The sequence below is a fragment of the Paralichthys olivaceus genome, chromosome 15 (assembly GCF_024713975.1).
Source record: "Paralichthys olivaceus isolate ysfri-2021 chromosome 15, ASM2471397v2, whole genome shotgun sequence".
In the NCBI taxonomy this organism is placed as follows: Eukaryota; Metazoa; Chordata; class Actinopteri; order Pleuronectiformes; family Paralichthyidae; genus Paralichthys; species Paralichthys olivaceus.
The window spans coordinates 8,253,699-8,397,877 of NC_091107.1; the positions used below are offsets into that span (position 1 = coordinate 8,253,699).

General features: G+C 40.3%; 1 protein-coding gene across 2 annotated transcripts; it reads left to right on the forward strand.

The window, feature by feature from the left end:
- Positions 1 to 762: 762 nt before the first annotated feature.
- kctd16b (potassium channel tetramerization domain containing 16b) lies at positions 763 to 70,400 on the forward strand. 2 transcript variants are annotated; one of them, XM_069510038.1, is made up of 3 exons: positions 763 to 1,517; positions 1,659 to 2,525; positions 64,567 to 70,400. In XM_069510038.1, exons 2-3 carry the CDS (start codon positions 1,688 to 1,690, stop codon positions 65,028 to 65,030), a joined length of 1,302 nt encoding a protein of 433 aa, XP_069366139.1. In that variant the 5' UTR covers positions 763 to 1,517; positions 1,659 to 1,687; the 3' UTR covers positions 65,031 to 70,400. The 2 variants fall into 2 exon arrangements, with proteins under 2 accessions (XP_069366139.1, XP_019952668.1); XM_020097109.2 differs by having other exon boundaries at positions 763 to 2,525.
- The last annotated feature ends 73,779 nt before the right edge of the window (positions 70,401 to 144,179 follow it).

Below are 144,179 nucleotides of genomic sequence, written 5' to 3' on the forward strand. Positions count from 1 at the left end.
AAACATGAATATCAACACTTTGCACACCAAATTATATTAAACTATATTATTATATCATGTCATAATTACATCAATTCTGTTCTTTTAAGTGGTTCTGTCAATGGTGCTGAGAAGAAATCTCAGCCATGTCGCAATACAAACAGAAGGAGGCGCTGTTGCTCATTCCAAGATACATTTCTATGCAAGAGAAATTTCACATAATGTTAAAACTCCGTGGCTCTAACCACCATTTATTTGTCTGTTGGAGATAATAACTGTGCGAGCAGATTTTCACCATTGTTGCAAAATCAAAACTGCACTAATGAGGCACTCTGAATGCTAAACTGGGAATAATATACTCGGTTTGTATTGTGGAAGCCAAATAACATGTACTGTATTAATGCATTTAAAATGAAATATCATGCTAATGGATTCACGCTGGGGGTCAAGTTGCAGCATTGTAATAGTTTAGTTTATGATAATAATGGTGCAAAGATGGGTGCAGAGGTTTCACTGCCTGAAACTTGATTTTAAAATGAATCAGTGTCTTAACCTCGGACAGGACCAAGTCATTTTAACATATAGCTAAGGGTAAAAATAATTATATATAGATAATAGAATGCTTTAATGCTTTTAGGGAATGTGATGATGGTTGAGATTATGCAGAGACATTTTTCCACCAACCACCAGCAGCCTGGAATCGCCTCTTACGCGCGCAAATGTGTGTGTGTGTGTGTGTGTGTGTGTGTGTGAGGGAGGGGGGGGGGGGCAGCCGTTCAGGCACCACCCAGCTGAGGGTGAGAAGCTCGTTTCAGCACCACGGGCAGCTCCCGGTGAAAGCAGCCGCTCCTCTCCGCTGCTCCGAGGAGAAGAAGAAGAAATAAAAACCCATCAAACATCAGAGATTTTTAACCCCCCCCCCGGAGAACTGGAGCTTTTGGTTTAATTCAATCCCGAGAAGGCGACATATCTGTAGTGACAGGCTACGGACAAAACCATTACAGGACTCCCGAGGTTGGCGTGTGCAATCTCTGCGAAGTTTTCCCTCGCCGCTGAAAAGGCGCTCTGCCTCCATCCTGCCCCGGAGGAAACTACACCTGCTCGTCGTGCAAGGGGAAGTTGAAGTGAGAATACATCTGCACCTTGTGTGGACTACATCCGAGGAGAAGTTTGGGGACTTTTACCTTCGTTTCACCAGCTCCACTGCATGCGTAAATATCTGGTTTAGTGTGCAGAAGGATTGTCCTTTTCTTGTTGGATGATACTTCCAGAAGGACAAAAAAAGGAGCAGAAAAGACAAGTTTCTCATCTTTTCCGGTGCAATAGGCTTCTCCAGCCTTCGTCGCTCCCCCCTGTGCAACGCTCTTTTTTCCCCGTACAGAGATGGGAGAACGACAGCCCCATGACGCGAGCTTCTGATGCGTCCGGATCCACCTCACCTCTCTGGCTGCACCGCTCCTGATCCATCCCTCCTCCTCTGAGTCTGTTTCATTCCACATCCACAGAGGCACTGCCATCTTTCTCCCTGCTAAAGACTGGTAGGTGACAATGGCCATGGATGGATGAGCGTTGCCTTATTCAGATCGTTGTGAGATGAAGTTGGAGGCCCTGCAGCACAGATTAAAGGAGGGCAAAGCTTAGACAACTTTTTCCTGATCCATGTTTTTTTAAACTTGCAGCAGAGGAAAGGTGTGTATCCTGTGTGTTCATGACGGAAAGGATGGCGCTGACTGCAAACTGCAGGACTAACCCCAAAGAGCAGGCATCCGTCCAGAACAGCTTCCCAGATGTGGTTGAATTAAACGTCGGCGGGCAGGTTTATTACACGCGTCACTCAACTTTGGTGAACAACCCGAATTCATTACTCGGCAAGTTATTCTCCTCCAAGAAAGAGGCGTCGAATGATTTGGCGAGGGACCCCAAGGGACGTTATTTCATCGACAGAGACGGGTTTTTATTCCGGTATGTGTTGGACTTCCTCCGAGACCGACAGGTCGTCCTCCCGGACCACTTCCCGGAGAAAGGGCGGCTCAGGAAGGAGGCGGAGTACTTCCAGCTGCCCGACCTGGTGAAGCTGCTGAGCCCCGAGGACATCAAGCAAAGCCCGGACGACTACTTCCATAGCGACTACGAGGATGGATCCCAGGGCAGCGACCACCGGCAGTGCCCGCCACCCTCCCTCGTCCCCGCGGACAGAAAGAGCGGCTTCATCACGGTGGGGTACCGGGGGTCGTGCACCATGGGCCGAGAGAGTCAGAGCGACGCCAAGTTCAGGAGGGTCCCTCGGATACTTATATGCGGACGCGTGGCCCTGGCTAAAGAAGTTTTTGGGGAGACCCTGAACGAGAGCCGGGACCCGGACCGGACCCCGGATCGGTACACCTCCCGGTTTTACCTAAAGTTCAAACACCTGGAGAGATCCTTTGACATGCTGTCGGAGTGCGGTTTCCAAATGGTGGCCTGCAACTCCTCGGTCACAGCGTCGGTCGTCAACCAGCACACAGAGGACAAGGTCTGGTCCAGCTACACAGAATACGTCTTTTACCGTAAGTTTCACCTTTGACGCACATGCATGCACACACACGAACTTAGAATCGCCGCTAGTGGGCGCTCTTAGCTGGATGCTGTCTGGAGAGGAACATCTGGGAATGGGGACGGAAGGGCGTTTCTGGTTCCAGTCTGAATAGGTGAACACTATTGTGAACGCCTCCCTGTAGTGATTTGAATTGTTTCTGCCTTTTTCTACAACTGCAGCGTCCTTTCCTCTGGTTGAAATGCTCACAAAGGTAGCGTCAAACTTTCACGCTCTGTTGGTGTACAAAGTTTTTCCGAGCCCTGCTGAAAAAAAAAAGATTTGAACAATTTCACTCCAATCTGAGCCACAGTAATAGTTGTGGCAATGACGCTTGCCATTTCTCATCATGGTGAAATTTTCCACACCACCTCTCTGCTTTCATCCAGCTCTTCCTTTCATCTCGGGCATTTCCTTCTGGTGCTCCTACGCCGTCGCCCTACAATTTATCCATCTTCGCCGCTGATCTGGCAGTGAGAGAGTGGTGGTGGTGGTGGTGGTGAAGAAGAGGTCATTGTTACATTTATGTTGGCCCTTGTAAAGTTTTACGATGCCACAAAATAATCCATATATATTTGTGTCGGAGATAACTGCCACAATGCAGCTGCCGTGGTGTAGATCCAGTTAACGGCCTCTGTACCTGTGACTAATTTGGAAGTTATAAGACAAACTTCCCATAGAATAACCCCTGACCCTGTAGCAGCAGCCATTTTTGGAATGCCATCAAATATTGAGACGGAAAAACAACAATGGAACAAAAAAATGGAATTTGCGAATTTGATTGCTTTAACTTGTATGGAGACCCCCATTGATAGTGTTTGGCAACATGTTAGAGACTGACAAACTGCCAGACATATTAGCCTGACTCGTGAATCACAAGAAAACAGATTAGACTCTGTGAAACTTGTGATTACAAAATCTATTTCTATCTTCTAAGTAGACTGTGAATATTTGAAACTGCTGCTGATTGAAGTATGTTAGAATCGCAAAAGATCAAATCAAGTCCTGTTACATAAGTGAAACATCAGTGCACAATGTGCTGACTGTTGCTGCAAATACAGCTGGAGAAGCTGCCAAAAGTACTGACATCTATGTGTCAAGGGAGCAATTTGATATCCACTAATAACACAGAGGAAGAGTTTCTATTCTTAATTCAGTGATGTAGAAAATATGCGTACTTTAATTCAAATAGGAGTGGTGACGTTCACTCATCTTTCTCTATACTTTTATTATAACATTCAGTGAGGTACCAAACTATCTCAACAAACAAACACAAAAACTACACAAAAGCCAGCCACAATAGTTTGGAATTCCTGCCCTGTTCTCCCAAAAAAGTAATTTTTGATTACAGAAAATACATTTTTGGTACTTTTGTCAGTAGTAATGAAGCTGTCTCATATTTATGTGAAACATTTTGCAGTTTAACTAGAGATATTCATTCAAGTTATTTTGACTTTGCCCATTTGTTTCAGTGCTCCAGATGTTTGGTGAAAACAGTTATGGGCAAAAATCCTTTAAAAGGCTCATTTTTAATCTGACTCAGAGGAAGACATTCTAACATTGCTTTTACATTCTTCACATCTGAAAAGGATATTTTATTCATTTTGTTCCAAGATGTACTAGAAATGACTAGGATGAGGTTTCAGGAGCGCTGGTTAGAAATCACTGAGCCGTGCCTTTAGGAAAACCCCTGCTGGCCCCATAAATCATATAAGTCAAAAGATGACATGGTCACAGAGCAAACACAGTTAATAAAAGACATGATTGTGCTGGTTCCAGGCTAAATGAGCTCTGCATTAATGGTCTGCATGCAGCAGCCACAACAACTGGATGGCTCTTGGCTCTCATAACCCCCAGGAGTAGCACTAACAAGCCAAATCAAGTAGTGGTGGGGGATGGTGACACATTCACGCTCATGCAGAGATGAAGGCAAGCACACATGCACACACACATGCACGCATATTATATGACAGTGTGTGTGTGCTGCCTCCACAGACCTCTTGCTTACTGACAAACAACAAGTGCTTCCTGGCTTTGTTGACAAATGTTCAGCTTGTTCGAGGGCACACACTTAAAGACGAGGGCACAAACAGTAGCAGATGTGTTGGACCTCTGCACACACGGTGACAGAGAAGCCTACATGCAGCACTGCAAAAGTAAAAATGATAATGAAAATGATAACGCCCACTCAGAGGCGACAGTTACACAAACAGATAACCAGGCGCACTCTCAGAGGCAAACGTGCACATGAGGACACGCAAAGATGCACGTGCACACAGGTAAGCATGCAGGGAGTCTGTTAAAGGAAGCATTCATCCAGATAAGTGTAGTCATTGACCTCAGATATTTGACGTTACTGTAGTGTGTCAGTACAAACCATTGATTCACAAATATTTACACAGTTTCCACTGGTATCAACTATACCTGTTTTACACAGAAATTAGCGGGTATAAAATTAGCAGGTAAACACGGCAGAAAAAGGGCATTTGTTAACTTTCCCATCGTCATCCAAGGAGTTTGCCTCTGTGGGTTTTGTCATAATCGAATGATTGGCCTGAAGTTAATGTAGTATGCGCAGACTGCCAAAATAAAGGAGAAAAAAAATCCAGTGTGTTCACCTGTTTTTTGATTAAAACCTATTTCACCCAGGGGTAAATACAGTTTATACCAATTCCCATTGAAGAAAGTGGGCAAGTGGGTTTTTTGACCACTGGAAATGGGGCTTTAGAGCATATTATCTAAAGGTTAGAGGGATTTTTGGGAACTCCCTTGACCCAGGGCCTGAGACCCAGTATTCTGTTTACCTGCTCATCAAATTTTTTGGTGTGCTCATCTTTTCCCTCTCCCCCCTTGTCTTTTCTCTCCCTCTTCTCATTTCACGGCTCCACATTTCTCTTTAGTCAATTACACCCAGCTTTTCTCTCGTGTCTCAGTTCCTCACCTTCCATCTCTCCATCTTCAATTTACTGTATGTGCTGCTGGGGGCAAGGAGCAGCGCGGTGGCACCAGTTACCTTTACATGCCTCAGTGCACCATCACGCCTCCTGTCTCGCTTCTTATTCACTTATCTGTCTCTCTGCCTGTCCGTCTCCATGAACGTTTACTTATAACTTCATATTCAGCCGTGTCATTCCACATTTTAAGGATTTTATTGTGCCTCTCATCATTACGCACTGACAATGTGTTGGTCTTTCTTTTTTGTTGGCCCTCTGTCGGCCATATTGGAGGTCTTTGGCAACAGTGGCAACTCATTGTGCCTCTCACATTGTGATTGGATCCTGTCAACATCTTGACAGGCTTTTGATGAGCTCATGTTCTGGCCATGCTTGAGGCACAAGTGGGCTTTAAACATCGTGCTGACATTTTCGGGAAAGTGTCGCTCCACTTTCGACATGCACAATGCCTGGACCCTTGACATGAACCTCCCTGAACATCAGGGAGGTGAACAACATGGGGCGGCTCTGGTTATTGAGATACAGAGAATTGTTGGGCAAGACACTAAACCCCAAAGTATGTGAGTAAATGTATAAGATAAGATAAAACTATTGATCCCACAATGGGATCAGAACGAGGTAGACAAGAGAATAAAAATACAAAAGAAGTCAGCAGAAATAAAAATGAGAGAATATGTACATAATAAACACCCTTCACTACAGAAAAAATATTGCTTGTAAAGAAAAAAGTATTTCGGTAAGCGCAGGATGATTGCAAAAGAATATAAAAGCATAAGGTGAAACTGAGATAGGCAAAATGACTGTTGTGCAAAAAGACCATTTTAAGCTAACCAAAAAAAGATACGAAACGTTAAACGATATGATTATGCTACATCGGTAGTGTGCAGACGATACTGATGTGCAAAATAGTGTAAACATAGTTAAGAACAGTCCTAAGTAGATTATGATGATAAAAAAAAACAGCCACTATTAATTTAATGTTATGTTTGCTGTTGTAGAGTCAGCAGTGGGAATAAAGGACCAGTGGAAGTGTTAGTTCTTAGTGCAGCAGCCTGCTGCTGCTGAAAGAGCTGTTCAGGGCCTCCACAGTGTTGTGTAGGGGGTGAGAGGTGTTGTCCATGATGGAGGTCAACTTCACCAACATCCTTCTCTCACCCACTTCCTCAGAGAAATCCAGAGGGATCCAGGACTGAGCTGGCTCCCCTAATGTATGAGCAGGCGAATGGTACGTTCAGTGGAGCTCTGTAAGTGGTCACTTAGTGCTATATAAAAGCAATCCATTGACCATATACCTCTTAAAAATGTGAGCCAGGCTTTACTTCAGTGGTCAACCCCATGCACTAATGTTTCTGATGCTGGATTGGACTAAAGCTGATTGATCAATTAAGTATATAGATTCATTTATATTGAATTTATATTTTAATCTCTACTAAATATTTTTGATTTATTCCTCATAAATCAATAGATCCAACTATCCTCTGCACATAAGGTTAGGTTCAAAAATGTTGTGGAAAGTATCTTAAGTGTATGTATCCTTATGTAATGTTCTATCCATATATCTTTGGCAGCATAGTGTATCTGCCTTTTAGCTGCACCAAGGATGTTATGTTTTCACCCGTGTGTTTGTTTGTAGGTTGGTTTGTGTGTCTGTTTGTCATCAGGATGAATTACCTTAAAACTTGGAAGGATGCAGTGTTGGTGCTGGATTTGCACCGAATTTCAATTTCGGTGCAGATCCAGATCAGGGAGCGGAACCAACATTCTCTTTCACTTTCTTTAACATTGTGTGTTTTCACTATTTACACAAGGAGGAGTTAATTCATGGATCCAGATGAAAAAATATACTTCGGCCTTGGTGGAGGTATGCACTCTATTAAGTGACATATTTGATCTGAAGGAAAGGTGCAGATTGGTAACTGTAACCCACTACAACAATTTCAGGTATTTTGTAATTTTATAAATTGGATTACATCCATTTCAACTCTGTGCCTTCATAATGGAGCCAAGTGTATTAAGGACACTTCAACTACAACTGAGTGTCTCACTCATTCACTTTCTGTTTCCAATTTGATTGACACAACTTCCACTAACAACCTCCATGTTTTCTTTGCCAGAAGCTTGAACATCTATTATGTCTTTCAATCCTCAGTTTTTCTTGTTATCTATTGCCCTGGATTCTACGCTGCTCAGATTTTAGCTATCAATCTGTTTTCTGTTTGTAATTAGTCAAATTCTTGATGGCCTGTAGGAAAATGTATTTACAAATTTGCTGCATAGCAAGAAAGATAATTAATCATCTTCACGAACAGTAGATTCAGTGGTTCTCGCCGCAGGGCCTGACAGAGCCTGTGCTGCAACAGAACCATCCAACACAACCTCTTCCATGAGGCAAAAGAAGGCAATATTTCTAAAAACCTGCTGAGAGAATACGAAAACCATGTTTTCTGGCTCAGGATGTGTTTCCCTAGGCTGTATTTTTTTCCTCAGCTGAACATGCCAGATTGAAGTGTGTGTACAAATGGCCCCTCTGATATGGCCATGTGTGTTGGTGTGTGTCACATTGTGCCATTAGCCTGTTACACGCAGATGAGCAACTCCTTGTATGGCAAATGTGTTTTGGCAGGTGGGAAGAAAGGGGTCATGATAATGGTTACGGTGTTTGTGAGTGTGTGAGTGTGTGAGTGTGTGTGTGTGTGTGTGTGTGTGTGAGAGAGATAATGTGACCCATGTTGCACTACCTGAGGCATTTGCACACCCGTTGAGCCTCTAGCTAAACACACCGGCAATCCACCAAGCAGCCAGACACACACACACACACACACACCAACACACGTACACCCACTTGTAGACACAAATACCCATCGCTATAAGAAACTATCATCCCGCGAGCCTCTCCCTGCCCAGTCGGTGAAGACATTAGCAGCGGCGGTCCCATGCTGCAGGCCTGTAGGAAGTGATTAGCCGAGGAGCAGACAGGCCGTGACAGCTCTGAGGAGAGTCTTGATAGGGACAGCTGCTACCCTGGCCTCAGCTCCACAGGGGAGTCCACCACCGCACACCTCAACTCTGCATTATCCAGACAAAAAGGAAGGTGAGAGGAAGCAGGTGGAGAACTATTTTTTAACGCCTCTGTTACTATGACTACTCTGTTACTGATGACCACTTCTAATACAACTAGTACTAGAGTTCAGGCTGTACCAAGATTTAAACCATAAAAGTGATGTCATTAAGATTTTTACACGTCTATTCATCCATCCATTATCTATACCACCTTTCCTTATGAGGCTCTCAGGGGAGAGCTGGAGCCAATCCCAGCTGACGTTGGGCGTGTAAACCCTGGACATTTACTTTCCATTATGTTACAAACTGTTTATTCTAATCAATGTTGTAAATACTCTCATTTTGTTGATGTTGTCCGTTACCCGTGGTGTCTATTGCACTTCTGTCCATCCAGGGAGAGGGATCCCTCACATGTGGCTCTCTCTGAGGTTTCTAGGTTCTTTTCCCCCTGTTAAAGTTTTTTTTATGTAGTTTTTTTCTTTACTCTTGTTGAGGGTTAAGGACAGAGGATGCCACACCTTGATAAGCTCTATGAGACAAATTGTGATTTGTGAATATGGGCTTTACAAATAAAATTTGATTGATTGACATTTACCCGACGTATCACAGGCCAAACATACAGAGAGAAACAACCATTCACACCTACGGAAAATTTAAAGTCGAGACATAACCTCCATTCTGCATGTCTCTGGACTGTGGGAGGAGGCTGGATTACCCAGAGACCCACGCAAACACGGGAAGAACATGCAAAGCCTGCAACCAGAGCTTCCTGCTGCAGTTATAGTATGTAGTCCTCTCAAATAAATGACATGGGTCCACTATGTTAAACTGTAGTTGCTTGAGTATTTACACAAAAGTGTAGATGCATAAAAGTGTGAGTGAGAAAGAGTCTGAGCTGCTGTGTTTTTTTTTTACAAGCTGTTGGCGAAGAAGAGACTCCTGACTGAGCTGGAAAAAAAACATAAAAGCTCACATGATCCTTTCCTTTCCTTTTCAAAACGATAAAAAGCTGCTGTAGGCTTGGAATATTTTTACAGGTAAAATTAAACAAAATCCTTTTTCTCAGGTAAGGACGACTGATTTAAAACAGCGGATGGAAAAGGGAGTGGAAGGAGTGAGCGATTGAAGGTGAAACTCCAAAAGCAGCTGAGGGTAAACAGAAAGTGAACTCAGTTTTCACTTTTGAAATAGAGTTTATTCACCTTCTTGAATAAATTGAGGGAAAAACAGGAAATCAATGTAGATGAAGCTCATCCTGAAACAATATTCTTATTTGCATTTAAATTGTGGTTATTTGATTGATTTCACAGTGGGAGGGGCAGGTGGGGTTATAACAAAATAAGGGGAGAACACTATAAAAGCAAGAATAAAAAAGGGGCAAGCGGGTCATATGAAAAGAAGATCGACTTTTTTGTTTGTCTAGCCTCCCCTTGACCTTCTCCCCTGGAAGCTTAGCGTAGCTACGTAGCGAATATTCCCATAATCCCCAGTCTCTGGAGAATACAGGGAACTACAGAGCTCTGGGAGAGTGTGCAAGAGAGAAAGTGAACACCAGAGCGTCAACAAGCTCCTCTAAGCCCTCTGCAACTCCCTCATCTCCTTGCTGTCTATCAGCCCATTTTCTCCTCCTCTGTGACTCTTGACACTCTATTCTCTCCGTGGCGGTGGGCACAGTTGATACAATGCCGATGCTCTCCCCCTGTTGTGTTGGAATAAGTGCTCCGCGGTGCGACGAGGTGTGGAGCGCCGCCATAATGACAGAAACTGCAGCTGGAGAGCCTCTTCACTCGCTCAATCCGCCGGCTGGCTGCTGCAATGCATCAATGCTTTAACATCCCGGCTATGTGCGAGTCCAGATTGACTGGAAAAAACATGCACAGAATCCCCATCACATCAGTAATTGCACAGCATAATCAAACCAATGGCTGTTGCCACTGTGGGGGTGCGGGTCACGCATCAGAATAATGCTGCTGCCATTAAAGTTTCTCCAACTGAGGATCTGGCACAACAAAATGAAAATCAGAGAATAATAGATAAGCTCCCATACATGAGCCTGTTTGTTGCTTGGTTTTTGTTTGTCGGCAGGATTACGCAAAACGACTAAGTGGAATTTCACAAAACTTGATGGGACAAGGGACAAGAAAGCAGCCATTGCATTTTTACATGGATTCTGTCAAAGAGGCCGATCCAGGTACTTTATCTAGATCAAGTGTTTTGTGACATTTCTACCAATTCTCCCAGCGAATAATTAATGAATCTTGATGGGATGATGTCATGACATATTTAGGGGAGTGATATTTATGTGTGTGTGCAATTTGGTGTAGCTTGATTCAGTTTAAGGGTCTTGGCAGAGGAAGAGTCAGATTCTAGTTGTTACTGATATAATAGCTAATAACAGTGAACGTACCCACAGGTAGGGATTTCTGCAGTATGAGTTTTTTATTTTATTTGAGTTTGGTTTGGGTGCATTTCTAAATGTTTAGAGGCAAATTTAACTCAAACTGAAACTTGATGTAAATAAATTGACGATCTTGTCTTTGTCTCTTTTGCACGGGGGTCAGGAAGCTGGCTCACATGTGGTGATACATGTCTGGTGTTTCCAGGGCACATGGTAGCTTAAACCTGTGTTTCCTGTTTGTGCCATTGAGCATGTTTTTACTTCGGCAACCCAGGGCTAAATTCTCAGTCTGTCGACAGCAGAGACATCAGAGCTGGTAAAAAATAAAGTGTTTTGGGAGTGAATTTGTGTTGCTTCACTGGTACGTTTGTTTTCTTCTTCTCTCTCGCTCATCATCTGCCTCCACCTCATGCATCGTGTGCAGATAGTGTGACTGATGAAGCAGTGGGTCAATAATCAGGATATTACTTAAACTTCTTCATAAAACTTTCCAGTTTACTTGTGTTTTTTGGAGCATTCCTTATTCCTAGGTGCCTCATTAGCAACACACATTGTCACTCACACCACAGTGGTCCGCGGCTTGATGGAGCATATGGTCATAACGCTGTAATCTCACTCCAACGTGCTTTATAGCCTCCCAGGGCAGAGTGTCAGTGGCATTTCATTTGTAAGTGGAAATAAAGACTTTATGTCCATTAAGGAAGCCAGACGCACTTCCAGAGGAAATTAACTCTGGGGGAAATTACGGAAACCACCTATGGTACTCTGTGATAAAAGCTTAATGAGTCTTAAGCTTCTGAAAAACTACAGTATAACAGATCTTTAGACTTATTTGTAGAATTTTGGTCGTTTTTGACACAAATCTCAAACAGGATTTGATTTTAATTTTAAACAAAAAAACACCTAAAGGAGGATGAAAAAATAATACAAATACTTAACTTGAAGCCAATTAAATATGAAAGTAGACACATATATTTCCAGAGAAAAGTATTTGGGGCTTTATAACATATTTTGATGGTTAAAAAAATTGCTTTACTGTGGTTTGACTCTAGTATGGTATTAGACAGAACATGCCTTGGTATCACTGCAGAGGATGAACGTCAGTGCTACGTCTCATCAGTAATCCATCTGTGTCATTTCAGAGTACTCAGCTGCTTGCTAGAGCATAATGTCATCACCATTTCATTGCTAAGTGGCTGTAAAGCTCCCTGTCCATTAAAGCACGCACACATTTGCTGAACAAGGGTACACACACATGCCCTGCCCCACTCACACACACACACCCTGGGAGGATAACCTGTACAAACAGCTCACAGGTGAAAAATGACTGATTAAAGATCAGACTGCACATTTAAACACACTCACTGTGTCTACAGTAATCCACCTCATCTCCCACTGTGGTGCAGGATCCCATCCGTCTGGTAATTTCTCTCCTATTACAATTTTACTGCGATGGATGAGATTAATTTTATTTAATTCTGACTGGATTCATGTGAGCAGCACCAAGAACACACAAAATCACAACACCAAGCTTTTACTGCGCTGCACCTCATGGTCTCAACGTTTCTTCATCAATGTCTTTATAATCTATTCGCTTCTATCAGCAGCTCACGTTCAAAACTTAACAGGGCAGGTTCAGTCGAGTAGGAAAAATAAAACAGACGTTATGGAGCTGGTGTTTCTAATACACACTGAATACAGTGCATGTTACAGAGGAACAGAAACTATTAACCATGCTGAGATAAAACATTTGAGATGGTTTATTGTCTTTTTATTCAGCAAATATGATGACAAGTAAAGAAAAAACCATCAGGATCTGATTGTTTGGAGTTCATGGTAAATCACTCAGTATTTTCTGTCTCAAAGTAAAGATGATTTGTAGAAAATGAGAGCGTCCGCTATTGTCGCTTCAAGCCCCAGTTCCTGTTTACCATTCACGGTGTAATGAATTATTGAGTCTTGTTCACAAAGGGACTGCACAGTATGTGGCAGCCACACAGGGGTCCCCACTGCTTGTTTGCTGAAGTAATGGGTTGCTACCTGGGGTCCTACGTACACATTCTACCTTTGTAATGGTCGCATATATTAGCTATGTGCAGATAATCATTTGCTGGCTGTGAACCTGTGTGATTACGGCCTACAGACAGGAAGTAATGCTGGTAAATTGGTTTTGCAGGACAAGTGAGCGTGTAAACACTCAATGGCGCATATGCAGAAACACACACATGCACACATAATGTAAATAAGATCAGACAACACAGTCCAGCCTTGAGACACATTATTCACTATGAGATGAACCTGGCCAGAGCTGTAGAGGGATTTTTTTCTAAATCCAAACAAGCAATGAACCGACACAAAGTCTAATCTGCAGACCTATAGAGTAAAACGTTTCTGCATGGAGGCTGCAGCCAGATTGAAAGTCTAGATCTGATCTTGGGAGCACACAAGGGCTGTGTTTGTACATGGGGGCGCACTGTTGTGAGCTGGGACGACAAACAAGCAAATGGAGCAAGACAATTATCAACATCCATCACTTCAGAAACTAATTTAGCCAATTACAGGCGTTACAGGCTGACATTTAGGTGCAACTCTCCCCTTTAATCATTTAGGGTTTACTCTTTCACACACACGCACGCACACGTAAACACACACGTTAAAATGGTGGTATTGAAGCAATAATGTAGTTGTCTTGTTAAATAATTGCACGTTCTTTTTGAAGAATAAATCACATTCATCTTGATTAGAATTTCATGTGTGTTGTATGTTTTTCTGTGTCAATGTACAGTATGTGTGTGTGTGTGTGTGTGTGTGTGTGTGTGTGTGTGTGTGTGTGTGTGTGTGTGTGTGTGTGTGTGTGTGTGTGTGTGTGTGAGGTGGAATAGAGGACACATGGTCTTTACCAGATCTCACTCTCCTGTTTTCATGCAACACCCAATAACGAATGTCACTTGGCTTTCCACCCTCAGACATCACTCACCCTCTGGAGGAGCTCTCCTCCTCCTCTCTTCTCCTCTACTTCACCCAGCTTCACTTGTCTTTCACCGCCAGTTTACATTCCCCTCATGAATACACCATTAGCTATGCTTTTTTCTTTTTTTTGTTCCCCAGCAAAAAGACGAGAGATGTGCCACATTGTGCAGGCAAACAAACCAAAAATAGGCACGGAAATAGACAAAGTCAAAAGAAAAATATGCATATTGAGATCGTCGACCAATGAGCCAAAACGGTAGATTCTGCATAAATATTCAGGACGTGTTTGTCGGAGACAGTTTGCCTTGGAACTCAAAATCTTTTCAAAGTTGGTTTTGACTCATCCGTTAAAACCATAACTCCTCAAGGGCATGAGGTTTGTTTTTTTCCAGCTTTTTGATCAACTTTTGCTGATCAGGTGGTTTGTGTTCTTGCATCTCAACATTGGTGTTGTTAAATACACCAAATGGGCCTTCTGGGTGTTTGTCAGTACATTGTCCTGCATAGAGCAAGTCCAATATCACATGACGCCAAATGTTACATTTTGTGCTTTGGGAGAGTAAACATGGAGAAGAGGAGGCAGAAAAAGGAAGAAATGAAGAGCAGACACACACACACACACACACACACACACAAACACATTATCTGGTATACAGCTTAATCTCTTGCGACGCTATCAGTCTATCTCTCTGCCTCTTGGTTCTTACCATTTTTTAAGCTATGGGCAGTGGAGCCAGCTGAGTGAACAAATCCATAGTGGTTACCAAACACAAATAGATGTTTAGTTTTGATTCGCTGGCAGCATACAAACATGTTTTGGCTTGAATTTTCCAAGTAGGCATCAAGCACTTTTGACATTTTTCTTTCTGGTTTTTTCTTCTCGGGGTCTCATCTTCCTGTTCTGTATCTGCTGCTGCTTTGAGCGTTTGAATCTGTGCCAGCTGTGCAGATCAGTTATATGTTTTTTGGTTTTCTCCAGAGCATTTAAAGCAACAAGGTGTTGTGCCGAGAGCTCAGACCCTCTGTCTTTTTGCAAACAATCTCTAGCATGGTGTTGATCTGAAACATCTCACCTGGAGTGCACCGAGTGCTACATTGGCTGCCAGGAGATGTTTTTGATTGTTTTGGCTTTGGCTGCTGTTGGTGCTCTGAGCCTCTGTCTCACTCCATAGCCCTTTCTCTTATTAACCCTCCTACATCCCCCTCTTCTTCCCCCTTAATGTCTCCCTCTGACAGCCGGAGTGAAGAGCGTGCTTGCTGCTGTTCTCACTGCTCCAGGACTTTGTCTCTTTGTGTTTGTCCTTCTTTTCTACATCCACCTCTTCTCTGCCTTTTTCTTCCTCCCTGAAAGAGCAGGGGTTTGCTGTGATTTGGCCCTTATCTAATTTTCTGTGAGGTTTGTAACCATTGCTTTCAGTGCTCTGTCTTTATCTACTTGAGACTCTTTATTTGGTTGGTTTTTCTATCCCTTTTTTCTCTCCGAGTGCCCGAGGAGAAGTAAAATCAACAGCAGCCAGAACAACAGTGCTAGTCTCCCTTCCTTTTTATTCTGCTCCATTTTATTTTCTGCTTCTCTTCACTCTGCGCTATTGGCTCTGTTTTTTTTCTTCCTGTTGTCTCTTCTCTTCTCCTCATTGGTTGCTACTTCCAAAGAGGGAGAAGGAGACACTTCACAGCAAGTGAAATGGAAATAGAGTTCAGCTCTGCACAAGAGACGCACTTCTTGGTCATTTGCTGCTCTTACATTAAAACCTATATAACATAAATACTTGACCTCCCTGAATGAACGTTTCAGTCGTCCACGAGCCCGTAAAATAAACCTGGAAAGGTCAGCTCAAGAGGGATGAGTGGGGCTGGGAGTCATTTGTAACAGAGGCTGGGTTTTTTGCTCGGTGTATTTCCACAATCGATGAGGAGGCTCCGCTGTGTGAAAATAGAAAAGTTGAAGTAAAAAAAGGGTCACATTAGGACTATTTCTGCATGGTGCAGTTATTGCAAGTGTCTCTGGTAAGTGTTAAGTTTATCTCACTTTATTTTAGTGTATTTGCAAAATAAAGTAACTTCCACGGCAAATTAAATGTATCATTTTTAATCTGTACTGCATGAAGCTATTATTTTGCTCGAGACAAATCTGAGCATCAGTGGCCCTGCAGTCAGTCTCATGTGTGCACTCTGCTTACATGAAACCACAGGGAAAAAGCAAAGAGGCTCTCCCCAGTGGAGTTCCTGCTACGGAACGTCATTACTCACGGGTCATATGACCCTTGAAGTGACCTCTGTCTACCTTTGACCTTTAACCTGGTGGTGGTAAAGATGACCTATGACAAGCAGAGTCCTTCTTTGGGGGCGCTGGGTTGCAGGTGCGCACTCACTCACACACAGACACACACACACACACACACCTCAATTGATCCATCCATCTAGTGCAGCTGGAGCAAACTACACTCAAAGCCCTGATGCCCTTCACCCGATGAGTGTGCTCCATCCCTTCCTGGGGGACCCCAAGGTTTCTCCAGGCCAGATGGGATATGTAATCCCTCCAGCATCTTGGTCTGCCATGGCGTCTCCTATCAGGTCGATGTGCTCGGAATATTTCTGGAGGGAGGCGTCATATACCGGCATCCTGATCAGATAAAACCAACCACTTAAACTGGCTCCTCTTAATGCAAAGGAACAGCAATCCTACTCTGGGCTCTTTAGAGCAATTGTACATATAGACTCCCCCAGAGTGAGAGTTTATTTATAGCCCGGTGTTGGATATCATCCACTGATCACTGCAACACTATACGGATGTGTTATCTTTACAGCAGAACTTGATTCTTTTGACAGTTGCACAAGTAATGCATAAAATATTTGGTTTGATTTTGGCTGTTGGATCTTCACTTCATTGTTTTGGTCACTACCTGAAGCCGAAGATCGCTAATGATTGCTGGAATTTAAATTGATGGTCACTTCTGTCATTTATTTTATTTCTTCTGAATCTTTGCTCTGTTGTTGCTCTTATGAATTTTTAATGGTTAGGATCGTAGATCAGTTCACTTCTTGTTAGTTTAGTTTGATTCTGTTTGCATCTGTACTAGTGTGTATTCACAAGCTTGTTTGGCCTGCTACACACAGAGTGACCACAAGAGAGGTCAGAGTGTCAGAAAGTAACACACACACACACACACAGTAAGTCAGGAATCCATTATCAGTCTGGAGTAGCCCATAGAGAGTGTGAGTTATGAGGTATACGAGTGGATGGGGTGCTAATATGAATGGATGCCTCTCATATACTGCATGCTGCTGCCAGCCAACTGAAGTGATGACTTTGTGCATTCACGCTGAGCGGAGGACTTCCTGCGATCAACTTGGTTACGGTTTGATGAATGCAATTTCAGTATGACTTCATTTTGGGGAGGCGAGGTGCGAGAAGCTCAGATGTGATGACTCTGTTTTTGAATTTAGCCGAGAATAACTTTGAAAGTGACAGACTGGCAGGTCCTCATTTTGTTTATGGATGCATTTGTTATTATTACATGTCTGGGATATCAAATTACACTTTATCTAATGGGCGTTTTCATTGGTAGAATAGTTGAGGTAAAGGGTTGGTTCTGGACTTGATCTGCTGCATGTCTCACTCAGGTTCTTTGAAACTTTGTTAATTGCTGGTTTTAAGTATTACAAATCCAACAGGGCAAACAAACTGGGATTCATAGTGTAGGATGAAAAGTGCAACACAGCTAATAAGCTACAATAGCTTCCTCTCCAGCTCACCGTGCCCTCAAAGGTCAACACTGTCAAGGCAGCTTGCTTTTGGTCAGCAGAGCAAAATTAAAGGTCAAAGTTTATCAGGGTCAAAACTGTATTTGCCCTCTCGAGTGGAACATCTGATCTCAGCATTCATTATAAATTTACAAAGGAATCACCACAATCAGAAATGTTGCTGTTTTACCTCCTCATGTGTCATGGCCTTTAAAGCTCTTAAAAGAATTGTTATCTTAAAATATTGTTGCTCGAAGATTGCATTTCATTGCTCATATCACAGCCAAAATTATTGTGGCATTTAGATAAACAAATATACAGTAAACAAGTGTCAAAAGAAAGACAGATCATGAAAAGCAGCGGAGATCACCTGGAAAAAACAAGCTAGGCACTTTGCTGTTATAGTACGTTGTTTTCCCTATAGCGGTCAAAAGTCTCTGGAATACGTTACCAAACCAGCATTTGGCTGACAAATGCAAACAGAAATCGAAATGGATTTTCAAAGTGCTAGAGGTGCTTGGGATTTCTGAATGCTCTCACGTGGTTAAGAATATTTAAATCAAATGGAGCCCAATGATTAAGTCTTGAGAAGATGGGGGATTGTAGTCAACAGTCTTCCTCCATCTGCATCTAAGACCCTCCACTGGGTTAGTTCTAAGTGTAACTCAAAGGCACCTCGACAGTGCGGGAGAGAATTATTCATTCACCTCCACTCCTCAGTCTTTTTTTCCCAAACTGACACAGACAACAGATCAAGCCAACCTACATAATCTCTGTCTCACCTGGAAGTTTCCCCGATGCGTCCCCCAGCATTGTATGTGCCATAAATTGCAAGGTCATGTGTTAAGGCAGAGGGGGGGGAATCTGATCTGGTATGATCAAGTGATACTTCCTCTACATGGGCTTGGTTTCACTGCTGCTCCACATGCTCATAGATCATCAGATAAGGCAGCGCTCTGACAGGGAAGCTATTGGCTGGCAGTGCCGCTGGAGTCTCTGCAACGCCACAGGTCACACTGACAGCATAAATGGCACACATACTGTATATTTATATAAATATATATATATACACACACACACATGCACGCACGCACGCATGCACGCATGCACGCATGCACGCATATATAAGAATTCATAGGTACAACACAGCGAGATAGACATGCACCATTACTGTGCAATGGATGTATTTTTAAAAAATGAACATCCTGTATATAATGTACATGTAAGTGGGGCAGCTCTGGCTCAGAACGTGGAGCAGGTCATACATTAATCACACAGTTTGTGGATCGATCTCCTCCTCCTCCTCTCCACACGTGGACATGTCCTTGAAGCACTGAACCCAAAATGCTATCACTTGTTATGCCTGCAGCTTGCATGCCAGTGTATGTGTGTGAGATGGCAAATCTAAGGGCAAATCATTCATCTTCCTCAAAAAGTTCCTGAGTTACAGCTTTGAAATGTGAACGTGTCAAATCCTACAGGAATGATCATACAGCCAAATATTGAAATTTTTAAATCTAAAAAGTTTACACTTATATTTTATACCAATAAGGAAGGGTGTGTCTGAGAACCACAAAGACTATTTGATTAATCGATTGACAAACAATTTTGGGGATCAAACAATAATTATAATCATTTTAAAACAGTAATGACAAATATTAACTTTGTGTAGCTTCTGAAATATTATGTTTTTCTTTTTTCACACGTTATTAAATTCATTATTAAATTTCCTCAATTTCCTTGAACATAATATCTGAACAAGTTATTGAAAAGTCAATCAATTGAAGAATTGATAGATGCAGCACTAGTGTGTAACCTAGAGATTTGTTGGCAAACGGTATCTGTCAGATAAACAGTCATGATCTTGTGACATCTCAACCCAAACCTTCACAAAGAAGAGACTCTGTGACAATAACAAGTTTACACGTGTTGCCTTCAAAAGCTGCGTGGAGATTTAGAATGCTCCTCCCTTCCTTATAGTCAGTGGGGACACCACATGATCAGGGATCCAGTGGGACGTTATGAAAAGAGAAGATGAAAGAAGAGATGTTTTCACCAGCGTTCATTTTAAGGGATACTCTAAAAGCATCCAACACAAACTCTTTGGTATGAAACTTTTCAGGAGGACGTGACCTTGAGCTTTGCCTGAAATAATTCTTCACAGTCACTTTTCAGACAGGGGCCTTTGAAGTCACTATTGTTCTGGCTGAAACATACTGGGAGTCTTTTGCACATTATGATACCAGTGCTGATGGCTCGAGGAAACGTCTGTTCCCAAATGGAATTCGCTATTGAATTCAATTTATGTGTGTCTCAGCGTGCTCTGAGGACCTCTGGCTTCATTGCATACAGTGAAAGAGATATATAGTATGGCTGTTTCATCCTGATTTTACAGCGACCAGATGGGGCCCAGAATAGCCATGGACACACAAAGCAGATCACCTGGTCTATATGTGTGAGCTCACTGTTAGGAGGAGTTGGTGAAAGAGAACTTGAGATTGTTCCGCATTTTTAATCTCCTGGATGTTAATTGTAAAATTTTTTACACAAATGCACAATAATTACAGATATGTATTGTTTATACTGATGTCTGAGTGCGGCAGCAATCATCTGAGGATGAATTAGCCCTGAGGGAAAACAGACAGTGGATATATGGGTCAAGACTCTGCCTTTCGTTTGCCTTACATAAATTCTTTTATCACACAAGTTGAACATTTCCTTACATAAAACACAATCGAGTAGGTGTTTCAGCTCCAGTCGACATATTGGCTACTGTCTATTAACAGCTGCCTGCATATGGATGCAGATAAATGAAGGCGTCCAGACCCCAAATCTGGTCCCTCACCTACAGATTCTGAATATTCACATACAGTATCTTGTCCTCATTCCGTCATTATAGTTACAGTTGCCCTCTTTGATTCTAGCAGTGCCTTGTTAAATTAGACGTAGAGTATATGATCCTGTGTGGCACGATAGGCCACCTTTCGCCCCCATGTCAGCTGTGATTGGCTCCAGCCCCCACTCCCATCACCCTCTAAAGCATTTTCACTTTAGCTAATGAATGGATGATATCAAAACTCGAATAAAAATAGAAAACATCATTAAAGCACTACAAAATAAATTGTTCAGGAAATGAGCCCCGGTGACACATGTGATCCTTTCAACATTAACAAATGCCTGAGCCCAATGTGAACATCTGCTGCAGGAGGTTAACAGCAGGGATTCGTGCTGACAGTTGATAAATCAAGTCAGAAAAGCTGCAGGTGCCTTTAACCCACAGAAACTGTCTCTATTGTAAACAGTAGTAAAGTGCCTGGTAACTTCACTCTCTGCTGTCTGACAGTGACGCCTTGATTTAAGACAAAGTCATGTTATAATCAGGCAGAATGCTGACATCATAATAAACACTTACTGCAAAATATACTGTCCTTTGCAATTAAAACTTATCAGCAAACATTTTATAGTTGCCATTGTTATATTGCTTGTTCTGTTCTCATTAATTTAGTGAACTGTTTTGACCTGCGGTTGCAAGGTGCTCTATAAAGAAAGCAAGCAAAAGAGAAATTCCATGAAAGAGACAGATATTGGACTGAGAGTGGATATTACATTGCGTCATCCTGTAGAGACAGTGCTGTATCCCCACAGCTGTCATCAGTCAGTTGTTAAGGTAAAATTAAATTTCTTCATACAAAAGATACATTTAAAAAATCCTTTGCTTGTCTCGTGAATTAAAGAAAAAAAAAAGGCCCAGTCAGTTACCTCAGTCATTCTGAGTCGTAACGTAAAACGTAAGCTGTAATTACTGTGTGCGTCCTCACCTCTGGATCTGGTGATTGTATAATGTCGGCTGCACCAAGAGGTTGTTGCAACTTCAGGATGTCATGTGAACTTGATTTGCATAAAAGCACAAAATTATACAACGGACAATCTCATTTGCATGTAAATACATAATTGGATAACCACCGATAGTCCACCTGGACATCAGTGAGTGAGGGGATGTTTGCAAAGTCTACACTGCGCAGTGCTGAGAAAATACATGATGAAGACTTTTTTGCAATTACCTGACCCTCTTGTCCAGAGTGCTCTCATCAGAGAGGGAGTCTACCTTTTAGTAACACTTGCTGAGGAGTAGATAGACCTGGCTGCCTCCGAACTGTGGGTTTAACCATCACCCTGTCATTATAATTTAAGGGGAATAAATCACAGCAGCTCCACCTCTATAAAAAAGTCATATTTTCAAGCTCGTTTAATGTCTTATTTTTTTGACTTTGACTTGCATGACAGCTCAATGCTATTTATATATTCCGAAGTGAAGAATGCACTTCATGTACTTTTCTGATTTGCTCCATATTCCATTTTTTCCCTATCCGATCCCTTACCTTTTCTTTCCCATCCCATCCTGTCCCTTTCTATCTTAAACTATACCATCCCATCCCAGCTTCCTTTCTTTTTTGTTCTGGTGGCTGTTAAAATCCTTTCCAGATCGTCATGCACTGTCAGACTGATATAGATCACAGGTAGTGGCACAATGTGGCCGTTATGTCAATCAGTTGTCATATATATATATATATATATATATATATATATATATCGATCTCTCCTTATTCAATAGTGTCCTGGAGAGGAACGGGACTACTGCCACCGTATTACAGAACATGCCATTGGCATTTAGCTGGTCATGATTGCAAGGCAATAGCTAATAAAGATTTCCTAACCATCAGTAGCTCTCTCCGTCGCCACCTCTCCACCTGACCATGTGACATCTCACTGTGGCTGCTCCTTCATGCAATAGTTCTTTCTTGTGTTTTCACTGTGGAGCAGGATAACATCCTTCAGCCTGTTGGTTGGTAGACAGCTTTGAATGTGAAGCAGCAGCAGCAGGAGATGTTTGGTTTATGACTCAACAAGGATCCAAAACAGCTGATCGGTATGTTTCAGCAATATTCACTTCAATTCAATACTTCATGTCTTATTTTTATAGTAATAGCAGTTGCATGTTCAGAAAGACAGTCATTGCCAAAATCAATCAATAACTTCTCAAGAAACAACAGCACTACATTTAGCTGGAACTGAGTTTGTCTACTAAGCTTCAGAGTCCACAACACATGACATCCTATGTGAAGAAAGTGGAGATTTAGTAAAGATGAATAAATGATTGTTCAATGTTTTTTTTGTATCAAGAATATTTCAATGTGAAGTCTCAGCTGTCTCAGTATTTATTATTTCATCTTTATATCAACTATGAGCAGTGGTAGGATGTAATGAAGTACATTTACTTTGATAATGAAGTACATTTTTCATTTATTTGGACTTGAGTAGATTTATTTTCTTATAGTTTTCACTTTTACTCTTATATATATATATATATATATATATATATATATAAGAGTAAATATATATATACTATAATAACAATGCCGCTAATGGTCAAGGTTTCTCTGACTATACCACAATTACTGCAGAGACTTGCCATTGGACACAATAGAGAACTCCGGGTGGAAGCAATTGTACAGTCACATTCTATTAATTAACTAGACTGCTCTCAACAAGGAGAGACAGACTAAAGGTAAATGTCACTGATAGCCTCTGTGACTGGAGGGTGATTCCTCTCTCAAGAACAGTGAAGAGTGAGCGAAGCTGTTGTCCCTTTATAAACAAAACCTACATTTACAGAGTTAATTAATCTTGATTTCACTCCTCGAGCTCGCTCTTCACAGCCAGACACTTTATATTCTCACCTCCGGGAGCTTTCCACAACAACAGCTCACTACTGAGCAGCCTCAGTGAGAACACTGGAAGCTGTGCACCACGAAAGTGACCATCCATCTGACCTTTAGGACACACCCCCAGGAGAAACAAATGATTATATGGGAACTTAGAGGGTATTGATCAAAGGAAAGGTTAAATAAATCACACCCAACACAAAAACAGCCTGTGAACTACATTCATGATTTTAGTCACTGTGTTTCTGAAATCATCTCCTGTTGTCTGACACTAGTCCACTTTCACTCAGACAAGGGAAAAGCCTGTTTTTTTTTACTTTTGACTACTAATTATAGCAAACTCAGAATAATGAAACTTCAAAGACTTGGACTTGAAAGACTGTTTGAGCCTTCGTGGCTTAATTTGACATGTAGCATGTCTCAGAACTTGTTTGCTTAACTCTTAACACACAGGGAGATTCGGAAATGCAGTGTTTGCAAGATTAGAATGTAGATGAATGAGTTTATATTTCCTTTTCCTTGCTGCGTTTTCTGAGAATTTTCTCAACTCAACAGATTTTTGGTGACAACAAATTTGTCATTGAGCTATGTGAGAAACTGCATCTATGAAAACAACCAGTGGGTCTTCATCCTGTATGAAAAAGCCCCAGCCGTCCATCGTGCTCAAACCCAGAACCTTCTTGCTGTGAGGTGACAATATAAACCACTGCACCCCCGCTCCACCCTCACCATTACTCTTTCAACCTTTTGCAAATTCAGTTCAGCTTTTCTTCCACTCTCAGACTTTTTACAGGTCTTTTTGTCGAGCTCATTGGCGTCTGCTGGGAAGTGGGTTAGGTCAACAATGACATCACATCGTCACTGTTTACCAGTCTGAATGCACAACATAATCTGAACCCTATTTGAAATCACTTTGTAGTTTGGAACTGGGGCACAGCTCCTTTATCTCGCTCCGACTGTCACTCTCGTTGGTGCTGAAATATTCAAACAGTCGCTCTCCGTTGGGCTGAAACATTCAAACGCCGTCTTTCTTCATCGAATCTAAACAAAAAACCTAGACTGTCTTTTTACGTGTGTCAGAATGTGTGTGTATATAATCACACATACACACACATTATGAGTCATTCGCAGTTACATTCTGAGCCTAATTCTCGATATCAAATAAAAATACTTTTTTGATGAGCAATACAATCATACCATGGATTTCACAGTATTTAGATTATAGAATAAAAATCCTTTCGCTTTCATAGCCAGGATCTGTGCTTTTCACCCACCCACACACCATTAGGCAAGTTTGCCTTCTCTCTTCAAACGTGCCTGTCCCTGTTTGGGGCCCCTGGAAGGAGCTGAAGCTTTTTCCTCGGAGTCTCACACACATCAAAGTAGTCCAGTTACGCACAGATAGAGGAAGAGAGAAAAAGAAAGAGGGAGATGAAGAAGGAGAGGGAGAGAGAGAGAGAGAGAATGTATTGTAACGCTCATCAGTTGGATGCATCTCTGTTGAGGAACAGCACGCCGCCTCTTCATTTCACACCATCCACTCCTACACATACACACACACACACACACACACACACACACACACACACACACACACACACACACACACACACACACACACACACACACACACACATTTTGTACTTCAATCTTTGTGAGGATACTCATTGGCATAATACTACCCCCAGCCCTCACCATCGAAACTAAATGCCTTACCCTAACCCAAACCTAATTCTAACCCTAAAAACAAATTTTAACCCCAAAACATTAAACACATTAAAGGTGGGTCAGAAAGAGGACAGGCCAAAGTGTCTTCATTTTCCCAAAATGTCCTCGCTGTGTAGGTTGTAGTCTCAAACTGATCCTTACAAAGATAGCTGTACAAGAGTACATGTCACTTCAACAGAAAGTGTGAAGAAAAAGTTAAGTATAGCTGAGAGGCAACATCTCCAACTGTCTTCAGTGATTTAGTAAAAACAAGTTGATCCTGCTAAAGAGAATCAACAACTCTCTGTTTTTCTTCAGTTCCTCCAGTAACTTTTTTTCTTCTTATTTCTCCATCCCCTTCTGTCCTTCTCCTTTGCCACTCCTCTCTTTAAGTCAATTTTCTGTCCTCATCTGCCCCCAGTCGCACCACCCCGTCATCCTCTCCATCCATCTTTCTTTGCCCATCTTTCCCACCACGTCTTTTCTCCTCATTATCCTTCTCCATCATCCATGATGCTCAAGTTCAGCCCACTGCACCAATTTGCCCTGACAGTGAATTGTGTTGAAAATAATTCCCAACGCTGAGCGGCCTGTACTGGGCTGAGGTTCAGGCAGATAGGAAATGATGGGATGGGCTGTCAGCCGAGAAATTGTGCGGCCAGGGAAAAACACAGAGACAGAACAGGACACAGAATTAAATCACACTGCTATTTACCGGTATAGTACATAAAAGAAATTCAGCTAGTGCACACTTTAAAGCAACAAATTTGTTTTTTGAAAGTAGCCACAAAATGCAAACTATATTGGTTTCCACTTTTCATTCATAGCTTTCATTTAAGTCTTTTACAAAAATAAAAGACTCTTTTGTAATATTAATAACACTGAGCGATGAATACATTGAATTCCTTGTTTCTGTGGCTTTTTTTCCTGCACATTTGAAAAACAAAGCACTCCACAACTAGCATCTTATCTCTTCTGCTGCACTTGCATTACAAATACGCTAAACTCATTTATATAATCTGCTAATCTCCCCAGCAGCGTTCTCATATCCCAGTGCACGCGCACACACACTTGGAAGAGATGCAAATTTACCTGGCACGCGCACGCACACGCACACAAACACACACACACACACACACACACACACACACACACACACACACACCTGTGTCTGGCTGACATAGATCCAACTGTACTTGTTCGGGTGTTGGATGCCGAGTGTGTCTGGTCATAGCCAAGAATGCTTTGGGGCCAAAGTCTAATTCCTGCACATTCAATAGCAATCTGATTAAAGCTCTAAATTGCTTTTCCGCTCAACCTTTTAGTGTTTTAACAGTTTCTCTCTCCCTTAACACCCCATCTCACTTCCTTTCACCCTCTCTCTCGTGCTCTGTTTCTGCCTTTCCCACTCTCTATCTGTATAATTATTGTTCGCCCCCTCCCTCCCTTTTCCTCCTTATCCCTCTAACTCTCTTACAACCACTATATTGTCTCCTATGCTGCAGCACATCTACCATCCTTTTTCCTTCTGAATCTTTCAATTTCTTGCCCTTATCACTTCATTTGGCTTATGTTGTCTCTCTCTCTGTTTCTTTCTTTTTCCAATTTTTACTCCACGACTTTCATTGTCTTTACTCTCCACCGCTCCTGTTTCACTGGGTTTTTTCTCTATCCTCATCAGTCAAAGTGGAGGATGTTCTCCATTCTTTTCCACACTCTCCCCCATTAGCCCATTAGAAGCTGCAGCAAGATGTACATTATTCTGGTCTCAGGGGCCAAGCTATCACTTTCACTGTAGCCAGAGAGCCATAGAGAATGGCGTGTACTCCAGGCAAGGGGCCTGGCATGCCTTGTTAGGTGTGTCTCAAGCTTGAACGATTAGCAATTACACTGTCTGGCTAAACTTCTTGGGATTTGATGGAGTCAGCACGCTTGTCCAATCAGATATCAGGATGAAGTTGTTTCCCCCCTCAGAGTGACTAAGCATTTGATGCTGGGGGTTGCTTTGTCTAAGATTTGATTATAAGGCTTGTTTTCTGTTGTTCACAGGAAAAAAATTCTTCATTGTTTGAAATGTAGAAATTGGCTTTGCCACCCAAATGTAAAATCAGAGTTTGTTGGGTCGTACGGCACCAAAACAAAACAGAAGTTATCTCAGGGTACTTTTCATATAGAGCAGGTCTAAGCCACAAAGTTTAGCATGATGGGTTAGTTTGGAAACATGTTGTTAATCTACAGAACATCTTTTACTCTTCATATGGTTATGCACAGTAGGTTGGTCGGTGGGGTGGGGGTTTGGTTTGTCTGTTTATTGCATGAACGTGAACGTGCACAGTGAAAGTCGAGTTAATGCTGAACTGCCTGCCTGCCGAAGATGGTAAAATCGTTATGGATGGCCACAGACCATCACTGTAGGAGAGAGAGGGAGAGTGAGGTAAACGGGCGCTTCCCTTCTGATGTTTTTTCAATTCCATTGGGCTTGAGTTTTCGAAAGGAAACAGCAGATCGTTCAGTTTAGTTAGCCACAGATCTGCGCACACAAATTCTCTAGCTGCACACACAGTCTCTCTCATAGGGGACTGGGGGGTGGGGAGATGACTGAGAAGGGACGGCAGACTCGCCAGGTTGATAAAAGGGGTGGTTTCTTCGGTCATTTTGGTTTAAAGGCGATGAGTGTGTACACATCACAATCTCTGGAATTCAGAGTAGTTTTGTTTCACACGCACTGCTCTTGCTTTGGCAAGAGAGATGTTGCCAAACCGCTGGGAAACTTTAAACTCTCTGTTGTAAACAATCAATACTTTGGTTCATGAGGCAGATTAAAGCTTTGTAATGCCACTTAAAAAGTCGCTGGGCTGTGACATTGAGCATTAACCTGTAAAAGCACTTTAGAATGTGAGCCAACATCTCTGAAAATGCATAATTATCTTTTCTGCACAACTATGACGGTGTGCGATATGTGTTTGAACAGAGTTAAAGTGGTTTTGTTGAATTTTCTTTTCTCGCTCATTCATCCAATATAGTAGATCATAGACACCTCTAATCACAGGCAGAAAACGCCTCGCCTGGCTGTTTAAATCTCCATCCCTCCTCATCCCTGACCTTAAACATCCGCAGCCTTCTGCCTTTTCTGGCCAGCTCAGCCTTGTGTAGCATCCCACCACAAACACGCGAAACCTCCTTTCATTCCTGTCCATCCCTCTGCCTCCATAACCTAAAGCCCTTCTGCAGCCCTGTAGCCCTTCAGCTCTCTGGCCTGTTACCCAGGCAGCAAAGTGATGGATTTGTTTTCATCAGACCTTGTGACCTCCCCTCTGGCCAAGCACTGGCTACACGGCCCTGACTGTGAATAACATTCGCCCCATCGCCCCACCCTCACGCCACCTCTGCAAGGACTGTAGATGACCTTTAAACCTCCATTCGCCACGAGCATATTTATTCTGTATGCAGAGAGGGAGAGAGGGTTTGAAATAACTTCAGAGGCAAGCGATTATGAGCGAGGGCAAGTTCACGCAGTGCCCATTGATCACTGTCAGCTATTTGCTGATGATAGACTCAGACATCGAAGCATAAACAGAATCTTTTTTGCAAGTGTAAGTTCTACTCTTACACTGCATACATTTCGCAGTAATACGATCTGTATTATTTAGTTAGCTGACAGTTGATGTGTCTTAAGAGCTTTATTGTGTTTTTGTAAGTCTGGAGTCAAAGCAAATTATAAATTAATTCGATTTGGATTGAAAGCTGAACCCTGCAAAGGACAGTGGTCAATAAACACAACCTTCTCACTTCTGGTGTTTTCCCATTGTATATGTCCTCCATGAAAGATCGGGAGAAGAACTTGTTTGAACACCTCCCCTGTAACCACTTTATTTCCCAGCTGCAGATTCAGCAGTATATACTACTGAATGACATGCAAAAAATAGAATCTGCAGAGTTGAAACACGGCTACAGGCTGAATTGGCTGCAGTTTATCTGGTCTGTTTGGTTACTGCTGTCACAAACCATGTAAATGAAAATGTCACGTTTTCTCTCGGCCTGGAGTCTTCAAATAAATAACATGAAGTTTCTGTTATAAACTAGGGGTGTGAACTTTGAAAATTGTGGCCTTGAATGATCACTCTAATAATTCCTGTCATCTCTGTCTGTCTGTCTGTCTGTCTGTATATGGTTGACGGCTGGGACTCAAGTGAGTCCCAAATGAGATTGATGAAATAAGCAAAGGGTGCAAGGGTGTAGCTGCCTTTTATTCAATGTCTTACCAAAATGTCCAAATAGTGGGAATCAAAGAAAAGTATAAAGTCACATACTGTGAAACTCCAGTGGTTACACATCAGATATCCAAAGACAGGACCACCCACTCCAAACCATGTCCCACCTTTAGCCATGTTGGAGTAACACCATGTCCAAACTACTTATCAAGTTTCCCATACTGTACTCAGAGCATGCAGAGGTTACAGCCTTGGTATCCCCCCTGCAGCAAGATGTGTTCTTCATCATGACAGGCCCTTAGACCCTTGCAATTATCACTTGAGCTGTCTCTTTGTCTTACTCCGTCGCTTTCTCCCCTCTTGTGTTTCACCGTTTCTCTGTCTGGTCCAGTTGCTCCATCTTTCTGAGTATCTATGTGACAAGGCGTCAGTCCTCTGCATTCTTTATTTGGTCCAAGTCATTGCAAAGCTGCCCCAAACAAATATTAGAGAGTGGATGTGTGGGTATATGGACGACGAGGGGAAGCTTATTCAATTTCACTCCCTCTAGGTTTCCTCATACAGCAAAATACCAGCGTAAGAAATGTCAGACACACTCTCTGCTCCGTCTCTCCCTCACCCTGTATTTCTGTCTGGCTGTGTCTGCAGAGGCTCATTCCCTGCGCCTTTACTTTTAAAGCTTGCAATCCCCCACTGTACTTGGTTTTGACGTGCACCGAGCTTGTTTAGCCCATTGATAAGGAGGTGTGTCAGTGATGTGTGGTCAAAGTGTTCAAAGTGTTTCTCTGTGGAAGTTAGAGGTGGCTGTTTTGACAGCCAAGAAGGTGGAAGGTGGGTGTCTGAATGCTAATGCCAGCCAAAGCAGCTCAGCTGCTCCTTTCATCTGTGGAGAGCGGAGATGGAGCACAGGAGGTGAGCAGGCATCAGGAACAACATGACGCATGAACTTCAGGTGTCAGTGTTTATTTCTACAAATCTCATGACTGCTCTTTGACTCACTTACTGAATGACTGCTTGTTTACTTTAAGAAAAGTTATTCTTATAACACAAGCCCTAAAATCCTGAATGGGTAGATTTTGCAAAACTTCACACCGGACCCGACCTGTTGCAGACTATTATCTCCAGGTCACATCTGTACCCGCCTGAACAGGTTAACATATTTCCTGTGACCCAGACCCGTCATCCGTGAGGAAACGCACCTGTTTCATACACAGTCTCTCACATTAACTTGGTTACGGCCTCCTCGTCCTCTTGTTTTGGAGGGTTTAAGTTTGAATTGTGTTCTTTGAAAAGTTTGTCACAGAACCTGCGCTCCTGCAGCTTTCAATGTCTTCCTCTGTGATGATGTGCCTAGCCTGTGGCTATCAAAAGCTAATACTGTTTGTGATCCATTGTTTATGTACATTCTAGTTTGCTGTTCTAGTTTGCTAGTTTGCTATCTGAGTGGAAATGAAGTCAAAGTTGTTGTAGGCTTTCACAATAAAACTAATTCTTTCAGATGACTGCGCATATAAACTTACACAACAACAACAACATAGTGCACATCATTTAAATATCTGATTTCTCCAGAGAAAATAATCAAACTTAAGTACTCACATGCTGCCTATCCATGTTTAGTTCATATGAATATATCTTTTATCCGTTACCAAGCTCAGTGCAGGACTCTGCACACACATACGGGGCAGCTGTGTTATTCTTTGCGAAAACATAAACATACGTGCAGGAAGCAGAGTGCCACTGTGCATTGCACACAAAGATAATTATTTTGAACGCTCCCATTAGTTTCTCTTTGTATTTTAGTCAGTTTCCCCATCCCCCTGTACTGAGAAAACCAAGCCAATTACAAAAGGAGCACTGTTCCAATTACATAAACACTGATACCAGCTTTGTGGTGGCAGCTCGTTGAATGGTGTTCTTGTTAATGCATGGCTGTAGTTTCATTCCTCCTGATCCCAAGAAAACAAGAAATGACGAAGGTCAAGTGCCTCCTGAAATAACCACAACGATTTTGTCTTTCAAGTCATTGGCATAGAGCAATATCGATCAAGGGAAGAAGAAAAGGAAGTAATAAAGAGATGCCCGGAGCAACAAATGAGGGGAGGGAGCTGGGACAGGGGGAGGAAATCATGATGGACAAACAGACAGTGAGCTAAAAGAGTGCAATAAGTGAGAAAGGCAGAACGACACAAATGGACTGAAAGAGCTGTATGGTTCATTGAGTCCCCCGGCCAAACCTGCAGGTGTGACATCTGAACACTTACCATTATCAGTGTAACCTAGATTCTGCAGGGTCACAGATAGCTTCTTGAGGACAGCACATTGGGGTCAAGGAGGCTGTTGTGGAGGCTGCAGCTGCGCCTGTACCCCAGGTGTGCTGGGTGAGAGACGAGCTCAGGGCCGGGTTCTCGGCGGGGCTGCGAGGGGATAAGCAAGATGATGAGTCGGTAGAGACAGGCTCACCGTGGCAGGTTTCCTCAGTCTTATGTGGCCAGTCGATGGCCTCGCTCACACTGATTGATCTATCCACACACACATATACACACACACTCTCTCTCTGTGCATCTTTACTGCAGTGGAAACATCATTATAACCAGCAGTACCTGCCTCGCGAGAATCAATTTTCATGTTGAAGCTCGGTGAGGGAATTGCTCATTCCTTTTCCTAAATGTTCTCATCATTGATCTAGGCCTTGAGTACTTTCTGATAAATGGTCTTTGCCTGTTAGGTACACATGCACACACATCCCATTTGCAATGTATTTGAATACTTGAAAAATTAGTTAGCACGAAAAAGCTGAAGACCCAACAACAATCGTATTTATTCATAATTTGTGAAATCCTGATGGACTCAGTATTTACAATCACTTCTTACACATGACTCAGAGTACTGTGCTACATTTTTGCCAGTACCAATATGTTTCAGAATATCAAAATGATTGAATAAAGATGGAGGCTACATTTGAATAATGTCAGAAAACTGCAGGTCAGGTGCTGTAATATTCTGCTTTGCCACAATTACAGCAAATTAAAATACCATTCAATAAGGCGGGTCTGTGCACATTGACCATAGTAATTAAGAGGGAGAGGATAGCGTGATGGATAAATCAGAACAGTAAATCCCTCAATGTTTGAACTTGCCTTTAAAGCTTATATAAAACAATTAGTGCTGGGAAGTCTAATTTCCAGAATTAAGGTCCAACCATTGCTTCCCTTGTGGATGAAAACGAAATAAAAAAGCTTGAGAGTTCAGAGGCCTGACAAAGCCGATGATGAACAGCAGCCGTAGCGAAAATGTCATACATATTGAGCCCAAGCATCTGTTTGAAAAATAGCTTTCATCTTTTCACTGCGTTTTCTAATCAGCTGAAACATACGTGGAGTATCTACACGCAGATTCATCAAATACGACTCTGTGATTGATTGGACTTGTTTATCGTAACAAAACAATAATGTTGTGAACCTGAGAACAGGATTAATTTAGCAGTTCAGACAGGCCTGAAAAACCCATAGATGATAATCTTTTTTAATAAACTGCCACCACGACTCCCACATGCAGATCGTTCCTTTGGAAATCAGTTGGTTTACACTCAGTAAAACTAACAAACTGATGCATTAAAGTTCAGTCCTGACCTTGGAAACAGTAGGTGGACTAAAGACAAAATCCTAATTTAAGATCCTCCCACCAGCCTTTATCCTCAGCCTGACACCACATCTCACAGACAACTGAGCACCCTCCATCTGCTGATGAAGCTCATGACTGTTCTTGTGGAAACATGTTGCCTTTTTGCTCAAACTGACTCCTACACATGTTGAACAGTTCGCCAACATTTCTGTCGGACAGTTTGTTGAAGACCACCTGCAGTTAGAATCCTGACATTTGGATTTTAATAGCAAACTCCAACTGGACTTTTTTAACATTCACTCCTATTTTCCTGCGTGACTTTGGTAAGGGCTGTCAGTCACTCAAATTATGTCATGAATCTCATAAATGTTCAGGGCTCTAATCGCGTGTTCATCCAATACACTGATTATACAAGAAGGGATTATTAGAAATGAATTTCTGCTGAGGGACTATGTTGACATGCAACTACATTATTACCCCATTACAGGAAAAGCAGATTAATGTAATTGTACCAGAAATTGCTGTGCTATTATGCAATGGTGTGTTTGATCTGGTTTGAGAATGAAATCTGTTACATTTTCACATCATAGACACTGCGCTGACTTACGTGGACAAAAAAGCAAATCCATATACAGAAAGCATTAAGTTTAATTATAGGTGAGGACATGTTTTTATATAAGACTAAGGTTGGGATAGAGTAAGGCGTATAGGTTTGGGTTTAGATTTAAGAGTAGGTTTATGATAAGGAGTTAGGATAAAGTTTATGACAAATGATTGGATGAGGTTTCTAGAAGTTACGTATAAGTCAATGTCACTTTCTCCGGAGTCAAAATACATAACTTTGTGTGTCAGTGTTTGGGGTCCAGGTTTTAGTCATGTTGTGGGGACCTCAATCTGTTTGCATAGTCATATTATAGGGATTATAGGAAGAAAGTCCCTATAATGTAAATCATTACATTTTAAGCTAGGTTCCCGGCTAGGTTAGAGTTAGGCAAGTAAATATGGTTAAGGATATAGTCTCCAGCAAATCAGTGTAAATCAACTGTAATGTGAGTGTATGAACATGAACATGCATGTGTCCCTTTACATGAAACCTCTAATCAAGTACATGGAATACATGGAGTAGAATGAACTGTCAGGCGAGTGAAGCACATCTAAACGAGAAGTACCTTGATCAATTAATAATGCCACTGTATCTGCACAAACATAATATCTATGTTTTCGCTCAGAGCCACTTCCTCTCTAAATGAACTATTTTAACGGTGTGTTCAAATCTTTATAAGAAGCTCTCACTTTCCCCACTTATTTTTTTCTCTCTACTTCCTCGCCTCGCACATTATGCTTTGAACGTTCTCAGGCCTCTGTGTAGCTGCTGGAGTGAACAATATTTGCATTCATAATGAGTGCTTTTTGAAAGGCACTCTGCTGTAACAGCACAGGCTGCAGCATAAAACACAATATCAACAAAAATATACATGCATAGGCTTTTGAGGGATGTCCTCTGTAATGAGTCAAATGGGGAGTGGCAGTGCCAAGACGCCCTTTTCCAATTAATTATCTCAATATTAGGAAAGACAAGAGCATAAACATGATCTTGGTCCACCTTGGTGCCTCAATTACAGCATTCAATTGTATTATTTATGTCAGAATACTCAGCAGGCAGAGATGCAGAGGCCTGGAGAGTGTGTGTGTGTGTGTGGGGTGGGGGGGGGGGGACTCGGTTTTCAAATCTAGAGAAGACAACAGTGTGAGTCAAAGGTAGCAGTAGACAACACACAACACAATATGGTAAAGAACCATCTAAGATTACAATTTAGTAATGCCAGCTCTAAAAGCTTTTTTTACAGGATTATTCCAGACATGGTGAATGTTAAGCATCATCTCCTTCAACATTCCTGTAGGTGTTTCTGTTAAAAACTGGTTGGATTGATGTCTTTCATTTCAATGCTATTTTGAATGCTATTTGCAGAAATTTGACTCAGGTCTTTGCAGGTACAGGCTGGTTAAAACCATAAAAGAGATGATTGAGATGGGATGCAACTGATGTGTGTGTGTCATGGGGGCATGTAAAAGCATAAAATGTAGCATCTGATTTTCAAACAATTTACTGAGAAATGTGATGTCTGATTATTGATTTTCTTTTCATCTTAAATGGTTCTTTACTTTCTCTGTAAAGACCAAGAGACTGTGTGAACTATACACAGTAAAAACATGAACATGCATGTTTATGTACTATGCCTTTGTCTTTTTTGTTAGTCATCACACAAAAGCTCCAGTCATAGCCGCAGAGCTGCATTTAATCTTCCAGTTTATTATTTTATGGACCAAAAATCAACTGAGTTTTAAATGTTGTTTTTATAAAATGATTTTATGTCATTATTCTGTTTACAGCTTGTAACACACCCGCATTAATAGGGTCATTTAATTTCACTGTGTAAATGTAGAAATGTCTTTTTAAAACCTGCTATGATTCTGAAAACTATTCTTATGGATGGGATGATATTCCTTTTGGAATGCATTGTAGATGATAGGCTTTATTAAATAACTTAAAATATGTCGTTTTAGACTTTCCCCTTTACTAATGACTGGTAATGACAGTGGCAAGAGGTTGTTCAGTATGAATAACACAACTATCATGTTAATAGTACCAGTAAAATGGGGTTTATTAAACAGTCCTCACAATTTATCACAACATTTGGATGAATATGATCACTCCTCGGCATAGATTTGTTTTTTTTCACTCCATTTCCCAGAGCTCATCCAACCAGCAGCGGAGTCCCGGCCTCCTCCACCTGTAATAAATCAAGAGTGCGTACTCTGGAGTGTGTGCACTCAAACGTTTTAAGCATTGATGAGGGGTTTGTAATGGCCAGAAAATTTGAAATACAAAAAAATACAAAAGTTATTATTATGATCTTTTGTTTTGGTTTAATGATGTTTTCCAACTTTGTGAAGCAGCAGTATGCCAGTGAGAGGAGAGGGGACTGTCCTACTGCAATTTGTCTATTTCTATCGCCATGCATAATTTAAAACACAGGGCTATTTTAGGACATTATGCAGGCTGGCAAGTGAGCGTTAGCGAGAGAATCTGAGTACAAGACTAATGGTGACAATGGCTGCAATTATATACTATATACTATCCTATATTTAGATTTTTGGCCGACAAAGTCACTCCCATCTCCCTTAAACACTTTTTTTCACTTTGAAAGAAAGGGAGCCATCTCATGTCTGCTTTTTCCATTTCTCTATTTCTCTACATCTCTTTCTCTCTCTTTTAGTCTGTGTTAGCGTCTGTGTCTGAGGGGGCTCTAAGTTATCTTAGCTCTGTGTACCTATCTATGGCCACAGTGACATTGCTTGTGCAATGACTAAAAACGCACGACACCAATCAGATGGATCAACAACAATTCATCCGCCCCGCTGTTTGACATCTTTAGTGCACTTGCAGAGTTTTTCCAAAGAAACAGCTCTCTCTGCAGACATAAACATTTTTCAAGTTGTCACAGACATCCCCGGAAAAGTTTTTAAATGTTAGGACCTGGACTTTAAAACTACACTGACTGGATTTGTGTGGAAATATATAGATTCTTAAAACTTAATCAGGAAATAATCCTCTTCCTTTTCCATCTTTATCTTCTTACCTACTAATTTGCAGTATAAATAATTTGGACTGTTAAAAAAACCCAATCCAGCTCTGTACATCTGCTTAGTTTTGTCAGTATATGCAGCGCAAACTATAAAACTTTCAGGTTTGTGACCCTTTTTTCCATTCAGGCTTTACGCTGGCAGAAGATGCAAGCTCATCACTAACAACTTGGGTGTCACAGTGTTTGGGATGGAGGGAAATTCTCTCACATGTTCATATTTCTCTCAGTAGTCATCACATGCTGGTCGGGGTTGACATGATTTATAGAGTTCCCTCTGAATAAATAATCTGTTGCAGTGCTGGGGAATCTGGGATAGGTGATGCATAGGCTTAGAGTGATGGAGAGGAGTGTATAGAGGACAGGATGGAGAGATAAGGCAGAGGGATGGATGGAGGTTAAGATATTGAGAGGAGAGGGGGAATTGGTGAGGTTGTTTGCTCACTTTTTAAAAGCAGTTTCTCAACCTGTTACTTTTAAGTAAGCAAACCAACCATACAATCTTTCATGCAATTGAATCGCTGTAAGTGGCTGTTAGATTGGTTTTACTTCACAACACATTAAATGTTTAAACTAACAATTGAAACAACTTCATGTTACTTTACGTTAGAAAACATTTTAATGTTACTACACATTGTTTTATTCATGTTTATTTAATACCAAGCTGCTGGGAATTGTCTAAAATTCTGCATAATATTACCTGGGTCTGCTGAAGCTGGATGTTACAGAGCTTCAAAACAGCACATGTTGTAGCCTACTGGTAGCACACAGACTGTGAAGCAGAACAAAATATATCCTAAGAAGAAACATCAATTGTTCTATTCACTTGCCACTGTTGTTTTGGCTTTGTGCATCAATAATGCATGTTACAGGGCTTTTTGCAAAGTACTTATGCAAATTAAACCTATATGAACATCTGGCTAGTTCGAGGAGGCCACTTTCTTTTGATGATGCTAAGTATCAAATGAAAAGGTAGAGATTATGAGAGGAGAAAATGGAAAGCCACCACATGCATTTCTCTCTGAAATGAGCACTATGAAAAGGTCTTTGATACTGAATCGAGCCATTGAACTCTCCATTGATTTGCATTGCAAATAAACCTAACCTATGGTGCACGTAACATGACCAAACAAGATGTTTGCTCTACACGTTCATGCAAATCATCCTCAGCGAAAGTGTCATTTCTTCAGCCTTCAGGCAGTCGTACTGAATACTTATTCTGTGATTGACTATGATTTCAAGCACTGAGCATTTACTGAGGGTGCAGATTATGTTTGGTGCCAATCATCCTAAACCCCTGCGCTCTTTTAGATCTTAAAAATCTGATCACATTTCTCTTTTCCACAGATTAAATCTCCGACCGCAAATCTGGAATAGTTGCTCAAGTAATGTAAAAGCTTTATTATTATTTGTTCACTTAGTTTTGAGAAGAAGATACTAAAACATTGTGGCTCAAAAAGCTCTGCTTAATACTTGTATACGTGATAAATTGAACCAGAAACAACCTTCCTGTGTTTGGTTTTATCAAGGCCAGCAGTTTCAAACTTCTTCAGCTTGTTTTATCCATTTTTTTGCTCATCAAACTGCACAAACGCAAGAATATTTACACTATCATCACATATATTCAACTCAATATACAGATCCTTTGTTTTCCTTATAATGAAATTACCATCAAATCATCATCATATGGTCACGTCAGGAAAACATTCACATTTAACAGCTGCATCTGCGAACCTGTCGATCCAGCTGTGAGCACCTCAGAATTCACAGTATGCCGAGCTTCAGATGTGTGACAGGCCCTGTTTTCAAAGTTTCTTCTGGGACTTCTCTCCATCATAGTCAGTAGCAGAGTAGGGGAGTTCTTCAGGAACACCAATCAGAGTGCTTTGGGTGTCTTAGACTCCCTCATTACGGTGATGGAAGACTGGATCAATCCGTCTCGAAGATCATTATCCAGTCATTCAGATTCTGCTGCGGTTTTCACACAGACTGTTGCTAACAGACGTGTGTAACTCATCGTACCTCTGACTCTTATGTTGCATCATTACACGTCTCAAAGATGTTGGGTGGAATCGCTGCATTTCCTAACTAGTCTGAACATGTATTGGTAGAAATCTTAAGGACAGGCTTTGAAGAAATTGTTGTGTAATATCCCAATTAATATGAAGCCCCCTCAGCTGGACTTTAGCTGAGATGTGAGAGTGAGAGGCGGTATATGAAGCAGAAATTTTTATTCAGGAAAGATTTTGAAGCTTCAGTCATTCAGTTAATCATGCTTTCTCCTACCATAACAGCTTACAACCACAGCCTGCCAATACTGGCTGTGATTTCAATTCCAGAATGGTTCACCTGAACCTTGTATCACATTCTCCCCGTTATTGGAGCGGAGCAGTAATGCATCACTGGAAACCAATGATATGTCGACAGAGATCACTCCCGGGTGTCAAACTCAAACCACCCACGCTGACCGACCCTCGGCGAAGCAGAACTGAAAGTCAGTGAAACAAAATGTCATCCGGTGGGGATGTAACGTGTTCTTGTTGTACTTTTATCTCACCTTCAGGAGAACCCAGCGTTCCCTTTGATATTCGTCCCACATGTTCTTCAGATGAGCACAAGAGTGGAGTAGAGTGTGATTGAGAGTCCTCTGTGACTGTCTCTTCTGCTTTGTCTGGCCCACAATCCCTTGCGTGCTCACGTGGACACACAAATGGGCGCACACACACACGGGCACACACACACGGAAACACATACACACACACTCGCTCCTCTCTCTCTCTCTCTCTCTCTCAATTGATTGCTATAATCAAACAGCGGCCGGTAGCGTGGTCGTACACGAGTGCTGCGCTATTTTCCACTTCTGAAACCCATGCTGGGTGGAATACTCCCATTTTCTGCACAACCAATCACAAGGAGAATGAGGCTACTGGTAAATAAGGGAAACAAAAGACAGACACATTATCACTGTGGAGAAAAAAGCCATTCTCTCTGGTGAAAGAGCAGAGATGATATGTTTTGACACAGTTTATGTGGCAGGCAAAGAAAATGAAACATGGAAGACGAGGTAAACTGTGAAAAGGATTAGGACTTGCTGTGTATTTATTTTATACCACATGGTGTTTTTTTATTTTTCATCTTTGAAAGAGAGAATATATTCCTTGCTGGCACGAGGACAGACAAGTGACAGCTAGAGCATGCAGGTTAATCGCTTGGCAGAGAGTCAGGCTGCTGCACAGATAGGAAGTTGAAGGAGACAAGGTGCTTCAGTGCAGAAACAGTCTAAAGCTCAGGTCAGACTCAAATTAGTGAAGATGCTTTTGGAAAACAGTTTGGGCCTTTTTTATGATTTAAACTAAACTGTGTACTAAATCCAAATATCTCCATCAGTATGTGACTCACATATCTTGTGATCCCTTCATCTTGTCAGTTTCACACATGTCATGCGTATTGTTAGGGGCCTAAGGAAGTGCTTTTTCAGATTTTGCGTGATTTGGATTTGTGATGCATTTAATATTACCAAACGTTCACTAAACAGACGAGCAGTGACTGGGATTCATCAACGCAACGAGTGGGTTCACGTGCATTCCAGATGAGCAATGACAGGTGATTCTCCAGTTCGGAGTTCAGTGCACCCAGTCGAGCTTCACTGAACTTTAAATAAACTGCTGAACAGCTCTTTGTAGTGCAGCTGCAGGGTTCTGGGGACTGAGTCCTGCAGCTGATCACATGCTGTGGCTCAATTACTGCAGTTCACTTTTAAAGTTAGAGAAAGAGAGAGGCTCGTGTTCACCCATTTCTATGCACATTTTCTAATCGACTTATAAAACATTTTGTTGCACAAGGTTGCGTTAGGGACATTTGTTTCTCAGTGAAAAACTGTAGCAGGAGATTGCAACACATTGTTAAATAAAGACAGGCACGAAAGTAATTCCCAATGAGAAACACTGAACTCATGCCAGTATGCAGTTACAAAAAACTGACATGTTTAATTAGTAATCTTGCAGTTGGCCTTCTTCTAAATGCTGAAGAAAGTCTTGTTATTTTTTCCCTTACATTCAGACTGAAGAAGCTGAAAAGACAATATCTGATTATATTTACTTTATTTGGAGTCAGTTTCCAGTCATTTCTGGAGATGGGATATCTATTAATCAATTCCTTGTAGATCTGTTTTGTTTTCAACTCCTGAAAGAATTAACACTCAGGTATGTTCACCAGCTAATCGATCTGAATGTCCTTTGGTGAAGGCAGTGTGCAGTACGGTTTTTGTTTTTAGCAGAATTAAAGGAGTGACAACTTCTTATTTGAATGTGTGAGCAGATCTATAAATATTTCATCTAACTCTGTTTATGATATTATAGGCCTATACTCTGGATGCAACCAAGCAGACACAGGCTAAATACAGCAAATTGAGATGCACAAACAGGAAATAAGACAGACAAAGCCTTTAATACTGGTAAACAAGTGGGTGTCTTCAAATTATATGGTACTGAATTATCTTTTGCACTGACGGAGAAATGTGCAACCTCTACTTGTTTATGTGTTACAGTAAATATTGTTTCATTTTTAGTTTCCTGTGTGTCCTTCACGCAAAGTGGTCATTTGATCCAGTGAAATGATTATAGGTATCTGCATTTTAGTGAGTATGATGCTAGTGCACAGACACAAGGACAGAGAGCAGCAGCGGCTGAGGGGAAAGGCAGCGTGTGATTGAAGTGCAGAACAGTCAGAAAACAAAGAAATGAGACAAGTTAAGTCCCAATAAGGACACGACGAGAGGAGAAAAGAGCAAGAGAGAGATAAAAGGAAGAAAAGAGAAATGAGAGCAATCAGAGATGAGACGTATGAGCCAAAGCAGAACTGAGAAAAGAAGAAAGAGAGCGGGAGACGGTAGAGTGAGAGGGACACAGAGAAGTGTGTGTGTGTGTGTGTGTGTGTGTGTGTGTGTGTGTGTTTGTGTGACTGAGTGGTGGCAAGATTAGGAAGGCAATATCAGACTGTCCATCAATGTCACAGTGCTTGTGTCCTCTGTAAGCCATTTCATCCATCAGCCTGGAAGGCCTGGCTGCATGTAGACGGCAGTGCCTGGCTGTTTACCTATTCTACATGGTGACACTCACAAATCCCTCTCTCTAATACCGGGTTTAGATTAGGGCTTTCTGCAATCATTCTTCGGACGCTACATTCTTACTGATAAAGTACAGAAAACCGTCGCCAAATACACCATTTGAATATCTGAAAAATGGGAAACTAAATGTGCATAGAATGTCGTAGGAAGACAATAACTAGGAGCTACCCTATAGCCATCCTGCGTTTCTGTCCAACCACTGACTGTTTATAAAGCTGGACGACATGACTGCTCAAAGTGTCTCGATCAGCCTCAGGTGACTGGCTGTGTATAGGTCATCAAGCCAGTCTCCTCCATGTTAACAGATGGGACAAGGACAAAACTAAAAAGTCAAAACACATCTCAAGTACACTTTCCCAAAGAAGGTTTCGTCATTTTAGATACTTATCACAGTTTGTTGAAGTGCTCATTTTACTGATACATTTAGTTTAAATTAGTTATGCTTTAAAAAAGGGTGAATGATTGACAGCTGAAATCTGTGTCACTGGGACCTCGCTCCTGCTGCCGCACCCCAATGATCGCTGCTGTGCAGACTCTGGATATTGGGGCTATTTTGGATAGATGTCATCGTCCGATCTTTATATATGGAAATGACAAAACTTTAAAAAATCGATTAACAGTCAATGCACCTATTACCATTGAAATAGCTCCAATAAATAACACATTTGTCCAAAAAGTACAGTATACAGTATACTATAATTATTTGTTCACACGTCAGTGGACATATGATTAACATGGGACAGAGCCAGATACATCAAACACATGGGCATGAGATTGATATTAGTTCAAAATAGTGGAATTATTCCTTTAAAAATAAAACCTAAAATGTATAGTATCTATAACATGTTAAATGCAAAATATGACATAATATCCTGTCATATTCTCTACATGATACACCTGGAGACCATTTTTTCACAATAGAGGATATCAAATATTGAGTGCATGTTCAAAACAACAGCGTAAATGTCATTGTACCACCTCACTTAACATTTCATCCACCATTAGGTCTTGATACGGTGATTAGAGCTCAATTTACAGGAGCTTTTAATAATCATTTTTTCCGAATCTTCTTAACAGCCATGCTACTAAAAAAAAAATTATGAGGTGCCTCTCCGCTGCAAAGATTCCCCGTGTTAAAGTGACGTTGCTTTGAAAACGCAGTTTTTTTTAAGGTTACAAGTATTACAAAGTGAATCTGAACAGATCCAGCTGCTGTGATTAACCCACAGTCCCCTCACCACCTTAAATCAGACAGACTGGCTCAGTTTCAGTATAATGATGCTCCATATGTAAATATCTGCTGCTCAGGTTCTGACAGACCACAAGGCCTGTCGAGCACCGGGCGAGACTACCCGAGGGGTCCTCCGGGGCCGTTTTGTGTGCTGTATTTTAATTGGTATGGAGAACAGTGAGAGCATTCCAGGAATATTCACAGATTACAAGGCAGAAACTCCGAAAATGTCCCAATTAAAAGACGACGTGCATGCAGGAGTCTCACCGGCTTGTTCCAAATAAAGCAGCTACTATTTAGAATATCCACAGACAAGGTTCAATTGCAATTCTGGTGGATAAGAAAAAGGTAATATTGGAGGAATGTCATCCTTTTGCAGAGATCATTGTGTTCTAGCGAGATCTCTCTGCCCATTTTTCTTATAGGTTTGGAACCGTGCACATTTTTCATATTCCGGGCTCTTTGTTTTCTCAGCATATGGAGAACAATCTATAATGAAGGGTTGGCGTGGTTTCCTTCCAGGAGACTCAATAGGAAAACCTCATGTTTAGTAAATGTGGAGCGATTCTAATTTCAAGGCTCCAGCATGTCCAACTCCATTTATATTCATGTTATTTCTGACACTTATCAGGATTTAAGATTTTTTGAACAAATGCTGTCACATCGCGTCTATAAGCGCTTGACATTGACAGATACTGATCATAGGTTAAAAGCATTTTATAACCTATAACTATAAATGTGTCCCTGACTTTCATGGTTTTTTCTGTATGAATTATATGTTTTTCACTTTCAACCAAGAAAGTCTACATCCATCATCTATTTTTTCTTGTTTACTGATATTTTGTTGACCATGAAGTATGAAGTTCTGCTCTGTGCTAGAAATCCCTGATTGTCACCATTTTCTGCCTCTGCTTTAGGACAATAATCTGGTGGCACCGCAGCACTGCAGGCTTCAAATAAGATTTTCAACCCTACATAATTCTCCCCGGGGAATTTATTCATTTTCTGCTCTGTATGCACGAACATATTCAAGAAGCTCAAAAGGACAGTGGTCAGAGAAGCCACAGTCTATTCACACAGCTTGGGATGAAGGTGCCTTTATTAAAACGGTGTGAGTAAAGTGCCGCACTGCAAAGAAAGACAAACGTTTTACCCACAGTAAGGTTTTGCCCAGAGGATGCTTTTATTTGTCTGATGATGATCATGATGATGATGATACTCATTATTATCACTTACTGAAAAGAAGAATGAGCAGAAATTAGAAATGCTGCACAACTCTGAAATAATACAGGTTTTTTCTCTTTCTCTCTCGCTACACGTCTGGTGGCTAAAAATAAATAAATAACAGGACCCTCCTCATTTTTCAAAATAGACGTGTGCTATCTGACCCCTTTCTCTTTGCCAATCTCCGCTCTATTTCTCCATGATGTTCTCTCCATTTCCATCAGTCATCAAAGTCCATTAAAGGACTGTTCATCACGCGGGCCGCGTCATGTCATGCAGCGACACAGTGAATAATGCATCGTTTGAGTATGGAGGGGGGGAATTAGTGGCACTGATTGAGAACCAAGTTTCCTCTGATTAATTCTATGCTGATGGAGCATGGAGAGGCTATTTTTTGCAAATCTCACTCGCTATGTCACATGGAGTGCATGAAGGATATGGCGAGAAGAAGAAATGAACAACGGGGCAGTAATACAGACCAATTAAAAGAGTGTTTATTTCAGCTCCATGTTGAATGGCTGTTGCCTTGGATACCATAAATTTAAACTGTGAGGGTGACGGGGAGTGCAAAATGAGCAGATACTGAGAAATAGGACAAAGAGAGAAACAGTGGGACACATCGTTTAGCATTGTGCCTCTAATCGATTCCTCCCTGTCATTGCTCAGGTAATGGCCGAGACTACCTACAAATTAGAAGATTAGGGATGTGGTCTATCTCGCATGGACAGCTGGAGAGCGGAGGGGGAGTGGGGGGGAGGTTGCGTTTGAGGCCAGTTAGAGTCCTCCAAATCCAATCCAACACGAAAAGGAACATATGGCTAACAGAGTGCAACAGTAAAAGAGAACGACGGGAGTGATTCACAGAGATTTTCATTCCCGTGTTGTCCTGCTGAGTCACAAGTATTGCTAAAGGGAGCTGACATCTGGCACATGAAATCCTTCATGCACATATGCAAACGCAGCCACCAACACCTGCCTCCTGCCATCAACGCTCATGCTGCAATTCCTTCATGAGCCTGCATTAGCTTCAATTTACAGTCAAGCACCAATAATCCAGAATGCCTCTATTAAGACTAGTGCAGTGCCTGCTCTAAATCTGCCTGTCTGGAATGGGCTGTTTGTTTGGACTGCGGGGATGCTGGTTTCTCTCTCAGTCAGTGATTGACCTGCGGTGAGTAAAGACCGGCTGCAGGACCCCACAGAACCCTGAAGCCACCGTTGCTGCACAGAGAGCTGTTTACCTGTTTGTTCAAAGTTGGGAAGCTTAACTCGCAGAACACAGAACCTGAACTGGAGAATCAGTTGTCGTAACACCTGACAATGTTACTTTCGGGAATGACTCCTGGCCTCCGCTGCTACAGAGCATCGGTCGCCACTTTTAGGGTGAAACCAATAAGATGAACAGAGATATGTGAGCCACAAACAGAGATGTTTGGAATTATAGATGTTATAACCAACACTGTATATTGACTGTTAAAATACATATGCATGACACTGGCACATAAGTCTTTATCATTGTACTGTACTTTTAATTCCTTTAATACCTTAATTCAGAAAATCTTTTGTTAACAAAGAAATTACTCTAAATGTTCTGCAATTTACAAATCCACTTTATAAATGTAAGCATTGCATCTTCATAGTGTAAGTGATATTAGCTGCCCTCATCAGTAATGCAAATTATTAACATTAACAGTTGACTAACTACTTAACCAAGATTTTTCACAGCTGCCTGTCACTGGCAGGCCTGCAGCCCCTGCATATGCCAGCACCCCTCTCCCCTTCCTAATGCCTGAATGTTGTCAACAGACCCGTCTGTCATAGTCAGACAGGCCCTCAGAAGCCCTGGGAAAAATTCCAGCACATCAGTGGACCATCCAAAACAATCCATAAGGTTTTCACCCTCCCCAGCAAGTCGAACAGTCAGGAGTTCTTGTTATTCTTGCTATTCTTTGCCTCTCAAGCAGAGCAGGAACTTTCCTGGACATAAACCAAGTCACATGCTTCATGTCGTGATTTATTTGCTGTTTTGATTTATGTGCTGTCTGATGCACTTTGTTGTATAGATTTTGCTGCTATTGATTTGCTGACTTTTTTCACCTAACTTTTTCACAAATGTCTTTATACTCAATAATAGCTTATAGATATAGCTTGATTGCATATAGCTGCTATGAAACAGCTACATGCAATAGAGCTGTAACATTTCAAAATGTCATCTATGAAAAAGGCCTATTTTTTAGCCTGGGTTACGTATCATTAGTCAAAGACACCCTTAAGCTGTTTTAAGACTCTGGAGACCAGACGGAGAAAGATCGCACAAATTGCGGAGCCTCTCACTCAGACATTTGCGTTCACACATACACCTCCTCTGGAAAAAATATGGAGTTTCTGCAGAGTTCAGTGCTTGTGTGAGAGCAGATTTAGTGAAGAAGTCTAAACTTCCCCTATGGTAACAGCAAAAAAAAAAAGCTTCTCGACCCTCAGAGTACCTTGCTGCCTTTTACTTTTATTCCTTGGGGGAAGGAAATAATACAAACTTCTACTGTGGCATCTGAGCTCATTATGGGACAAACTCTGGATGATACTGAACAGTTTGAAAACAGCTGTATAATATAGTTACTATTTATTATAGAGTCCACAGTATGGCTAGATAGATCTACTGTATTATTGGTTTCTGCTTTAAAGTCTTAAATGGGTCAAAAATATCAAACCTGTCCAGGAAAATGGCTAAGTGCTTTTACAGCAGCAATGATAAGTTATGCGTTCTGCCTGTGTGTGAGTTTGAATGAGGATCTGCCTATTAAAAAAGCATAAATCATACATTGTGATGGGTGCATGTGGTAGAAACTGAGAGACGCCATATGGAGCTCCGTCAGCGAGCTGGAGAAGAGCTAAATGTAGGGTGTCGGTAGCGCAGACTGCTTCCAGTATATGAACAAACAAACACAAACAAAAGTTACAAGCACAGATGCATTTAGACGCACACACTCACCAGCTGCGTGAAATGAAAGAGTGGCTTAATGACACTTTGCATGAGATCAAGTGTGGAGATGCTCTGAAAGTGAAGCAAAGCTGTTGTAGCTATTGATGTAATGCACACAGACACGCACACACAACCAGATGCAATAAATTAACTACACTGACAAATTTATGGCACACCTTTAAACAAATTGAAAGTGCTCTGTCCCTTTTTATTCTTTCCATAAGTGTCAACTTGTTTCTGGCATTTGCCTGACACTTGGTGTACACACTAGTCTTGACACCACTTTACTGCCAATTACTTTCAGCCTCGCTCATTGCTCTGAGGGTCTCTCTCGCCCCCTGCTATGTGTCTGCATTCATAAGTGTGGACAAGAGAGCGAGAGGCAGCATATGTGTGTGTTTGCATGCTTACATGAGTGGGAACATTTGTGTTGTGTGTGTGTGTGCGTCTTCGGTAGCTGTGCCCCACTTCTTCCATCTACCCATCATGCATAGTCCCTAATGAGGCCCCTGGGAAGCTGTCCAGAGCTTGTGGTTCTCTAAAACAGCTACTGTTCCAACTCTATTTCAAAGCTGTTGCCTACAAGGCTCTGCAGCCTTTGAACCACGATAGTCAGTAACCAGCAGTCTAACTTTGTCATGGTCCTTACTGACATTAACACATCAGATTTGGCCTAAATACCCTATAATGTTGCACACCCATTTGATCACACACAATTTTTGCACCGATTGACTGACACACACACACACACACACACACACACACACACACACACACACACACACACGGTTTATCCAAGCTGTTACTTTTAAATTTTTTCCTCATTACTCTGTCGATTGTGTGTCATCATGAGTGGCATGAGAAGAGAAGCAGTTGTGACTGAAGACAAGAGCGACCACACTGAGAGAGAAATAAAGTCTCCAGTTTGAACAAAATGCCTGCAAATGGGCAACACAATGGTTGACTGGCAGAGAAGCAAAGAGAAACAGGCTGGGTAAAATGAAATGAGTCAATGAAAGAGAAGGAGGCTGCAAAATGTGCCAGCATTCACATGTAGAGATTTACAGTGGGTCGTGTTAAAGAATGTCACTTCCCCTCAGGCAGTACCCTATTACTCTTGGTTCACCAGCCATGCCTTTTCTTGCACATCCTGTCCTGTGCTGTTTTCTTTAAGCCCTCCCTGCTGGGAATACTCCAGGTGAAATGGGGCAACTGCGATGAGCCATTCACCGGTGATGCTCCAGACTGAGGCACTTCACATGGAGTAGAGGCTTCGAGTGGAGTGGAAGAGCAGTTCTCAAGTTCACGTAGTGTTTTGTTTTTCGCAGAATACATGGGGATGAGACGTTAAACTCTCATAAGCAAGAGCTCTAGCAGCCATCTGCACAGAGAGAAAGCTTAAAAGAGAGCAATTCACAATGCTGAAGGATGGTGTAGTAGTACAACCCCTGCTTAAATGCCTAAATTGAAAATTATTCTTGCTGGCCTCAGACCAAATCTCTCCAGAGCTCGTCGCATCTGTTTCCTCCCTCAGCTTTTCCTCTCAATAGAGAAAAGCTATTGTGGACCATGTGGCCACCTCCTTAAAAAAAGCAAAGCGGGTCAAGTAAAAAAAGAGTGCCTGATGGAGTCATAGATAAAGGGGCCAAGAACGGAGAGTCCTGCCAGGATGGGAGAGGATTTAACACCATGATAAGGTTGTATTGATCAGACGCCTCTCGGTCTGTATACCTTCCTGAGCCAACAACAGCTTCTCTTAATCTTTTGATGCTTCTACTTTACAGTCAATCCTTTCATCACTCCAACCGTCCACCCTGGACATCCGTCTTGATCCAGAATCGCTTGTGTTTCTTTCAAACTCTGTTTGATCCACAGAGAATTTTTGCCGTCTGTTCTCTGTAACGATCACCTTCCGCTGTATTTCAGATTTCAGCCTAGAATGTTCCCGACTCACACTCGCCTCTGTCATGCCCATGCAAAGGCTTCCAGGGCCACAAAATGGCCAATGCATTCACTGCCCCAAACACTCGAGTTGCAGAATCCTCCAGGGAAATCAGAGCCAGTCCCATGAATTGTTGAATTCAAGTGGTCACATGGGGCCGTGGTTCATGAACTCCTGAGGAGCTGTATTCAGCAAAAAGGCAGCACAGCAATAACACATTTGTCGTACTCATACACAACATGCCTTTCCCTGATGTATACAAATGTGATAAGGTTGCAGCACAGAGGCTTTCAGGGAGATATTTAATGTGTGCATCATTCTCACAAGTCAAAACATGTTTGAACAGTAAAGTTGATTGGATGAAATAACACGTCAAATAATAACCCTTCACCACTGGCTCAGGTATATACATACTTTACAGATACGTAGCTGATCATGTCAAGACATTAGTGATGGCGTTTTTTGCATGAATTGATACACATGTGCCCCAATTTATTCCACCTCCTTGTTATGAGCAGCTCAGTCATGCAGACACTCAGGCAGACAGTGTTAAAAGTTTAACTTACAGCAAGACGTGTGACTCAATTAACTGAACGTTGTATTATCGCTGCTGCTCAGAAACTGGCAGCCTCCTGGGATTTTTTCCCAGCACCGAAGAGTCATCATCCTTCTGAGAATGACAAGCATAAACAGCAGCGGTTGGTGGTCCCAGTCTTGAGGATAAAAACGTCAAATGGATGAGAAATATCAAAAAAGTCAAAGCTGTGACTCTTGTTGAACCGTTTCTGCACACTGATGAATCCAGGACACGAGGCTGAAGGAGTGAGCTATGTGCTAGTAAGTAGGTGTAATACATGGGCCACTGAGCACGGAAGGAGGCAATAATGTTTTATAAGATGAGGTGGGTAAGTACTATAGATGCAGCTCATGTCTTGTGTCATGTGCAAAAACTATACTGGATGGTTCATGGGTCTAAGTATAGGTCATGTTGGTTGTTTGTCCCTTAGCTCTGATATGACCCTTAAAATAGCAGCGGGCATACTAGACTTTGGTCATTAGGTTTAGACACAAATGTAGCTCGGTCAGGTTTAGAGGAAGATTATGGCATGGGTTACAATAGTTGTGTCTCAATTCAGGAAGTGAATCCTACATTTTAATACCGTTTAGACTGTCACATTTAAAAGTGTCCTTCAAGTAAGTCCTTCCATTCTTGAGTAAACAAAGGGCCCATTGAAGGGGGTGCATCCTTCTTTGGCCAACTTATCCCAGGATTTATTGTGCACTTTGATGAAACTAATGATGCAATGGTAAGAGACGGACAAGCTGATGAAGCCAACAGAAAATGCTCCGTAAACCAGATCGTCTCATTTCGTCTTGGCCTTCACGGACTACTAGACTGTGTCCTTTGAAGGATGCGGCCACTGAAATGGGACACAGCAAGAAAGTAGGTTTTCTAGGTTAGAGAACCTTTATCATCAGGTTTACAATGAAACACACAACATCAATGTGGTTAAAAGAAAAATATGAGAAGTTTCAAACAGCAGTCCCCAGTTTTGACATCTTTAGTTTGTCAAGAAATAAATTCGCCCCAAACCTAAAATGGACTGATCAACTAGTATGCCGCTCAAGTAATAATAATAATCATCAATAAGTACATTTAACTATGGATCACGTAAGCTAGAAAGAAGAGTTTGACTTATGCCTCATGAAATAGAGAAGAGAAGAAGTGACTGGGAAAGCAGGACAGATGTTGATAAAATAGCTAAAAAGTGAGACTGGGTAAAGTGAGAAAAAAAAAGAGAGAGACAGTCTGTGAAGACACTCTGTTATGTTGGCAGAAAGGGGTAAGAGGGGTCAGATGACAGATTGAGGAAACAGAATGGAGACTGAGAGGATGGATGAAACAAGTGGATGGATACAGAGTGAAAGTTACATCGGAGAGAAGAGGAGAGCAGGAGAAATGAGACAGTGAGGCTCACTGCTGCTAATAGCAAGACAAATTAAAAACGTCATCGGTTTAAAGGATGAAAAATGAACGATCATTGCTGCAAATGATGATAATAGTGGAATTAAAATGAAATAAAGCACCATTTAACCCCAGTCTGCAGGAAGTCATGCAGATTTAACTGAAACCATCACAGAGTCATCGTAGTGTCAGGATTACAACAGTCATGGGGAAACACGCAGTAATTTACATTTTTAAAGTAACCTTCCCAACCGCGTGTGTGGGTGTGTTTGTGTTTCAGATGGATAATCAGTGATCGTGTGTGACAGAGGGATAGAGATAGTGACTGATGAGCGCTCTGCATAGGCAGAGATAAAGCCTTGTGCAATTGTTCTGCAGATTACAACTCTGTGTGTTTGTATTGACATCATCTGCAGATAATTCATCACTGGACACTGGACCAGTCAGGTGCTTGTCAGGAGCAATATGCAGTGAGCACTATTATTACAACACAGGTCAATATGGACAAGATTGTGCATGTGTATGTACACGTCTTCACATATTGTACAAATGTTCAGTGTGTAAACTCTTAAAACACCATGGTTATATATTGCAACACAGCATAAACTACAGAAATTCACATTTTCTAAAATGTGTTTCCCCTGGTAATGTGTGGGTATATAGTGATCAATAGGTCCATCTGTAATCATTGTCTTGCCAAAGTAGAAATGCAGTTGTTCCTTTTTCTTATTTCTTAAAATAGTATTTCCCTGTATATCCACAGTGATGACTTTAACTTAGCCAAACTGACAAAAAAAACATCTTAAAATTGAATTACCAGAATCACACAATACTCGACACCTGAACACAAAATGTACACTAGAAAAACACATCACAGAGCGCATACCTCTGCCAAATGTAATGCTCCATCTCGCCATTCCATAGCAATGTTTCCATTAAATATCGAGACTTGCTACCTTATCTTTTCTAATTTGTCCTGGCAAAGTTTTACTACTAACCAGAAAAATGTTGACACTTCATATAATAACTTAAGAAAACTCCAATTTGGTGTTGTTTTTTCATCACTGCATTATATGGGTGTGTGCAGCACTATTTGCCGCATGCCTGCTCACGCTATCGCACTGTTGTGTGTGTGTGTGAGAGCAACATTGTTTGCTTGCACCCAGTCGGATCACAAAATTTCATAGAAATCGCCTCATTAGTTTTTGCCATCAAACAGACAAAAACAAACTCTTCCGCAGAGGTAATAAATCACATATATTTCCCTCATGTGTATGTCTGTGTATTTTAAAAATTGTCTGTTTTCTAAATATTATATTAGGTAATAATATTAGTTTTCTAAATATTATAACTTTCATAGGTACCATGGGACATGTCATCTCCTTATTACTCCAGTTATATTAATAAGGGTATTCGGAATTTGACTAAATACACCTTTGAGAGGTTGCCTTCCCCTTCCCCACATTCCACCCCTTAAGGGAACCCAGAGGAAAATTGTATGACTCCAAGATTGCTCCTCGACAGATTGGGAGAAAAAGGTGCAATTTTTTAAATCTCCTTAGGAAAAGAAAATACTAATTAATATTATGTGATTAATAAGTTTAGCAATACATCTCAATTAAATCTCAAGTTTGAATTGCTAAATGTCGCATCTCACCTTTTTGTCCTTGTGAATTTTAAGAGAAAATATGTGAAACATAGAGGGATTAGAGACTAAAACCAGGCTGAAGTGAGAATCACACTTTTGTCTCCTGCGCAGTAGAAGAGCAAACTTTGAGCTGTAAACTTTTCCTCTAGGTAGAGTTTAGTCATTTTATTTATGGGTGAGGTAGCATGATGTGTGGTCTGTATTCACTTGCTCTCAAATGAAAAGACACTATTTTTGTCACTGTAAAGAATCACCTAGTCTTCTCATTAATCACCTATATTAGGCCAATGTAGACACATATGAACGTAACGGTTTTCTTGTTGGATATGATGCGCTATTATAAGCCCAATGAGACAAATTGTAATTTGTGAATATGGGCTATAAAATTACAATTGATTGATTATTAAAACTACAGGCTGTAGCTTCAGCCTTTTTTATACTCCAGAAATCTTTGCTCATTTATAAGATTGTAGATTTAAATTCTTATTACAACATTTTTGTCTGCAGGTAAACTGCTGCTCTTATTTCTTCTATTTATAATGTTTTACAACCCATTTTTAATGTGTCAGAATTTTGTCAACCCTGAGGGCCAGTTTTACCCTTCGCATCAATCTCATGTTGCTATTCACTGTTTTATTTATACATATATAAGTAACATTGATGTGTCCTGTCCCAAAGGTGTGAACAGAGGTTGATATAAAGTACATAAAGAATAGATGGATGATTAATCAATGGAAGGATCAATGGTAAAGTACTAATGGAGAGGTGGTAGTTTGATTGACAGCTCTGCAGATTGATGGATGGCTGTAAATAGACCTGGAGATAATGTAGTTGACCCCAAAATACTAATTATATGAAGTAATTATATAGATGATCAATTCATATAGTTGTTTATCCACTAAGCATGTACTTAGTATTATTTATGTGTGACCTTGATGTTTTCTGTATGACTTAAAAGATCTTCATCTATCACCATAAACAGACTCATTAAAAGAGAAGAGGAAAATAAAAACAGGAACAATGTGAGCGCTGGTGTCGTGGCGTTCAGCGTGAGACAGACGGATCAGAGTCTCTCAGTAAAAGGATCATTAATTTGCATCGTGATGAAAGTTTAAGTGCGCATTCTGGATGTGGAGGATTGAAAGTGATAATTTGCTCAAGTATTATTAATGAATGCAGAGGCCGCTGCCTGGTAAAAAAAGGAACATTTTTGAACATGTGGAATCGAGGCTTGATTAGTAATCTGTGGTCTTCAAGAGGAATGTTCCACTGAGCCTGCGTCACTACAGCTACTCTGAAGTGTCCTGATTGTTACAGATAATTTGTGCGCGTGAGCACAGGGCACAACTTCTCCATGTCACACATTAATTGGTTATTTTCCTTCATGTTGAAACTTTGTAAAACTTCTGGTCTTATCATCTTTATTCTCTTCTGCTGCTTTGCCTGTTCATTTTCTCCACTTCCTCCAACAATGATTAAAAGCCGGTGACAGTGATTTTATATGTGTTCTCGAAAGTTGAGGCAATTTGCACTAGTACCTCTTGTGTGGGGAGGCTGCCAGTGTAACATATGGTGACTTATACTGTGTATGTGTCATACAGTACATTTAGATTTAGGTTTTGAATTACACTGGCTTGAAATGAGAAACACACTAAGATTTACAGACTCAAAGCAATATAATGTGAGGCAAGAGTCAATAGACTGAGAGTAATGCTGCTTTTAGACGTGAACTAAACTGATATTGTCCTGAGGAATGTTTGTATGAGCCTGAATACAGCACGATGATGTTCATATTCACCATTAGCAAGTGAGTGTGTTGAGGTTTCTAACACACAACTCATAAAACTGTAAAGAAGCTAAAATAACCCAAGGAGGTGCCGTACACGTAGAAGATGCCAACTTGGGAAGACAACAAGGTGCGTGAACTTTTGGCGATAAGAACTAATCAGTTCTTATGATGTGATACAGAGAAGACTTATTGTGAGGATCCAATAAGGGACAGAAAGAGTTAAAGGGAATGATATGGGCTGCGAGAAACTCCTGTCACTACATAGTGTCACTCTCTGGAGTGAAATGTAGCATCTGCTTGTAGGGAAGAGAAGCCTGTTCACTCAGCAAAAAAAACAGACGCACTCACAGAGAAAGTCTTGAAATACTTTGCAAAGGACTGCATCAAGAGAAAGACAGAGACAAGAGAGATAGGGAGAGAAAAAGGTGGAGGTAGAAGTAGTTATTTCTTGATATATATTATGCAAACCTTGCAATAAAAGCTCAGACCAACAATCTGCTTAGAAATACATGCTGCTTGGATTCTGAATATGCTGATGTTTCATTAGACAGCCAACATCTTTGTCCACAGCTCATTCCCGGGGCGAGGGACAGTTTAATCAATATCTGACCGACTGCGTTTCTTCCCACAGCTAAAAACCAAAGAGCCTGGGATGTAAAGCGAGGTCGTGCAGCAGCATCTGTCACGTTGAAGCGTCCTTGGGCGAGACGCTGAATCACTGCTAACTCTAATTTATCTTCTTTTTGACCTTTTCACAGAGGAAAGCATGCGAAAGAAGAGTCTCCTCTTTGGGATAAACACATTATCATGTTCTTATTGCATTTAACCTGTGAGGACATTGGGTCATGCCTTTGCGCTGCGAGCTGCTCAGCTAACAATGCAGAGAAGAGTGTCTCTGTGGGCCAAAGAGCGTTTTGAAAAAACATCTATTTTGCCATGAACGAGAGAATAGACCCATGTGCTGAGAAACTCCAGCTGGCGTCTCTTTCTCCGCCTCTTTCACTTTGTATTTTTAATGAACCTTTAGACAAAAAAGCTCATCTTTCCCTGGGATACTAGTTATACCAAGAGAGGGTTGAAAGCCATTAGCCGTTAAGTCTTAAATAGTATAGTCCATCAAAGCAATTTTTCTTCACATTGTAGAAACTGTACTGTAAATGCATGATTTAAGGCTTTCACAGTATAAACAAAAGGGCAGAGAAAGGCTTGTGAATTTTATCCTTGTGGTACAATGTTCTTAAGACAGTCATCTGATCAGTTCTCTGCTGTAGGCAGTGTCGCGTAGAGTCGGAACATACAGCATGATTGATATGAAGCATCCAAAACCAGCCCCAGACTTAAAACTTAAAACGTGACACATCATTTAACATACCTGCTGTGTATTGATAGAGACAAACATTTTTGGCACAAGCGTAAACATTTGAACTAACTGATAGACCTGTTTTATTGGCCAGTGCCTAATAAAGGTTAACTGGGGTATATGTAGATTTTTGTAATCAGAAACATTGCTATAGTTCAGCATCAAACTTCATTTTTGCACTCACCGAAAACCGACTCCAGCAGTGGGAAGGGTGATGGGAGTCAAAACGTAGAGATTCCTCAGGAGACCAAGGATTAGGAGAGAGACAATGTCTGAACCCACAGTCCAAATGATGAAACTCAGTCCAGAACAGTTGGAAGTCCAGAGAGTTATACGCAAAGAGGATATAAAGCTTGTATCCATGAGGGCAATGGTGGCAGTACACAAACAATAGAGCACACTACGTAAGGGGTTTATTGGTGGGAAGCACAGGGACAGGAACTAATCAGGTAACAGGTGAGAAGTTGTCAAGTGACTAAAAATCAAGATCTGCAACAACAGGAAATGTTGGTAACATGTCAAAATAAAACAGGAAATGAAAAGACAGTTACCATCCGTGTTAACTTTGATTCTACTTTCATCACATCTTCTTTTTTGTCTCAACTTAAAGCAAGAAGAATGCTACCAGCTAATCCCAGTCCGTCTGAGCAGTGTAACCTCTGCAGGGCAGACTGGAGGCTACAGTCAATCAGCAAATGACCAGAGGGTTTATTTTTTCCTCTTGTCTTGTAAACGCAATAAGCTCTACTTGCTCCCGGCAAGAAATCATGTTCAGAAAAGAAACTTAAATTAGCATGTTTGCTGTCAGGACAGTCTTGGATGTCTAGCAAAGGCACTAAATGACACATTTATCATTTATCTTATAAAAAAAACACAAGAAACATATGTAACAATCGCCTTACTTTGCTAACAAATTACATCCCCATGTCAGAAACTTCAGGTGACAGCTGCTGTTATCTTCCCATCCTGTAAGCTGAGATTGCTGCACATTTGCAAAAATTCCTTGATGATAATTGAAGCACTTAAGGTTAAAACACATCAGTGATTTTGCAAGTGAGTGAACAACTTGTTTCCATGAGCTGTTTTAGAGTTACAAACAAATCTAAAACACAGTAACAACTTTCATGGTTACATACTGTAGCAACAGATTCTCAGTGTAGGCGTAGGAGTCGAAACAGCATAATGTCACAAGTGCCTTTGCCATTGTTTGATGCTTCTCTCAGCGACATCCACCATAAAAGAATCACTGCCACAAAGCCTTTTTGAGTTTGGCTGACCTCTTCTAGTGCAACCTTTTATGCAGCATGTTCAGGTGTTTCTGAAGCTTTTAAGACAAACTATCAAAGTGATGAGTCCCACTGAGTATATGTAGATAACATAACACAGGTTCAGGGAATGTGGTTAACATTAAGACATATTAGATCTGAGATAATCTGTGAGTTCACCTTCTTAGAGATGCTCTTACTTTTTTAATGAGAAATACCAAAGCTAATCTTCATTATTTCTAGAAATAATTAATGAGTTATGTTGTATGCACAGTGGTCATTTGAAAATCATACCTCCATTGAGTTGTCTTCTGAAACAATCTGTGGACATGCCACAAGGAAGACAATAAGGACTGATATTTCAAAGAATAAACGGAGGAAACAAAGGGGAGGGAAAAAAATGGAAAGCATCTAATGGAGGGCAGAAACCTTCATCTGACAGAGGAAGGCAGAGGAAGAAGGGCGAGACTGAGGGAGAGACAGGAAGGCGGGAAGAGGGAGCAGGACACAGGAGTGGAGAGATGCAGACGGCAGAGTTGAGGTGGGAGAGGGAGTGATATATAGAAGAGGTTTATTTGTTTTTGTTGTGCCAACATCATTTATCTCCGGTGAACAGCCTCCCAGTGCTGAGAGGCTGTATGACAGAAATCAATCAGAGGGCAATCGTCCATACACTTCCACTGATGTGCCAACCCATCGATACAGGCATTAGGAAAGGAACGATGAGGAAGGGATGCAAGGAGAGAGAGAGAGAGAGCAGTGAAAAATACTTATAAAAGAAAAGATGAGAACACTGAGGCAGTTGTAGGCTTTATTTTGCTTGCAGCTCAGCTCGACAATAAAACTCAATTATTTCTTTCCCCCTGAACGAGACATAACGAGGTAAATACTTGAGTCTGTTTGCACTCACTCTGCAATATTGTGTGAAGAAAAACGTTGAATTATGCACAAGTTGTTTTTTGCTTTTTGGATTCTTTGAATTTAGTAATTCAGTGGTGGGGATGGAAGCAGAACAACCAACAGAGGTAAAACCACACAGTCAGACTCCCCCTTGCATTGACTGTACTAAAACCATATTTCTGTATCTGTAGAATCAACGACAATCATTTCTTCCAGTTTTGTGTCTGTCGCCTTTTAAAAACATCATCAACACATCCACTCATTTGCTGTGAATTTTCTGAAAACTTTCCTGGAGGGAAATGTCTGGAGCAACTGACTCGCAATACTTTTATTTGCCTTCTCAACTACAGCTCCTCTGCACAATTTCAGGAGACTACTGTGCATGTCTGAAAGCAGCATAAAGAGATAGTTAACCAAAAAGGAACTCATCATTATGTCAGTTTAGGGGTGGGTGTTTGAGTCTGCAAAACACTTTGGGGGTCTATGGGGTAAACAGTGTTGCAGCCAAATCCAATACCATTGAAGTTGTTTTGTGGACTTCAACCACCCCCCCCAGCAGCAAAGTGCTGAGTAGATAATGAGTGCATTTATAACATGAAGTGTGTTGCTGTAGAAAGTGTGTGTCAGTGTTTTATTGTGATGTACAAAAGCCTGCATTATATTTGTGTGATCATCATAAATATTAACAGAGAATGAAACTGTCCACATGTGTCAGATGATGTTAAACAGCTGCTCATTCAAGAAAATCATCAGACCTTTAAATACCAGCTGACGTAAGGACATTACAATGACATCACATGAAAGAATTAGGCTTGAGCTTGATTTATTCAGTGTGTGCAGTGTGTGCAGTGTGTCAGTATGTTGATTCTATTTAATTGTAAGTGTAGTGCAAGTCAGCCAGGTCTTCTTACTGACCATAGCTGGCACACGTTGTTGAGATCCCTGCTGAGATCAATACATCAGAGCCAGGAGCACCTGTCAGAATGCATTGTCTGTTTGTGTGTGTGCGGTTTGTGTGTGTGCGTGCGGTTGTGTGTGTGTGTGTGTGTGTTTATAACAGCGTGTGACAGTCATTAGACTTCAGTCCGACCTCCTGCTCCTACCCCCTGGAAAAGAAACAACATGAGATCACATGAATCAACTGCTGCACATAACAGTAGAAGACAACACACATACACACACAGAAACAGAGACACACACACAGAGCAGGAGTGTGCGTGTGAGTGATGCTGGCCAGAGGCACAGCCGACAGTCTGACACCTCTGATGACATGAATGGGAAGCCCACCTGACAACAGCCTCCCTTTTTCTGCCCAACGGCGAGCAGATAATAAATCCAAGGCCAATGTCAATTCTACGCTGAGGGATGACCATAGGCACACACACACATGTGCATACCTCTCTGACACACACTACAACACATATGATATATGTGCAGGGAAGTAGGCTGCATTGGAACAAATAAACCGACCTACATCTTGGCTTTCACATATGGTGCATCATCTCACATGTTAATACTCTATGCACAGTGAATGGGAAAGTGTGTACGTATACACACACACCCATACACACCCACACACACACCCACACACACCCATACACTCCCACATATACATACACATTTTCCCTGAAGGAAAGTATGACCTTATCCCCGCATATGAGCAAAGAATGCCTTGGTATACTATAGGTCACAGAGATTATATACTGTATCACACAGAATGCATGCAGAAGGAACATGCACAAAGCTTGAGCCTGAGCACATTCACAGCAAAGTGAGATTTTTTTTTACTCAATCTGAAAAGTGGGGATAAAAAAGACAGATTGAGACACAAGCCCGCTACAGAAAAATCTATCGCAGTCTTGATTTGATTCGTTGAGCCTCGTTTATCCAGGGTGCTGCTCAACTAGCAAAAAAGCTTCCCTTAAAGTAGCCTCAAATTTACACAGTAAACACAATCTCACACAAGAGCTGCTCAATACAACTTCAATCTTTTAGTTTGGTCCCAGGAGCAGGTTGGAGATTAAGTGCCTTGCTCAGGGCTTAAGGCAAGGAGCTCCTGAATCACTTCCTAGGCCAGTTTTATTCTGAGGGTCCAGGTTTGAATCAAAAAAGTAGGGCTTTTCTAGTCTTTTCTAAAGGATACGTAGGCATGTGGAGGGGAAGACTGGGTTGAACTGCTGACCCTCTGGTAAGAGGACAACCCGCTCTACCCCCTGATAGCCCTTCAATTACTCTTTTTTTTTTAATTTAGCAAAGTAGGAGAGCTGTTGGATTCTACTCCAACACAAATTAGAAATATACAGATATGTACATTTTGGTTTAAATAGATTAGAATTTGCAGGTTGACAACAAAAGACAAAACACATTTACTGTTTGGTGCTTTACATCCTTTTCTGGCTCATCTGTATTTATAATTTTCATACATTTTATACATTTACCATTCAATGAGGTTCAAAAGCAGGGGGCGGTTGGCCAATACAGTGGGTTAAAAAGTTTTCAAGGAGAAATATGTGAAAAAACACAGGCTTAAAAATATCTCTACTGTGTCTAAAAGTAGCAGTGACGTCACTTAAGTAATGCAAACAAGAGTGAGACTGAGAATTATCAGGAGTAATTGGACATCTTTATTTGTTTAAAACAATCACCAGTATGCAGGAAAGTCATTTTCATTAGGTATTTTTCTGTCCTGTTAAGTTATATGCCTCTTTCTAAACAAGCTTTTTCTCCTTGTGTATGGGCCACTTGTTTAAAACCGATATCTCCATTTGGAAGGAAATGAAACTCTAAATTCGACAATAAATAAATTCCAGACAACAAAACACCTCTCATATTATTCTGTTGCAGCCTTATGTTGATTGAAACGAGCAATGAATGAGTGGATGGAAAACATTTTATGATATAAATGTGAGCTGAATGGGGACTTATGAAAATCAGCATTCATTTAAAATTCAGACATATTCTCGCCTCCTGTGATTGATTCAACATCTTTCCAAAAGTGCTGACATGCACGTGGGCGTGATTGACAGGACAGGGAGATGCCCTCACCCCAAGACGTCTTCTGACTGGTATGAACAATGAACCTCGGGTTATTTTTGAGTGAGTGGATCATTCAGTCTATCTGTCATGAGGAGAAAATGTCAAATTCTTGGCAGTTATAGAGCTTAAACACCTTGTTTATGACTGGACAGGAAATGTCCTAATAATTATCTGTTTTTCTAATAAATAGAATCAAGACTATGTTTGAATGAGAACTCCAGTAAGATCTGTACATACACACTACAGCACAACCAGCGTTTCAATGTGCCAAACCACCAACTTACACATGACACGGACAAGACATCAGCCTATTAAATAGACTGCTCAGGCATGGTACAGGGGGATTCATCACAATGCCCGCAGCTTAAATGACCTCATGGCCATTACAAATGTACTCCTGAGTGATGACTGCAGGCATCCTTTGAGTCGCTCATTACAATGTGCATTCCTCCTCAATATAATTAAAATCAAACAGTTTGTGAAGCAGCTTCAGCCTTTCAACACTGAAACCTTGACCTTTAACAATGGCACCTCCGTTGGTGTAAATTTAGATGCTCCAGGACACACTGCCACAATGCATCATCCTGCTATGTTTAAGCAAAATTGGATAAGAGGTGTCTGATATATCAGGTTTGAGGCAAATGTTTTGATCCTTAATTGTTGCGTTCTGCAATGATTATTTCTGGGCTTGGATACATTTGGAGAATAAAAGGATAAACTCTGAGTGACTAAGGTAAACAGCAGTTTCTATTTTTGTTTCAATTAGTATCAGCATATTGTACATTAAAGTAGAAATGTTATGCTCATGCTCAGGTTATTACTTGATCTAAAGTTAAAAAACACGTGACAAATGTGGGGTGACATCACAATGCCCGGGAAGTATCGGCTGGACCTTCAGGACCAGTGTTATCTGTCAGGGGGGAAGACTTCGGGCTTTTTAACGTTTGAGACATTTTTACATATACAAAAAAAAAAAAGATTGAATGAGGAGAATTAGCTCTGCAAATTTTAATTTGTTTCCCTTCTCTTATCAGGGGAAATTGGTTTTACTACTAATATAACTTGATATGCTATGGTGCATCAACACTGCATACTGATACATCCCTTTAGAAACATAATTATCTCAATCATCAGTCCCTCTGAATGGTGTCCTCACTCAAACTATTTGCCCGTCTATTTGTCAGGAAACAAAAGGTTTCCTTAAGGTTTGACAGGAAATCCAATTGGTCAAGATGATGAGTCAGATCCCTCAGTGTTAGCGAGGCTAATAGTGACTCACAATACCTGTTTATTAAAGCAACATGTCACTGTCAAGACGTACAGCATGAGGAGACACTATGAGGTCTGCTTAATTACCAATTGCCATAGTTTAATCAGAATGTCATATATCACGTGTACAGACACAATGGCAGCGCTCACACAAGTTTCTTGGAGACGTTTATTACTGCAGCTCCACCATCATCCCATCTACTTACTTGGACTCGCAGTGTGGCCTCTGGCAGATTGAACAATTCACAAAAGCATGGGGCCATTTCAAAACTCCATGAGTCTACATCTCATCAGTCAGAGGGTGCCCGTATTCACTCATCTTATTTGTCCCTAGACAAAGATTTTCAAGCGACACCACTGCACAAATCATGGGTTATGTTCTCTAACCTCCCTGTGGTTTAACTGTATAATGAATGCGTCTCTTTATTTAGGCTCATGCATTTTTAATTGAGTGCTTACCTTCAAATTACACTTTTTCAGTAAGATAGTGTGTTTTATTTAGTGCCTTTGTCTTAGACCTCGTCTATGTGCTGTTGAAAGCTGTGGTAATCAAAGAGATCCAGAGCTGGCACAGGCGACAAAGAATGTTACACTACATTTCTGTCACAGCCTTTGATGGGTGATGTTTAGATCATATACAGAAGGCAGTAAAGTATGTGCTTTTATATTTAGTGCTGTACTGAATGTTAGTCTTTCTGCCATCTCAAGAGATTTTTCATCTATATATACCCACATAAATGTAGTTGTGACACATGGTGGCCATTCATGGGTTGTAGTCTGAGGAACAAGTATTGGTTGGATGAATCGATTTCTGCTCTGCAGAATATGCCATTCAGGACGAAGTGAATTAAAAACAGGGGAGGGGTTTATTTTAAGCAGTGTTATTTATAGTCGCGGACGTTTGACTTGTTTGAAGTGAAATGCTCAGCAGCGCATACAAAGAAACTGAGGTACTATTGAACTTGATGAATAGAAGACACATGAAAAGCTGAAGCGTGTGTGTGGAAAATGGTGAGGGGCGGAGCTCTGAATCGGAAGTGGGGGCAGCGTTGCACGTGTGTGTTTGCCTCAAGGGTTTTGATCTCTCTGCCTCACTGAACAGAAAAGAGTCCATCAGCAACAGATACCCCTTCAATTATTCAGGAGGTTAGCATAAAAAATAAATGGCTGTTTCCTGCAGGGAGAGGTGTGGTGCCGTTCTGGTCTCTGAATCTCTCCTTAGGCTGGGCAATTGATTCCATTCAGCGATGATTGTAACTACTGGGTATTTTTCTTTTTAAGTCTCCAATGAATCCTAACACCTATTATTGATCTCACACCAACACCAAGTGCTTGATCAAATCATAAATGTGTAGTGTTCCTGGGTTTAATAGGCCTTTCGAAGAGTGCAGATAAAGAGGCACATACGTTTTTTGGTCTTTCGCTGCACAGAGAAAAGGCTGTGGGTTTCAACCTGACAGACAGGTTGCATGTTCTCCCTGTCTCTATTGGTTTTCTCTGGGTTCTTCAACTTCCTCCCACATGCAGGTATTGTTAAATTGGCAGTTCATGTGAGCTAAAAGTGATTTTTGTCTTTATATGTTGCTCCTACGATTGTTGTCGACCTGTCCAGGGTGTCTCGCCCCAAAATTGGCTGGAATTGGCTCCAGAAACCTGGTGACGCTCAAAGGATAAGCAGTGTAGCAAATTTATTGATTGTTGGAAGTTGTCCAGTGAACAAAACAGCAGAGAAATCAAGATGAATGTTTGGGTCTGTTGAGTTGAGTTTGATGTCTGTTCATCTTTAAATTGACGGCCAGAAATGTTTTCCACAAATACCGTTGCCTTCTATGTTGTACTGTAAAAGTTTGTGGAGTGTAAATCTAGACATTATGTGGCTGTAAAAGGTTTTAGCTCTTTCCTATGACAGCATGGATCTATGAGGGTCATTCTTTGAACAATACAGGGTTGTCACACAGTCAGCCGGCTCACTTCCATGATTCGACTGGAAGCAAGCCAGTTGTCCCTGATGTCATGTCACTTTGTTCTTGGTGATATTCATTTGGCACTAGCTGACTTTTCGTTTTTTGTCTGCCGTCAGGGGTTCTTACTTTGCCATTCTTCTCCTGTCTGACGAATTTGTGCCTTTCTTTGTGCTGCTGAGTCATTTTTCTCTTCGCGACAATTGGCCGGAAGGAAAGAAAGGCTGGGAAAAATTACCCTGAAAAGTATCTAATGTTAGCTCCTTCTCTGCTTCTCTCTCTTCCAGGTGGCCCTTCACGTTGGTCCTCACCTCCATGTGACTGCTGCTGCAAGAACCACAAGGGTGACGGCGAAGGCGAGAGTGGCACCTCCTTTAACGAGCTGTCCACCTCCAGCTCTGAGAGCCAGTCAGAGGCCAGCTCTCCCCAGGGAACAGTCATCTGTGGGCCGGTCAGCCGCCAGCCTCACCCCCATGCCAACGTCCAAACCCTTGACAGGCCACTAAAAAAGGGCCCCGTTGCCATGCTCCAGCAGTCCGACCAGCGCCGTAAGAGTGACTTGCTGCGCACACTAACGGCAAGCTCCCGCGACACGAGCACGTGCAAGAAAAGGCCGGTGAAAGAGAAGCTGACAGTTGAGGAGGAGCTGGAAAAGTGCATTCAAGACTTCCGCAAGATCAAGATCCCAGAGAGGTTCCCCGAGAGGAAGTACATGTGGCAGGCCGATCTGCTAAGAAAGTACCGCCTCTGAGCCAGGAACCAGTAGAGAGCGAGCAGCAGCACGAGGCCAAGGATCCGTTTACATGTTTTTTGATCTCGACTTTTGCAACAAAAGGGAGACAATAAACTCAACTCATTTGAAACCGCGTTCTGAGGGAAATTCCACAGATTTGTCAGGAGGTTAAAACGAAAGAAGCTAGAATTAAGCATAAAAAACAGAGATTCCTATTGACGTATGTATGTATGTGTGTGTATGTAGTTTAGGCACTCTGTATGTACTGTAAGTGTGCGCTGTACTTTGCTGAATGCTTCAGAGCTTTGAATAATTTATCACTGAGGACCAATCACAGAGGGCAAAAGACATTCTTTATGAACCCATCAATGAACAGAAGGCTTGCAAATGGCCACACAAGAAATTACAGAGGATTTCTGGACTGCACGTACTGTCGTCTGTCATCGTTTCACCAAAAACTATCACAGGAACCACAGTTTTAGTCCATGGATACAAACACTGGTTTAGTATGTGAATGTGTGTTTGTGTGTATGAGTGTGTTTGCACCCAGGTGGCCTAGAGGTCACGGATAAATCTGCATCAGGACCCATTAATAATGCATGCTGTCCCGACAGTGCTCTCACTATAAATACACTCAGAGGTCTTTGCTGCCAGGGGAGCGTAAACAGCTGGGTCAATTACTTTACTTTTTTGGCAACATCTGTGGACCTCCAAGGCAGGAGGAGGTGCCATTTCATCAGCGCCGCAATTAATTTCCTGCTCACAATATCATTTATATTGCTTCACGCACCCCAAGTGAGTCAAATTGCTGCGTACTGCATTGATTTTTTTTGCTGCGTTGGCAAGATGAAGAGCAATACCCAGGTTAATGTGTGAAGGGTAAGTGAAAGAGTCGAGGATTTGATTTGATGGTCGAACCACGGGGAAATACACAGGTTTAATAAAGAAAAGCCCTGATTCAACACACCTGTACACACACTCATTGGTTTATATCACAGGCTTTTAACCCTTTTTACATTGCCGACACGAAAAGAGCACTGACAAACACTCATCCCCACACACAGTGATCGATCGTGAGGTCATTTACACCATGCTCAATATGACACCTGCAGTAAATACAGACTGAATGGGGCAGGATTGCTTCATTTGCTAAACCAGTCAGGACAGACTGATGCATCCTGGGCCGACTGGTGACATGCTAATCAATAATTATTGATGACAGGGTCTGCGTGATAGAGCCGATAGCCGCTGCTCTTGTTTACAGTTATGAATGAAGCCCCTAAGTTACTGACGAGGACAAGCTGTTCATGTATTCAGCGAAAATGAGCCATTATTCATTTACATTTAGTGTTCATTTACGTCCTCCCGGCTCTGCCAGAATCATTAGGAAGTGGTGTATCGTGGTAACAGAAACAAACACTACGGACAGCGATTTTCAAAAGAGCACAGTTTTAATTTCCTGGTAGATTGATTGTTATTTATTTAAGGATCTTGTGGTAACATATATTCTGGCAGAGGGATTTAAAAATAATTGCACACTGCAAATTAAATAATTGAAGATAGTAAATGACAAAAGCACATAGACATCAGCTGCTGATGGAATCTCGTCATTTCTCTTTGGACTAACGATGGTAGAGTTTATATCACAATCTCTGTTTTAGGAGAAAGCACATAGGCTATGAAATTACTTTTTCAACAGTAACAACAACCAGGGGAACAAAATGTGTTACTAGATTCAAGTTCAAGATGTTAATTTCTTTTATTGGTACACAAAAAAAATCTGATGTTTTTGTAATTAAGACCATCTGTGTGGGTCAGCAATTAAAAGGCACGCTGTTACAAGTACTGTAGAAGGCTTTCAAACACTCATCACGTCCAATGTGTGACAGCAAGTTTCTAGGAGAGGAAATAGCTGAAGTAGATAACTGCTAATCAAATGCTTGCATGTGTTCGTTAATCACAGCTTCAGGTAACATCCAAGGTATTTATAAATGTGTGATAGCAAAGCTATGATGAAAAAATGTGGTTTGCGAGTTATTGTGTTTGAAATATTATGACCTGGATAGTATAGATGATTTAAAAAAGCAGAAAGGAAAATGTAAATTGGAGAATTTGATTTAAATTCTCTTGTAAAAGCAGATTATATGATTGATTATATTATATGAAGGCACAGAGGAGTGGACTTTATTAACAATCACAGGTTATTGCAAAGCACAAAGGACACGGTTCAATCTAAAGCACACCCAAATAATAAAGTATAAATAATATATACAGTATGTATTCAAAGATTTCTTTACTTAAAAAACTGATTATTACAAAATGTTTAATATACTTATTTTTCTATCCAAAGGCTTTTGAATTCATCTAAAATCAAATGACCTTATTCTCCCTTAAAATCAATTTTTTGAGCGAGGTGCATCAGAGGTTGTTAAATTCTATTCAGTGGTGCCCATATGTCAGCTACAGTTTATTATAGTATAAATTAATATTGTTGCAATAGGTGCTAGATAGAAACCAACCAGTTTCCTCATGTCAATATAATGAATATGACTTATTTTTCTACATTGCAGGATTATTACATTTTCATTTTAAAGTAATTTATCTTATCAGTTCAAGTTGGAATATGTTAGTCCAGACTACATATCACATGTAAATAAACACCATAAATCACACCCAGCCAGAATAATGTATTATACTCTCACATAACATGCAAATCTATGAGGCGCGGCTGCTTCTCTGATGCAGTAGACTGACGCTAATGTAATACAGGCATATGTGTTTTATCATTTGGAGTGTCGGTCCAAAGGGGTTAAGGGGAATATAATACACACCCATAACATGTATATTTACCACCACCACAACAAATAACAAATGATGAGTTGTAGTCGTTTTTCAAGACAAGTGTCATAAATGAACTGTCAGTACATTTGTGACCAAGACCCTTCAGCGGTTTAATTGTAATCATTAGAGCTAAAAAAAATAATTTAAAAAAGTATGTTTACTCGTTTAACAAAATAAAAAAACTGCCAAAACAGAAATTAAAGCATGTTTAAAACTCAACTGTTGATCTGGAACCCAGGGGTTTTTTGTTACTGCACAGCACCGTCACAAAGTGTTAGGACAGTGATATTTTTTCAATGTTTTGGCTCTGTACTCCAGAACATTGGATTTGAAATCAAACAACGGGTGAAAGTGCTGACTTCAGGCTTTTCACAGAGTTTGTTTCATCCATATTGGATTTGGATACAGGACGATGCAGCAGGACTTACTGTCTCTATATAAAGGTGAGGCAGCAAAAGTTTATGTTGAGCCTTAACCTCTTATTGACTACGCCCCTTGTCCAGGTCCCTTCTTGAAAACGCCTAAAATGAATAGTGTATATCTAAGGTCTGTATGAATAATCTTGGTACTTGTATAAAGGTAACACAGGTTTAAGCATCAGACTGGATGTTAGTGGGTCAGAGTAAATGAAGATAGAATACAAAATAAATTAAATATTTTATTGCTATGTAAAGAAAGCTACAGTGGGTTTGAGTTCCACATTTATGACACCGTTTCTCTCATTCAGCTGTAAATACTCTTAATTCAAACCACAACTGAGCATCAGATCTGTATATCTTTAAATGTAAATCTTGTGTTATAGAGCAGAGACCCAACACAACTTGAGATAATGTTTATTGTGGTTCAGCGCTACAACAATAAAAGTTAAATAAACTCCAATACAAAACCGTTAATAATTGTAATCCAGTTTAAAAGATGTTTGCCTTTCCAGTTAGTTTTCTTGGTGTAAACTTGAGGTGAAATGTTCACTGCAACACATTTTTGTCATTGAATCATAAATATTGTACTGTTATTATACAATTATATCCTCTGGTTCATTTCTGAACATGATTTGAGATACTGAAATATTTATATTTTTTTCCTGTAAAAGGTGTTTGCAGTTGCTGTTGCTACAATTATCATTTGTCCAAAAGATCCAAACAGAGTAATTAATTTAGATGATGGACATATTATTATTCATTTGAAAGATAAACAACACGAAAGGATTTTGTTGCGCAAGTGTTTGCATCCATTATGTTATTTTTGACATCCTGTGTAGTTGTGCTGTTTTTCTTCCACCAAGTTAAAGTGAAAAAGCCAGCTGATATAAGTAGGGATCCTGATTGCCTGACTCTGCCTGCCACTACAAAAAATGCATCATGAAATGCTTTTCAACAGACATGTAGTGAAAATAAATACCAAGACACCCGGAGGCCTTCTAGAGTAGACTACAGCTGTTTTTTGCACAATGTATAAAGTTATATAAAGAAACACACACAAGAAAGTATTTGAAAAAAGAGATGGACAAATACAGCCACAACGTGTCTGTCACGAGAGGGAAAGATTCGATCGTTTGTTGTATTAAACATATTCAAAATTTCACCTTCAGAGCATGTGAGATGATATTCAGTTCTCTGGGCCATTAAATTAACAGATGATGTAAATCTTATTGACGAAGAATGACTGTCAATTTGTTTTCAAGCCTGATGTGACGTGAAAAAGGACGAAAAGATAAGTTTGTCTATTTCTGTTGTTTCTGGAGAGCCCGGCTACAGTCTGTGATTTTCTTTCTTGAAGTTTTAGGCGTGCCCTGCAAGTGAAGCCTGTGCACACGATTGTAGGCCCTGTTATTTTCCTCCTGCCTTTGATGAGCCTGCCAACCACAAAGAAAATCACATTATCCTGATACCACCACGGTAGACCCGGTACACGCTGTTTGATAAAAAAACAAAGGGGCGTCTGTTTTTGATGTATGTTGTTCTGGCACACAAAAGAAAAGAAAAAATGGTTCAGAAACATTGTGAGCATGTTGGTATACAAAAACTTATAACAGATTTAACCTAGTCTGTTTGTGTGGAAAAAGAATATGTCAAAAACTGATATTTAACAGAAAAATGAAAACTTGCAAAAAAAGAAGAAAAAAAAAAGATAAGCACAAATGTGTCGATAGTGTCTGCTGTTCCTCCACAGTTGTATAACATTATCAAATAAAACGTCGACTCTGCAGCGCAACCGAGCTCCTGCAAAACAGAGCGATTCTCACCAGAGGCTGTGGAATAAATGTCAGTAAATACAATTTCGGCTTCTTTCAAATGACATAAATCTGTCTATTAAAGTTTTTATAATGTTTAAATTATACATAGATTTACTCCTTTAACTTCAAATTGGATATGAGCGGTAACAACAAAACCTCCGTATCGAGAGTCGCCCTGTATTCCAGGTGTGAGGTCCCATGACTTTGTCTGACTTTAGAGACAATACAATTCATCTGAGCGTGTTTAGATACGAAGCATAGTATAGTCATTTTGAAAAATGTATGAGTACAACCAATAAACAAGACATTGTGTACAGCGACCTATGAGTTGTACTTATTCCTTGGTGTATTAAGAAGTTCATTTTAATTAATGAAGTTCATTTGTTTTGATTCTCGCCATGTTTCTGCTGGGGCAATGGAGGTCAGGAAAAAGTTACATTCAGAAAGTAGTTATAATTAATTGTAGATTAAAAGTTAATTTATGACTGGGGGACAAATCGGCTGCATCTCAGTTGCATTTCAAATAGCATCAGTGTTGTTGTTTTCCTGATATGCACTGATTGACTGGAAATTGTGGGAAAGTGTTTATATTTTTAAGAGACTTAAAATCCTTGCATGCAGCCAAATGCCCTGTTTACAGTTTATAAGACATTATTATGGTTTAATGTGAGTTTCACTGTGATTGTTTCATCAAATCAAATTAATTTGGACATTTATGATGGCTGTGTCCAAATTCATATACTTTTACTACATAGGGTAATAATTGCCACATTGTACCAAACAGTAAAGACACAAAGCAATAATGATTTGTGTTTTTTACCTCTGCCAAGGAGGTTACGTTTTCACCACTGTCCATTTGTTTGTCAGCAGGATGATGCTAAATTTACTGGAAAGATTACCTGGCAACTTAGAAGAGGTAAGTGGTTTGAGTCATGGAAAAATCTATAACAATTTTGGTGCAGATCCAGATTTTTTTTCCCCACTTTAACAAACTTTGTGTTTCTTAACATTTTCACAGTTTTGGGGACTGATATAGTTTGTGCAATTGGGTGCAGCTTGATTGTGGGATAGGGGACAATATGCAAAAGTGCATAAGTGAACGAAAGTGATTTCAGAAAGAGAATAGTGCAGAGTGCAGAATAAAGAGCAAATTCAAAATAACTCTTTAAATTACAAAGCTGCTGTTTTCTTTTTTCTTCACTGGTTATAGCAGAACTCAACCCCCTAGACAGACCGCCTTAACAAAGCAGATACGGTAAAGAGCCTTCGCTTAAAGGTCAGGCAGAATTACAGACTGACAGTGAGAGGGGAAAACAAACAAAAGGCTGGCAGCAGATGGAGGAAGAGCAGGAGATCAGGCAGGAACCAACAGCTAAAGCACGAACAGAAGGTGAGCAATCTGACAAACGACAGAGGTGAACTGCCTAGTGTACCTCTGTTGTACCCTATGTACTGAGAGGCCAACGAGGAAACACATGGCATCTGATGCAGGGAGGTGTTTCAATCAGGCGGTCTGCAGGAAAGCAGGAACTTGACAATGCTGTGAAATGGGCAGGTAAGTGGAGCAGGGTTGGAAATGACAGGTGAGTTGAGCTTGTGCTGCATTCAGAGGGAACACGTGTTATTCTGAGATGATCTGCCCTACAGGTAACCTTCAAACCACGTCAGATCCAGAGGCTGATGCAGTTTCTTTAGCTCATTGATGTAATGAGGTGATTTATTACCTTGTGAAACCAGATACAAACAGTGCATAGCTCCTATAAAATTAGCTGAATTGTATAAGTGTTAATATTGGATTTGATTAAGATGTAATAGCCAGACGATTTTCAACCACTTTTGTGGTTGTTCTCAGCCAGAGAGTGGAAGGTATCGTCTTTTTCAAAAGTTCCTAATATCTATAACTGAGAATTACAAGACGGAGGTGTTTTTTTCCCCTACTCTGCATAAACGTGGTGCAATTCCAACAGTACATCTACACCAGGAGTCATCAACCTTTTTGAAACTGAAAGCTACGTCATGGGTACTGAGTCAAACAAAGGGCTACCAGTATGATACACTCTTCTGAAATAACAAATTTGATCAGTTTCACTTTAGTTATATATTATTATTAATGATTATAAGATGTTTTTGAATAACTTTTTTTCTGAAAGTTGTGGGCATTTCACGAATAATAAAGGCGAGACAGCCACGCAAGCACACTAAATTTCAGCACGTTTCGACCAAGCAGCGCGGAGTTATTCACCCCATGATTGCAATTAGGGTTAGGGTTGCAATTGGGGATGAAAACCCACTGGACATCAAGATATTCTTGAATACATTTTTGAATAACTTTTTTCTGAAAGTCGTAGAGACTTGGGCATTTCACACATAGTAAAGGGGAGACAGCCACGGACCCACACCAAGCACGTTTCGAGCAAGCAGCGTGGAGTTATTCCCCCTATGGTGAATAGGGTTAGGGCTGAAATGAGGGTTAGGGTTAGGGTAAGGGTTTTGATTAGGGTTTTGATTAGTGTTAGGGTTAGGGTTGCAATTAGGGTTAGGGTTGCAGCCAAGGTTAGGGTTAGGGTTGGGGAGGAAAACCCATTGGAGATCAAGATATTCTTGAATAACTTTTGTTCTGAAGGTCATAGAGACTTGGAAGTTGGTTCCATCTCAACTAATGTGGGAATGCCCGATCCATTGGTACCACCCCTGAGCTTCTACGACCTTCGGAAAGGGTCAAACCACCAAATCTTGAAACCACCAAACCCCCCATCAAAAGTAGAAGATATTTTTGAACAACTTTTTTTCTGAAAGTCATAGAGACTTGGGCATTTCACGATTAATAAAGGGTACCCTGCTACGCACCCACACCAAATTTCGGCATGTTTCGAGAAAGCAGCGCAGAGTTATTCACCCTAAGGTGATATGGGTTAGGGCTGAAATTAGGGTTTTGATTAGGGTTAGGGTTAGGATGAGAAGCCATTGGAGATCAAGATATTCTTGAATAACTTTTTTTCTGAAGGTCATAGAGACTTGGAAGTTGGTTCCATCTCAACTAATGTGGGAATGCCCGATCCATTGGTACCATCCCCGAGCTTCTACGACCTTCGGAAAGGGTCAAACCACCAAATCTTGAATCAAAAGTACAAGATATTTCTGAATAACTTTTTTTCTGAAAGTCATAGAGACATGGGCATTTTCCGATTAATAAAGGGTAGCCTGCTACGCACCCACACCAAATTTCGGCATGTTTCGAGAAAGCAGCGCAGAGTTATTCACCCTAAGGTGATATGGGTTAGGGCTGAAATTAGGGTTGTGATTAGGGTTAGGGTTGTGATTAGGGTTAGGGTTGTGATTAGGGTTAGGGTTAGGGATGAGAAGCCATTGGAGATCAAGATATTCTTGAATAACCTTTCTTCTGAAGGTCATAGAGACTTGGAAGTTGGTTCCATCTCAACTAATGTGGGAATGCCCGATCCATTGGTACCATCCCCGAGCTTCTACGACCTTCAGAAAGGGTCAAACCACCAAATCTTGAATCAAAAGTACAAGATATTTTTGAATAACTTTTTTTCTGAAAGTCATAGAGACATGGGCATTTCACGATTAATAAAGGGTAGGCTGCTACGCACCCACACCAAATTTCGGCATGTTTCGAGAAAGCAGCGCAGAGTTATTCACCCTAAGGTGATATGGGTTAGGGCTGAAATTAGGGTTAGGGTTAGGGTTGTGATTAGGGTTAGGGTTAGGGTTGTGATTACGGTTAGGGTTAGGGATGAGAAGCCATTGGAGATCAAGATATTCTTGAATAACTTTTTTTCTGAAGGTCATAGAGACTTGGAAGTTGGTTCCATCTCAACTAATGTGGGAATGCCCGATCCATTGGTACCATCCCCGAGCTTCTACGACCTTCGGAAAGGGTCAAACCACCAAATCTTGAATCAAAAGTACAAGATATTTTTGAATAACTTTTTTTCTGAAAGTCATAGAGACATGGGCATTTCACGATTAATAAAGGGTAGGCTGCTACGCACCCACACCAAATTTCGGCATGTTTCGAGAAAGCAGCGCAGAGTTATTCACCCTAAGGTGATATGGGTTAGGGCTGAAATTAGGGTTAGGGTTAGGGTTGTGATTAGGGTTAGGGTTAGGGTTTTGATTAGGGTTAGGGTTGTGATTAGGGTTAGGGTTAGGGATGAGAAGCCATTGGAGATCAAGATATTCTTGAATAACTTTTTTTCTGAAGGTCATAGAGACTTGGAAGTTGGTTCCATCTCAACTAATGTGGGAATGCCCGATCCATTGGTACCATCCCCGAGCTTCTACGACCTTCGGAAAGGGTCAAACCACCAAATCTTGAATCAAAAGTACAAGATATTTTTGAATAACTTTTTTTCTGAAAGTCATAGAGACATGGGCATTTCACGATTAATAAAGGGTAGGCTGCTACGCACCCACACCAAATTTCGGCATGTTTCGAGAAAGCAGCGCAGAGTTATTCACCCTAAGGTGATATGGGTTAGGGCTGAAATTAGGGTTAGGGTTAGGGTTAGGGTTGTGGTTAGGGTTAGGGTTAGGGTTTTGATTAGGGTTAGGGTTGTGATTAGGGTTAGGGTTGTGATTAGGGTTAGGGTTAGGGATGAGAAGCCATTGGAGATCAAGATATTCTTGAATAACTTTTTTTCTGAAGGTCATAGAGACTTGGAAGTTGGTTCCATCTCAACTAATGTGGGAATGCCCGATCCATTGGTACCATCCCCGAGCTTCTACGACCTTCGGAAAGGGTCAAACCACCAAATCTTGAATCAAAAGGACAAGATATTTTTGAATAACTTTTTTTCTGAAAGTCATAGAGACATGGGCATTTTCCGATTAATAAAGGGTAGGCTGCTACGCACCCACACCAAATTTCGGCATGTTTCGAGAAAGCAGCGCAGAGTTATTCACCCTAAGGTGATATGGGTTAGGGCTGAAATTAGGGTTAGGGTTGTGATTAGGGTTAGGGTTAGGGTTAGGGATGAGAAGCCATTGGAGATCAAGATATTCTTGAATAACTTTTTTTCTGAAGGTCATAGAGACTTGGAAGTTGGTTCCATCTCAACTAATGTGGGAATGCCCGATCCATTGGTACCATCCCCGAGCTTCTACGACCTTCGGAAAGGGTCAAACCACCAAATCTTGAATCAAAAGTACAAGATATTTTTGAATAACTTTTTTTCTGAAAGTCATAGAGACATGGGCATTTCACGATTAATAAAGGGTAGGCTGCTACGCACCCACACCAAATTTCGGCATGTTTCGAGAAAGCAGCGCAGAGTTATTCAACCTAAGGTGATATGGGTTAGGGCTGAAATTAGGGTTAGGGTTAGGGTTAGGGTTGTGATTAGGGTTAGGGTTAGGGTTTTGATTAGGGTTAGGGTTGTGATTAGGGTTAGGGTTAGGGTTGTGATTAGGGTTAGGGTTAGGGTTAGGGATGAGAAGCCATTGGAGATCAAGATATTCTTGAATAACTTTTTTTCTGAAGGTCATAGAGACTTGGAAGTTGGTTCCATCTCAACTAATGTGGGAATGCCCGATCCATTGGTACTATCCCCGAGCTTCTACGACCTTCAGAAAGGGTCAAACCACCAAATCTTGAATCAAAAGTACAAGATATTTTTGAATAACTTTTTTTCTGAAAGTCATAGAGACATGGGCATTTTCCGATTAATAAAGGGTAGCCTGCTACGCACCCACACCAAATTTCGGCATGTTTCGAGAAAGCAGCGCAGAGTTATTCACCCTAAGGTGATATGGGTTAGGGCTGAAATTAGGGTTGTGATTAGGGTTAGGGTTGTGATTAGGGTTAGGGTTGTGATTAGGGTTAGGGTTAGGGATGAGAAGCCATTGGAGATCAAGATATTCTTGAATAACTTTTTTTCTGAAGGTCATAGAGACTTGGAAGTTGGTTCCATCTCAACTAATGTGGGAATGCCCGATCCATTGGTACCATCCCCGAGCTTCTACGACCTTCGGAAAGGGTCAAACCACCAAATCTTGAATCAAAAGTACAAGATATTTTTGAATAACTTTTTTTCTGAAAGTCATAGAGACATGGGCATTTCACGATTAATAAAGGGTAGGCTGCTACGCACCCACACCAAATTTCGGCATGTTTCGAGAAAGCAGCGCAGAGTTATTCACCCTAAGGTGATATGGGTTAGGGCTGAAATTAGGGTTAGGGTTAGGGTTAGGGTTGTGATTAGGGTTAGGGTTAGGGTTGTGATTAGGGTTAGGGTTAGGGATGAGAAGCCATTGGAGATCAAGATATTCTTGAATAACTTTTTTTCTGAAGGTCATAGAGACTTGGAAGTTGGTTCCATCTCAACTAATGTGGGAATGCCCGATCCATTGGTACCATCCCCGAGCTTCTACGACCTTCAGAAAGGGTCAAACCACCAAATCTTGAATCAAAAGTACAAGATATTTTTGAATAACTTTTTTTCTGAAGGTCATAGAGACTTGGAAGTTGGTTCCATCTCAACTAATGTGGGAATGCCCGATCCATTGGTACCATCCCCGAGCTTCTACGACCTTCGGAAAGGGTCAAACCACCAAATCTTGAATCAAAAGTACAAGATATTTTTGAATAACTTTTTTTCTGATAGTCATAGAGACATGGGCATTTCACGATTAATAAAGGGTAGGCTGCTACGCACCCACACCAAATTTCGGCATGTTTCGAGAAAGCAGCGCAGAGTTATTCACCCTAAGGTGATATGGGTTAGGGCTGAAATTAGGGTTAGGGTTAGGGTTGTGATTAGGGTTAGGGTTAGGGTTGTGATTAGGGTTAGGGTTAGGGATGAGAAGCCATTGGAGATCAAGATATTCTTGAATAACTTTTTTTCTGAAGGTCATAGAGACTTGGAAGTTGGTTCCATCTCAACTAATGTGGGAATGCCCGATCCATTGGTACCATCCCCGAGCTTCTACGACCTTCGGAAAGGGTCAAACCACCAAATCTTGAATCAAAAGTACAAGATATTTTTGAATAACTTTTTTTCTGAAGGTCATAGAGACTTGGAAGTTGGTTCCATCTCAACTAATGTGGGAATGCCCGATCCATTGGTACCATCCCCGAGCTTCTACGACCTTCGGAAAGGGTCAAACCACCAAATCTTGAATCAAAAGTACAAGATATTTTTGAATAACTTTTTTTCTGAAAGTCATAGAGACATGGGCATTTCACGATTAATAAAGGGTAGGCTGCTACGCACCCACACCAAATTTCGGCATGTTTCGAGAAAGCAGCGCAGAGTTATTCAACCTAAGGTGATATGGGTTAGGGCTGAAATTAGGGTTAGGGTTAGGGTTGTGATTAGGGTTAGGGTTAGGGTTTTGATTAGGGTTAGGGTTGTGATTAGGGTTAGGGTTAGGGATGAGAAGCCATTGGAGATCAAGATATTCTTGAATAACTTTTTTTCTGAAGGTCATAGAGACTTGGAAGTTGGTTCCATCTCAACTAATGTGGGAATGCCCGATCCATTGGTACCATCCCCGAGCTTCTACGACCTTCGGAAAGGGTCAAACCACCAAATCTTGAATCAAAAGTACAAGATATTTTTGAATAACTTTTTTTCTGAAAGTCATAGAGACATGGGCATTTCACGATTAATAAAGGGTAGGCTGCTACGCACCCACACCAAATTTCGGCATGTTTCGAGAAAGCAGCGCAGAGTTATTCACCCTAAGGTGATATGGGTTAGGGCTGAAATTAGGGTTAGGGTTAGGGTTAGGGTTGTGATTAGGGTTAGGGTTAGGGTTTTGATTAGGGTTAGGGTTGTGATTAGGGTTAGGGTTAGGGTTGTGATTAGGGTTAGGGTTAGGGATGAGAAGCCATTGGAGATCAAGATATTCTTGAATAACTTTTTTTCTGAAGGTCATAGAGACTTGGAAGTTGGTTCCATCTCAACTAATGTGGGAATGCCCGATCCATTGGTACCATCCCCGAGCTTCTACGACCTTCGGAAAGGGTCAAACCACCAAATCTTGAATCAAAAGGACAAGATATTTTTGAATAACTTTTTTTCTGAAAGTCATAGAGACATGGGCATTTCACGATTAATAAAGGGTAGGCTGCTACGCACCCACACCAAATTTCGGCATGTTTCGAGAAAGCAGCGCAGAGTTATTCACCCTAAGGTGATATGGGTTAGGGCTGAAATTAGGGTTAGGGTTAGGGTTAGGGTTGTGATTAGGGTTAGGGTTAGGGTTTTGATTAGGGTTAGGGTTGTGATTAGGGTTAGGCTTAGGGTTTTGATTAGGGTTAGGGTTAGGGATGAGAAGCCATTGGAGATCAAGATATTCTTGAATAACTTTTTTTCTGAAGGTCATAGAGACTTGGAAGTTGGTTCCATCTCAACTAATGTGGGAATGCCCGATCCATTGGTACCATCCCCGAGCTTCTACGACCTTCGGAAAGGGTCAAACCACCAAATCTTGAATCAAAAGTACAAGATATTTTTGAATAACTTTTTTTCTGAAAGTCATAGAGACATGGGCATTTCACGATTAATAAAGGGTAGGCTGCTACGCACCCACACCAAATTTCGGCATGTTTCGAGAAAGCAGCGCAGAGTTATTCAACCTAAGGTGATATGGGTTAGGGCTGAAATTAGGGTTAGGGTTAGGGTTAGGGTTGTGATTAGGGTTAGGGTTAGGGTTTTGATTAGGGTTAGGGTTGTGATTAGGGTTAGGGTTAGGGTTGTGATTAGGGTTAGGGTTAGGGATGAGAAGCCATTGGAGATCAAGATATTCTTGAATAACTTTTTTTCTGAAGGTCATAGAGACTTGGAAGTTGGTTCCATCTCAACTAATGTGGGAATGCCCGATCCATTGGTACCATCCCCGAGCTTCTACGACCTTCGGAAAGGGTCAAACCACCAAATCTTGAATCAAAAGTACAAGATATTTTTGAATAACTTTTTTTCTGAAAGTCATAGAGACATGGGCATTTCACGATTAATAAAGGGTAGGCTGCTACGCACCCACACCAAATTTCGGCATGTTTCGAGAAAGCAGCGCAGAGTTATTCACCCTAAGGTGATATGGGTTAGGGCTGAAATTAGGGTTAGGGTTAGGGTTAGGGTTGTGATTAGGGTTAGGGTTAGGGTTTTGATTAGGGTTAGGGTTGTGATTAGGGTTAGGGTTAGGGTTGTGATTAGGGTTAGGGTTAGGGATGAGAAGCCATTGGAGATCAAGATATTCTTGAATAACTTTTTTTCTGAAGGTCATAGAGACTTGGAAGTTGGTTCCATCTCAACTAATGTGGGAATGCCCGATCCATTGGTACCATCCCCGAGCTTCTACGACCTTCGGAAAGGGTCAAACCACCAAATCTTGAATCAAAAGGACAAGATATTTTTGAATAACTTTTTTTCTGAAGGTCATAGAGACATGGGCATTTCACGATTAATAAAGGGTAGGCTGCTACACACCCACACCAAATTTCGGCATGTTTCGAGAAAGCAGCGCAGAGTTATTCACCCTAAGGTGATATGGGTTAGGGCTGAAATTAGGGTTAGGGTTAGGGTTAGGGTTGTGATTAGGGTTAGGGTTAGGGTTTTGATTAGGGTTAGGGTTGTGATTAGGGTTAGGCTTAGGGTTTTGATTAGGGTTAGGGTTAGGGATGAGAAGCCATTGGAGATCAAGATATTCTTGAATAACTTTTTTTCTGAAGGTCATAGAGACTTGGAAGTTGGTTCCATCTCAACTAATGTGGGAATGCCCGATCCATTGGTACCATCCCCGAGCTTCTACGACCTTCGGAAAGGGTCAAACCACCAAATCTTGAATCAAAAGTACAAGATATTTTTGAATAACTTTTTTTCTGAAAGTCATAGAGACATGGGCATTTCACGATTAATAAAGGGTAGGCTGCTACGCACCCACACCAAATTTCGGCATGTTTCGAGAAAGCAGCGCAGAGTTATTCAACCTAAGGTGATATGGGTTAGGGCTGAAATTAGGGTTATAGGGTTAGGGTTGTGATTAGGGTTAGGGTTAGGGTTTTGATTAGGGTTAGGGTTGTGATTAGGGTTAGGGTTAGGGTTGTGATTAGGGTTAGGGTTAGGGATGAGAAGCCATTGGAGATCAAGATATTCTTGAATAACTTTTTTTCTGAAGGTCATAGAGACTTGGAAGTTGGTTCCATCTCAACTAATGTGGGAATGCCCGATCCATTGGTACCATCCCCGAGCTTCTACGACCTTCGGAAAGGGTCAAACCACCAAATCTTGAATCAAAAGGACAAGATATTTTTGAATAACTTTTTTTCTGAAAGTCATAGAGACATGGGCATTTCACGATTAATAAAGGGTAGGCTGCTACGCACCCACACCAAATTTCGGCATGTTTCGAGAAAGCAGCGCAGAGTTATTCACCCTAAGGTGATATGGGTTAGGGCTGAAATTAGGGTTAGGGTTAGGGTTAGGGTTGTGATTAGGGTTAGGGTTAGGGTTTTGATTAGGGTTAGGGTTGTGATTAGGGTTAGGGTTAGGGTTGTGATTAGGGTTAGGGTTAGGGATGAGAAGCCATTGGAGATCAAGATATTCTTGAATAACTTTTTTTCTGAAGGTCATAGAGACTTGGAAGTTGGTTCCATCTCAACTAATGTGGGAATGCCCGATCCATTGGTACCATCCCCGAGCTTCTACGACCTTCAGAAAGGGTCAAACCACCAAATCTTGAATCAAAAGTACAAGATATTTTTGAATAACTTTTTTTCTGAAAGTCATAGAGAAATGGGCATTTTCCGATTAATAAAGGGTAGGCTGCTACGCACCCACACCAAATTTCGGCATGTTTCGAGAAAGCAGCGCAGAGTTATTCACCCTAAGGTGATATGGGTTAGGGCTGAAATTAGGGTTAGGGTTAGGGTAAGGGTTGTGATTAGGGTTAGGGTTAGGGTTTTGATTAGGGTTAGGGTTGTGATTAGGGTTAGGGTTAGGGTTGTGATTAGGGTTAGGGTTAGGGATGAGAAGCCATTGGAGATCAAGATATTCTTGAATAACTTTTTTTCTGAAGGTCATAGAGACTTGGAAGTTGGTTCCATCTCAACTAATGTGGGAATGCCCGATCCATTGGTACCATCCCCGAGCTTCTACGACCTTCGGAAAGGGTCAAACCACCAAATCTTGAATCAAAAGTACAAGATATTTTTGAATAACTTTTTTTCTGAAAGTCATAGAGACATGGGCATTTCACGATTAATAAAGGGTAGGCTGCTACGCACCCACACCAAATTTCGGCATGTTTCGAGAAAGCAGCGCAGAGTTATTCACCCTAAGGTGATATGGGTTAGGGCTGAAATTAGGGTTAGGGTTAGGGTTAGGGTTGTGATTAGGGTTAGGGTTAGGGTTGTGATTAGGGTTAGGGTTAGGGATGAGAAGCCATTGGAGATCAAGATATTCTTGAATAACTTTTTTTCTGAAGGTCATAGAGACTTGGAAGTTGGTTCCATCTCAACTAATGTGGGAATGCCCGATCCATTGGTACCATCCCCGAGCTTCTACGACCTTCGGAAAGGGTCAAACCACCAAATCTTGAATCAAAAGTACAAGATATTTTTGAATAACTTTTTTTCTGAAGGTCATAGAGACTTGGAAGTTGGTTCCATCTCAACTAATGTGGGAATGCCCGATCCATTGGTACCATCCCCGAGCTTCTACGACCTTCGGAAAGGGTCAAACCACCAAATCTTGAATCAAAAGTACAAGATATTTTTGAATAACTTTTTTTCTGAAAGTCATAGAGACATGGGCATTTCACGATTAATAAAGGGTAGGCTGCTACGCACCCACACCAAATTTCGGCATGTTTCGAGAAAGCAGCGCAGAGTTATTCACCCTAAGGTGATATGGGTTAGGGCTGAAATTAGGGTTAGGGTTAGGGTTAGGGTTGTGGTTAGGGTTAGGGTTTTGATTAGGGTTAGGGTTGTGATTAGGGTTAGGGTTAGGGTTAGGGATGAGAAGCCATTGGAGATCAAGATATTCTTGAATAACTTTTTTTCTGAAGGTCATAGAGACTTGGAAGTTGGTTCCATCTCAACTAATGTGGGAATGCCCGATCCATTGGTACCATCCCCGAGCTTCTACGGCCTTCGGAAAGGGTCAAACCACCAAATCTTGAATCAAAAGTACAAGATATTTTTGAATAACTTTTTTTCTGAAAGTCATAGAGACATGGGCATTTCACGATTAATAAAGGGTAGGCTGCTACGCACCCACACCAAATTTCGGCATGTTTCGAGAAAGCAGCGCAGAGTTATTCACCCTAAGGTGATATGGGTTAGGGCTGAAATTAGGGTTAGGGTTAGGGTAAGGGTTGTGATTAGGGTTAGGGTTAGGGTTTTGATTAGGGTTAGGGTTGTGATTAGGGTTAGGGTTAGGGTTAGGGATGAGAAGCCATTGGAGATCAAGATATTCTTGAATAACTTTTTTTCTGAAGGTCATAGAGACTTGGAAGTTGGTTCCATCTCAACTAATGTGGGAATGCCCGATCCATTGGTACCATCCCCGAGCTTCTACGACCTTCGGAAAGGGTCAAACCACCAAATCTTGAATCAAAAGTACAAGATATTTTTGAATAACTTTTTTTCTGAAAGTCATAGAGACATGGGCATTTCACGATTAATAAAGGGTAGGCTGCTACGCACCCACACCAAATTTCGGCATGTTTCGAGAAAGCAGCGCAGAGTTATTCACCCTAAGGTTATATGGGTTAGGGCTGAAATTAGGGTTAGGGTTAGGGTTAGGGTTGTGATTAGGGTTAGGGTTAGGGTTTTGATTAGGGTTAGGGTTGTGATTAGGGTTAGGGTTAGGGTTAGGGATGAGAAGCCATTGGAGATCAAGATATTCTTGAATAACTTTTTTTCTGAAGGTCATAGAGACTTGGAAGTTGGTTCCATCTCAACTAATGTGGGAATGCCCGATCCATTGGTACCATCCCCGAGCTTCTACGGCCTTCGGAAAGGGTCAAACCACCAAATCTTGAATCAAAAGTACAAGATATTTTTGAATAACTTTTTTTCTGAAAGTCATAGAGACATGGGCATTTCACGATTAATAAAGGGTAGGCTGCTACGCACCCACACCAAATTTCGGCATGTTTCGAGAAAGCAGCGCAGAGTTATTCACCCTAAGGTGATATGGGTTAGGGCTGAAATTAGGGTTAGGGTTAGGGTAAGGGTTGTGATTAGGGTTAGGGTTAGGGTTTTGATTAGGGTTAGGGTTGTGATTAGGGTTAGGGTTAGGGTTAGGGATGAGAAGCCATTGGAGATCAAGATATTCTTGAATAACTTTTTTTCTGAAGGTCATAGAGACTTGGAAGTTGGTTCCATCTCAACTAATGTGGGAATGCCCGATCCATTGGTACCATCCCCGAGCTTCTACGACCTTCGGAAAGGGTCAAACCACCAAATCTTGAATCAAAAGTACAAGATATTTTTGAATAACTTTTTTTCTGAAAGTCATAGAGACATGGGCATTTCACGATTAATAAAGGGTAGGCTGCTACGCACCCACACCAAATTTCGGCATGTTTCGAGAAAGCAGCGCAGAGTTATTCACCCTAAGGTTATATGGGTTAGGGCTGAAATTAGGGTTAGGGTTAGGGTTAGGGTTGTGATTAGGGTTAGGGTTAGGGTTTTGATTAGGGTTAGGGTTGTGATTAGGGTTGTGATTAGGGTTAGGGTTAGGGATGAGAAGCCATTGGAGATCAAGATATTCTTGAATAACTTTTTTTCTGAAGGTCATAGAGACTTGGAAGTTGGTTCCATCTCAACTAATGTGGGAATGCCCGATCCATTGGTACCATCCCCGAGCTTCTACGACCTTCGGAAAGGGTCAAACCACCAAATCTTGAATCAAAAGTACAAGATATTTTTGAATAACTTTTTTTCTGAAAGTCATAGAGACATGGGCATTTCACGATTAATAAAGGGTAGGCTGCTACGCACCCACACCAAATTTCGGCATGTTTCGAGAAAGCAGCGCAGAGTTATTCATCCTAAGGTGATATGGGTTAGGGCTGAAATTAGGGTTAGGGTTAGGGTTAGGGTTGTGGTTAGGGTTAGGGTTTTGATTAGGGTTAGGGTTGTGATTAGGGTTAGGGTTAGGGTTAGGGATGAGAAGCCATTGGAGATCAAGATATTCTTGAATAACTTTTTTTCTGAAGGTCATAGAGACTTGGAAGTTGGTTCCATCTCAACTAATGTGGGAATGCCCGATCCATTGGTACCATCCCCGAGCTTCTACGACCTTCGGAAAGGGTCAAACCACCAAATCTTGAATCAAAAGTACAAGATATTTTTGAATAACTTTTTTTCTGAAAGTCATAGAGACATGGGCATTTCACGATTAATAAAGGGTAGGCTGCTACGCACCCACACCAAATTTCGGCATGTTTCGAGAAAGCAGCGCAGAGTTATTCACCCTAAGGTGATATGGGTTAGGGCTGAAATTAGGGTTAGGGTTAGGGTTAGGGTTGTGGTTAGGGTTAGGGTTTTGATTAGGGTTAGGGTTGTGATTAGGGTTAGGGTTAGGGTTAGGGATGAGAAGCCATTGGAGATCAAGATATTCTTGAATAACTTTTTTTCTGAAGGTCATAGAGACTTGGAAGTTGGTTCCATCTCAACTAATGTGGGAATGCCCGATCCATTGGTACCATCCCCGAGCTTCTACGGCCTTCGGAAAGGGTCAAACCACCAAATCTTGAATCAAAAGTACAAGATATTTTTGAATAACTTTTTTTCTGAAAGTCATAGAGACATGGGCATTTCACGATTAATAAAGGGTAGGCTGCTACGCACCCACACCAAATTTCGGCATGTTTCGAGAAAGCAGCGCAGAGTTATTCACCCTAAGGTGATATGGGTTAGGGCTGAAATTAGGGTTAGGGTTAGGGTTAGGGTTGTGATTAGGGTTAGGGTTAGGGTTTTGATTAGGGTTAGGGTTGTGATTAGGGTTAGGGTTAGGGTTTTGATTAGGGTTAGGGTTGTGATTAGGGTTAGGGTTAGGGATGAGAAGCCATTGGAGATCAAGATATTCTTGAATAACTTTTTTTCTGAAGGTCATAGAGACTTGGAAGTTGGTTCCATCTCAACTAATGTGGGAATGCCCGATCCATTGGTACCATCCCCGAGCTTCTACGACCTTCGGAAAGGGTCAAACCACCAAATCTTGAATCAAAAGTACAAGATATTTTTGAATAACTTTTTTTCTGAAAGTCATAGAGACATGGGCATTTCACGATTAATAAAGGGTAGGCTGCTACGCACCCACACCAAATTTCGGCATGTTTCGAGAAAGCAGCGCAGAGTTATTCAACCTAAGGTGATATGGGTTAGGGCTGAAATTAGGGTTAGGGTTAGGGTTAGGGTTAGGGTTGTGATTAGGGTTAGGGTTAGGGTTTTGATTAGGGTTAGGGTTGTGATTAGGGTTGTGATTAGGGTTAGGGTTAGGGATGAGAAGCCATTGGAGATCAAGATATTCTTGAATAACTTTTTTTCTGAAAGTCATAGAGACATGGGCATTTCACGATTAATAAAGGGTAGGCTGCTACGCACCCACACCAAATTTCGGCATGTTTCGAGAAAGCAGCGCAGAGTTATTCACCCTAAGGTGATATGGGTTAGGGCTGAAATTAGGGTTAGGGTTAGGGTTAGGGTTGTGATTAGGGTTAGGGTTAGGGTTGTGATTAGGGTTAGGGTTAGGGATGAGAAGCCATTGGAGATCAAGATATTCTTGAATAACTTTTTTTCTGAAGGTCATAGAGACTTGGAAGTTGGTTCCATCTCAACTAATGTGGGAATGCCCGGTCCATTGGTACCATCCCCGAGCTTCTACGACCTTCGGAAAGGGTCAAACCACCAAATCTTGAATCAAAAGTACAAGATATTTTTGAATAACTTTTTTTCTGAAAGTCATAGAGACATGGGCATTTCACGATTGATAAAGGGTAGGCTGCTACGCACCCACACCAAATTTCGGCATGTTTCGAGAAAGCAGCGCAGAGTTATTCACCCTAAGGTGATATGGGTTAGGGCTGAAATTAGGGTTAGGGTTAGGGTTAGGGTTGTGATTATGGTTAGGGTTAGGGTTTTGATTAGGGTTAGGGTTGTGATTAGGGTTAGGGTTAGGGTTTTGATTAGGGTTAGGGTTGTGATTAGGGTTAGGGTTAGGGATGAGAAGCCATTGGAGATCAAGATATTCTTGAATAACTTTTTTTCTGAAGGTCATAGAGACTTGGAAGTTGGTTCCATCTCAACTAATGTGGGAATGCCCGATCCATTGGTACCATCCCCGAGCTTCTACGACCTTCGGAAAGGGTCAAACCACCAAATCTTGAATCAAAAGTACAAGATATTTTTGAATAACTTTTTTTCTGAAAGTCATAGAGACATGGGCATTTCACGATTAATAAAGGGTAGGCTGCTACGCACCCACACCAAATTTCGGCATGTTTCGAGAAAGCAGCGCAGAGTTATTCACCCTAAGGTGATATGGGTTAGGGCTGAAATTAGGGTTAGGGTTAGGGTTGTGATTAGGGTTAGGGTTAGGGTTTTGATTAGGGTTAGGGTTGTGATTAGGGTTAGGGTTAGGGTTAGGGTTAGGGATGAGAAGCCATTGGAGATCAAGATATTCTTGAATAACTTTTTTTCTGAAGGTCATAGAGACTTGGAAGTTGGTTCCATCTCAACTAATGTGGGAATGCCCGATCCATTGGTACCATCCCCGAGCTTCTACGACCTTCGGAAAGGGTCAAACCACCAAATCTTGAATCAAAAGTACAAGATATTTTTGAATAACTTTTTTTCTGAAAGTCATAGAGACATGGGCATTTCACGATTAATAAAGGGTAGGCTGCTACGCACCCACACCAAATTTCGGCATGTTTCGAGAAAGCAGCGCAGAGTTATTCAACCTAAGGTGATATGGGTTAGGGCTGAAATTAGGGTTAGGGTTAGGGTTAGGGTTGTGATTAGGGTTAGGGTTAGGGTTGTGATTAGGGTTAGGGTTAGGGATGAGAAGCCATTGGAGATCAAGATATTCTTGAATAACTTTTTTTCTGAAGGTCATAGAGACTTGGAAGTTGGTTCCATCTCAACTAATGTGGGAATGCCCGATCCATTGGTACCATCCCCGAGCTTCTATGACCTTCGGAAAGGGTCAAACCACCAAATCTTGAATCAAAAGTACAAGATATTTTTGAATAACTTTTTTTCTGAAAGTCATAGAGACATAGGCATTTCACGATTAATAAAGGGTAGGCTGCTACGCACCCACACCAAATTTCGGCATGTTTCGAGAAAGCAGCGCAGAGTTATTCACCCTAAGGTGATATGGGTTAGGGCTGAAATTAGGGTTAGGGTTAGGGTTAGGGTTGTGGTTAGGGTTAGGGTTTTGATTAGGGTTAGGGTTGTGATTAGGGTTAGGGTTAGGGTTAGGGATGAGAAGCCATTGGAGATCAAGATATTCTTGAATAACTTTTTTTCTGAAGGTCATAGAGACTTGGAAGTTGGTTCCATCTCAACTAATGTGGGTATGCCCGATCCATTGGTACCATCCCCGAGCTTCTACGACCTTCAGAAAGGGTCAAACCACCAAATCTTGAATCAAAAGTACAAGATATTTTTGAATAACTTTTTTTCTGAAAGTCATAGAGACTTGGGCATTTCATGATTAATAAAGTGTAGCCTGCTACAACCCAATTTAACTATAGGAGAATCATTAAAAATAAATAAATACAAATTAAAATATCTGACAAGGAGAAGGAATATACAAGCAGAGATGAGGGTCTTTTGTAAAATTAGGGCCTGATTGTGATGACCATAATGGGAATTAGAAAAACATTCATTTATTTTTGTTGAACTAAATTATATATTTATTTTTCTTTGAAAGTGTACTGTCCTATCTTCAATAACTCTAAGCACTTTCTCTGATCATGCATATGATGATTTCTATTAAAGGGTTTATTTCTCTGGGTGACCACTGGGACTGGACCAGATCAGACATAGGAGATGGGAATGGAGCAGAGATGGTGGCGATAAACACCCAAATAAATCACCATTACCATAAATGAAAAAATCAGTCTCTCTCTACTCAAACTCCTCGGACAAAACTTTAGATTGTTATTTAGCAACAGCATATGGAGAGAAATCTGCTCTCCCCGTCAGACTGGCTGCTCCCCTGACAATACAGTTAATTATACTCATCTCAAAGTCACAATCAGGGAGAGAAAGTCTGGTTGTGAGGGAAGAATGCATGTTTCATGTCTCTCTGTGTGGCTGCCAGCGCTCCGTGGAAGGGAAGAGGAGGGAAAGTATGCATGGTAGGCTTAAAATAGCATCAGTGGGATCAGCTATCTTCTTAAGATCAGGCGATGGGGGCTGCATGCTGATCTAAGAGCTGACTTGAGCCTGCAATGACAAGACTGATTGGTGGATGAAGGTTGTGGATGGAAGTGTAAGAGGGAAGTGATAAAGACTGTTCGAAGAGGGAATGGCATTGCATGAGGATTAAGGTGAGAAAATGAAGGGAAATGAGGCAGAAGCAATGGGCAGGAGCGAGGGAGAAGGGAATGGATGTAATAGATAGATGGGAGGGATGATGATTGAAGGGAGAAAAAAAGAAAAAAGAAAAGTTAAGTCGCAGAAGTTTTGTATGAGAAAGGGCACTTTAGATGGAGAAAATGGGATTCACAACCATGACCAGGTGTATTGAGATAGGTGGAGGGGTAAGGGAGGGATGTAAGGGGCAATAGAACGATGTCAATAAAAGAGGAAATAAAAAATTAAGAGGTTTCTGGGGGAAAATAGGAGGACACACAGAGAGCCTGTGTTGGCTGTCAGCATTCATCTCCAAGATAAGAGCTCCGGCTACATGATCTGTTTTCAAGCACTCCAGATGAAAGGGAGCGCTCCTGCACTGCAATCAGATCAGCCATGTGTATCGCCATTGTTGCAGCTATCGCCTGGATGATTTTCTCTGCAACGCAGACGAATGATGCACAATACCAGGCATTGTGGAGCCAACAATGGTACAAGCCTTTGTGCACAATTGGCTGATCCAGCTTGGGTTGTGCCCTGGAGCCACTATCGCATTGATGAGATTAGTGAAGGGACATTTGATGTGTTTTTTTTTTCCTTTTCTCTGTGAACTGAATCAAAGCAAGGAAGTCACACAACAGAGAGTGCAACCTTCCGGTAAAGCAGACATGTCAGTGAAAGGAGCAACAACTATAACACAAGAAACTTGAGTTTTGAAAGCTGTTGTGTTATTCATCCATCTTGTTCATTATTTCATGTAAAGTTCAAAAACATGAAATTCTCCCCCTCCCCCTTTCTATGCATTAATCCAACCAACCGTCCAATCATGTGACAGCAGTACATACACACAACTATGCAGATATAGGTCAAGAGCTTCAGCTGACATTCACATCAAAGTGAGTGGCAGTTCTATGATCGGAAACGTCTCGTTGATGACAGAGGTCAGAGGGAAATGGCTGGACGAGTTGGAACAGACAGAGAGACTATGGTGACACAGATAACTTACTCATTACAACTGTGACAAGAACTAGAATTATAGCACTGCGGTTCTATGCCTTCGCCAACCAGTGCAGTTTCTATTTATTTAATTTGACACCTTACCTTGTCAACTGAGACACAGTAACATGAGGTCATTGTGACTTTGACCTTTGACCTCCAGGTACCAAAATCTAATCAGTTCATCTCTGAGTTAAAATTAAAGTTTGCACCAAGTTTGAAGACATTAGCTGAAGCTGATCTTAAGATATCGTGCTCAAGTAAACGTTGTGAGGCCACCGTGATCTTTGCCTACCAAAATCGACCCTACATAGCAATGGTATGGTGTTTCTAATAAACTGCAAGTTGAGTGTGGCTGCAAGGATGAAGGGACTAATAGTAACTGAGTTTGTTTTAATGAAACTGTTCTACTTCTGGAGTTTGCAACCAGTGACACCATCAGTTTCTCACAAAACAGAACACGTTCTGTTATTTCACAAGCGGACGTACATTGAATACATATTCTTCCCATTCCCATCTTGCAAATACTTAGTTAATACAACATCCATTGATTTCACTGCACTACAGACTCTTTGCTGATTCAAACAACGCCGGTTCTCAAATATTTTGAAAATGATCTTTGCAAATGTTTTTATAAATCTGGAAATTCATTAATTATCCTTGTTAGGCCCAAATAATACACAATGCATTCTGATGAGAAACTCTGAATCTAAATAACAATGTTTGCAGGAAAACTCCACAGGGAAGATTTAATATGCCTTTTATGTTTACCCTGGGATTTAAGTTTATTATTATTATATGTTTCATTATCCACATTCCACATCCAAGGAATAGTTATTTATTCAAAACATGTGATAAACAAACAAAACCAATGAGTTTTAATGAGTGAGTTTTATTATTAGTTCTGTTTAACTGTGGACTACAAAATATTGTCTTAAGTTTGATTATAGATGAAGACAGAGATTTTTAATATGGATTTGTCAGTTCATCTGCTCTTTTTCTCTGCTCCCTCGTCCACTTGTCTCCTACAGTATGTGTGATGTATCTCAGAGGGACACATGAGAGCACAAAAAGCAAACAAAGCTGCAGAAAACACAGACAACAGAAACACATGACACTTGGCCAAATACAGCACCTGTTGCTGCTCTGTGGGAGATTTCATTTCTAGTTGATGCGCTGCTTTCACGACTACATCAAAGAAAGGAATCAACACTATAAAGGAATCATAAAATAGAAATGCAAAATTTTGACATTCCATTAAAAACTCTCTTCAGTTGAAAATGTAAAATTGAATGACAAAAAACAAAGAATTATGAATTTTAACTTTTTATGCATAACTTTAATACAAATGGCTATTTTCATAACTGTCTTTTTAATTTAGCAGATGATTGTTTGCATTAATCTAAATTATTTACCTGATTTGCAAATTTTCAATGTTTTTCATTACTACGATTCATACTTTTAACTTAATACATAACACTGTGGTGCCTCTTGTCACACATGAGAAGAACATCATGTCCAGTTAAAGGAGTCAAAACCCTCATCCATTAGCCTGTTGTTTCACACGATGATGCACACATTATGGGGCGAGATGTGTGTGTGTGTCTTAAAATATCTGTAATGTTGCATAAAGGAAACATTTTTCTATTCTTTAATGTCTTCAATGTGGGAGGAAATTGGGAGGTTTCCTGCAATTCTCTCTTCATTTTTATTTCTTTAGTTGAGTTACACAAGACAAACAGGTGTTTAAACTTGCAGCTTAAATGTAATATTAATAACATGAAGTACGGATGCATCTACTGAGAATCTGAAGAAACGCCTCTGCCTTGTTGCTGTAAATTTATTCTGTTGTGAACCTTCAAAAAACAAAATATAGCTCCGTCAGCATTCAGGGTAAAAGTATTCTTTGAACACTTTCCTGAAAGTTGAGAGGATGTAGACAAAAAATGAGGGCATTTATCAGGCTCACTCCAAACCACTCTCTATTTTTATCTCATTCTTGACCTGGAATATTTTTAGACTTGTGATATTAACATAATATTTGGCTGCCAATGCTGTCAACAGCTTGTGCATCTTTGCTGCTGATGCCAGATCAACAAAGCCAATAAGCCCATGACAGCTCAATCAGTAAAACGTGTCATTATGGCTGTTTGAAGGCCTCGGATACAAGGCTGAATTGTTATTCAACAGATTGTGTTCCAGAAGAACGTATTATTCCAACCCAAGACAGAATGCCAAATTTCAAAAGAGCCCAAACCAAATTAAAAAGAATAAAAATTAGCTGCCATTTCTGAAATGCTTTTGGCCGTTTTTTGTCTCCAACATTTCATTAGCTGGTACTTTAAAATAAATACTCAATATGTCAAACACCGAACTAAGATGTCTAAGATCTGATCAAACCTTTGAACACGTGGAAACAACTTACACAGACTCACACATTAGTGTCAAACTGGCATTGGTAGTTTCAACATATAAATCTGGCATTTATATACTTGATTTGTGCAATATAACATCTTAGAGATTTTGTGTGTAGATGACATTTAAATGCCTTTTAAAAGGTCTTAGGATGTTTCATTTTGGTGCTGACCCCCATTCTTGTCCATTAGCACGTTATGAAGGAAGTCTGTGGTATAATGAAGCAGTGGACGTCACAACTCAAAATATTACTCTGAGCTGTGGCTCACTTTACTGCCTGCAGGTAACTATATCCTGATGATTTCCAGTTTTTCCCCATTCGGTCTTGATATCAACATCTTTTTCTCCGAATCTGTGTTTGCTTGTGGTATTATGACTTTTACGAGGCGTCATGATGAACATTCACATGTCTGTGCCATCAAAGAATAAAGATGAGTGACCACCAAGTACGGGCAGCAGCCTTGATTAAAGCTCGATTTTCAGTCACCATTTACTTCAATTGTTTTGGATTTGGTTGCAACCACTGAAACGTGTTTTGTGCAGAATTGTGGTGAGTAGATAATAGGTGAATTTTCTAAGACAAGGCATTTTCTTACATTTCTTTTCACAAACTATTGAGAGGATGTCGTTGCTTACAAGACATGGGATGCATGAAATGCATTGTGATATGGTGAAATTCCCCACGTGAAATACATAATGTAGAATTGATTTTGTTTAAAGTCAGGCTTTCGACGATGGCTGATGACCTGAGAGAGGGGAGCGACAATGAGGGTGGGTGCAGCAGTTACCTGGAAGAAAAGTCCACTGACATTGATTAAGAGTCAGACTTATGGAGCCTGCTAGTCTGGTATCATCCTGAATGCGTACAATACAAAGGGGGGAGGGGGAGTAGCACCATGTGTGAAACATTAATATTGCACCATGTTGTAATATTTAACGTGTTAATTAAAGTGCCCTGTGGGAATACAATCTAACACGCTTCATCAACTTGGTGCAAAATCACCTTTAAATCTCATAAGTCAGGAAGGTATTTCAGTGTTCATGTGCGTGTGACTGTGAGTGTGTATGTGTATTATTGTAAATTTAATTTAGTATTCGCTTTACACGTTGTGATCAGGCCCTGTTAGCTACGCTACAAGGCCGTGACTATTCATGTAACACTCTGTCGGATTAATAGAAGATGCTCATTAATACAAGCACCGTAATTAATTGTGCTATGCATGGCATGGCTGGGAAACAAATACAGTGTCACACGGATAAGTATAGATTGTCTTGCATAATGAATCATGTTATAGTTGTACTGTCAAAACTCTCTGCTTTTAACTCTTTCCTAAAGCTGTGTGGCCCAATAGTTCATCAAATCAATTTCATTGTGAAAAAATATTCTAATCAAAAAATATTCTGCTCCTAATTTCCACTGGGTCCCATACATATGGTTAAAAAGACTGAATGCAACAGTGATAGTGTTTTCATTTGAAAGTAGATTAATTAAATGTCTTATAGATCTTTACGGCCGACGGTGGTGTCTTCTGAACACTGCATATTTGGCAGAAGACACAAATTACTAACTTTTTCATCAGTAGAGCTCATTAGTCAAACTGGTTCCTTAAACCCACAGTGGTATGAAATCCAAAATTAATGTCAGCCCAAGTTATTAGAAGTTGCATTCACAGCACAGAATGAGTCACACATTCTCATTTGAAAGTATTACAATTTTGAAAGACCAGTGGCAACTATAGTATTGAAATTCTAATAGCGGCAACACAGTAAACTGTCAAACCCACTGCGCTAATGGAGCACAATTACTGTGATTGCAGCAGAACACACGTTACAGTAGAATGACTGTAGATGGTTTTCAGCTTAAGCACAGCTTCTCATAAGAAAGCTTTCCCAGGATGCTTAGATGCACGATTCCTGCAGCTTCAGGCAAGTTAGATTTTATTCCCACTCAGAATGAAACTTAAGAACAAGTCACAGCTGGAAATGAGTCTCCTACTGCCTGATTTAAACTGTATTATTAGTGTCACAGTTCAGGTGGTATTGGTGTTTTGCACTTTCAGTATATACTGTTGCTGCGGAGTCTGAGATAATGGTGAGCTAGTGGTGAGTGGTGGGAACAAGGAAACAGCAGAATGAGGAAATCAATTGATGCTTTGATACAAAGTAATAACAGAGTCCTTGTATAATTATGCAAAAATATATACAAATATACACAAAATATGTATACAAATATAATAATTGTTCACCTCAGTGTTTTCCACAGAATGAATTCAATATCTGGCTCTAACAGGTGCACATACATGTGCATTCGAACAAAGTTCACTCTCAAGTGCAAAAGATTAGATTAGAGTGACAGATCAAAGAGTGAAGAACTGCACTGATGCCACAACTGCAGCTGCAGCTTTGAGGTCCGACTGTCAAAATGTTATGAAGCATAATGTGAGAAATAAATATGATCTGTTGTGCTATTATGAGAATGGTAAAACATGTTTTGGTTCATGATGAAACTGTGACAGGACAAATTAGAATATGGTTGGGCCGCCACAGTCTACATAATAAATGCACCTTAATACCAATCGAGTTCCTAATAAATCCAATGTCTTTTTATAGATCTGTTCACCACTAGATAGAACCCCCCCAAACTATTAGAATATACTCTAACAGCTTTCTGTTTATTTATTATGGATGGGTGCATAGTCATTTCAGACTTCACTGCTTAGTTACCTCTTATCGCCACATGCTTTACCGATCAGTATTTAGATTGTTTCGATTGGCAGTCGGATTGATTATCAATGACTGAAGACACAAATGATTATTTTCCAGCAGCGATCACCGTTAATCAGCGCAAGTAACCAAGCTCAGGTTTATGAACCGTGACTGTCTCCAGCTCTTTTCTCTGCTACATTTCCGCTGCGCTCAGTAGAACTAGTTTTTAGTGGCACGTTAGACACCCACACGATTGAGAGAAGGAGGAAGACATTTAAGAAGCTGTTTCTGCAGACAAACTCATTCTTTTCACTACATTTTCCAATAAAATGAACCAAAACACAGGTTAATGACGGCAGCTGTGCTGTGAAGCCGGCGACAGTGACATTTAAAATGAGTGATGACTGTAAAATAAGTACCAGAGAGCAAGAGGGAAAAACTGTAGCTGTTGTTATCTCCAAAACCAGATTTTACAATAAAAATGAAACATTTACCACTTTTTCACAGTGAGAAATTAAGTTTCCAGTTTTACAATGAATTTGTTGACACTAACACGCAACAGAAAGACACAAGACAGGCTGAAATAAAAGCTTTGATCGGAGACGCGAACCATCAGAGCCAAAGAAAAAAGTAAATACGCTTACAAAATAAAATCTCCCATCCTAATCCGTCATGTTATGCTCATCAACAGATTATGTCAGATGCACTCACCAGGGCGGAACCACACATTTTGAATGACCAGCGATTGGATGATGGATTTGAATTCATTGCACCATTTGACATGCTACTGGTTATTTATCAGTTTTTAGAGCTTCTGGAAGAAAGGTCTCTTTGTCTTCGACTGTCTCTTAGTTCCTTGCTTCAGATCAATTGTGGATAACGGCCACAGTCACAGGTGTGTTTCATTTTAATCTCACCATAGAAGTGGAAATGTGCAATGAGCAAACCTCACAAAGGAAAGCTGAAATGAAATGTAAATCAGGCAGGATGAGAAAAAAAAAATGATGAGACTCTCTGACTGTTGTTCCAAAGAAGAATTCTACAGAGGCAATGTGGTACTCTAATGTGTGTGAGCCCATTAAACCTCCATTATACCCATCTTTCACACACACTCTGCGAACAACCAGACTGTTTTAAGTCAGGGAAATTTATAGCGTAGTCGTTCTCATATGCATATATCTCTTTATTTTATTTATTTAAAGGACCAGTGTAAGATTTAGTGACTGTGAGGTTGCAGACTGCAAACCAATGAATACCCCTGCACTACCGAAGAGAATCTGCAGTGGTCTGTCAGCACGATGAAAAGTAGAAGGATCTCTCTAAACCCAGTCCTATGTATTTATGAAGGGCTCATTCTATAAGCTAACAAAAATACATTCATTCTCAACAGTAATTAAGCTAATTATAGATATATAATTATAAAGAGTGTATATAGCTCAGATGTCTTGATGTCATTACCAAGCTGTTGAGCTGCAGTGGTACACCCTCTGTCTGTGTCAACTTTAATGTGTGTTAATTCATCCACAGTGACAACATAATTCATCTCATCTGCATGTGTTTGTGTCAGGTCAAATACACTGGAGCAGGTAAATAATACTTTAATATAAATTCTGTGTCAGTACATCCAACTAATGTTAACTAGTTGATTCAGCTGATTGCTGATAAAATCAATTGGATATTTTACAACATTGAAAATATCTACATAAATAGATTTTCAATATTTCCGTGAGTTATCTATAACAAATATTTCACGAAATATCTGACATCCTGTGTCACAGATTAGGCTTATTAATGTAGCTTAGTACCTGTGTGGTGCAGTGACACGATTCACAAGCTGCTTTGAATGATGAAGGAGCTACTTTACGACACCCGGTGATTAGTACATGCTCACCACAGCAAACACGCAGGGGGCCTGCAAACACGACGCTGTGAAAATGAGAACAAACAGAAGGATGCTGACAAATTAATGAATACCTTGTCTCCTTTAAACCTTTCTAACGTCTTATTAACAAGATGTCCCAATAATTGTCCCTTGCGAAAATTATGTCATTGTGTTAAGTCTGGTTCTGCTCCTGTCATAATGTTTTTTCTCTCTTCATCCCACTGACTGTTTGCTCAACCTGAAACTGAGAAACTGAAACACTTGTATTCAGCACGATACAAATAAACCTTAACTGGAACTATTGAATTTGATCTAAAATTCTTATCACTGTAGGGTCAGAATGCATTTATATTAAATACACATTGGTTATCCTTTTTTACTATATAACATTCAGTAACTACACTTTTGATATTTTACTTATGTACTGCACAGCACACAAAATATTGAGAATATTGAATATTGTCAAGGTAAAGTCCAAGGTTCTTTTTCCACCAGTAAGCACCAGCTTGTTTCCTCATGTGTGCAAACTTTACATCATTTCGAACTTTACAACACAGACATGGAAATCTTAGGTGAGATTGAGAAATGAATAAATTACAAATGACCTGGTAATTAAATCAATTATTTTCTGAATTTCCAGTGTATCTGGCAAACTGTCTTGGCAATACTATATTAATGAATCATTATGCAATGATTAGTTTGTCTCAGCATGCTGGCTTCATCCTCCATGAGTTGTTTTCTGTTTCTAATTGTAAATTCACAGAACAAACGCTGTACCTACTTGTTGAATTAGTAAAGGATTGATCTTGATGAAAATAATCTAGAAAATAAACGAGATCTAGCAGATTTAAATATGGTTGAATTAAGGGACTGCATACTTAGTGACATTCTAGTTTTCCCCCTTTATTATTTTTTCTGTACAAAACTGAAATGATTGTGGACATAAAAAGAACATGTTAAACCCTTTTATGTGTAACTTTGGAATTTATTGAATATAAACTAAAAGAGAAAACAACTAAGTCCATCCACTTATCATTTAAGTCTGTGAATTAATCTGCTATATAAGTGGCTTCATAAGTGCTGCATCTGCTCAGAGGCAATAAAAGAAAACAAGAAAAGAACAGGAATTTCTTTTGATGAAGTGCTTTGACAGGATTACTCAGAGATGGCAGTAAAAGCCTTTTCCACCAAAAAAGGTATTATCAGGCAACAAAGAAATAGCGGAGCAGCAAAAGGCATTTTCCATGCTACATTCTAACTGTGAAACGTCCCATAAAATCACAGAGCCACCCAGACTGAGTGTATCTGGAAGTGGAAAAAGTTGGAATCGGATGGAAAGAAAAGTGCTACAGGAGTTGTTTTAAAATATATATATCTATATATATATAGATATATATATATATGTGTGTGTTTTTTAAATGTTTAAAGTGAGATTTAAACTGAAATACAACAGACAATTTAATTGTTTTGATGACTCAGTTCTTTTGACATCAAAATGGCCTTGTGTTTCCATTTGAAAGCAGATATATAACTAGATGGCCATGAAGCCACAGCACTCAGCCCTCACATTCAGTAATTACACAGAGGAAGCTTTTTATTCGAGCAAAGCAACCCCAGGCGCCTCTAACGTGCTTCCTCGCCGCCACTGGGTGACAAATCGGACGCAATATCTCTGACTATCAGGCCACTGTGGCAGAGCCGTCGCTTTCATCCATCCAATTAAACTGACCCAGTCATTACAGGGATGAGACGCACTTTAGAGGTTAGCTGCATCTGCATCCAGCCAATCACATTTAATGTATTCAGTGATTAGTTCCATACCCTTAAGAGACAGAAAGGCTTGGGAGAGGCATTCCCGCTGACAGGGATTCATCTGTACATGAGAAATATTCTAACAAGCCCCAAGACCACGATCTCCACGATCTGAACGCCTGGGCTGCAGCTCTGACATCATCGGCGCCGCTCTGACTCTGTCTCAGGCCATCACAGAGCAAGTCCCAAATCTTTCTGCTCCAGCAAATCAACTCCTTTAAGTAGTCTACTTATTTTATCCCGGATTTCTTGTATTTCTCATCAACCCCGGCTCCTCCAGCAAATGTTTTTTCTCTACAGCTCTTAAGTGAGAATGTGTTAACATGATAATTTATGTGTTTTCCAAGTTGCAAATAATTTCATACTGGATGTACTGGATTGCAACTGCTAAACTCCATCCATCCAACGTCTTCTGCTTATTCAGAGATTTCTGGCCAAGTAGGGTATCCAGACGTCCCTCTCCCTGGCCATGTTTTCCAGCTTTTCCTGGGGGATCCCGAGGCATTGTCAGGGCCAGGTAGGATATCTCGTCCCTCCAGCAGGTTCTGGGTCTACCTCTGGGTCTTCTCCCAGTTGGGCTTGCCACCAATGGAAGGTACCAAGGAGACATCCTGACTAAATGCCCGAACCATCACGCTTCTAAACTTCAATTTCACTTTACTACTTAAAATCGTATTTTCTCTCATTTGAGCTCAGAACTAAAGTGTTTGTGTCGGCTAAACTCAACAATAAAGGGGGAAGTGGATGCAAACACCACCTCAGGTGTGACAGTGGTCCCCCCCAGCCCTATTCTCACAACATTATTCAGCCAACAATTACATTACTTACAAAACAAACTGGTCAATTTTTTTTCACAGGAAAACTTATTTATGTTGCAGTTGAGTCGTGTAGAAACGCAATTTCAAGGGTGGTTCAGTTAGATTTGCTTTCATCCAGCGGATTGACAACAAAAACTGTGAACACAGATTTATTCAACTGAATGTAATGAATTCTGTAGACGTCTCAACATTCACTACAGCTTCCACCTCCTTGCAGGTAAGATCTAAAAGTGAGGGATTTCAAAATGTAACATGTTTCATAAAAGAAAAATGGCAAACTTTCCACCCTTATTTTCTCTTTCAAATAACTTCCTCTAACTTGGTCCTCGATTAGAAACTGTCCGATTGATTTTGTGTCATTACCCAGAAACAAAGAATTGACTTTCAAATGCAGTGTTATCATTTCCAATAGTACAGTGACAACCGAAGCTATAGAAATAAGACCCAACTTTTAATACACAGATGTTTCCCATAAATATATGATAATGTAATTCTGTCCACTAGGGGTCTCTTGATCTAAACAATATCAAAAAGCTCTATTGAGGACATTATGATCGTGTGATCATGGGAGTTGTTGTTTTCACCACCATCGCCGATGGAAATCTACCTGAGACGACTGTGCAAATCATGTTCACCGTTGAGGTAACGTGTTCAAGTTTTATTCACGTTACGCAGCAATCAGCAGTGAATAATCATGACTCATTACGAGTGACCAATACAAACAGAGGAAGGAAAAAAATCGGAGACTGGCTCATTGGCTAGAAGTTGTGTTTTTCCTTATCTGTTATACATCATTTGCTGCAGACGTTATAGCATTGATGGGCAACATTTAATGTAATTAATATCAGTCACGTATTACTGAAAGTTAATATGGTTGTCGCCTCTGACATTTGCTTGTGGAGTCTAACTTATTTTGGAAACATTAATTTTAAAAGGTCGACTCTGGACATTCATGAATGGGAACACAGACTCAATTGTTTATGTAATAATGACTTTCATTTTTACCAAAGATTTCAAATCCCCATATATTCTGTACCTGCCATCGGGAAAGTAGGACATATTTTTGCTTTGTCAGACAGAAAATGGAACACAAAACCAAGAATGGTGAAGCGTGCGGGGTTTGGAACTGGGTGACAAATACATTATTGCTTTGCGCACAGCTGCAAACAATCCAACCGCTGCTTTGGAGAGTGAGCTGTCACCGTCCCCACAGCCAGACAGACTCACACCATAAATATCAATAAAAGAGAGAAAGCGAGATGTCCGCAGGGAGACTGCAGCGAGGTACATGAATTAAAAATGTCACCGATAAGTTTAGAAGCAAGGGAGCGGGTCGACAGCGTAGCTCTCAATTCATTCCGGCACAGAACAAATTTTACCTTGAGGGAGATCATATCCAATGATAGCAGACTGCAGAGTCCTGTCAGCTGTAATGGGAACAACTAGATAACCATCTATCAGGAGCCGAAATGAAAAAGAAAAAAATGAGTAGAATAAATTGACGTCACAACAATAGAGCTCTTATACAACCCTTACAGAGAATGAGGAAGTAGTGCATTACATTCTATAGGTTAGGGCTGCAGCTAATCATTAGTTGTTACTTGTTGATGGTTTTTTTCTTCAGATTATTTATTATTTCATCTATAAAATATCAGAAAAGAAACGTATTAAAGATTTCTTTACTGCCAGATATAAAATATTGAGACTTTGCCAGTGTGGTAATCCTTATCATTTCGTTCCTTCTTTACACTCAATAAAGTATATTTTAAATAACTTAAATAACAACGTTAACAATAACTTTAAATAACTGGCATGTGTAACTATCAGACTCTGACCGCTTGTCTTCCATGATCCCCATCTTTTTAATGGGACCAGAATCAGAGATTAGTAGTCCCTACAACTCTCTGCTCATGTGGCTCGTGCTATATCAGCAGAACTACCAGCACACTAGCCTGTGCGTTAGTGTACGTAAAAGTTCCATTAGAAAGAAACACTGTGACTATCTTTCACGGCACATTCCAATAATGACATTTTGACTTTAAATGTCATGGCATAGAAAAGAAAAAAATGTCTCTTCCACCTAGATGAGAGGATCTTGACCTGCTCTTTGAAAAGGCGTGGAGTAATTAGTAATTTGAACTCACAAACGCTGAAACCTACGGGCCTTAATGAGAATACTCTTGCCGTGATGTTATAATTAATGTGCAGCCATCGCCGGCTCCTCACAATTTGCTCTTACTCATTATTTGCTCCCTCCTTTTTTGGATTTTATTGTGAGTTTTATGACCCTCTAATATTATTACACAGTTGAATCGCCACCTTTCTTAAACAGCTTCAGCAAAAACTGAACATTATAACCTTTATGAGAAGTAGGATGTATTGCAGTATTAAGATTGTGTTACTTTAAGCTGGATGTTCCTTCTTATATGTGGTGCTCTTTGTGTGGTGCAACTGATGAAGGCCTGGGGATGGAAACATCATTAATAAAGTCTTGGCACTGGTGAAATTACATTTTATTAGCGTATTTCATATTATCTATAAGTAATCATTTATGAGCTCACAGTGAATGCTCAGACTGATAATGTGTAAAGTTCATTATCAGTGTGTCTTTGGAAGATTTTCTTTTATGAAAATACAACCTCTAGCTCCACAGCCTGTGGTCAAGCATGAGCAGCAATACATCATTCTTACATTCATTGACTCACGCTTTAATTAATAGCTTGCTCAGAGTGCCTTCCCACATCTCTAATGGGTAAAAATGCTTCAGAAGTCCATCGAGGTGCAGGCAGCGTTTTGAACCTGAAGGCCTTATCAATTAGCTGTTATTTCCTGCGAGGCTCGAGATAAAGAGGCAGTTATGAGCCACACCTGGTAAGACAGATGTCTGGCTCGCTGGATGACTTTTGCACCCGTCTGGTGTCTTGACCTATGAGATGCAGTCATAACTGAGACGGAGCAGCAGCCCGACGGTGCTACATCGATGAACGGTGGGGAACTTTTGAGATGACTGATTGCTTCATTGGGCTGGTCCAGGTGTTTCTGAGCTACTGTTTTGCTTAGTGCAAACAGTTAGATCTTTAAGACGACTGCTTGTTTGTTTGAAGATACGTGTTTTGGGAAGTGGGTGGAGATGATGAAAAAGTTGGTTGTTCGTCCTTGTTGACTTTACTTGAATTTGGAAAATATGTTTCTGCGTGTGCAGTAGCCATACTTCATTTTCCTGTTTGTTAAATTTCCAGTTTACATCAATGTCTTTCCTGAATATTAATATATTTAACTTTCAATAAAAGGTATTATGTTTGCTTTGATATAATTAGAATTCTTGAGTTATGGCCAACATTTTTGTGAGGTCACAGTGCCGTTTGTGTGTTGGATGGGAATTTCGTTGATCGCGTCCAACACTCAGGTTGAAAAATGTTTGCGCAACATGTAGAACTGTAGTCGCTGTGACTACCCAATTCTAATTGTTCATTCTTGAGTCCAATTAAATGTTTGTGTCAAATTTCAAATAAATTCCTTCATGATATCTCATTAAGGAGAATGGGATGGATGGATGGTCAAAACTTTAATCTCCAGCAGGGGCTGCCGCAGACACAAAGGCTTAATAAAACTGCCAAAATAATATCCTGTCCTCTTGACTTATTTCTCCTTATTTTCTCAGTGGTCGCTCATTCATTATATATTCATCATAGCCAGCGACCTCCTGATCTCTGCACCATCACAGGGATGAACTCCTGGGCTTTTTTCTTTTTCGCTCCCTTTTCATGAGGCTCGTCCTTTGGTTAACAAGTCATTTATTAAGCTCTGTATTATTTCCCACTGGGAGAGTACATTGAGCACCTCCTGACCTGAAACTCATTTTGTCTCAGTGGGCTCTGCTCCTAAAAAACAGGGCCTGGGATGAACAGTCATAACAAAGATGGTGTGCGTCACTCGACGGCAGATTCTATTGTCTCTTGCGCAGTGAGACGTGGAGAGACACCTCTCTGACCTGTGTGTCTGTAGACATAACAGACTGCTGGGCTGCGGTTGAGGAGATGTGAAACTGAAGTGAACAATGCTCAGTGTGAAAAAATATCTCAAAGTCTTTGTTTTAGGAAAAAATAAAACAAGTGGGACCAGTGTTTTCCTCTAAAAGACATGTTTTTGTTTGCTGCATATTCCAGCAGTGGTGTAATGTGCCGTCTGACAGCTCAGTCCTTTCTTCTTCAGCCTAAAAGGATGCATTGCAAACATTTCCCCATACATTTCTTTTGAAGTTAAAGAAGGTCGTTTTTTTTTTTTTTAGAGTTTTCTAATCTTTCAATCTTGCACACACGGTATATTCCAAGTAGTAAAATTTATTTTTTAATTTGTTCATACTTAACACAGTCAAATTGTCTTGAATGCACCCTGGTGGCTAACTGCAGTACAAGACAATAAACCCTGCCTCCCCCATGTTAGTGGATGGGACACAGGCCAGATTAAACATGGATTATTTGAAATTGAATTGTTTCCTGTTACTTTAGATAGTTCTTATCAAACTGATGTTTGTTCAAGTGTTCATTTTTGCAGTAATTTGGGTTTTAATGAGTTGTTTGAAAATCATGATTGACAGCTGAGACTGGCTCTGTATTGGTGGAACTGTGCAGACTGCCTAAGATGGCGGCACCATGAAGTGGAGACATGTCCATCTTTATATACAGTCCATGAATTTTAGTCATGATATATCATAATAAATATCACACATATATTATAAATAAATTGGAAACAGCTTGAAATGTGTTGCTAACCAACACGATAGATATTTTATTTATACTGCTGACGATGAGTAGCAGTCAAGCTCATCCACTTCTGCTGATGTCTACTTTCTGTCGCCAAGGTATGTAATTATCTGTTTTAGCTGCCCCAGATAGGGAATGAAGACAACAGCAGTCCCAGCATCGGCCATCTGGCTGAGTGAGAACTCAAGTCTCTGCTGGCAAAGAAACAAATGTGTTTTCACCCTCGCTGTTCAAACACCCACCATAAAAACCTCAGCTGTTCTTGTTTTACAGATTGTGTATTTGTCATGGTCACTTGGACACCGTCTCAGTGATTTGGTGCGTGCTCCTTTATTCCAGCTGCCAGCCAACCTGGCTTGTTTTTATTCCCCCTGGCCATGACACGCATTTACAGAGCATCACTGTAATTTTTGTGCAAAGGGCAACTTTGCTCAAAGTGGAGGCTCTATGTTAGACATGAGGAAATTTAAATGCAGCTGTGTAAAATATTATGTAGTCATCAATGCATATGGGTATTTACTTTAGAGAGAATTTGCCATCAACATGTTAAACTTCACAACAAAAGCATGCAACTTCTTTCTCTAAATTCAATCTGGAAACTGACATTTAATTCATCCTACTATATTCCTTTGAGCTACAGGAGTTAATTAATTATCCTAAACCCATGCCTGCCGCCCCACATACACACACCACCACCAAATAAAATAAATGCAGGTGAAGAGGGGAAGAAAAAAAAAAGATACGCACAAATGCATAGGTCAGAGCTATCTTTAGTTGAGACTGAAGGCCTATTGCAGTTGTTATCTGTGTGAAACAGGGCCAGATGGGGTCTAACCTTGGCTCAATCCCCACTGGGCATTCATCTTAGCTCTAATTAGTTGCTCTTAGAAGCTCACTGTGCTAGTTATATCACCCTGAACACAGACACGTCTGCCACTCACACCTTGGCTCACAATGGAGCCCAGCTCGTGTTTGGAATAAGAAATCTCAATAGTTTAGAGAGCAGTGAGATTCACTGATAAACCAGAAAACTTGTTGGTATGTGACTCACATAGTTTAAATGGAAAATTAATGATGTCAATGGAATCCACAAATATGTATTATTAAGTGGTACAAAATAGCTAAACAATGATGTTTATGATTGATTTTTATGATTGATTTTCATGATTGATTTTCATGGAAAAGAAGAGACACGTTAAAAATGAGCGACAGTTACAATTGGACATCTGAGGCCTTTTGTTAAAAGACAGATTGTATTAGATTATTTAAAAAATCTGTGGTTTCAGGTTAATGATGAGAACAGGATACTCGTCTCCTGAACAATAACCTTTCATATTTACAGGCTGCAGCAATTTCTGAATGGTTTATGAACCTTTGACGTAAAGTCCAAAGTGTGGAATTGTCCAATGTGAATGTGGTTCTGAGATGTGTGTAACACAAAACTCCTGATTAATTCTAAAAAGCTTATTAATTTTTTCTCACACCAAGTCAATGAGAAATTGATTCAACTTTACAGTAATTTTTTTCAATTTGTCAAGATACTGTTGGGGCCTGATTAAGAAAAGTCACGAACAACAAGAGCAGCATGTGCGGGAATCTCTTTTCTTATTTCTGCTTTCACAACTTGCAGCCCCCAAAAAAACTTCTCAAACAGCACACTGGGAGAGCAGATGTGATAACACAGAGACAGTTATATATTCACATTTTGTCAATATTGGGTTGATTTAGATTCAGTGTGGCCTTTTCACTCAATCTGAGTCACTTGAATTACAAAAAAAGCACAAACTGTTTTAATTAGGCCACAGTCACCGGCAGCTGCAGCAGTGTTGATTGTCACTTCTGCAGCTGATGATGGATTATGGATCTGGTTTTAGCCCTTGGACAGGGAAGACATGACAAGGTATTCTGTTAACATAGAGAAATCCATAATAACGTTCAATTTGGCCCCTCCCTTACTCTCTGTCTGACTCCTTCAATACATCACCCCTCCTCTCCTTCTCCACCCTTCCATTTTACCTCTCTCTGTTTCCTACCAATTTTCATATTGCTCTTTTTCTCCTTTCCTTGCCACTTACCCCTATTTTCTCTGCCTGTCAGTTTGACTTAGTGATATTCACAGTGCTGCTCTTGCAATAACCAGTTAAGATGGATCTCACCTGTGTTTGTGACGGTGCATTGAAAAGAAGAGGTGAAATGACCCATGTGCAGGTGTTTTCTCTGTCAGCTGTGTACTTTATTTGCATGTGTTGAAATGTAAAGGAAAGAAGAATGTTGCATATGACCTGGAGGTAGAAACATGCAGAATGACGTGCATGTGCATCAGAAGGTGGAGGAAATGTATGAGAATGACATCTAGAGCCACACAATTTTCAGTTCTTAGCTGTGCAGGAAATACCAGTTATTTTCTGTCATTTTGAACATAGCTGGATTCATCACTGACCCATAAAGACGGAATATATATTTATCTGGACTAATCCTAGAGCAGCACTTCATGAATTGCCTGTACAATGTGAACAGCAATTGCAGCATTTACCAAAAAGGACAAAAATAACAACAGCGATCATGCTTTTTTTTTAAACTTCTTCAAATATTGTGTTAATTATAAACTGAATAATTAAACCGACAGTAGAAAACAGTTTGGAAGAGTTTAGACACTTTCCAACAAATGCTGGCGTAAACCCTACACACTTCAGTTCCCAGTTGCTGCTGGTGCCGCAGAAATAGCACTTCTACTCACTCGAGGCTTTCTGTTTGTATATTGATGCAATTGTCTCATGTGTTGGGTAAGAACTCGAGCACTCTGTTCAGCCAGAAGAACTGTGCTTTAATAAGACTTGACACATGCCTCTTTTAAATTCCTGCACTTTTAAAAGATGTCCTTGAAAATACTGATGCACCAATTAAAACCACCTCAGCCTTTGTAAGAGTAAAAATGGCTTTTAAGATTCATAAGCTGTGAGAGCAGATGCCTTAAATGTGTAATAAATGCTCCAGTTCATAAATATAGCTCTTACTTCCAGTAATACAACCAAAACTGTGTGAAGCACAACACACACACAAACACACACATGAATACTGTACACACTCACTAAGCAGGCACCAACATACCTTTAACTGCAGCAGTACCCATGATCCCTCTCTTCAGCCTCTGGACCAGAAGTCAACTCCCAGTTCACAGAGCCTGTGTGATTTGCATAATAACAGGAACCCGTCTGACCTGGTGTAAATGGTGTGTCATGGCACTGTCAGGAAGCAATTTCCATCTAAAAGACCAGTAACAAGGGGAAGACAAGAGGAATGCTGGGAAATTATACAGAGCCCATGTAAGTAATTGGAAAGAAGTCATCCTAAAACAAGCGTCTGTGCTGGTTTACAGGGAAATCAAAGAGAAACTATGCAGCCATTCAAACTGTTAAAATTACCAATTCTTAAATTGCCCTGACACATGTTGAGGTCGCAAAATCAGCTACTTTTAGAATTTGTTTCTTAGTATTTGTTTCTTAAACTTACAAATCATATGCCAGAGTCTTTCATGAAAACAACTATCCAATGGATAGATGAGAAATGTTGATGACAAATCTTTCCATTCAGGTATACGAGTACTTTCCAGAGTGAAGAAAATAGCTTGTTGTACATTTGAGAGAAAATAGATTTTTCAAGGATGTTGAAAAGTCACAAAATTTTTACATTTGATGTATGTTCACAAAAGGACTGTTTATTGTACATCTAAATTTCGTTGAATCACGTTCAATGACAATAAAGGCAATCTGAATCTGAATCTCAAATATAAACTAAAAAGACAGTCAACCTAAGAAAAGACACAGAACCAGTTGATTGCCCAATAATGACAAATGTTAAATTCAAATATCAAAGTTCTCTAGAAAATAGGAGAAGAGGATGGAATAATACAGAACAGAACAGAAGGAGGTTGAGGCAGATGAATGGCTAAACGTAACATCTGACTTGGACACAGGAGAACCACAACATTTCTAATAATAAGAGGAGATGGGATATAACTTAATAATTCATATCTAGGTAAGAGGAAGAGAACACAGGGCTACAGAGCAAACAGTAAATCCTCCTCCAGCCTCGCATGCTTGTACAACTGGTGTAAAAACTGATGTGAGCAGCCAGTGCATGAGGTGTGAAGGATAAGTGACATGACAGAATTATTTGAGGCGGCATTGAAGCATTTTGTGTGGAGAAGGATGAAGCTGTTTTTTTTTTTTTACTCTGTTCCAGATGGGAGATGAGTGAGACAGGGTAAGAAAACTTAGCTGTGCAAGAATCTGAATGTGATTTTTGACAGCAGGTTTAGCTCTGTTGGTTTTTGACTATACACGTCTCAACATAAGTCAGACAGTTTACTTGAAAATAAAACAAACCCGATATAAATCCCCACATGAACAAAATACTTCTCTAATCATTCATTAGAGCAGAAACAATACAGACGGCTGAGATCAGCTACACCTATAATGTCACATGTCATGTTGCAGATTCAATTAATCTGTCATTTCATTGGTTTGTAATGTAATCATGTCCTGTGTTGCTTAAAGCTTGATTTTCATTCCCCATGCAAAATATGCCAAACATGTAGTGAGTGGTCACCACAGCCCTGTTACAGTTGTTGCTGAGGCCACACAGAGTTATGCACCAAAACTCGAGTATAAAACTTTTGCACAACTGTCAGACTTCCGTTGATCCCAGTAACAGTAAATACCTGTTATTACGCAGGGCAATGTTAGCAGCGGCCTCAGTCCCTGAGGTAGCTGCTGCTAATGGACCTGGTTCAGAAGGAGCAACGCTTTCATGTCCCCTTTGATTAGTCAGGTTAGCTGTGACTCAGAGATACAACGCACTCTGGAAACAGAGTGAAAGGGTAGCAGCGTTGTGACCTGGATTGTAATGTCCTTTCAGTTCGGCTTGAAAAGACTATGAGCAAAGATTCTTCAAAGTCACAGTGGATTGTACAGGAGATATGTGGTCGTATCTCGGCATGAATAAGCATTTTGTCTCTTGTGAAGATACCGATCACATTATGTCCTCGTCCTTTATGAATCTTAATAAGCTTCCTACATTAATTATTAGATAATTTTAGTTTTGGGGCCCGTTTCTCTCTCACACACCATCTCTTCCCTCTATGCACTTTCTCTCCGTGAGCCTTCCAGTACCCTGCAAGGTATAAACTACACATTCTGTTGGGGTGTGTATGTGGGGGATGTGTTCATTGGTTATTTGTATCTCTTCAAATAAGTCCATTGTTCCTCTTTTTCAGAAAGTAATCAGCGAGCAACTCCAACACCTTGAGAGAGACACAGTTGAAGAGGATACTAAAAATGTCCGTAATCACACATTTCTTTGTGCTCAAATCATCTTTCTGATGATCCGGCACATGAGCTAAACGTGTTCCATTTGTGAAATCTTGTTATTCAAATGAACAGCATATGATGCACAAGCTTGTTTTGGGTTTGAATAAACTCTATAGTTTGCTTCAAAGATATTCATTTTACAATACCATCCATTACACCATTACCCATTTAATCAAATGGTAGTGTAAAGCCTATTATAAACACTTTGTGTAGGCCTTTGTGGCATTGTTGATCTCTCTAATGTTGTACACTTACAGAATAACCCATCTGGAACAGTCCTAACAGAACTGAACCTTACGAGGGTATCTCAGGGTTTGGCACAGGGTTCTTTGTAATTGTGAAGGATTTTCCTTTTTCCAGTTTCCTAACCCTAACCCTCTTATTGGCTCATAATGCAAGAGGTGAATTTCATTGGATTTGCTCATGTTGCAATGTTCCTTGAATCGACAATTAAAATAAATTAAGTCAAACCTTACCTAATGTGGTTTGGCAAAGGCTCACTGAAATGCTTATTCTTAATCTCAACCGAAACTAGACAACACCATCTAATGTTTTTCAAACTTAAATATTTAACATGTGCTTAGTTTTAAGTTGGCTTAATATAAAAGTGAAATGGACTTTTTATCTCAAGATTAAGTCTAAATATAAAAGTCTCAATCCACTGAGAACACACTTAAAATGCAGAGCATCAGCCTTGTTCTATATGTGAGTTGCATTTTTCTGCGGCCCACAGCCCAACTTTACTTTGCTTTAAATGCTAACGGTCTGCTGTTAACTAGGTTTAATGTTCATCACTGTCTTAATTTAGCATAAACCATGCTAGTATTTTCTAATTGGCACAAAATATGTGCATAAGGCTTAGGCTGAAAAAAAATCTATATCTTGTGTTGCAGGTATTAGCACACTAGATGAAATCATCAAATGGAGTTGATCCTGCAGGCTGGCATGAATGTGTGCATCACATTTATAGAAAAAAGTTGTTTTGACATTTCACGTCTTATGTCAGCACCACGGGACACGTCACAAGTTCTACAAAGTCATAAGACAGTGAAATCTTTAATGTGTTGGTGGTGCTAGTGTTAAAGTCAGATAATCACTAGGGAATGCAATAAAGATTCATGTATGAGTAATAACCATTATTGGCTTGGGCCCCCCCACAAATCTGAAAGGATAAGCTAATGAACGGATGGATGGATAATATAACAACCACCTAACTAACATTTAAAATGAGTAAACAAATGTTTGTTTTTTCAGAGAAATGCAATCTGTTCACAATTTCAAATGTTATCAGTTTCATGCGGAGACCAATTTACATAATTTCCTCAAGAGCATTGAAGAAATTCGAGTAAATTGAGTTCTCCATATGATACCACCTCCTGCCCTTGATCTCACGAATGTGAAAACAGTATAAAATATTCAGCTCGTTCATGTTACATTATGGCCGACACGAAAGGAGTCTGATTGGAAAAAGTACATAAAATCACTGTATAAGCCATGATTGTGTATTTGTTCTGTTGCTGCTCTCAGGTTAAAATAATCGATCACGTGATATTCTGAGTTATCCTAGAATTGGTAGAAAGTTTATGAATCATTTGAAGAAACAATAATAATGATACATTTTATTTGTACAGCATTTCAAGGAACTCAAAGACTAACTCGATATTCTTATCGTGTTAGCAAGACTTTGAAAATAACTTTTGCTACAAAAATAACTCAAGGCCTAACATAGCCTCTTCTGTTATTACAAGTATGATTCAATACTACTAGAGAAGATCATTTTATGGCGATAAATGAAGGTTGAATGATTTTTTCATTTTGTCCCTAAATGATCAGAACCAGCAGAACAAATTAAATATTGAATATATGTCATAACAGTCATTCTCCTCATGGGCACTGATATCTTTCTGTTGTTAGAGATAACGTAAAATTATAGATTCAGGCTGAGAATCATAAATGGTTGTTTTTGAAACTGAGATTCCAAAGGGAGACTAGAGCCACTAAATAAATAAAATACAGAAGATTATTTGTACCATTAACATACTGTAACACCATTTGTTGTGTGTTTCATTTCGCCTGCTTTAACTGCCATTTGGAGGCGCAAAGCGGCGTTTGTATGGCCTCTCGACTGAAGATGAGTTTGTCTCCCTGCTCTTTTGGCTATTAGCTTGACCACTGGAGTGCTGTTCACGACCTTCTCATTTTGTTTTATATCCCGTGCGTTGAATCGTTCCCTCGGCCAGATGTCCATTTATTTTTCTCTACTTTGTTTTTGTCTCTTGTGAGAGTAGGCCTATAGGTTTTCATTTAACAAAAAACAGCACAAGAAATCATTCTAGATGCATCAATAATTCAATACGGACAGAAAACTGGTTTAAGTGTCTCAAGAGAACAAGCAGGGTGTATGAATGCTGGTTAGATATCTATCTTACTAAAGCAACAACAAAGTAAATCAAAGGTTCAACAAGAGAGCTTAATCAAACATGATTGTAAAATTATAATTAATGTTAAGAAAGGCATAAAGCTTTGGATAATATCATTAAGCCATCTGTGGATTGTTTACAAGTTTATTATAATTGCTAGGTCAACAAACATGAGTTATGATGCCATTATTAAAACACATATAGTTTTAGAATGATATAATGGTTTATTAACATTTTCTGACCTATGAACTGACCTTAATTTGTATAAAAAATCATCACACAAAGCCAGTGAATGTTGGAGCCTAATTGTGTTTACATTGTGGTTTTCATCCAACAGAACATAACATCTCTTCAGTTCTTAAGTGCACTGTAGCACAGTCCTTGTAGTTGCGTGCTTGAGGTTTTTTAGGGACACGGGCTGCCTCCTATGATCTTACCAAAATGTCTATGGTACCCTGATCCACTTTGAAAAGTATGAATCCATCTTTTGAGAACTTTCCTTGTTTGAGACATGAAAAGAACCACAAGAAAAATGGGACACACCCACGGGTCACTGCATTTAACTGCAGCTATCAGAAAGTGGAGGAGTAACCAGAAATTGAACCGCAGACGCATACAGGGAGGCTGAGATGATATCTGAGATCAGACAGCTTGTTGTCACAGACTGAATTGTAGCCTATTGCCTTTGCGATTGTGTTTATGGGTTTTTGTTGCTCCTGTCTAAACTATGGAGAGACAAAGGCAGCGGCTTTTACTGTCAAGTCAGAGGCCAATATTATTAGTGTATGTGATGCAATGATGACAGTCAGCAATGTATCTTCCATGTCTTAAAAAAAATGACATTACATTTTTCTCCTTCCTTCATATCCTCCCTTGACCTTGTGATGCCACAGAGTTCAAGGAAAAGTGGTTAAGAAAGGATTGTTGACTTTTCGACCTCAACCTTACTGGGAGTAAATCATGAAATGTATCATGTCCGAATTAGATTTGGCTGCTTCACTTGTAGTGACCTTGTATTTTCCACACTGGCACACTGCAGAAACATACAGCAACACCAGAGCCCCTGTTAATGTTTTTAGTCAAAATTTGCTTTTCCAACCAAGTTAAAATATCGACCTGAAAAGGCTTATTCCATGTCAGTTTTTCCTGTGAAGTTACATCATTGCTGCATGACGTTTTGTCAAAGGTAACTGACTGCAGTACATGGACTCAAAGATTGGGGAAAAAATGATGGACTGCTTCCTGAACACTTCCTTGTGTGACTATAGATGTAAACAGAAGAAAACTTTCCTCTTAACCTATTATATTAGGATCTAGACAATGGAGATGCATCTGGAGATCCCTGAACTTTGGGAACTATAAATTATGCATGTATGATTGATCTAAAATTGATAATTGAAATATTTTCAAAATTTCCTTTTGGCCGAAGCCATTATGTTTTTGTGCTGTTCATCTGTTTGTCCATCAATCCAATTCTCATGAAAGCAATATCCCAGGAAGCCCTGAGGGAATTTCATTAAATCTGGCACAAATGTCAATTTGGACTCGAGGATAAAGGCATCGGAATTTTGTGATTAAAGGTCAAGGTTACAGTGACTCCACAGAAGATGTTTTTGGATAAAACACAATAATTTACACACTATGACAAAATAATCTTAAATAAATATATAAATTCTCCCCCTACAATTGTGCAGGAGTGACAGGCCACCAGGCCAAGGAGAACCCTCTACAGGCCAAAAGCGAATAGAACAAAATAATGAAAATATGAATTATGAAACTATAATTCAATTATACCAATATCCATTAAGTTTGAAATCAGTATAATTTTTGCATTGGGGATTGTCTGTGCAACACTTTGCAGGGCTGTTCTAAAATGCCACAATAAAATGAACTATGAGGCAGTAATTCTCCTCAAATCTTTCATTTCATTTCATTTTCTGCTCCTGTACCAGTGTAGGGATAATATGAATATTGATTCAATTGTTTTTTCATATTACCACCACGGAGAGTCTGAAATAAAGTTCTGCACCTGCACACGCAGTCTATCTGAGCATTACAAACGTTTGTGCTATATAATGTCATTGTATTTCATTATTATTATTATGATGTCATTGGTCTGTAATTGGTTGGTACTGCTTGGTACAGTGAAGCATTTGTCCAATAAAGATGAGACTTTTTTGTATATTTTATACAGTATGTCTGGAACATGTGAATCACCCTGCTCACATCCACCCACCCACATCTGCCTTCTCCCCTCTCTCCTCCCCTTCCTTTACTGAACCCCATCAAACCCTTAAGCTTTGATCAAACACCTCCGTCTATGTATTTGAAAGCTTGCATACATACTAAATTACCATCAGCTAGCAAAAGCAGTAATTTCCTCATCTTATTACCAGGCTATACTCCCCAGAAGGTATTGAAGGGAGATTGATGTCTTGGTAATGGTCACACAGGTATCACTTTGCATTAAGGGCTGCTCAAGCGGAGATATTCGCCCTGCACCCCCCCCCCGTCTCACAAAGTTCACACTCGTGGAGGGTTTAAATTCATGTTGTTTTATAATAACACCTGCTGGCTTCAAGATAGAGTCAGGTAGCCGGTTAACTTCTGGTTATTTCAGAGTTTATTCTACTAATTTTCACATAATTATAGATATCTTTACAAATATTCTATGTTTTAAAACCAGTGCAGTCGCCCTCTGCTTGTCATTCAAGACAAAACAGGTTTCAGTACTTGACCAGGGTGCCTCCTATACACTCCATGGAAGCATTTTAGGCAACTGAGAGGTGACATAGGGACAACCTGCAGGAAGTTATTGATCTAGACTCCCGAACATTTTAGGAGGATGCATCTAAAGAATTTCTGTACTACGTTGCTTAGTTTGCTTCCATCATTCTATGGATCAGTGAATGGAAGATCGGATGGAGGGATAACTGTAAAAATTATTAATCATTCATGATCTCAGTTTTTGATCATTTTGTCATACATTCTTCAGAATTTACCATATCACAGCTGCAATTTCCTGTTGTGTTGAGAATTTAATTGAAAGCTGCCGTCCAAGGATATTTTCTTCAGCCTTTGAAAAGACATGGACTGCTGTATGATCTTAGACTTCAAAGTTTCAATGTTCACACACCCCAGAAACATTCCTCCATGCAGTCCAGAGGACACAGTGAAGAAAGTGACCAACATGGCAAATTAAAAGAACACCATGCCCTTTTATCTCTGTCAGTGCTCAATGGAAAACTGGATCAGCAGCAACAGAGATAGTCTCGATGACCCATCAACTCCCTTGTATTTTAATATCATATTTAATCATGATTAAGGACATTTCAAATGATGTCAATTCCGTTTATGGCCATTTCACTGGGTGGTCTGCCAGTGTCCTAATTTTGTCTTCTGGAAAATGGCATTTAAGTAGGTAAAATATTACCTCATCTAGATTTGCATGGAAAGAAGCCACTGCTGATTACATGCACATTGACACTTCAGCACATTGCTCCACAGAAACGATTTAAAGGAGATGAATCTCTGTGACTTGACAATGGCACTTGGCTCTCTTAGCTTTCTGAGCAGGCGATTGGTTCATCAGCAAGTGAAAGAGGCACGGTAGTTCAGTCACTGCTGTGGTCGCAAAACACTTTGGTTATTGGAGGGAGCTGAAAAGAAAGATTATCTGCAAGAGAACACTTGGACTGCCAGAGCCTCTGAGTTATTCTCATGGGTGAAAAAGTACGAGCTGTGCCAAGACTTGCACAAAAGCTGTTCTCCTCTCTCTTGAGAAGCCTCATTGCTTGAATCAAGTTATCTTCAAAGCTGATATCCGCTTTTTTTCTAATTGACCTTAACAAAATATCAATTTATTGCTTGACAAAATGAGATAATGTGCAATTAAGAATACAGAACAAATCGGTTTATAATTTGGTAATTAACCAAACCAAGTCATAATGGCAACAGGACTACATGCATGGTGATGAGCACACACACAAACTGAAACAAACACCAGTGCGTAGGTAAGAGTGTGATAATAGTTGGGGACAGTGTATGTGTGTGAAGAGATACAGTAAAAGTAGAGTTAAGTTAGTTAATTTGGAATCATATGATCAGATCTGCATCTACAAATATACAAAGCTGCAAAGATTTTATAACAGAACTCAGCAGAGAGCAAACCCCTGCTGGGGCCCCTTGGACCTTCCATCTGTGCCAAACTGCACACACTCATAGATTAGTTTCATTAATATGTCTAGGATATTTAAAAAAAAAAAACAAGAGTACCCTAACTCACAGTGTTAAAGAGAGGGGAAAAAATGTGGCTAAACCCCTTTTCTCCAGGTCTTCACCAAAACCCTATCCTTCCTATTCAGTCGTCTTAGCATAATCCTGCTGAGGAGGAATCAAACACATAAACCAACCAACCAACAAATAGACATGGGTGAAAACATTTAACATCCTTGGCAGACATAATAATCTCATTGAGTTTAGATATTTATCAGCCAGTAGTGAGACAAATTTTCTGAAAATGCAGATATATATATATATATATATATATTCTGTATATATCTATGGTTACTCTCCTGAAAATTAGGTTTCCAGCAACAAAATAACCTGTGTAATTTCAACAGGTTTGAATCCACATTGTTGCCACTTCTTTCTCCTGTAAATGTTCTTTTGTGGAATGAGGGACAGATGTTGGTAAATGGAGACAGCAGCAGAAGTCCAGTCCATCAGAATGTACATTCTTAACCTCTGCCTTCATGTGTGATTTGAGAGACGATGTGGGAGGAACCTCGTCCATCTCCGTGCCAGAGAAGTTGGATGTGCACAGAGAGACGGTCTCTGTAGAGTCAAACTGCTGCATATACGTACTGTGCCTCTCAAAAGGGAACTATTGATTTCTGCTGGATGTATTCCCAAAAGGGAAGCCATGAGTGCAAGTGTTTTATTTGTCTTGTGTGAATGACTTGACTGGTGAACAGGGAAAGAGACTGATCCCTCTGTTTGTTGTCAGTGGCTGTGTGTTGTTGCACAAGTCTCGAGGGTTTAGAGTAACACTGCATTTTTTTAAAGCACAGATTTGACTTAAACGGAACACATTTCAAAGTAAAAAATTCAGACAGCAAATAATGAATAAGGAAGCTGAGAACAATAGTGGTTGTGTACAACTTAAACATTTAAACTGACATTCAGAAGTTTTTGGTTTGAGTCCAGGTTGTAACAGGAGCTTTTCAACTATCAAATTAATTTGATTGAAACAATTAAATTTGAGTTGAAAGTCATTTATAATCAAGTCTGCCTCCCACATCTGACATTAGTGATATTAATTTCCAGTGATTGTCCAATGAGATTGCAAGTTATCACCAAAATGATCGTCATCATTTTATTCAATCCCAAAAGTCTGCATGTCCCAGTCAGATCTCATGTCTATTCTTCTTTCATTGATACTTTGGGAGATTCTTTGACTGACAAGAAAATATTTCAAAATATAGACGTCCAAAGATGGAGGACAGATAGAGATCTACTGTTTAGAAGGATCAGACAGTCGGTGAATGAATTCTAAAGAGTAAATGTGTGGAAAAAATGTGATAAAAGAAAGCGCTGGTGTATTAGCACATGAAAAACAGATGGAAGAAACACCTGTGTGGCGTAATTAATGGTGCGATCTCGAGCACAATGCTCAAACTGCAAAGACGCTTTGTCATGCTTCTGCTCCCCTTCACCCAAGATGACTGAGGAGAAACCTCCTTCAGGCAGGTGTTGACTTGGCACTCGCAGACAACACAATTACCTCAGGTTCAATTCCAAACATTAAACTAGCTGATTCCACTAATTAGATTCTTCAGGCACAGTATATCGACAGTTCTATTCTGTTGGGTGGAGGTTTTACTCAAAGTTGCTTCAGTAGAGCGCTTGGCCTCGGACTTCCGATAGACAGGTCACGACTTAGTGCCTTTAAAGAGTTGTTAGAATCAATAAATGGCATTTACTGAATTTCAATATAGTTTCTATTCCGATGGGCACAGCACTTTAGGAATTAATTACATCTTGACATCAAACTACTAATGAAAATGTAATTAAAGCTGATGTATCTATAGATGCATCAGATCAGGCCCCCCAGCTCAATTGCTAATGAAAATAAATCCAAACCACAAAGATTGAATGATTGACTTTTAAAAGATGATACTTTTATTTTAAATAGGAACATTTAGAACTGCCAGTGTAGATTCTGTTTCCTCTATTCAAACTGTTGAAAGTCAGTTATGCCATCAGCTAAGTGCAGGAAATCTTGTAAAAAGAAAACAATGACGTTGCATAACATTCGCAACAAACTATAATATTTGTATTAATGTTCAACGCTGGTTAACCTCTGCATCCAAGAAGATACGTGGCTAAGCTGAGGCTGCATGTGTCTAAAGTTTGAAATTGTCAGCTTCTTAAGGAAACATCTCTTCACATAATTATTATTTCTCTCAGTTTGTAGATGTTTAGACCTAGTGAAGGAGCAGCTGACTGATAACAATCAAAATGCCAGTTGGATGAAAACACTTCATTACTGCCTTTAAACTCATTGAAGGAATTTTCTGTTGAATTAAATTTTTCAATATAAAATGCATGTTTCTAAAATATGGCCATACTTGAATCTAAATTTGCAGTCTGCAAAATACGCAACTATTCAGGCATTTGAATTTTCCTGAAGCCTTAATAGCCTGGCACCGTTTTCATACAGAGGAGGTGTGACACTGGCTGTTAAATGTGCTGCTGCTTGATACACAGCAGGTGTTAGCATGGCAGCCTATTACCATCTGTATAACACATTACAAACCAGGATGTCGAGCATTTGCAGGACAACACTGGTCCTGGTATCTCATCGGCATTGGCTCAAACCATGTCCGTGTTGTTCTCACTGAAATGCCTAAAAAATAGTTTTTTCTGCATGTCTATCACAAATCCACATGCACAGATGCTGCGCTGATGTTCTTGCAGTCAATAGAGGACTTTGGTGTTGTCAACAGAAGCATTGATCAGTGATTAAACAAGAAATGTAAAAAATCAATTAATTTGCATAATCTCAGGTTCTATAATTTAAAGGAAATCACCAAATCTATGTAATCCCACAACGTGTTGAAGGTTCAGCATTTAAGATTTAAGTGCAAGCGGTGGCCACACTCCAGGGAATAATATGTATTCAGTGTTTTTTTTCCTGTATAACATTTTTTTTAAATGTAAAAGATGAAGAGTGAAGGTATATACTGAAACAAATGTGTTTAAATAATTGATATATTCTTTGTAGGTTAATGAGCCTGCACACTAAGTGTTGAAGGGGGTTTTGTGTTTAGGCAGAGGTGTATTCATTCGTCTATTTTTGGCTCTGGGCTGGGGCGCATCACCAAGGAGAGGCAGAAAGAAAGGAGGGGTAGTGAGAAAGAGGAAGATGTGGTGCGGCTTTCAGTTATTAGTTCAGTTTTCAAAGAATCGATTCCCCAAGGAGAACTTGCAGGGAACTAATAGTTGTGAGCTCTCTCTAAAACGAGGATGCTGCCTGTGTTTTGATGACATACACAACAGCTCACTGCAGGGAGAGGACAGGAAGTGGGGAATTACACAGCTAGGGGAAGGTACTGCTGTCATCAATATGTTAAGGGAAAAGAAAGAAAATACCAGGGACTGGCTTCAGCTTCTGTCCATGAGCACTAAACCCTCACACGTGCAGCTGCAGGTGCATCCATGCCATTTGTGTGATCTTGTTCCACTGATTTATTTCATTTTTCACTAGAGGACATGTAGGAGCCAGGATAATTTACTGACAAAATGGTGCGATGTAGAACAAAATATGTGCCAATCACACCTCCTTTTCAGTGTGAGTTTAGTTGTTGAGAAAAAAGCAAATGTTCCTCCTCCATTAATCAAGATTCTGAGCAGCCTTTGTCTATTAATATAAAAACATCTTCCTACCAAACTCTCTGTGCCTACGCGAAGTGGGAGTGATGTCAAGATACTGCAACAGACAATATTGGTGGTGAGAAGGAATTTTCTGCCTCGTAAATGAGACTAATTTCCAAGCGTATTAAATCAATTAGGGGAGGCAAATCCCTCTCATGATGATGTTTATCAACAGTGAAGCTCCACTGGAAGCTGCAAAATAACTGGGTAACAATAATTCTCATCCACACTCATGCAGAGGAACCTGGGAAAATGTGAAACAGATTTGCAGAAATCTTCAGTTTAGCAAAGAAAGACATCGAGAAGAAAGGTTGATTGTTACTCTCTCCAAACGTACAATATGGTAACGCTCCTATCTGGGATATTTTGGCTTCATTTTTGGACAGCGGGCGGTGGGGGAGACATGTCCTCCATCTTTATATACAGTCTATTTGCTATTATCCTGTATACATAAACTGAGACAAAGAAAATATCAATTGTGTAAATGCTAAAGCTGAAGCTTGAGGAACAGGAAATGCTAAATTTGACAATGTTGCATTTGTCAAAAGGATTAATTAAGACACTACATCCATCTACTCGTCAAAATGTAGTTGTACACATCATATGTACAGTATATCACCTTGGGTTTCTGGCAGTGGGTTGAGGAGACCACAGGGTGACATTGGCACAGATCAGGTTTTGTTTTCACCTCTTTGCCCGGGGGCTTGGTGCTAGCAGACTGAGTTGACAATTGTACTTTGGAAAGCGAGTGGATTACTGCAGGTTTTTATGACATGTTGTCAGAGTGTAGGCTGCTGGTGCAGCATGAGCCACTGTCCATCAGAGAGGAACTGAAACATGCAGAGGCAGAGAGCACCGAGAGCAAACAGGTGGAACAGAACCGTGTTTGTGCTTGTCTTCAGCTAACTGTGTGTGAGCCCGCAGTGATGATGGTAGGGAAAATCCTGCTCCTGAAAAACTTTCGACTGCAACATGACCAAGAAGCCAAATGTTAGATAAATAACGATGCATCTCAGGACCACAAAGTGAACTTTGCTTCCCTCTGCTTTCTATATGCTCACTGAACTTGAAATTTTGGTCCATAGTCTGATCAAAGTCCTTAAAACTTGAGATGGTTATTAATGAGAGCTTAGCGCGGCCAGTTATTCAAAATGACCTAGCTGCACGGGATACTTCTGCAACACAGACACAAAAACCTCCTCCGTCCCCTCTGTTGCTTACCCTTAGCTTCTCTGTCAGTGTTCATCTATCTGTCTCTTCATTCTCTCATTAGAGTGCGTTCTCTCTCTTCACAACCCGCACTCGCTATAAGTGTGAGTGGTAGAAGGCACCAGAGAGAAACATCGACTGATTCGATCGAAAAAGCACAGCTCCGTATCAAAAGAATAACAAACACGCACCCTGTTGACATAAGCAAATTCACCTGCTCATTGCCAACAATGCTGCAGCCGATGAAATTTGCATCAACATTAAATAAACTGGAGGTAAACAAAAAGTACATCACATTACTTAAAGAGGCTGTTTTTGCAAAGTTTTTAGTAAAAACTGTTTAATCAATTCATTATTGCTCCACTGCAGCAATTTCATATTTTTCAACCTGCTTGGTTTAGTTCTGTTGTTTTTTCTTAAATTACTTTTCTTCGATTTCTTTTGCAGTGAATTTCCTCCACTTCTCCCTTTCTCTCGAACATTTAAGGCATCATCTGTAGATAGTTTGTGTTCTGAAAGTTATCTTATATTCTGTAGACATCTTTGCTAGTGATAATGGAGACTTTTGCTGTGTTTCAAAAGAAACCAAATGCAGCTCATAAAACACTATGAATCAAAGTCAAGTTTACCATCAAGAATCCTTACTACCACCAAGGAGGTTAAGTTTTCATCCCTGTCCATTGGTTGGCTGTTTTGTTTCATGGTTGATTTGTCGGTTGGTCAATCATTTAGTTTGTTGGTGATTTTGTTGGATGGTTGGATGGTTGATTTGTTGGACGGGTGGTTGGTTGGTCAGTCAACGAGATTATGCAAAAACTACCAAATGGATTTCCATGAATCTTGGTGTAAGAATGGGGGATGGGCAGAGAAAGAACCCATTTAGTTTTGGCACTAATAAGGGAATGTTTTCACCAATACAACAATAAAGCCTAGATATTTAGTGGACTGATATCTACAAGTGTATACAGTTTGGTGCAGCTTGACTGAATTCAAAAAAAATGTTGTAGGAGTGTGTGCATTCCTCAATTCCATTCTATAAAGGTTATAAAGGTTTCTCTACCATTGCCCACTACTTTTATAAGTCCAAATAAAGTTGATAAAGTAGTCATTAAGCTCACAGTGTTTGTCTGTTCCGCCACAGAGTCAAACATTGTTTTAACCACGCATAATTACTCCCACTCCTGCCCTTTATTCTGATCTCAGAGTGATTGATGCCTCTTCTCTTCTTCAGAATGCAGGCCTATCTGGTTCCTCATACTGCTGTATCACTGCCATAATTCTTAAATCAGGTTATGGCAGCTCTGAAACAAGAAAGCCGCATCTATAAAAGTGGCATGGGAAATGGTTGTGTGAGCAGCAGTATGAAAAACATTACCTACATCAAAAAAGAGAGAAACACCGTCCTCTCTCTCTTTTTGATGTAGGTAATGTTTGTGTGTGTATGTTTGAGTGCTTCTCTCTCTCCATATCACTGTATAAATGCACATGCTAGATATGTAAATTATCTCTATATGTATGCAAAGCTTAGTGCAACCATTTGTTTTAACTGCTTGTGCTGTCACTGACACTGCAGCGCAAAGAAAATAGCTTTTTCCCCTAAACCATTTAAATGCAATGCTGTAGTGTCCGTGCATGTGTGTGGTCACAGCCATGTGTGTGGTTAAATGTGTGAATCGGTGCATGTGTGAGTGTGGTTTAATGAGTGTGTGTGCATGTGAATTTGGAGGATCGTAGGGGAATCTTCAAATGGATAAGCCACCTGTTCCATATAATTTACCCTGTCAGTCATGTTTGAAGCACCTTTAATCATAGAGCAGTATGGCTGCATGTGTAGGGTTCCATATGGCACATGTATGTAAGAATACATGTATTTTCACCGCAGACCTTGTATATTATAATGTTTGAAACCATAATTTTCCTATAATTGTTCCTCATTGGAGCTTGATATGCATTTCCTGCGTGCAGCCTGCTGTACCTGACACTGGGGTCAAGCCGACAAGGACTGATTATTGTGATTGTAAAGCAAGAATGACATTATAATCTGCACAGGAAAGACAGGAGCACAGAAAGAGCAGGTGTTTTGCCGGAGTCTGACAGCCTGCAGTTCTCAGCTGCATGACTTTCCATGGAACAAGCAGCTAAAGTTGAAACCAACAGTGTTATACCAACTTCTGTCTTCCTTCTGATGATGGTAAAACTTTATGGCTTTTTTCACAATCAATCGGCCCTCTGACATGATAGGGTTTCTCCTACTGCTGCCAATATCCAACAATGATAGATGTGTTTGTGAAAGAGATAAAGACAGCAGAGTACTGCACAAAGTTTTAAAAAGAAGCTACAGGGGAAAACAATGACACCTTTTCTGTCATTACCGCCATCATCTGTGTTTGCTTGTTTACTAGAATGACATAAAAACTGCCAAACCGGTATCCAGCAAACTTGGTGGAGGAATGGGGCCTGGGCCTGGAAAGAATCTATTACATTTTGGTGGAATACATTTTTCTCCAGTTATGACAAGGGTTATTATGCTGAGTTTAGATAATCATGATATTGTGGTGGGACAAATAAGACAATGGCAGGCCGCCATAATAAGCCTAAGTAATTAATGTCAAACAGGGGACCCACTCAATAAAACTCACCATCAGCCTCTTTTGACCATTAGCAGAGTTTCATAGGTTCATCATTTGCTTCTACAGCATCTGTTTTGGCTTCGTCAGATGCCAGTTATCTCTGCCTCAGGCTAGATGGTGTTTTAGCATAGACGACACACCCAGATGATGCATGTATGTATTGAAGGGTTCAAGAGAGTTTATGAAGAAACACGCACTGTTTTTCCTCAGATAAAAAGTTGTACTGTTTGACAGAAACTAATGAAAAGCGGGAACTCTGGATTATATCAAAGTGGAGGATTTCTTGGATGAAAATGTTTCATCCCGTTTAATATAATCTCATGTCGCGGTGAGGCTCTCTACAGCAGTGCATAATAATTCTTCAACCTGGAGTGTATTTCCTCAGCCTCAGCTGCCGTACATCTCCCCGATTACTCTCCAGATGCTCATCATTGCTCCTCCTCACCGAGTATTTAAAGCAGAGGCGTTCAATTAAAATTCAGTTCCAGTTAGTGAAGATTTCCTCAAGCTAAGGTCTGGAACGTCGCCCTGGGGTTCAAGGTAAGGGGGGTGACCTACAGGGTTGATAAATTACACTGTCAAAAAATAAATATAATGTAAATAATTAAAAAACAGTCCAATTGACCTATTTTACATACATTCATAACAATTTCAACACATTTTTGTTGTCCTGCTGCCAAAAATAATAAATTATAGAACTGCTATGTCAATGATCAGTTGTAGGTTAAAGTCTTGATGGGGTGGTGTTTTGTTCCAGATGTGGACCATGGATCCAGTTATTTTCTGATGTCCACACCACATGTCGTTGCAGCCCAAATGTAGGATTTTCCTGCAAATTATTCTGTCGCCTCATTAGTTTCCTCAGTTGTGTAAATATAACAGTTAGGTCTTTCTGTTTCCACCTGCATAAGCATACAAATACTTTTGGATTCAAACCCTTTTTCACCTACTGCACAGTCAGGCCACAGACCTTGGACCCGAGATCATTTTTAGTTTTTCGCACATCCTACACGTGCCTGCCCTGTGCCCTGACTCCTGTTTACCATTATCCAGTCAGAACCTACAACCTTGTGCTGTAATGTAGTTTAAATCCAATTAATCTCTGATGAATTGTGATTTTCCATCATGCTCCACTTTTTCTTCAATACAGCCTCATAAACCAGTCTGCATCACCAGACTCTATAAATCACTGTCAGATGTTCTACCACATATCTGTTTCTCAGATACTTGCTTGGTACTTCATATTGAATCTATATTAGATTCCTATTCCAACTAAATATTTTGCATTGTCTGAAAATGTAATATTCCTTCATAACCTACCGCAGCCAGGAGAGAAACCATTAAAATAAATTATCAGCGACACCAATGAGAAATAAGTGTGAAAAACAGCTGTGGGGGAGTATATTTATAAATTAGTTTTTCATGAAATGGCTTGAATTTTCAAAAACGTCTTTTGGTCTCTTACTCTTCTATGAATTACAGTTTTTTTTTAATATATTAAAAAAAAACAGAATGAATTGATTTACTCGGTTTTTGTGGGTTTCTTTGTCATTCATTACGTCCTTGCTGTATGTGCATGAGCTGTTTCAGATCTGAGTTCCAGTCTATGACGTTTAAGGCCTTTGTAGAGACTCCACAATCAGAAGATTGATTACAGTGGAGGGAAAAAGCAGTGTTTCTACTCCTCTGCTAATTATATGATCCATTATTGGGCTCAAATGAGCAGCCTTCATGACAATCCCATTCATTATCATTCTCTTCAAATGGACTAATTACACAATGGCGTTCCAATTTTTCCCCCTCATTGAAGTCCTGCAGAGAAAATGTCAAAGTACTTTCATTTATTCCTCACATGCTAGTGGTGCTGGATGCACTCTTAGATTTGATGGTTGATCTGTATGTGATATGTCAGTGCAATACTGATTCTGCAGTCGATAGAAAAGGATTTAAACTGTTGTACCCCCCGAGAAATCTATTTCTCTTTCACACATTACATGCATGTAATCAACCTAGTGTTTAAGCAAACAGAAAACAGTTAAAAGCCTTTTACAGCCAAAACATTAATACTTTTAGTTTGCATTGAGATGGGGATTCAAACTAGTTTCAGATGTTGAAAGGCTATATAGCTGGAAAGATTGCACTTTTCTGTTGGGCTAAATTCTGCATGACACTCAATCAGTTAAAGCTATTTTGCGGTTCTGCTCACTCGGCTTTTACGAACAAAAGCACGAATGCCATTTCCATTCTATAATTCAAGCCTGTTCCAAATCTGTAACCCACTATCAATCATGATGGAAATTACTTGATCATTTTCTCTCAATGCAGCAACCGCGGGACTCCAACATCTTCCTGTGACAGACAGACCCCATTCTCTCCATCTGCCTCATCTCACATTTTCATATTCTTGTATATTTATGTTATCAAATGAATTGTCCGCTGGGCCTTTTATGAAGCAGGAAATATGTATGAATTTGATTTGATGGCTAATAATGAGTCTCAAAAGCATACGCACACAAACAGAAAATAAAGGAGGGAGGGGACGGGAAGGAGAGTGGACGGAAAGGAGGAGGAGGCAGGAGGAGATGAAATCCTGACAGAGAGAAACAGAAAGATCAGAGGAAGAGAAAATCCATTACCCACTCTTCTGGAGGTAAATAACATCACATCATTTTTGCAGAAAGAGGAGAAGTACTAGCTACTCTGTGCTGGTCATTAGCATTTTCTTCCCATAGTACAACAGTAAAGTGCCCTTACAGAGAGAGGACGGCTTACTGTGGATCATTTACTTTACCGAGATGAATAGGTACAATATTAGAGACAGGAAGAAATTGTGTGTGTGCCAGAACATTAAAATGCACATTAACCTATCCTCACCTACACCGATGACTCAACACCCTCACATACCTAACTAGCATTTAATGTGCACTTATAGAGCACTTCTTCAACTGATCCCCTTCACTGTATCTTATTGTGCAGATGTAAACGTACTGTACTGAATCCTTAATGTTATTATCCCACAGTAATATAGACGCTTGGAAAAATGGTTTCTGCTAAAAGAGTGAATGCAATCAACTTGAATTATATGGAGATTAATGCAGGAAGTTTGTGTGCGTGACATCGCTAAAGCAACTGATTCAACTGCTTTATATAAAAATCGGACAAGTCCTCTTCTTTCTGTATAACCTCCGCCATGTTTTTTTCATTGTTGTTTGTTTGTCAGCATGATTACTCAAAAACTATGGAACCAATTCCCATGAAATTGTGGACGGGTGGGGCACAGCTTGAGGTAGAAAATAATACATTTTGGTGCAGATCTGGACAAACGGGTAGATAGGACTTTATTTCCCCTTTCTTTGATGAGATAGGGCGCCGTTCTAGTTGTATTGTTTTTGTGCCAATCTTTTGTTGCACAATTCCATCCACCCCCGCTTTTGTCTAAATTTTCAAATGTAATTTTCAGTCCAGTGTGTAAGATTTAGGTAAAATTGATCTATTGGCTGAAGTTGAATGTAAAATAATCCTCTTGATGTTTTCACTAATGTGTTTCATCTAAAATGTATGAATTGTTGTTTTCTTTACCCTAGAATGAGCCCTTTATATTTAAATACTTTATATCTACATCAAGGGGCTCCTCTCTACGGAGGCCGACATGTTTTTACTGTTGTTCAAACTCTGCAAACTAAACGCCTTTAGAGGTTTTATGACAACTGAAGGCAACCACAGGTTGTCTGACATGTTTGAAAGGGGAGGGTGAGGTGAGGTGCATTCAGCTGCAAAATGCAATGTCACCACTAGATGTCACTAAATTCTAAACACTGAGCCTTTAAATTCCATTTATACATTAAATGATAAACTTAGATTTTGACGGTTTTAATAAAGGACAGCATACAAACACCTTTGTGATACTTCAAATAGAACAAAATTACTATTTATGCTGTCCTTTATGAAAACTGTCCAAATCTAACTCATTCATCCTTTTTGAGTGATGACCATTGAAGCAATAGGACCGAGCCTCTACTATTCTATTGCAGTGTAACTGACATTAACTTTTAAATCACATAGCAGTTGTTGAATTCCTTAACAGTGAAAATTCGTAAGAGGACTCCAGAATAATCTACATTTACTTCTTGAGTTATGACTTAATTTCTTGGATTCAGATCTAAAATGAAGCCACCAAACCTGACTCAGCAGTTTTAATTAAGCACACAGGCCGAGGCTCAGCTGGAGCTCCAAACATACTGACAGACCATCCTCCCCCTCTGTCACAGCTTCTACTGCCACTAACAGTAAGTAAGTGAGCTTTCGACAAGTGTTAGTGGACTATTCACTGAAGTCGAGCTACTCCCCTTATTTCCTCAAATAGTGACAGGGTCATTTATTTGCAACTGCAGAAGATAAAAGAGCCTTTATTCGAGGAAGGCTAGTATTAAAAGAAAGCTTTAATTTCCAATTCCCTTTGTTTGATTTGTTCAGTTTGTCCTATTGTAAAATGAAACCTTGTTTGATCTCTGCTCTCTGCCCAGAACTGCTGCAGTGCAGTGCACACTTACACACAAACACGGCACAAGCTGAGCGGAGAAGCTACTTTGGACAAAGTGAACCTAAATAACAAGAAAACAAATGGACCCCCTCTAATGTGCAGACTGGTGACGGCTGTAAAGTTCTCAAGCAAATGTTTCATCCAGAGTTGAAGTAAACAGCTAACCCTAAAATTTCACAAGACTTGATACCAAAAATTGATAGCACTCAAAAGACAAAGGAAATAATATATTTATCCTTGATAGGAAAATAAGCTTTTGATTTCCTACGTGGTCTCACAAAGTTATTCACATTTCACAAAGCTTTAACAGTTCCCCACAAAACGTTTGTGGAACTTGTTTATATTCTTATCCATCACACCACAGTGCCATCAGAGAGGCTTCTGGTCAATCCCAGATTGATCCTGCAGCATGACAACGACTCCAACAAGATAATCTGGTGCTGTTTTAAAGATAAAGGGTGGTCACAACAAATATTGATTTGATTTAGGGTTTTTCACTTTTTGTTTGAAGTCCCTGTCCTCTGCCTTGAACCGAACACCGCTGTGGTTAAAGCTTACACACTACACAGCCTGAAAAACATCTCAGAAAATCAAGTGAAAGAAGAGAGGGTAAATGAAAGTTAGAATCAAGCACAGAAACAGTCCAAACAGTTGGAGGAGGAATTTGGAAAGTTACTTATAGAGATGTTTGATGAACTTTTGAAGACGCAAAGGACTGGTGCATTAGCAGGGGTTCTCTTCACTTCTTTTCTCTTCAGAAACCAACAAAATGATTTGCCATGGGGTTCTCAAACATTTCTGTATATCACTGCACCCATCTCCTACTCCACACAAAATCACAACTCACAGAGCAAATGCTCAAAAGCAGGTTCACAATACAGTCACACTTAAAAATCACATTTTAGTTTACTATCACATTATTTATTTTTTGTTGTTCTACAGTTGGTGAACTGAATCTGGGTGTAGTGGTGATTTTGACATTGCAAATTAGACTTTTGAATTAAACTGGATTCAATTCAAGTCAAAGGGCATAAAAAGAACAGACAGAATGAGGAATGGTTACAAAAAAAACCTGAGAAATGCACAGTAAGATAAAGGAACGATAGAGATTTGTTTGAACTATGGGAAGAGAAATAAAAGATGGAGAGAGAAAGAATCAAAGGCCTGTTTCTTCACGGGAGTTGAGCAGCAGGTTGAGACAGAGGCAGCCTTCTGAGACTAAATGTGTTCTCCAGCTCTGGCACCCTCCCTGCCCGCTGCATCAGCCCACACAATGTCTGCCTGGTCAACCATAGCATTCCTCTCTGAATACTTGTACAAAATAAGACTACACTGCTCCTCTGACTTACTTCCTGTTACATTCAGCTTCCACACAGTGATAAAAACCAGGGTAGGCTTTTGTTCAGACCCGCTGGAATTGCCGTTTGTCTTTTTCTTTCTTCTTTTTTTTCTCCTTTCCCTCGTTAAATAAATCCGCAGTCGGTGCATCTGCTCTGATTCCCCCTCATTGATTTCTCTCTCTCTGTTCCTTCTTTCTCGCTGCCAATCACTGTTTTCTCGACTGCACCCTGCAGACACACGCTGCAGCCATGATCATATGAGACAAAACTGAATGCAACAACATCAACACATCAGTACGCTCAGATAAACTTTGACCCAGAGGTGTGATGTCGGGCTCGTGACGAGATTTTCTTCACCACCACCATCGCGAAAACATAATAATAAAAATGTAATGTGAATGTTTTGCTTCATTCAAAGAAAAAGGTTTAAAACAAAACAGAAAAGATATCAGATAATATTAGGAGATTCAGTAGTGAAGGTACATGTTTCCATGGCGAACTGTGTCTTTGTAATACAGCTTCATATTTTTATTTTTAGAGCACTCAATATGAAACAACTTCAAACTCTGATTCCAGCTATGTTCATGACGCCAAACATGTCTCAAGTCCAAATTGCACCAAATTAGGATCCAACTGCACTTCCCTTGTGTCCCCATCAATACAGCCGCGAAGCGTGAAGATGATCGGACGAACCGTCCTCAAAAGACAGACAGACATACAGAGATTTTTGTTTGTGGTGCATGCTGGGATCCTCGTCTGTATTCTTTGGTCTAAGTGTTTTTTATTGTTTGCTGTGTTGAATCTGTAATTCGCCTGATGAAAAACAAAGCTCTGAAGCCGATTATAATTGAAAATTTGTTATTTTCCTGATTAATTATGTATCGCTTCACCAACCTCTACCCAGGAACCATTAATTTTTATGACCTGACCCACCCCACTGATTTACCATGGTGCCACCAAATACAATCACTTCTGTCCACATACAAGCTATGATAACTTAGTGTTTAAGGCTAAAATGATAACAAGAACCAACGATATGCTGAAACACAGCCAGGGTAGCACCTGTAATCTTAGCAAGCAGCAGCTGTTTCAATCACATGATCACAAAAACTTGATAAAAACAGCTGAAAATTTAATTTTTGCTAAAGTACTTTCTAAGTCATAGGTCAAGACTATTTCAATCAGTGGCTTTCTTAGCATTTGCTTGTGTGAGTGGATATGTGTTTTTACTTGAATGCCAGAAGGAGTTTTAAATGCTAAAAATTGAATGCATATTCACCTCCACCAGGGAGGTTATGATAGTTTTTTTCTTTTGTCACCAAGATTATGCAAAAACCTCTGAACCAATGTGCACTAAATTAATAGGAGGGATGGGGAATGTGGTAAATATTATCAGACTACTTCCATATCCCTTTTATGTTTCCTTTTATCACAACAGCTAGACAGTGTAGGGTTGTTTGGCCTTGGCAGAGGTATGTGCTCTACAGAATGCCATTCTACCTCAGAATGAGATCATTTTAGAAATTGTGCTACGCGAGTGCGAGTCTAAGTTTGTGACCATATTCATCAAACCCAGGCCAGATTATTCAGCCTCTTGTCCCCACAGACCCAGCTAGATGGAACAGTAATTTCACTTTGGCGCCTCCATGAAACCAAGGCCACATTTTGACTTCAGCGAGATCAGGTTTATGTGTGATCGGTGTTGGGAGGTGCGAATGGAAATGTATGTGTGTGTGTACAGTATACATGATGATAGCTGTGCCTGTATGCTTCTTCTCAAAGTGAGATCATGCAGTCTGAATCCCCATATGGGTCTAACCTGCCCCAGAAAAACAATGTGAAAAGGCCAATGCATATCAGCAGTTCGGTAAACAACCTTCTAATTAGACTCATTGATTACACACACCAGGCCCAGTCAACCATAAGATAACTGTCTGAGGGGCCAGCCAACATTCTGTCAATTTGAAGGCTTTAATACTGAAGCCCCCGGTATGATGCAATGTCTGGAAAGACAGAAAGAGATAGAGAGAGATTAAGGTAATGTCTCTATTGTTGCAGCGGGAGACAAAGATGTATCCCCAAATCTCTCTTTGATTGCAAAACCATTTTCTCTCCGAAGAGAACCAAAGGGGAACAGCGGCAGCAGTAGTTGTCCAACCATATAACCTCCAGTTCTACTTGCCAGTGGAAAGATTCAAAATGTGGGGTGTGTTGAACTCAAACACTGGAGACCACTGCAAGGATATCTAGTTGAGGCAGGAAAAGTCAGCATCTTTGAACTTCTTGATGCAATAGTCCAAAATCCCTAAAGAGTCGGTGGAACTACAATGTTACAATGATCTAAAACATTCAGGCCTAGAAATGTGTGTAGAGTGTGTAATTACTACACATATTACACATAAGTAAAAACTGGATCTGAACACAAAGTAGAAAGCTCCTTAAAACAAACAAGAGCAAGTAGGGACTGTGGTAGAAGACTACAAAACCATCACAAATGGTGCTGTGACATCAGTCTATTGCATTGATTAATGCAGTAATGCAACCAAATGTTGTTTGTTTTAACGTCATAAAATAATCTATCCCTTTACTGTTGTTCACCCAAGAGTTAGCGAGAAGGTTATATGTCCCGAGTTGTTTTAGTTGTGTCTCATATTCATCTTTTGATCTGAAACCCAAATATCTTCACAATAAAAAAAGGTGTTTGCCCTGCTGTTGCTAGTCGGAGGTGTGTGTGTGTGTGTGTGTGTGTGTGTGTGTGTGGCCCAATACCCAGGTAATTGGGCCAGTGTTGTTATGTAGATGAGAAGCTAGACAGCAGCCCTGGAGCTAGCAGTGGTGTTAAGAGTGTAACAGTAGAGAAGAGAAGAATTACCCACATGAAACAAACCACTGTTATATTCAGATTGATGAGTGCCATCGGGAACAATAAGGGATTGTTTCTGTGTTTCTAACAGAAATGGCTGCCATCCTTTCTGACAGTCAGAGGCCGTCTGCGGTGCCTGCAGAAAGTCTACACGCCCATCAATTCCCTCTCTGGACTGTTCTAGCATTATGAGTTTCGTCTAAACATAGCTTTAAGGAAAAGTAGACTATTGGAAATAGAAGTAAATTTCACCAGGACTGCACTAATGTACTGCTTCAAATATGGCAGTTTTGCAAAAGATATTCAATGTACCCTCAGGTTGGTTTTGAAGGACTTTGGGAGGACAGCACCGCATTTAACATTCTTTAAAAAAAAAAAAGAAGAAGTCCATTCATGTTAATAGAATATAATTTATATGTTGAGGAAATTACAATTTTATTAAATCTCCATGGGGCAAACAGTGAGTTAAGATGTGAATATACAGAAAATATGAAATAATGATCAGAGAGAATCCTTTTTTTGTGGAGCTTTCATTGTAATACCATCACTGAAGTAAAAACTTATGAACTCACAGGAAACTTTTCCATGTAGTGCAGAATATAGAGAGGAGGGATTAACTTTATGTGAGCCTACAGAGGGGGATTCAGGGACTCTCTGTCTCCCTCTCTCAGAGCCTAATTATGGCTCCATTGTCTTTAGAATTATTTAGCTGTTAATTAATTCCTCATGTGTTCAATCAGCACAATGTAACCGGCCTCCCTTCTGCTCTCTGCTTCAGAAACTAATGATAGGCTACAAAATACATATTCAATGGAGTGAGGAGGATCGGCTTCTTGCGATCAATAGAGCTACATCGCAGCTTCTGTGTGTACGCATATGTGCATGTATTATACAAATGGCTTAATTCCACAAGGACTGATCTGCTCCCCGCTCTAATAGATGGGTGTAAGAGCTCATCTATCTAAACTGACCTCACTTCACCTCTTTTATCCTCTTTTTTTCCTCCTGTGCACATTTTTCTAAAAATCCTCTGGCACATTTATATACAACAGAGATGGTTATTTAAGACTTTCGGTCAAATGTAAAGCCTGAAAATCAAAGTATTTACAGTTGAGAGTCTGCAGCATTGCCCTGCTTCATCCCTCTACAATGCACTGCTGCCACAGTCTCCTCCTCCTCTCGGCCGTCTCATTAGGAAAGCTAAATTAACCATGGCGCGCACCTTCAGAGCATGCAGCGGTTTTACAGCGCCATCGGCCTCGTCTCGCAAATGCTCCATCATGTAATTGAATATCAGCTCTACCGTGGCCCCTCACATGGACTCTGTGCCTGTGCACAATTGCACACACAGATGCATCTGGGCAAACCCACACATGCAGATGCATTTTCCTCAGCTGTCTGATGCGTTTATCTATGGTAACTTACAGTGAGTGTGCCATGTCTTACTTAAGGGAATTGCATATGGCTGCTGCTGGCTCAGACATAAAATCTGAATGGTGAGGATTTTGTTTCTAGCGTCGAGGCTTCAATGCTGTGCACACTGCAGTAAACACAGGTAAGACAGAATAAGCCCTTCAGTGGAGTATTTTAAAACATGTTTTAAAAGAATGTCAAGAATATGTCATTAATTTCAGTGCAGAGTAATTAGTAATAAAGAATCATGCTAGTGAGAAGTGAGTGGGAGAAGTCAAACAACCAAACGGACACAGTTACATAATATCATCATCAATCATCAACTTTTTTCGATAAACCATCATTTAAAAGTTTACCTGTAATGATTATTCAGTCTTTATTCCAAACATTACAGAACCTAAAGAAGCACATCAGATCAGTCATTTCTTAATTAATATCTAATTCTGTTGTTCTTATGGTGACTTTAATGCTCTTTCCGCTGAAATTACCATTAAACGAACATCTTATAAATAACATGGGGAGTTGGCAAAAAACAAGCTGACCAAACTTGAGCTGCTTAATTTAGATTTAGACAAACCGTTAAACTCTCATTTAACTGTATGACGAGAAAACTACAAAGCAGTTCTAAATGTTACTCATTTTCTTCATTATAATTGCACCTTGTTTGTATTTGTTTTCTTATGTAACAATAGGATGTAACAGCTGAGTCACCAGCGTATAAAAATACATTTTCAGTAAAATGAGGAAATGAAAAAAAGAATGTAATATTTATAATTCTGAATACTTTTTTCTAAAAATGCACCAACAGCATCCCACTGGACCCAGTGTTTTGATAAAAGCTGTTTTTCCCACAATGCACAGCTACAATTCAACTTGTTAAGTTTATTTTAGATTCTTCTGAACTCTTCGAATTAAAATAAATTACAAAGACGGTTTTTATTGTCTGATCAGATGAGGAACCCAGAGGATTGACTGTGTGTTAGTGCTGTACTTCTTTTGTCGCAGTCTTTTCATGTGCGTCTGTTTCCTTTCGAAAGCATGCATGTCTCTTCCTCTATGTCTCCAGGTCCACCTCTGAGTCCTTGTGTAACAAAACTGTCTTCATTAATTCCCAGCCACGAACCAAAATGTCTGTCATTTCTCTTTCACATCAGATTTGAATGGACACGGAGAACGTGGAAATCCTGAAATGTCAGACTCTCAGCTGCCAGGGTAACAATGTGCTGTGTGAGGATGTAGTGGCAGTTTGTGCCGGCTCTACAGACATATTTCTCAGTCCCTGAACATGCATACATAATAAACATGCACATCTATATGAATTACTGCTTTGGTGCTGCTGTAAGGACAAAGTGGCAGCCATTAGTCCATGTGTGCTTGCCAAAGCTTGTAGCTAATGTCGAGGCGCTCTCAGTTCAGGTTTATTAGATTTAAATATCCCTCTCTGTCTTCGAAAAGCCCATATAATGTTACATACTACAAGTATGGTCCCATTAACTGATCATTCTTCTCCACTGTAACCAATTTTGGTCCATCTTGCCAGCCCCCAATCTCTAAACGCCTCCAAGCCTTATTGATGCAGCATGCTGCCCCCTATGTTCAGCCTCCGGTAATACAGTCTGAGCAGCCAGCTGTGGTTTGTAATTAATTCCTCATTAGTGTAGGCAATAATGACGATCTTGCTTGCCCTTTCTGTCTTGATGCTTGTGTGTCTTTTTTTGCCCCCCCCCCTCCCTTCCAATGTGTCTATCTCGCCGCGGCCACCGCCAAGTACTCTGCTGGAGGGAAGCATTTGCATTTGTGAAAAAAGAAACCAAACAAACAACAATTAGCTTCCTGTTGACATAGAATTGTGGACTCATTGCCTGCAAATTATCCCTCAGTGAGAATGGGCATTGGAGACTTTAGGTGTGCTTTAATGAACTGTCTACATGGAATTACAGAGGCACGTACGTGAAATAAATCTATTCATCTTCGTGCCTTCAAAAAGGAATACAAGGTAAAAGTCCCTTTTGTGTTAAAAACATTTGACCAGAGTCACATCTGAACCAATTGTGTTAAAACCAAACACCACAACACACCCACCAAGGCCAGAGGGACCATGCATTTTACAAAAGTACTGACAGAGTTTTCTCACAAAAGAAAACAGATGCTGTCATCAGTCTGTCACACTACTCAGTTAGGAGGTGTGATGAATTCGTATTCATCGTATTTGTATATAATTCATAACTGTTGCACTTTGTCTGGCACATTTTTTACACTCTGGGTTTTAAGTTTCAGTGCCAGGTTCTGTTTTTCATCTTGTTCTATCCTTTTAGTGTTTTAAGTGTTTTTGTGCAAGGTGCAATAAGCATTATTACTCGGGGTCTTACATGATATGTCCTTCCTTGTGTACTGTTTTTTGTTGTTGTTTGTTGTACAATGTACTGTTCTGCAGGTGCTGTAGCGCTTTGGCCCAAGACAAGTTTCCCTACGGGACAATAAAGTATATTTGATTTGATAACTGCGTGTAAGTATTTTGTATTTAATTATAGACAGCTTCACAACCATGACAAAAGCATGAAATTCTGTTCATCCCGTGTTCCAAGAGCTAAAGTGCTTCTTGTCGTCTCACTGCACCATATTCATCAACTACACATTTGATCTCTTTTTTCCTCTCTTCTCCTCTTTCATAGTGGTGCGAACCCTCCTGTCCCTCGGTCAAAGTGCAGTAATGTGTCTGATAAAAGTTGGGACTTTGATCGCTCTTTGACTTTGAGCTGCAGCCCAGCTCCACACTTCTCATCTAATAAATTTACCATTTCAACAAGCTGCGCCACAGATCAGCTGAGGACTCGTCTTCCCTCCCTCTTGTTCATTATGCATCACTGGAAGTAGATGGGGACTTTTTTAGGCTTCTTCTTGAATACTAAGTAGTGTCATAATAAAGCAACATAACATACACAAAGTTTGACCTCGACTAGTCAACCTTTCTCCAGTGCGTTCTACGGTTTTTTTTTTATCTTGGAATGAAGTAGTAAACAGATTATATGAATTAAAGCATTGCATCACAGGCCTCGTCTCGCATGACTTGTCTAGGTCTGGCAGGTAATATCACATCTGATTCCTCATTATTTGAGGAATATCAGCCATTAGGCAGAAGAAGAGTCCCACATGCTCGACTGAACCGACTGCAGAGCTGTTTTGTTCGTCAGTCTGTCAAACTGTTAAACCAAAGTTTGATGTCTAAGCAGCCTCAGTGTCCCGTGTGGACCGAGCACTGCAAGTTAAAGGGAGTGATGGTATCGAATGTATGGCAGCCACTTATTCATAATGTGGCGTGTATTTGCTTTGTTTGGTTTCTTGTTTGTGTTGTCAGTTAAGTGAAACCGTGCACGTCTTGGGACACAGGTCACGTTTTAGGGGAGCATTCTGATAAAAGTGTTATTTAACCTCATTTGGACTGTTAGTGTCCAGATCAGAGCCACAGAGAGCAAAACTGTGAATAATTTTAATAATTGCTTTGTTTTCGAGAAAAACCAATGCAGCCAGGTCTGAATGCTATACAACACAAAGTCAAGGAAGCTAAATAATTGAACACCTGTTTTATTATGAATTATTTATCGACTAAATGCAGAAGCATCCCTTCTTACATAATGGCACCTTTGATATTACAGGGAGACACTTTCATTTGCTGTGTGCTTTCGCTAATTGAGCAAACAATAGTCGAGTTTATTACAAGACAGGAAGAGCTGAGCTGAGATCCTCACTACCTCACACCTTCTTTGCTTCCAAAGCCTCAACACACAGTCAAATTATAAAATAAAACATTGCATGGGAAGGTTTATTTGGTAAAATCATGGGTGTTTAAAGACAAAATGCTAAATAAACACAGACAAACAACCTCACAGTCAAAGAACATGTGTGGAGTGTTAATGTTAAGTGCTCATCTTTCAAGGGAGACAATCAGAATATTTTCTGCAAACACTGTCAATGACAATATTATGCATCTGTGTAATTCCTACACACACACACACACACCTCTCCTGTGATTTTGGATATGCATTCCTGCAAATCTTTGAGACCATTTTGAAGATGATTCAGTTTCGTGTGGGTATGTGCATTTGTGCGTTGCCATACAGAAGTCGGAATTTGCCAAATCAAAAACCCTCTTCGGCTTTCCAGGCCAGTGAAACTCAATGGTGCACACATTTAACAGGAAAGTGAGAGAACTGCTGACTCAGCATGAGGAAGAGCGAGAAAAAGCCATAGAAGAATATTTCTAAATTTTCAAGCACATCTTGCCTCTGAGATTGCTCCTTCTGTAAGATGTGATAAGTTATATAGTAACAATGAATAGTGTCACCTGGAGTATCAGCATTTCCAGCTAAAAACTACCTGTGCATTACCCTTATTTATATTGGTAAATTAAAACTGATTAGGTTTCAAGTCTTTTTCCAATCTTGAGAAATAAATAAATGAGTATGCATGCCTTCAGCTTAAGTAGCAGAAAATTAGATATGTGCTCTTGAAGGATCAACATCCGAGGGAGTTAATCAATCAGCCCACAATACATAAGAACCCTTATTTCACAGCTTGCACATCAACACCAATGCACATGATTCAAAATGACCAAAAGGAAAATCAGCTCCGCCAATACAAACAATTAATTCACAATTAGCATCAATGCAAATATTGCATTAGGTAGAGCAGAAACAAGCAGCCAGCAGATGCAGTGGAATTACCCACAAGCAGAGAAGAAAACAATTACACTGTAGCACTGGGAGCCTCCCAGCTTAATGATGTTGCCAAGCACACAAACGTGAATGAAGAGAGTCAAAGACAACAATTCAAGATGTTTATGTTAGCATTGTGAGATGCCAAACTTGCCGTCTAAAAAATGCAGGAGGAGGAAAATCACTGTTTCAGCACAGTCTGGCTCATTAGACACCCACAGTAAACCGGACATGGTGCATTCTCCTCCCCTTCTGACCTGTTACCATTTTCAAAATCCCCTTCGCTAAAACAACAAAAACTTTGAAGCTGGCTCCCTACATGCTTTCAAGGAAGATTTGGATTGTGTCCAGTTGCACCATTACCACAATTTACTGCTTGTGGTAATAAATAAACAATCATGGCCTACACGACGCCTCACTCTAACCTATGGGCCCAAACAACCTCCAAATATCAAATTTGATTTTTGAATTCAGATTTTGTTGTTGTTACTTTGTTATGGTAGTGGACTGGATCATCAGGAGTGACACTCACTTCACGTCCTCCCTCCATTTAATCCAATCCATCACCAACCGTGAAGTTTGATATCAAATCAGTGTAAATTCAGTCCAGACCATATGCCGGCACATGCGGGAGCTCAAGACCTGTAACGATCTCGCCGGCTATGACACAGTCGATATATATTTGTGAGACGTCTGCCAATGCAAGACTTACAGACTTAAGTGAATGTTTGAGACCCATAGCTCAAGTCATGGATCACCTCTGGATAGATGGTCCTCTCAGACAGATGTTTCTGGTACATAAGTTTAAAGTTTAGCTTTTTTTGCATGACATTGCCGAAACTTGATCTATGACACCAAAAAAAGAAATAACTTGTTACCGTCCTTTATTAGAAAACCGATCCCCTCATAATGTGGAGTGGCTTTAGGCCACTACAGATGCATTGTATTGACCAGAGACCCCCAACACAGAGACATACCACCACACCTTCTTGAATGAATGTCCTCGTCTGTTTTGTTCCCCTTTATGTCAGGTCCTACAGTCACAGGTGGACACAGGCCTGCACACCCCCTCACAAACAAAACACAGCAACACATGCCAATGAATTTTAGATGTTCATATTTACATACATTCATGTGGAAAAGAGCATTTGTCAGTGTAAAGTCCAAGATAAATGTGAGCTCATCTGTCAAAGCCCATCACTCAGTCAGAATAGGTTTTTCCAGGTGACAACCACCTGCAGCATGGGCAGCTCTTGATTTATTTGCAGTTATTTGGCATTCAACTGAGCTCACAGCAAAACTTCAGCAGGATAAGTTATTCATCAAGAAACTTCAGAACATTCCCTCTTAATCTTCTACAATCGTGTAATCTGCTGTGCTTGATGTGAATTTGAAAGCTTCAGAGAATGTGGTGTCCCGCTCTAAGCTGATCTCCTTGCCCTGTTCTTACAATAACCGGCAGCTCCTTTTTACTGGCCGATGACTAATGGATCCAATAAATCATTAAGGGGTTTGTGGGAAGGTAAGAGGGGGAAATAGAGTGATGGAGCAATGCTGCGAGGGAGGGAGGGAGAGACAAAGACAGAAAGCAGTGCTGTCTCCAGTGTACTTGAGCAGGAAAGGTAAAAAGATAGGGCGAGCTGGGAGGAGAGTGTCGCAGGATGGGTACTTGATCGATTATGGCTTTATCGCCTGGAAACGTAAAAGAATAAGAAAGAGAGGAGTCTCTTAACCACAGATCCCGCTGAGAACAGAGAGCAAAGCTGCCACATACTGTAATACACATTCTGTCAAATGGAAAGTTAAGGAATTGATTTTTTATTTTTTTTTAAAACAGGTGCCCTGAACTTTCTACCCAAACTTATAAGAGTATAGTTCTTTTTACCGACGTAAGCAGCACACAGCAGACTACATAAAGTGTTGAAGCGATATTTTATTTTTATTTGACATTTTCTCTTTTCCAGCAGTTTCATTGCAAAACTCCATGAGCAGTGTGCAACTGCACTCAGAGGCTGTTTACTCTCACGAGTGTGGACAAGAAGTTAATTATAACAAAGGACACAAAGAAATATCAGAGGAATGTGCACATTCAGCATTTTCAGGTCGACAGTTTAAACTTTGTTAAATTATTATGAATTATTCAGGCCCGATTCAAAAACAAGGGTCTCTAATACAGTTATTATCGCTTGCTGGACATTTTTTAATGGAAAAAAACCCATGCATTTTTAATTCCTTCTGCATTTAGAGATAATTATCTTTCTATAGGATTTAATAATGCAGATTGCAGTATATAGATCAATGAAAATGTGAAGGATCCAACAAACATTTGCTGATTGGAGCAGTGGAAAATATGAAAATATGAAAGTCACGATAATTTTGGAATAATGCAAAAAGATGATTAAGAAATCGAGATTAATGTTGCCTCATGTCTGTTAAATGCATTTCAGATATGGATTTCATTAGGCTAGATTGTAAATATGAAATATACAGCCAGTCCTGAGCTCCCTAGGGTCCTAAACAAAATTTTGCAAAATTGATTCAGTTTACGATTAAAAGAAAACACTAATCTTTGGCTCTGCTAATTCATACTGGCCGATGATCCAGTGTATCCTCTACTAACCAACACCAGCACCTTTAAATTATTGATGAAAACACTGTAGCTTACAAAGGCCCAGAAAATGTGAGGCCACATTTGTGGTGTTGTTGTAAACCTGGAAAAGGTTGTAAAGGGCAGCGAGGGACATAGAGGTTTGTTCCCTGTGAGCATTTGCTTTACGAGTCAGAACAGCATCATACACACCAACTCCAGTGTAGAGTTCAAGTCAGGTTCCATGTTCAAATGCATTTCTCATTACTTTAACCTGGACCTAACTTCACCCAGGGGCCAGGTCATAATGGGAAACACAATTGGACAAAAACACATCTTGAAAAGGAAATAGACTTTGACACAACAACAGATCTGGGCTTTGTCCTCTGATGTTAAAAACATGTTTTCATCAACAAATGTCTCATGGCCTCTGGAATCTTCAGCAAGGTTCAAAATAATAAATATTTCTCAGTAGTAATAGTTGTGGCTCTCTGGGGCTGCAGCTTAAACCAACATTCCTCTTGTTTTAGTCGATTAATGCAATATCACCACATCAACACATTTCTGCAACTGTTTTAATCTGATTCTCATTCATTCAAGTGCTGAATTTATTAAGTGTCATTCTTAATTATCTCATGACAATAAACCCATAATTAACTCACTGAATGGTTTCATTAAGGGTTTAATTAGTATGCACCAGACGGACTGAGAATCTTACAAGAGCAAGTAGTTGCCCCTTCCTTCAAAGAGCTTCACCATCTACTCACATCGCAGCAAGCTGTCATTTGTTCAGAAATGAAAACACAGCTGTTGAGCATAAAAGAAAACTACAGCACCTTAACGTGTACACACACACACACACACACACACACATTGCCACACAAAGCACACACGAACACATCCTGACTAGACTCTTGGCATGACTCCACAAACACTAGTTAATCACCTGTGCTCCTGGCGACGTCCCGATGCTCCGCGCTGTCACTTGTCAGGTAGAAACCCTGCTGCATTAAAGAGAAGAAAGGAAAAGGGAATCTGTTCAACCTACTGCCACACCGTAGTCTTTTGCATATTTGCTGTCGCTGTTTAACTTGTTCTTTTCTGAAAATAAGCTTCTCAATGAGTAGCTTCAGAATTGAGGAAGCTGGAAAACACAACAGAACAAAAACTGTTTTACTTATTCAGTAACATTCATGATATTATTAGTATTTAAAGCTGTTGGACCATGGTGCATTGTGGTCATTAAGCATTTTTACATCTTTTTGGACAATTATCATTTAGCTCATATCCCTAGAGGCCACTAGTCAGCCGAGTACAGCAAGATCATCAGCTCTTCACCAGATTTCCTCCCCATTGTACTTTAGCTGTAGTGACATCACATGACACCACAAGTTAAATTTCGCTTCTCGTGGCACCAGAACATGTGACAATGTCCTCCAGAAACTTAAGTGGATTTACCAAATAACCTTGAGGGTTGATGTTGTTATGTTTTGTTTGTGGCAGACCAGACCGCAAGGGAGGTAGTGTAAAATTTGATCAAGCAGACAAGTGGCAGGTGAGCAAGTAAACAAAAGTCCAAATGAAAACTACAGAAAACAAAGGAACAAACCTGAAGTTAGGGAGAAATCCAAGGATGTTACCACACAGACTGACAGAAGAGAGTGAGGAGCACAAAGAGGAGGGTATTTAGAGCAGGGTAGCAGGACATTTATACTCAGGTGAGACACATCAGAGCAGGTGGAAACTATCATGAAGGAGGGAAACCCAGACAAAGACAGGAAGTAAAGTAAAGTCAAAGACACACACACACCCACATACAAGGAAAGAAACTTCAAAGTAAAACAGGAACTAACAAATCCAGAAACTAAAATCTAAACACAAGACCAAATAGAATAACTCATTAAAAGACAAAAATGAATCTGATTGGAACGAGATGTGACACTGATTACACAAAAAATGTGGTTATAGTTTTCTTTCTTATTCTCTTCTCAAAAATGAGTCCAACACAAAGATAATTAAAAAGTCCATCCAACAGAAACACAACTCATTACGACAAACTCAAAAATTGTCTTCAGCCTAGTGACATAAGGTACAAATAATCAAAAATGTAACAACATGCATAAGACCATAATCTGATTTCCTTATTTAAGTATCTAGAATATAAGGTTTATAGACTGAACAGATAATACTTTACAATAGTAGTTTAGTATTAAGGCTGCTACAGTCTTTCCAGCAGTTTTCTTCCTTTAATTCTCATCTAAGGGAAACCCTGTGGAATGAACTGAAGAAACTGTAGCTCTCAGTACAGTACTACATTTGTGGTGTTCTGTGTAGTACCCAGCAGCATCTGTCGCACTGCAATGCTGTCACAAATCTATTCGCCCTGGCTGTCGTCATTTAAGTGAAGACAAACGGGCTCCACACATGACAACAGCTTACGATGGGATTCCTCTGTTTTTACAAGGTCATTAAAGTGGAAACGATACAACCAGCTAAGATATATATATATATATATATATAAGAATTTCCCATCCAGCTGTAAAGTCAAAACATTTCTTCTGAGGTCCCTGTGTCTCCTGAGGAAAGGGCCACAGGGGTGAAATCATATATTATGGTTGTTCTGTTGCTCAGGGCCCATAACCAGGGTAACCAGGGACTTGAGAGCCGTCACCACTGATGCAATATAGATCACATCACTTCAGATCAGAAAATATCCCTTATATGCACATGGACACATTTAACAAGCACTTACACAGAGAACAAACCCCTGCACGTCTCCGTTCATTCATCCTCTGCTGCAGAATCAACGCTGTAAATATTTCTTTCTTAACTAGTTAAATCTCATTCTGTGTCACCCAGCTGATGACCTTTTAAACACATTTAATAGATATTCTATCTATCGCTTTTCTTTTTTTATAGATATATCTCTGGTTGACAGTTGGCTGTAAAATGCAAATCGTAAAGTAGCAGCACATTGTTCCAGTCCCCACCAATTGACAATATTTCTTTCATCACCACTGAAAAACTTCTAAATTTAGTACGTCAACTTTCAAGGACCCCCCGCTGAAATATTGAAGGGGCACAAAAGGCACTTTTCAGTGAACGAGGCTCA

Bases quoted from the DNA above. Each gene is read 5' to 3' on its own strand.
- kctd16b (XM_020097109.2), top strand. From the start codon at position 1,688: ATGACGGAAAGGATGGCGCTGACTGCAAACTGCAGGACTAACCCCAAA. The intron at 2,526-64,566 runs GTAAGTTTCACC...TCTCTCTTCCAG, and splicing joins CACAGAATACGTCTTTTACC to GTGGCCCTTCACGTTGGTCC.